Source organism: Acyrthosiphon pisum, chromosome A1, assembly GCF_005508785.2.
Source record: "Acyrthosiphon pisum isolate AL4f chromosome A1, pea_aphid_22Mar2018_4r6ur, whole genome shotgun sequence".
Lineage (NCBI taxonomy): Eukaryota > Metazoa > Arthropoda > Insecta > Hemiptera > Aphididae > Acyrthosiphon > Acyrthosiphon pisum.
The window spans coordinates 20,031,631-20,141,925 of NC_042494.1; the positions used below are offsets into that span (position 1 = coordinate 20,031,631).

At 30.7% G+C, this 110,295-nt stretch overlaps 3 protein-coding genes across 3 annotated transcripts; 1 reads left to right on the forward strand and 2 right to left on the reverse strand.

Annotated features, from left to right (window-relative positions):
- Window positions 1–8,066: 8,066 nt before the first annotated feature.
- Window positions 8,067–33,529, reverse strand: LOC100169156. Its single transcript, XM_001948936.5, has 3 exons — window positions 33,330–33,529; window positions 13,246–14,254; window positions 8,067–8,584 (listed from the first exon to the last, which is right to left on the reverse strand). Exon 2 carries the CDS (start codon window positions 14,230–14,232, stop codon window positions 13,303–13,305), a length of 930 nt encoding a protein of 309 aa, XP_001948971.2. The 5' UTR covers window positions 14,233–14,254; window positions 33,330–33,529; the 3' UTR covers window positions 8,067–8,584; window positions 13,246–13,302.
- Window positions 33,530–39,350: 5,821 nt separating this feature from the next.
- On the reverse strand, window positions 39,351–79,263 carry LOC100570295 (ataxin-2 homolog). Its single transcript, XM_003242850.4, has 2 exons — window positions 78,923–79,263; window positions 39,351–40,589 (listed from the first exon to the last, which is right to left on the reverse strand). The coding sequence occupies exon 2, from the start codon at window positions 40,572–40,574 to the stop codon at window positions 39,681–39,683; it is 894 nt and encodes a 297-aa protein (XP_003242898.1). The 5' UTR covers window positions 40,575–40,589; window positions 78,923–79,263; the 3' UTR covers window positions 39,351–39,680.
- Window positions 79,264–101,454: 22,191 nt separating this feature from the next.
- LOC100570393 lies at window positions 101,455–108,585 on the forward strand. The gene is made up of 3 exons (XM_003242851.4): window positions 101,455–101,563; window positions 101,740–101,792; window positions 107,803–108,585. The coding sequence occupies exons 1-3, from the start codon at window positions 101,501–101,503 to the stop codon at window positions 108,224–108,226; spliced, it is 540 nt and encodes a 179-aa protein (XP_003242899.1). The 5' UTR covers window positions 101,455–101,500; the 3' UTR covers window positions 108,227–108,585.
- Window positions 108,586–110,295: the final 1,710 nt, after the last annotated feature.

Below are 110,295 nucleotides of genomic sequence, written 5' to 3' on the forward strand. Positions count from 1 at the left end.
TATACTAAATAGTATTATAGTAATATTTTAATGTAGTAATTCTATAACACTACGCTCAAAGCTCAGACAGTCAAACACAACAATGAATACCGTAAATTGGGGTGAAATTGATAATACGGGGTGACTTTGATTTTTATCCAATTATTTCTTTGGCAGTGGAATATGGCAACACTAATTAAAGTAAAATGTTTTTTTTCAATGAATCGGTGAAGTGATATGATACTAAATTATTAATAGTACCGTCAATCGAGGTGACTTGGAACTACGAGGTGAGATGTAACAATTTGGTTTTTGTTTACATATTTCAAGATATCTATCAGGGTATTTAATATAATTTAATTGTACCTCCATTAAAAATAATATGTTTTTCATATTTATGACTATAAATGTTATCTTCAACCATTGGTCTAATCATTACCTCCGAAAAAAATTGTCAAACATTTTTCATGATCACAGCGATTTTATCATTGCTTTTAAAAGTGCTTTAGATTTTAGTGATAGATGTCGAGTTTAGGGGTTTGTATATTTTATATACATTAAAGGATACTTCAAAAGAAGAATATTGTAATTAAAAGTTTAAAAATATTTATTCCTACTAGCTTTAGTTTTATTTTTCAAAAAAAATCTAAGGGTGACTTGTAACATCATAAAAACGCATACAATGCATAAAATTTAGTTTAGCTTCTAAGTGATTTTTTAAAATTTTTTTTTTTCTAAATGTGTGTTTTTGCATGCTTAATTTGATGGTATTTTCAAAAAAAGTCCCTCTTACTTTATTTTGTAATTATGGTAAAAAAACTTCAATTGCTTATTTTTTTATTAACATTAAAAGTAAGTAAGATAGGTAAATTCTGATTTCACTAAAATTTTAAGCATGTAAACATTTATAAATATTTTGTTACAAGTCACCTCAATTTTTAGGTGACTTGTAACACGTGTTTTTTAAGCGAGTTTTTATCAAAAAACTAAATTGAAGGTTCTATTCTATTCATTAGACGTATGCGGAAATAAATATAATTTTTGTAGCCCAGTGAGATTTTTTTTAAGCTCATAATACTAAGAAGTATGTCAAAATCGTTTCAAGTCACCTCGATTGACGGTAGTTGATAAAACTGTTTATCTTGTTATTTATGTTGTTATCGTTACAAATTCAAAAGCAATATTTAGTTTGAGGTTTTGTGTGCTGCGAAAAATTCCGCCGCAAATTAAGTAATGCATTATTATATTTATTTATACTTATTATTTAATACTTGACTAGTTAACTGGGAATATAATCCCATTTATACTTATTATTTAATTTGAATATTCAACTGATACCAAAATGTATTCTACTGTGGGGTGAGATTGATAATTAATGAGGGGTGATATTGATAATTAATAATATGTAGACTTATTTCATAAATAATTATTACAATCTATATTTTTTATTTTTTTAGTGCCTCGTTACTATAAGAAAAAAATTAATGTTTCTCCAGGTGTAAGTGTTACTTCAGCCAATTTGGGTGAGTCAAACAGCGACATAGAGAATGAAACCATACCATTTCAAGATACCCGAAGAGGAAAAAAATAATGATGTGCCAGAATATTATGAGCCTACTATTGATACTTTAAAAATAGGCACCTTTATATTAGTCAAAGTTATGTTTGGTAAAAGGAAAAATAATAGATACCAGTTTGTTGTTGTTATAAAAAAAATTACTGATGGTGTATATTGTGTGGATGGCCTACAATCAATTGAACGCACCATAACGATGTTCGAAATAGTTGAACATGATATATTTGAAGTTGATATTGAACATGTTATTGCTGCCATTCCTATGCCAAAAATTGAGGCAAAATACAGTAGAAGACTGTGTAAGGTATTTTTTTACCTTTGACATAGACATTATGGAAGCATAGCCTGGACATAATACATAAAAGAAATTTCAAGACTAAAACTAATGAACTGTTCCTTTACAGAGATGCCTGGTAGTTACCTATTTAGATATTAAAATGTATTTTCATTTTATTACGTTTAGATAAAATAGCAGATTGCTTATTGTACTTTTATAGTTTATTTTTACCTATTTTATATTAAAATTGTTGTTTTATTTTATCAGATGTTTAAAAAAGATACTAAAAAATAAAACTCAAGACTGACTTTTATTATTTAAAATAAATAATTTTATTAAAAAAAATATATTTAAGTATCTTATTTGTTATTTTATATATATTTTTCCAAGGTAACATAGGCACAAATTGGGGTGGGGGGCTTGGGAGGCCAAGCCCCCAAACTTAGCCGTAGCCCCCCAAGAATCTAGGACATACAATTATTTTAAAATGCTATATTGCAATGATCTTCTTGCCTTTAATATATATTCAGTCCCCCAAGTCAAAAGTTGAAATTACGCCTATGCAAGGTAAACAATCTATTAATCATTATAGGTATTAATTGTAAATAAAGATAAAAAAAAACATTTGAGTTAAGTAAGTAGTATTAAATTTAGTGCACTACAATGAGATTAAAATCACTCAAAATACTTTATAATATATTCATGCATCAAAGTCACCCCGCATTACATTTTAAGTTATATCTCAAAATGTAGTTGACCAAATTTAAAACGGGGTGACATTGATAGGTTTCATACCATTACCATTAGTTTAACATACAAAAAAAATAGGTGTATCAAAGTCACCCCAAATGCCGTATGACTTTGATAGCTACTTTGAAAAAAATAATTTAAAAAAACTGTTCATTGAAAAAAAAAAAAAAACTGGGAATGTTTGTAAAGTAGTACTTGAGGCAACCACATTATTTTTAAGTCTGTAACATAAGTATTAAAACAACTATGCATAAAAGAACAAAAAAAAATCAACAAAATTTATCAAAGTCATCCCAATTTACGGTAGTGAAGAATAATACAAGATAAAGTGAACGTGTCGTGTCATATTGTTTTCAGTTGAAGTTCACAGTTAAGCAGTTATCAAAAATAGGAAAACAGGCTTTAATTTTACCTCTAGATCATTATACTGTGGATGGATCTATAGCGTATTATACCAAATTTTAATACAAAAAAACTTTGCCAATATCAATGACAAGTCACCGAATTAGGTATTCTATATGCACATACGTGACGCAACTTCTTGCATATTAATTATCCACTGCAGATAATTAATTATCAAATCAGCACAGGTATTATGTTTAAATATAATATTATATTGAAAAAATAGAATAATGCCTACTATAATAATATATTACTTACCTACTATAGTCTATAATAATATAATAATATAATATTACTATAATAATATAATTAACCACGAAGTATGATTTAGAATAATTCAGTGATAGTAACTTATGGATAATTTTTCGAAGAGTTGCATCGCGCATGTGCACATCGATCACCTAATTCGGAGACTCGTCGTTGATATCGGCAAAAATATAATACGCTGTGACTCCATCCATAGTATATGGATCTAAAATGCTTTTTTGATAATGTTTTTCAAATTAATTTACAAAATACCAAGGGGGGCACTGCATTGAACGCCTATGACTGCTACAATATTTCCTTATTTCATAAATTACCACGACACCACCCAATCGAAAATTATACATTTTATATTTTTATGTACCTAACAATACAAGTGTCAAGTATATACAACGTACCTTACCTAGTTAAATTAAAAGTGTTCTTTTTTCAAATAAAAAAAGCTTTAGAAAATAAGGGATTAAACATAATTACATTGGAGACTTGTATTATTTTTCCTATCCGTATATTATATATATATATATGATATTTAATACTCTTTATGCATAAATGTATATTTCGTTCACAACTTACAGGAATATCTTAAATTAAAACCTTGATGGGATGGACGATGGTCACGTAATGCAACGTAGGACAATTTCTAGTAAAATATAATATATATAAATATCATATTTAAAATATGAAATATTATTATGTATTTTCGTTGTAAAATAATTTATATAGGTATTTTTTTTATTTTTAAAATGTAAATTTAAAAAAAAAAATATTTTTAACAATCAAAATTAAAATAATATTTAACAAAATTGTTTTTGAATGTACTGAATTAGTTTATATTAATATGTTATTACAAAGTACCTACTTACAATTATGTAAAAATATAACATTTTGACTGAGAATCTTCCATTTGGCTGTATAATATAGTATATAATGTAGGTACCTACCTAATATTATATTTTAAACATTCCATGTTTAATGGACAATAACGTAATAATAGTATAAGTTCACTCTGATAGTTAAGTATGAAAATTCAATATTATAAATAGATAGACCGGAGATGATCAATAATTGATTAAATAATTATAAAGATATTTATTAATTAATAAATATATAATAATAATAAATAATATTTTGGTGGAGATTCAAAATTCTGCTTTTTCTCGTTTTTGCTATTTAAATTTAGATATACTTTTTGTTTTATGGATACACCAATATTAGTAGTGAAAAAATATTTGGTTGAGATATCGGGGTAATTGGTAATGATAATATATACAAGTGTCACGAGCACGACGTATCGTTTTGTTGTCTGGCAAGATATATGTAGATTTTGAATGGAAAAAATAAAAATAATTGAAATAATAAAAATGATCGTGAAACATACAGTTGCGACTTGCGAGTCGCGGTCGCCGAGTTATCCCATATTATGTAGCCGCAAGCGTATCGGTATACGAGCAGCGGTAGAGACTTGTTATTATAATATTTTATTTTTTTTAGTGAGGAATTTGATTTTTTGGGTCAGACAGGCTCGCGTGGGAATCGTCCCCAATGGCCCAATACACCCACTGCATCAATTATGTTTTTAAACAACAGACGAAAAGACTAGGACTTATATTATTTGTCCACCACGCCATTAAAATGTTTTTTAAATGCATAATATTGTTTATTATACCATACGGTATGTATAATTTTTAAAAGTATTTTCATCGTTTTATTAATAGGTATATTATATGCAGTGGATCGCAGTAATTTTTAAGGAATTTTAAATTAAATAGAACATTGCAGGTGTATTAAATTGTCCTCATTATTATTGGCACATATAGCATATATAATCTATGGATAATATTATATATTTCTAAAATATTTTCATTTATTGGGTTCATTACTATATTAGACTCTTATAGAGACGTATAATGTATTTTATTTAAAAATTTGGGATGAAACTGATTGTTTAATTTCCATCACATGGTGGCACGAAGGTACTTTCAAAATATCAGATCCCTAGCTATCATCAGTTTAGGATTTACGTTTCAGTCAATCAGTCAGTCAGTCAATCAGGACATATTTGATTATATATATAGAAACATTATATAGATATATATTATATATTATGTCGTAGCCACTTCGCGAAATCGATCTTTTCATGAAATGGAAACGGATTACACAAATTCGAAGTGGTGGTCACACCAATTTAACATCGTTTTTTTTACAATCTGGTATACTGGTTGTTCACTTTGTGTATTGAAATAGAAAATATATCGCACACGTTTGGTTTGATTATATCCATTCACCACGTGCCGATGTCAAACACAATAAATACTGTCTATATTCTATACCACTATTATACTGCAATTACCAGACTAGACTTATCAAAATTTTAACTAAGTTATTTTTAAATTACTTTTTTTTATTTGGTCAAGTTACATTACTTTTGAGTTTAAAAAGTAACTCAATTACAATAGAAGTTACTTTTTTTTTAAATATCACTGGAGCTTAATAACCATGTTGTCAATATGACAATACAATATAAACTTAATAATGACAATCAACAATATGAAATTATTAACAAATTTTGCTTATACACTATTTTATTATCATTAATTATAGTTCCAACAACGGTCAGTAGTGGATCCAAAAGTCACCCAAAGGGGAGGGGGGCGGTGAATTTTCAAAAATTGAATAACCTTTTGGTTTAGCCAAATATAATGATAACAAATAACGTTAAAAGACAGCCCAAGGAGGGGGGATGCCCTCTTCCCTCCTTGTATAGTTGTATCCGCCACTGACAAAGCCGCTGTACGCGCAGACGCTGACACGATGAGCCATCCGCGACCATACAACATAGAGTAAAGATAATAATTCCATTCAAAAAGTAACACTTTATCGTCAAATGACAAATACCTAGTCAATAGCTATAACAAAAATATCACATATCAGAAAATTTTACTTATAAATTATAATACTTATAACTTATAAGTTAGGTATATATAATATATTTTAATATTTACACATAATATATTAATATTATCAATACGTTTTAATAAAATGTATTATACCAAAAAAAGTAACGAGTAATTTAGTAATAATTACTACAAAAAAGTAACTTAAATTACATATAAATTACCTATAATAAAATGTAATTAAATTACCATCAAATTACTTAAAAAGTAATTTCGTTACAGTAACTTGTAACTTAAGTTAAGTTACTCCCCAACACTGCCTATACCAGTAATGCCCAACCTTTTTCCTTTGGCGGGCCACTTTGGTAAGCAATTATCTTCAAGTACAAAAATAATTTTATATTTTGGACTTGTTTTATTATCTTTTACTGTCTATTGAAAAGATTATGAATTTAGGTACACATCTACACCATTAATTTGATCAGTACGTTATTATAAGTACACGGGTGATATCGATATTTAATTGTTAAGTTTCCGTATGAAAATGTCAGACAGAAAAAAACGAAATTATAATGATGATTGCCGAATTTTTAATGAAAAATGGTCTATAAATTATGATGAAACAAACAAAATCGGTTCATAGATCGCGACTTACGGATCACCTTCATTCAATTTTGAGGATTGGAACCACTAAACTTCAACCTGATTTTTCATTATTAGTAAAAGAAGTACAAGCTCAAATTCCACATTAAAAATAAGACTAAAGCATTTTTGTATAGTTTTTAGTTTTTTTATTATCATTATAATTTTATTTTTTGGAATAATTATTTAAACGAATTCATAAATTTAATTAAAAATAATATATGAAAATAAATATTTTAAAAATTTTTTTATACATTTTTAAAATTGTTTTTATTTTAGAAAATTCGTAACGGGCCACATAGAATACCTTCGCGGGCCACATGTGGTCCGCAGGCCGCGAGTTGGGCACCACTGGTCTATACTGAGTATCTATACATAATATAAAGCATATATAACCAGTAAAAAACCTTGTTATTTATAACTGGACGAAAATGAATTAGTGGGCGCTTTGGGAAAACATTTCCTATAGATACTCTATAAATTATAATATATTCCATATTTATATTTTACGAGGACTTTCGATTGTTTTGAGAAGCACCAGGATTTAAAGCAGTCATTCATATATGAATCATTTATGAATCAATATTGTTCCAATTTTAGTATAATGTGCACTGCCAAAGCATAAGTACATAAACATATATCTACATAATGTTGAACAATTGTACCTTCGTTGTATATATAGGTATATTTAGCAGGTAGATCGTAGGTTCACGTCCCATGAAAAGGATTTACTGGTGGTCATCGGTTTCCACTGCATGCTGTAGTTGGTATTTTAGAATAAAATATTGGTTTGGCGATTACAATTATTGAAAAGATTGCGCGCGTACCTTCATTTTTTTTCATATTCCAATATTAATGGATTTTTTAAATTTTTCCGTCAATCATGATGGGGTGACGGTATTGCGCCGAGGAATTTGCGACGAGATGCAGCTGTTTGCAAATAAATTAAGCAGTTAGCAGACCACGCAGATGGATGAGACAGGAATTTTAAACAAAACAACAATGACGTGCGCTCAAGTGGACATGGAACATCATACCTTGGTATCCAAATTGTGGATTACAAGACTCCAGATAGAGATTATATTAAACTGATTTAATGCTGCAGTCAGTATCTATTTTTCACTATTTAAATTTAAAAAATATGGTCAACATAAAATACTATACTGCATACTTGCAAATGCTGCTGAAAATCGATATATTACAAAACGATATAATATTATGGTACCTATATGTAACTGAGATGTAACTTGTAGATATAGGAAAATAATAAAATAGCACTATATATATAAAAAAAATATTCATTTATTATATTATAATATTGCCTAAGTATATTATAATATTATATATGCATAATATATTGTACATATTATTATAATGAATTGACGCATTCACAATACAAAATAAAAAAAGGCGTAAAACGTATTATGTTAGTTCAGTCTGATACACGATAATTTGAGCGTAACATATATATATAATATATATATATAATAGATGTATTACAATTACATTATATTATATATAATTAAACTAGTTATAAAATACTGTTAATATACGCTATGTATGTACAAAATGTATATAGTGATGTTTGATTGGATATAAAATAAATAAGTACCTACTTATTAAAATATAATATGTAAACTAAACTACGTCGCGAATCGCGATATTTACAAAATACAACATTCTGGAAAAATTTTATAAGTACGTAACATAAAAAAGAATACAAGTTAATTTTTTTTTTGAAACGGTCCAGTGTACGTAACTTGTTGAACACTTGTTACGGCCGCGTGCGCACTCCAACTCCTGTATTTAAAAAAAAGCACACACAAGGGTTAGTGGAAAAATATGTTTAATCACATTTCCCGGTCAGTGACTTAATAAAAAGGCACTATATAATGCTATATAAATAAATTAAATTGATTCTTCCTATACATCGCGACTGGAGCAGCAGAAAATAAACGCATACCAAACATCAAATTAAATTATTACATTTCCATTATATATTGTGTATGCCGTTGTTGTTAGTGTCTATATTTAGGACACAACGCTGCAACACTTCACGTGTGGTATCTAGAATTAATGGATATCGTGAAATGATAATTTTTCCGAGGGTTTTCGATTTAATGAACCGTGTATACGCACTGAATGCTGGCTAGACTTCTGCGGTCTGCAAATACATTTAAAAAAAAAATGATATCTACCTATATTATTGAAATGTATATAATTTGTAACCCGTCAGCACCGCGAGAGAAACCTCGTGAAACATGCAATGTACAGAGACAACTTAATATGGGCGCGGCGGTCTAATGTGTGCATATTAATTGTAACGCGTAAAAATCGTATATTGATAAACGATGACGTCCGCAAGCAAAGCGACGAGCGTTATAAAAAGTAAAGTTTTTTTGGTTATGGGTTAGGTATTGGGTACAGGCGTACAGCAGACGAGATATTTGTTGTTCATTTTTTGTCCGCGCATTTTTCTGACCGATGAACGAAATATTTTAAACTTGATCCTTTAATAAAATAATATATTATTATTGTGTACGTACACGTCGAAAACAGTCAACGTGCAAACAGTACGCCAATTACTACGCACACTAGCCGTACTCGAATGTGGAATATTATTTTATGTATTTATGTAATATCACACACACATAATACAGGCTATTGACACAATTGTACGTAGAACACTATGTTTTTTTTCCTTAATTCTCAATTTTTCAAACCGGTAAATATGCACCGGTGTACCGTTAGCGCACTAGGCGTGAAATATCAGAATATCAGTATACAACATATTATTATAAAGTTCACGGAATAGTGACCCTCTCGCCGCGGCCACGGTTATGCGTAAAATATACATAAAACATATATGTATAATGCGCATAAACCACGTGTGTGTGTGTAGGTGTGTGTGTGTGTGTGTGTGTGTGTGTGTGTGTATAGAATTTAGTGGACGAGAAACAATAATTGAACACCAAGCCAGCGGCGGCGTCAGGACAATAACATTATTTTTAATATAATCTTAATGCTCGCGTGTTCTAAAAATAAAAATAAAAACATGAAAATAATATTTTTCTTTCGGGGCCTGCTTACCGCCTAAGAGAAAACTACACGCGCTCGAGATCCGTAACGATATGAATATCATTATTTTTTTCCTTTTAAAGGGTTTACGATTATGTATATATTATATTATACATTATACATACGTAATTACATCGCATCCGACATTAACCGGGTTAAACACACGATACGTTGGAAACGCGTCCGTCACAATCACATTACATACACACGTCTATAATATGAGTAGGTACCCGGTAATACCAGGTGATCCGTTTAACCTTAAGGGGATTCGATACCGCGATTTTCTGTTTTTGTCTAACACACGCGTGACATAGTATTTTAGACGTGTTTTTTGCCAAATATACCAATTGATCTAATGAAGCGATAAGAATTCTGAAAACAGATTTTAATTTGTCGTCAGGTCTACTTGAAATTGACTTCCCCACATTTTTGATATTATCCCCCAAATTCCTAAAAATGTCATACAAAAAAAGAGCATTTAAAAATTGTAGTATTAAGTCACTCATTATTTTTCTAGGAAATATTTTTTACCATTTTTTACTATTTTTTATCATTAAGTATCAATCTTGGTATCCTTGTATTCCATCATAAATTGTGATAACTACTTGTCTGATATATTTTGGGTTTTATAGAATGAAATAATCTGAATAATATTCTGCTTCCCGAAGTACTTTCACTGGATGGTTTCTTCCCTCAAGATACTCAATCCATTACACTTAATTTAATTTAAAAACATACATTATGCTTAAATCGGTGGTTTTTGTGTATTGCGAGCATACAAATTATAAATCCACTATAGGATTATTATAGCAGACAAACGATATTTCCGTGTGGCTTATTTCATTGGTATTAGTTTTATATAATTTTTCAATTTTTGTTCTTTGGTATAATGCAGATACCTATATGAATCTTATTAGGACGCAGAGAGTTTTTAAGCTTTTTAACAATACGATAAAAAGTATTGACATATCGCGAGATTTATGATATATACCTACATTACGTTTAAATTGTTATTAGTAAGTAGTAGAAATAATTTTAAAACGCAGGAAAGTCGATTTCATGTAAACTTCTTCTGGCCCCGGTGCCAGTTTTTAAAATTTTCCATAAATTCTATAAAATTTGAAAATTAAATTTTATATTTTAGTTGCCGCCTTAATTATAAGACTTTTCCGCTAATCTACTACCCGATATCTATTTAGGAGGGGTCGATGGGGTGTATTATATCGAGAAAAAAATGACTTTACGGGAATAACTCTCAAGCTTTGTAAAATTGTTGGATTTTGATGACTATTTTTTTATCTGAAAGAAGAAGACTTCCTACAACCGTATCGATCTCTGATTTTGTATCTTATTTCAAATAATTTTATTGAATAATTTGTAAAATTGCTTTTTATCTTGTATTTTTTTTAGAAATATTATAATGTTGGAGAATAAAATATTGAAAAATCGATGCGGGCTGTAGAATATTTTCCTTTAGCAATTAAAAAATAAAAATTATGAAATTTGGTTGATTCTACACACGGAAAAAAAATTGGTTTAATCAAATGTAAATATAGTAATTTTAACTTCGTTTTATAATTTATATACGACTAACTAAACTTTTTATTAAAGTAACTACCATTTATCGTTATTCCCGCAGAGTGTATTTTCGAGGACAAAATGGCATCGGCACCGGGTGTCTTAACGAAATCAAATATGTATATGTTTTCCGAAATTTTACCTGATAACTATTAACTAGGTTAGTTAATACAATTAGCAAATGGTTGATATTTTAAAACACGGAAAAAAAATTAATATTTGTGTAGTTATCGCGTATTATTAGCATGCTTGTGTGCACGCCCGGGAGCGGAGCGTTGCGCTATTTATTTTACGCTACTACAGTAGTAGCTAATGATCATTGTCTAGTGACTACGCACACACATTACACGACACGGAATTAGAAAATTGCCTATATTGAACTCCTTATAAAAATGGTCGATATCGAATCTCCTTAAAACCGGTGAGTGTATGCATTATTATTATTGCGATAGCGCTAAAATCGCTAACCAATTTCAACGGACACAAATAAGCCATTATATTAAATAGGTGGTAATGTGATATTTGACGTATAGTTAAGTACCTTGTATTTATAATACAACATTGTAAAAGGCATTAGATGAAAAAATAATGAATGCGAATAAACGAGCAGCTAACTGGTGCAAAACGAAACGGGTTCGTGTTTCTTGAGTATACAGTGGTTTCGTCCTCACACTGCACTCTGAATCGTAATTGCCACGTGCAATCCTCGAAAAATCGCAGACGATTAATATTATATTATATTATTATTTAATAAAATATAATCGAATAATTGACTCACAATATATAGACAGCCCGCGATTAGCGTACCTATAGTTAGATTTTCGGATAAAAAAATCGATATACCTATATATTTTACATAATAATATGGTGCATATAGGTAACGCGTACTTATAACAGTATAATAATAATAACGTTGAGTATAATGATGTGTAATGTGTATAGTACTATAGTGTAATGGTATGATTTTTTTACAGAAACGATGAAACCGTTGGTATAATATTATTATTTACATAATCGTTTGACGCGGTCGAGCGGTTTTCTTTTTAAATGTCATACAGTGTTATATCGAAATAATATAACTGGCTAAAGACGTTTATAGGGGGAAGAAACCTAGGCATAAATACCGACATTGCGGACGTGTCGCCTCTTCATATACGGACGGTATGATGGACTGCGGCAGAATACTAAACTCGCCGACTCGCTAATACTCTCCGTGCCAGATATACCAGATACCTATTACCTATATATAATGTATATATTATATATTATCGCGTAAATAATTTATAACGCTGCGATATATTGTCGTCGCATATGTCGCACACGACGACGTCAAGACGTGTTAACCGTGTAAACGTTACGAATAACGATTCGTCACTGTAACGTCGACGGGTCACTCTGTATATAATATAATGTCATAATATTATAATATTAAACGTGTGGACTGTGGGTGGTATTTAATAATGCGTCGAGTAAGCACAGCGCGTCTTTACGGCTGCAACACGAAGCTGTACACCCACGCGTGACGATTTATGGATATTTTTTAACGGTTATGGTGAAAATGTTTTTGGATGGAAAAAATAATATCTTATACCAACACGGATCACGTTCTCGGTAAAAAAAAATCACACTATAAAAATATATTTGGTGTGTCATTGCAATTTTTTTTTTTTAATTGAAAAACACTTTCAGACCAAGTATACGAGATTTTCTTACGGGCCTAGACGGTCTCTATAAGGCATACACAATATACTATATCGCGTATTACGATAAATTTATTATTACGGACAAAGGTTTGCACAACTCACGCGTAGCGATCGATGATTCTGGCGACGGGTGGTCGGCGACAGTTGCTGTAGCACATATTAATCGTCGGCGCTACCGTAGTACGCCTTGATGATCTTGTGGTATTGCGGTACGACCGCGGCCGAGTTCTTGCTGCTGACCACGTAGAATCCGTTGGGCTTTCCGTTGTTGACGAACGACTTTTTCACCGGTTTTCCGGCCCCTCGGGGCTTGTAGTAAAGCGTACGGCGCGGCAAGATTTTGGAACTGGACGACGACGGAAGTTCGAAGTCACCGGCCTGGCCGTGCTGCATGTGGTGCATCTGCTGTTGCATTTGCTGCTGTTGTTGCTGCATCGTGACCATGTCGTTGACGCCCTTGTAACGTCCGCCGCTGAGCGCGTGCTTGATGGTTGGCAGGTTCCAATGGTACACCTTGGCTGGTTTGCCGTTGGACACGAATCCCACGGGCACTGTGTTCAAATTCTTGTAAGGTGCCTGCTGGCCCAACCTTTGGTGGATGGCCGAACCGTCGTCGTAAAAGTGTGAATGTGGTGGCAACTTGACGATGAACATTTGCGAATCCGAACCGCCTTTGCCGTCCGCGGCGTACTTGCTCCTCGACTGGCTGGCCAAGCGTTTCCGGTGATGGTTGGCACCGCCGTTGTCACCGGCACTGCCACTGGAGGTTCGCACCCTCTTCATGCCCAACCTGTTCAACAGTTTAGCATTGTGTTGCTTGCTCGAAGACTGCTTCGTCGGCGTTTTGGCCGTCGCCGCCGATTCGGGCGTGGCCGCCGCGGATTCGTCCACCGCGTACATAACCGGAAACCGTTGGCTGTCGTATTCGTTGGCCACCTCCGCCACAGTGTCACTGACGTCGTTGCCTTTATTGTCAGTGGACGTCATGCCACCGCGGTCCTCTTTTTGCTTCTTCGCAGCTGTCGGAACGACGCCGAAAGCAGCCACCATCAATGCGGCTATCGCAAACAACAAAACTATTTTACGCATTTCTTTGCCTCCCTGCACACTTCTGAAAAAATATACACACACAAAGTTAGTCGAGGTACTTGTTAACAGTTGTAATATACGTGAATAGATAAATGTTATTTATTTTTCAAAATTAAATTAATGAACAAAAATTATTTTATGCATTTATCACCAGTATACAATATACATTATACTACGTTAATTTTATATTCAATGTAGTCAGTTATTACTTTATATTGTGGCATTGATAAAATCGTGAGTATGAAATTTTTTTGATTCTAATTAGATAGTTGATAGTATAGGTAATATATATATATGATTTTGATTTGAATCAAGTAACTGTCAGTTTCGTTATCGTGCCACGGCAAGACACAGATGTGAAGATGAATCTTAGGAGAGGCTAAAGGTGTGGGACAGGACACAGGAAGCAGTGCATATCGCGAGGAAGACGAGGGCGGCAGGAAGATTTGGATGATAAGAATGTTTGATATAAGAAGTTCGAGATCCCCGCAGTAACCCAGTCACAGTACAGGAATAAATGTATGTGCCTTCCAAATATCATTAAATTATATCTCAATAATATAGAATACAAAAGAAACCGTATAAACCTGTATTCATATAATCATATACCTACCCACAAAGTTATTTTCTTGATAAAGTAAAAAAAAAATGTTTTCGTCACGTTTCAAATATTTCGGCCATCCTGCACGTTGATCCAAATACAAAACGTTCCTATTGAAATATTGTCATTAAACCCAATATCAGGCTTACTATGATGTATAATATATATGTATGTATATATATATTATATATATATATATATAGTACCTATAGGCTAAAAACTAAATATAGTTTATGTAAAGTATACATATTATAGAAGCTATATTTGCGGAGAAAAACGCAAACGTAGATCGTAGGTACATGAGTATTTATATATAACATGTCTTCACTGACACCGCGTGATCGAGGACGACGCCTCGGTTGTGCTGCAGCCGCCACCGGGCCAACAAACTAATTATAATAATTTACGCACGTTTTTATTTTCAATTTTTTCCATTCGTCGCACGTTATGCAGCCATATAATTGTTGTGTTATAAATTATTATAATGGAACCCGCGTGAGCGGTGTCGGTCAACCGCTTATAATAATAATAATATTATATAGATCTGCATTCGTTTCGAACGGGACGCAAGATCGTTGTCGTCTTTTTACAATCCCGTTGAATATTTGTGTGTATTGTAGCGAGTTTAGAGAGGGGCGTATAAAAGTCTGTTTTACTAGTTAACTATACCCACGCACTATAGGTACAATCATAATAAATGTAGTGTGTTTGTGGGTCTGTGCGATACACGTCTTGCTGTAAGAAACAGTTCATTATTATATAGCCGTTACACACATGCCACGACAAATTATCTCGCTTATAATGTACTTCTTTATAACGTTATATTATTATGGTGCCACGTGAAGAGCGGATGGCACTGTACGCGAAGTGTCGGATCTAAGTTTCGGAGGTCCGGGCACCGGAGTGCAACTATTAATATTGATGACCCCTTAAAAAATTGTTATTTATAATTTATTAATCTGATGTATCTATTGGTTATATTTTTTTTTTTGGTAATTGATAAAAGTGAAGATGGTTTTAAAAAAGAAAGATTTTCGACTAGGTACCTCGTGCTTTATTTTTTCCTTGAAAAAGTCAAAATCATAGAGATAAAACTGAGTCCATAAGAGTTAGTTTAAATAAACGGGTAGCGGGTAATTCCTTAAAATACTTCTTTCTTTCTTGGCCATTAAGCATTCAATATTATTTACAAGTTATCACTTTACAAAGTTAGAAATTGCAGGACATCACCCGATAGGCTCTTAAAACAAACTCAGCCTTGAAATGCATTTCACCTCTCGTACCCCCGATAAATTCTGCACTGATTATGCGTATGACATATACGTCCATCCCGGTAGCTATATTTAAAATTATAATATGCAGTTTGCAACATCGTACTCATGATCATCTTTACGCCATTACCACCACCTCTCTGCATTCGCACCCGATGGGAATTCAATTTTGAACTTGAGTAACAAAAAAACCATCGTATGAAGACTGAGCTCGGGTACTCTCGCAACATTGCAACACGCGTTTCCGCTTTTTTCTTCAAATACTGCTTTCGAATCTCATTGAACTCATATACGCTCAGCACGTCATGCTTATAGTGTGTTTATATAGTATTTACTATGCATGGTGTTTGGTGTCGCGTTCAGAAAAACTGAATAAATGTTTTCGTAATGGCTGTCCGGCTCACTTCCTAATTTATAGATAGGTAGGTACATTTACTGCGTGAACTCACACAATACGTGTTGTCTCTCGCCTAAGTTATAATGAAATAAACATGCTCTATCTAGTGGATCTCTGTATGGTCGTAATTCAACGTCCATTACAATATGAAAAAAAAATCGTCGGTCGATTGATACATGCATACCTATTTTAGTTATATTGTGATCACATTAAACAATTTTTGCTTTAAAAGATTTATGTTAGGAAAAATTCTAATATTAAAATGTGTTGTAGAATGTAGTGGACTGTAGTACCTAAGTGCCTAACTAGTAATTATGTACAAAAATATAAGTAAAAAACATAATAATATTCATAAATATATTATGTACGTTTCGATAAAATATGCATGATGACAATTGTATGAACATTAAAAAAAAAAAAATACTATTTCACTCCACGATTATAATATATTTTTATTAAATTAGGTGTAGCCGGTGTAGGTACCTATACAAATCATACAATTTTTTTAGGATATTTGTTTATATAATTATGACGTTGATATAGACTTTTATAACTATTATTATACCCATAATATAGGCATATTATGTTATAACTTGTAACCTATCGTAAATTATATTTTATATAGGTGCACTTTACACAGATACTTAAAATTTAGGTAGATGGTGAAAAAATGTCCAATTATTAGTTACTGATTTATCAGTGAAAAATAATATTCTTGTATTATTCTATAATATATTTTATCAATTTTACATTTTTTTTTTCGGAATTCATGATTACATTAGTGGAAATGGTTTAATGTTCTGCCTTCTGCTCATTAATATTGTAGACAATAAAATTTGTGTTCGGAAGATTTCCGGTGATAAATTATAAAAAGTTTAATTAATTTACCGTTATAATGAGCGTCACAATATGTTCAGTATTGTGTTCATAATAATATTATTCTTATGACAGTATGACCTATTCATATTAGTTTTATACTTTTGTTATATAGTTAATGTAGGTACTTACATATATTTTATCGTTAAAGTTATTGGTTAAACCTAATAGAAAAATATATTACTATGTCGTAAAAGCCAAATGGATGATTTAACCGAGATAACCGTAATAAGTAACAACCGTACGATATTCGTGTAATTTTCAACTCAAAACATATAATATTATACATTTATACAGATAGATTATGTAATATGTACGCTTCAAATAATATTTTACTTATTTTTACATATTAAGTACCAAGGTACTTTACGTCGGACTACGTCTCAGTACATCATTTTAACCACTGGTTGAAGCGATGACCGGCGCCTGGCTGGGGGGCATTACGATAATGAATCATGATTTCACGATATCGTTAAAAATGCAAAATCACTTAGATCACGCATTTCACAGTTAATCAATATTGTACATTATCAGAGTTACCTATAAATTATAATATAACCGTTTTATAATAATAATAACATATTCGTCGTCATGCCGGACTACTGTCTTGACGGGAAAAATACATGGTTCTGCAGATATCCCTCGGGTGCTATATAAGCTTAGCCTTAACCATCAAGTGCAATTATTAGGATCAGTATTATGGATTTATTTAGTACATTTAGAATGTTTATATATTATAATATACCAATACACATATAATTATAACGAAAGGTTGGTATTTTATAGTAAAGAAAAAAAAACCGGTCTTGAGTGAATCGGTCGACCACCCAACTCCTACCAACAGTAATTCGGTATTTATCATCCTTATTATTATTATTTGATTTAAAACACAGTCACGCCTACCAGCCTACGTGGTTATGGTCGCAGAACATATTATTTTAATGAGGTAAAAAGAATAATACGATATATAAGAATTATTATTTTTACACCAAGTGTAAATGTGCATCATCATTCAGTAAAAAAAAAACCATTATTACAACATTATTACACTTGTGTTTTAACACGGTGAAGAATGCATGATATAAAAAAAAGCGCAGGTACACGTAATAATAATAATAATAATAATAATAATAATAACAACGACCATATAGTATACGGAGAATTGTTGTGTAAAGCGTAGGTATACCTGGTAGCCGGTATAACGCACCGATCGAACTCGAACTCGGTCAATATCGAAAACCTGAAGTCTAGAATATTATAAATTATATAGGACAAATTATTAAGTCACTATCATATTATAATAATGGTGTTATTATGCGGGGGCGACGAAGGATGGTGACATAAACATTATCATATTGTGTCTCGTATTTTCTAAAATAACTTTTTAAGAAAAGAATGATAACATATTTTAGAAAATAAATACCTAGATGATTATTTTTAACATAGGAAATTGTTTTGTTTTCTCTTTAGGGCTTAAGCGTACCACCGTACCTTTTTAAGAAAATGTTAAAGCAGGCCTCTTTTTAAGCGAGGTCTGTATTAGGGTGACTAGGTCCCCCTACTTGCGTTCACCTACATAAGCCTCTGCTCGTAGTCATACATCCGTACGGTGGACGGTTCACAACGTAAACGATTTTGTGGTGTGCTTATGTAATTATATGTACATTATTCGGCCGTGAATCTCTAATTCTTACTTAGTAACTATAATAGTAGATATTATATAGACTCGAAGTTGAATGGAAAAATATCTACTAGGCAATGGTAAAAGACAAGGGTATGGCAATGGTGAAAAAAAAATGTTTTTTTTTTTTTAAAAAGCGATTGAATAATATATTATTATTATCATTAAATTACTCGTCGTCGTCGCCGCAGAAGCGTGCGCGTACGTGCAGGTGCACATAAATTGGCAAACAAAACCGCCAATCAATTTGAAACGTTAAACGCCGTACCTAAGTATTGGTTATAGTTCTTCGTCGGTATTTGCACTTTGCAGAATATAAATATCCCGGTTGTCTGCATATACTTATAATATTTGAATTAACACTTCGCACACACGCTCATATAATAAACATATTATATACCTACTCAAATAAATATGCGAATATTGTGGTTGATATAATGTAACCTAACCTAACCTAACCTAACGCTATACGCACGATTATAACGATATTAAATATACGAGTCAGCGCGTTGGCTCCTCAAACTCTCGATTTTTGGACTGTGGTGGCCTCAACCAGATTTATTGGGGAAGGGGTTAACACATCTCTGGCAAAAAACCATATTAGCTAAGGGGGCCATTTCAGTTTTAAAATGGTGGTGACAATTTTTAGGCTGTCTAAACTTTTACACTATTGGACCGCCTAAGTGACAGTGATATTCGGGTTCAGTTGATTTTTATGTGGAATACAAAATAGATGTTCTATATTGAATAGCTAACTGCATAATTAGAGCCCTTCGCTTTGTTAGTGGACATCTCCCAAGTCCTAATAATTACCAATTACAACAGTCATCGTGACGCTACTTTTTATGTATTTATATATTATATATCATGTTTAGGTACAAAATATAATCGTGCAATTTTTAAATTACCTACCCTAATGGCCAATACCCAACACTTCATAAAATGTTTTCTATTTATTTTATTATATGAAAATTACTTTAATTTGGGCCGTACAGTATAAAATGAAGACAGGCCAATTTACTATGTAGGGGTAAAATAGGATCGCTAATGTTCTGTCACCGATTCAGCCACATATTTTGATACTGTAATAGTGCCATATTTCCGGACACGTTGGCGATGTTAGAGGTCCGCAAGTGTATGTTTTACAGTAAATTACAGTGGACGATATGCCGGCCAAACGAGTAATCGTTTCAATTAACAACACCGGCACTAATAAGTTGATGAATGATCCCCGGAGGACTACTGTAACGAGCTTTTAATTTTTAAATAGTATATACATAATATTATATATTATATATAAAGTGTGTAAATGTGTTATCCCTGCTATCAGAGTGTGTTGTATTCTCAATCGCTATCATAATATTGTAAAATAACGTACGCGTGGTTTCAGTTTGGACATAAATATTAGTCTTCCTCGGTGATCGGCGTAAAAATAATAATAATAATATTTACTTGCCATCTAGATAGTCAAATTATTAAATATAATATGTCAATATAAATTATAATAATATACAATATAATGACTCAACTCACCATTGGGAATATTCTCTTATCGGTTGTTAGGAAGGTAGAATACTAATAAAAATGAAACGAATAATTTTTTTTTATTATTTCCTATAGGTATTTTATTATATGCAATATTATATTATATCTCTCGTGTGCACGACGTCGAAGAGACTTGGTACATATTGCGTGCATATGCTGACGCCGCAGACACCGTGCGGATATAATATAATATTATTATATGAACGATTATAATATACGCGTATGAGATGAAGTATCGATGGTCTGAGTGAAAAAACCAAAATGCGTTTTGTACTATTATACCACACAACACACTGCGTGCCCGCGAGGTGGTAATAAAACTGGCCCGCGCCTCATTCACACGGTGGAAAGCGTATACGTATTATATACACGCATGTCTTATAATACGATTATTATTATTATTATTATTATTATTATTATTATTAATTGAAGAGTGAAAATGACAAGCAGTGAAAAAAAAGAAAATAAAACCAGCGAGATCTCGATTGCAGTACACGTGTATGATGTATATTATATTATGATGTTACGAACCTATATTATATACAATATACATATATATATATACTGTACGTGCCGGATAATAAACGCGCGAAAAGAAAATCATTATTATACAAGACACACACATGCAGTAGGTACATAAATATAATATTTTTGTCATTATCACAATATCGCCTGGAAGACGTGTGTCGATTGCCGACTGCAATCATGATATCGGTGAAAAACTGCAGCTGTACGTGAGCTAAAAGAAGGGCGACGACGTAGCGCGTGTTTCACTTTTAACGAGGAGAATGAAAGTCACGGTCACATTATCGCTTCCTCGCGATTCGGACGCTGTCGAAGGAATGCGAATGACACGCCGCGGTATAGCGTCATTATTTTGTCTTGCCGAAAAAAAAAACACGTCTTTAATGCCGTGTGCATAAAGGTACACATATTGTGTTGATAAATTATTATCGCCAAAGGTTAGGTACTATATTGTGTTATACTTTCTATATACACCCACCAAAAGCACGCCTTTACGGGTGACTTGTGAGGTGTAATTATATTATGCATTTAATTGACATTATAATGCGATCTTCAGACGCCGAAAGTGCAGCGTTTTAAAATTGTACGCAGCGATGATTGCATATTATCGTAAGTTATCGTCGTTTTTTTCACAATAATTTGTTTCTCGCCGTTATAACTGACGAGTACTTTTTATTTTTACGTTTACGATTTTCAGCTCTTAATATGGACGATGAGTATTACTATTAGAATAATTATTAATACGTTATTATAGAAAATATATTTAATATAAGAAGTACACTACACACACGCGTAGATTGCACGTCTCCAGCTGCATTATGCGGATGACGGACGCGTTAAGTACGCTGCACTTTTATTATACTACCTGCTGCCCACAGACGTTTATGCATTAATATTTTTATGCGTTTTGATCGAGAAGAGTGGGTTTTTTGTGTAAGTACAACTGCTACACATGTTTACATCTCATGATGCTGGTGCCTGGTGTTCGCGTGTCTACATAGTAATAGTCACATATTATTATATATAGGTACCTACGTGATAATAAAAACCGTTGGCATGCTAAGTGCGGCCACTCGCCGTCATTGTACCTATTTAATATTTTACGACGCATATAATATAATATTATTATGACGATAAAAAAAGGTTCTGCGCAGCTTCCTCGGGGACTCTACATACAGTCTATATTGTGATATTATATAAGACAGCCGTCGTGATTATACTTTTGAGTCTTTACCTACCTGCACGGCTTTAGTATCTATAACCGTGGTCCGTGGTGCCATGTGGACTATTTATACGACGTGAAATAATTTCGGTATAATAACTACCAATAATATTATTTAATTTACAAGTATATACAAACGGTGTCGCCATAGACGCCGCCGTGATTTATTCAATTGCGAGGAAAAACAATATTATATTTTGTTCAAAACCATTATTAAAATAATTATACAGTACTTCAGTAGATAGGTATAACATATTATAATATCACGAACGCGTCTTTTATTTTATAATGATATAATATGCGTTTTGATATAATATGTGCATTCCCGAATGCAGTATAATATAATATTATATTGGTAAATCGTGGTATAGAGTTGAATTATTATTAAGGTTAATAATAAAAGGAATTTGGATCAGATTAGGAAAATTCAAAATTATTATTTCCATCAAAAATATACGTGGAATGATAATTATACGGTAGATTTAATATTTTAAGCGTACCTAATGATGCAGTGTACACTGCACAGTGCACACACACACACACGACTTGTTGATTATCATAATAAACGTTGCCGGTGGTGGGTATATTATATATTTATATTATTATGTATACATAATATTATAATATTATAATCAATATGTAATCTTTAAATTAATGCATCACGATACGTGGAGTATGTATAATAATGATGGACATTTTTTTTGCAAGGTTATAACCGACGCCGAGGAAATGGTATAAGATTGTAAATGGAGAATTCGTGTTGTTTATTCGTGAGATTTACCACTCATCGCACTCATCTTAATTTCATATTTAGATTTAGTCACGAGAATGACGACAAAATGTCAAATGACGTGTGCGCGGATGCACGGTTCGTTGAATGTAAACAGTTAAATAATATTGTCATGATGTATCTAATGGTGACGAAAAAGGCAACCTAACTCAAAAGGAGGGTCATGTCCACTACAACAGCATTGTGCGCTAAGGGCAAAAGGCGCCATCACCGACGTTGTAAATCCAACGCTTATGCCTATACTGAGCGACGTGCGTGCTACGTGTGACGATCGCGCTTTGTACGCGACAATACAAAACCATTATTACGCGCGCACTACGCATTATATTGTATAATAAATAATAATATAATAATGTGTACCGCAGCGGTATACAGCCGCGCGCGCGCGTTACCGTTACCGGCCGCCGCCGAGTACGAAAACGGATTCTTCTGCGTTGACCTTGTAAGGGGAAATCAGGTGTTTGGTGCGTCTGCTTTACTAAAACTAGACGTACCTATACAATAATAATAGTAATAATAATAATAAAAAGAAATAATAACAATAATAGGAGCACACGGGATAGACGTTGCGGCGGCGGCAGGTACGACCCCCGTTAGACCGCGTCTCCGATACGACGACGACTACGACGCGCGCGCAATACGTCAACGTCGCGTCTCGAGAATTCAGAAACGGCGCGCGGTCGATTGTCACGCGCCTCTCCTGACCGGGACTGCGTTTACGTACCGGGTATCCGTGGTCGTCGCCCGGAACGGTATACGCGGCCACGCAATAATTTATGCGGCGTACGCGTCGTCATACACTGTGGATATATATAAATATTATATACATTACGCGCGAGTAATAAAGTATGCCTATAGGTATGTGCCCAATGCGTATCATGCAGTGTGCTATGCCTATATAGTACCTATATACGCGATATAATATGTACGATAAATAGTAATAATAATAATGTATTACAGAACAGCAGCAGCAAAAGTCGTCAAACGGTTGTCCGTCGCGATACGCAAAATACCTACATAATATTAATACATATAATACGAGAGCAGTAATAATAATAGTAATAAAAACGCGTGAAATAACTTAGCCGCCGTCGTCGGGACATTGTATTGGATTATTTTTATTATTATTATTATTATTGTATATTGTATGCTATCGTCAAGGAAAACGGACGCGCGCGATTGTCGCACGCGGCGGTCCGGGGCGACAGCATCGTTCTACGCGCGTCTCCACGGCGACGCCGGTCGTCATCGTTTGCCGCATTTGTACAAAAACCGCTATGGAAATTCGAAATGTGGGAGCACACGCACACGTACGCGTAATATAATAATATATTATTAGATCGTCGTCGTCGCCGTCGCCGAATCGATTGTTATTTCCCGGCCGGCCGACCGACCGACATATCATTGTCATCCACGCGGCGACGACGTAGCAGCGACCAAGTCACAGTCGCTGTCCGCCGCTCGCCGCTGTGGACATTTATATATTTTATTACATATTATTATTATATGACCGTCGACTGCGAGGAAGAAGACCCGAAGACCGAAATGTATAAACGCGCATCACGTCCTACGCCGGCCGCCGGAAATGTATAAATAAGCGTCGCCGCGTCTCTGCAGACATTACAATATTATTATGTATTTGCGACGTATATACATAATGTATTCGAACAGGAAAAAGCATAATAAAAAGTCGAGAGAATAGGTCGCTCGGAAAACGCGTATTCCTAGAAAAAAACCGCCTACGTTCTTGCCCCGTAAATAGTCGCACGTTGTTCCGCGAACTCTTCATTTTTCATTCTCTCTCCGATTTAGATTATAGAAAATGTCGATTGGGTCGTTGAAGTCACTACGACGTATTGTATACTGTATAGTGTATAGTGATGGATGGATAAAGTTAATGGCTTATTTTTCAGCAACTAATCAGCAATATAATATAGACCACTGCAATCTGCATTGATGTATTGCTAAAAATATACGCCTTTTACGCAGGTACAATGGTAAAAACCTTATCATTAAGTTTTAAAAAAGATTCTTACTACGCTAGAAATAATACTTTTTTGCAGCCTTTATTATTATGAGTTATGAGTTTATGACTATTAGATACAACATAGTACTTAATACTTGTGAAGATAGTATTTTTTGGATATTTATTGTGGTAGACACTTGCCAAACAAAAATCATGAAACCCCAATAAAAAACGTAAAAAAAAGAGCCCTGCACATACATTGTTGACACTTTCTATTTCTAGAAGCTAAAATAAAACAACTGGAAAAGGAAGTATAATCCCCTCCCCTCCTAATATAACACCTCTAAAGACCAATGTCGTCAATGTTTACATGACATTACAGTGATAGTATACAGGTATAAAAGATAATTATTTTAATTTTAATTATCCTTATATTATATTGAATATTATTAGTAGGTAGAAGAATTGAAGGGGTCAGTGGATAATGGTGTTAACTAACATTTTTGAAATTGTTCAAGTTAACATACACTAACACGTTTATCCACTACAACTAATGATTAATTCTTCTTATAATACGTAGGTAACCATAACTATTCTTGGTAACTAGTAACTATACTAAATTAAACTTTATCAAATAGTGATATAATGTTTATAACATTATAACACCTTCATTCATGCAATAAAATGCATTTTTGAAAAAAAAGTCAGTTAACACCTTTATCCACTGATCCCTTCAATTAATGGCAAAATATTTAGTTACCTATACGGCTATACAATATGTATTCAGTGCTTTAATAATATTTATTACTCGATTCATTATTAACTATTCATATTTTAGTATTTTACCATTGTTTAAATGATAATTACGTTTAAATCTGAGAATATGTTGCTATAACGAAGCGATCGGCTCCGATCATATTAATAATATGATTGGTTATTGGTTAATTATTTTGAATTCCACAGAGTCCTGAAATCACGCACCTGCGGCTCTGATGGTCAGCTGATATGTGTTTAGAAACTGATAATACGCTACTTGGCTACCCCTATTTTGTAGCGTGTTGTCGTTGTCGATGTGTCATACACTCGCACGCGGTAGCTTACATTTTTCAGAAAATAGCGATATTAATTATTATTTATTTCCCAACCATTATAAGTAAAAGAAAATACAAATTAAATTATAAGTCATAACCTTCTTTTAACTCTAATATATCATTAGATTATTTCTATTTTACCATTTTTTTTAAAACTATATCTACTGCCCGTGAGAAACAAATTAATAAATACATTTCACGGCGTTATATAATGAGATAGAGGAAAAACTATGATGTTTAATTTAAATTGTATTTGTGGCCACTTACTGTGTCAAATAATATATGATACATATATTTATTATAATGTACATATATGACATTTATATATATTTTATAGTTGGAAAAAAACTTGTTAAAAACATGCATAAATAATTAAAATATATAGATAGGTATTTGTAGAATAAAAATGATTTTAATTTAAAATATATAATTTATAAATAAATATTTTATTATTTAGATATTACATTTTTGGTGAACATATTTAATTTTAACTAATTAAAACAATTTATGCTACCATCTATCATTCTATCATGATTATTTTAGTAGGTAACTAAAATATATTTTATGCTATGGTCATTATTAAATATGTAGTTCATAATTAAAATTATGCATACCTATTACCTATGTTATAATTTGAAAAGCTTTTCATTTATAAAAATTTAATTTATATAAAATTGACCTCATTAATACCTCTTATTATCGACTATAAAATCGAATACATGATATTTATTACCTGTTTATAAATTACACTATCGGTTCAAAATTAACATATTACTCACATTATCGAAATTATTTAATTATTTTTACTAATATCTCTATAGAAATTGATCTAAGAATCTATGATTAATCTAAATAACCTGGTACAGTAATACTACTTTAGGCTGGTTATACATATACTTAAATCTAATATCATTTTAATAGTTCAATCATTTTGTATGCTACCTAGCAATCAAATAACTTCGTTATTGTTAATTAATAATTGATAATAAATTATGGATACATAATATATTCATGGCAACAGTAAAGATGTAGCTTCTCGACATATAAATATTTTTAATTATTATATTATAGTGTATCGATTATTGTGAAAATGTATTACTGTACTAATTATTAATACATTGAATATATTGCATATTAAATTATACTATTATTTGATATTTGCGGTAGTAATAGTGTATTAGTTATATTATTGGAAAATATCAAATTAATTCCATAAATATAGTGTATACCTATGTATCCGTATTATTATTATTATGGTGATATTATTGATGACATGCATCAATTGGCGAGTAAACTATTCAAAGTGGAACGGATATTATAGGCTTGCGCCTTGCATGTCAAACATGCGTAGAAAGATATACTCGTGTTTAATCTGGGACATGGTACAGGAGCTAGTAATTTAAAAAAAAACGTATTTGTCTCCCCAGGCTATAATATTAAATAATAATTGCATATATAGTGTATTCGTCACCAGGATTTCCATCGTAGCACAATCGACCTGCAAGAGGTGTTTAAACCAGTTTTGTGCGATTTTTTATAAGAAATCCAAATTCACACAATTTTTACTGCATCTGGATAAATAACGCGTATGGTCATTTGGGCCATATTATTATTATTTATATTTATTGTCACTATAAAACATTAACGTTTTATTTAATAACATAGTATTATGCATTTGATATTTTTTTGTAACATAATCACTAAGTTTACCTAAAATATTCTGTAGTATAATATACCCAGCTTAAAAATAAATTTCTAATAAGAATTATTTTTAGGGACGTCAAAAATTTTGAGTTTTTCTTAAACATAATTTACAGATTGGAAAATGAATAGCGTGTTGGAATTTTAAATAGGTGATACATAATACTGATAATATATTTTATTGTGTTTGTAAAATGTGTGCTGATATTAGAAAAAGATTTGTCTGGATAGTTATTGTAATGCAATAAGTAGGTAATCAACGGTAACGTTAGAAAAAATAAATAGGAACACAGTATCAGGAAATTCCTACGAAGAGACTAGTAATGATGGATTAATATCAATAATATTATAATGAATATGGTTTAGTATTTTTTATGAGTCAGGTTCTTCTATCCAAACTTATTTATTTTTTTATTATACCACAATATAATAAAGTGTATTATTTATATTGAGTAATAAAAAAAATAGTTAAATTAATTAGGTACTAAAATATGCTGTATGTGACCATGCGGGTAATTTGAGTATTTACTACAATAGGTACAAATAAAAAGGTGGGTTACCTATATTTTTTTTTAAACGTAAAAGATCATTTTTTGTGAGAGGATAAATGCTTGTTTATTGTTAGCAAATGAAATACAGAACGTAAAATTACTTTATTTTTATAAAGTCATACGGATAAAAGAAATAAAAAAAAAATTAACAACCGAGTTCTTGACGTTATTGCTATTGCAAAGAGATATTTCTTCATTTCATGTCATTCCAAATTAATTTTTTACGATGTTTTTAGTGTGATAGAAATTCTATATTTTAAATCTTCTTTTAAAATTGATTATTTTTTGTATTTTTATTGATACGGTTTAGTATCTTGGCAATTAGTTGTCAATTATTGCTTCCTTACATAATATATTAATAATAATTAATTACTATACTATACACCATTATTTTTTTTTTTTTTTGTAATAAATGAAAGAAGTCACAGCATTTTTTTAAAAACTAAAAAAATGTTACAAGCTACTTCAGTAAAATAATAAGAAACTGCACAACACCACTTAATAATTGACACTAGTGAATTTTCATGTATTATGTACTTATATTATATATACCATATTATAGTACATCTATATTTATCTTGTTATCTATACATATTATTATTTGAGTGATATTATTTTGCTATGTTCCTATTCCGTCAATCATTTCATTGATGTTGTTAACCACAATGGTATGACTTCGGACTTATACTATACCTACGTATTGAGAAAACGTCAAAATGATGAATAAACGACAGTGTGGTACCTACCTATAGAAAAAAGACGTTTTCTCGAAAATGTCTGTTTCAATAATTGGGTGGCATATACACCGATCAGTACCAATAATATGAATATTTTATTTTTAACTATCTAGTATTTTGTGTTGGGTACTGCTGTAATGGTTACATAAATAAATACAATTTAATTTTCTTATACATATCTACAACATAGGTACTACGTAAGTATTCAATGTTAATTTCTAATACGAATTTGACTCTTATAATTTAACCCCTATTTGAAATGACGGATTACTTGAGATAAAATGTATAAATATAAGAAGAAAATCAGGCTTACGTATTTATTTTATATACACATCTTATAATGATCAGTAATAGAAAATACTACCAATAACTATTTTTTTTAAACATATTATAATATGTAGTGTTTAACCTTATGGTATTCGACCATGATCTTTGAACATGCATGATGTCATAGAAATATTTGTTTGATGTGTATATAAGCAATTTTAGGATATTATTATTGTTATTTTTTTTAATCAGATATTGGTAGATTAATTTCTAATAATTACTAGTTAGTGTAATACTATAACAAAATTAGTATTTTGTTATTCACGAGTTCACGAACTGCAATTTAAAATCTAAATGAATGTTTAGCTCACTAAATAACTATAATATGAACTAAAAAATAAAAATTATGAGTTTAATTAAGTACGTGGAAAAAATTAGCTATAATCCAATAGTATGCATAATATTTTTATAGAATTGTTTAAAAATTTAAGTATAAATGAATAAAAATGCAATACGACCTAGTATAATATTATAACAATTATTTTTATCCGTAAAATATATAATAATATATTTGCATATCATAAATATCTCGAATCTTGGAAATTTTAAAGCTTATAAGTTCTGAGTAAAATGTATATACTATTCATACGTCATTGCCTATTATTATCATATACAAATATTATATTTTTGTTATAAATATGAAATTGACATAAATCTGGGCTTATACATTAAATATAGTATATGTGGTGGATACTATACATTTTTACCGATAAATATTGTATTAAAATTCTTAATGGTGAACTGGCGAAGTATTTTTTAATCGAGCATGTGTCATATATTTTAAATACACAGACGGGTTTACAACTGGTCAACTTAAACGTCGTTGCTTATCGCCCGTTGACCTAATAAAACTAGCCATAGTGGTCACCAACAGAAATGCGTCATGTATTGGAATTCATCGTTGTATGTCGCCCATGCAGTATTCAATAATAATGGAATATGAATATTTAAAGAAAAAATAATACTCTTTTTCCCCTATCACGTATATATACGTTTGTGCCATAAAAATATGCTCGACGACAAAAAGCACGAGAAAAAAGGTTCAACATGGTCACGGCGCCTATACACAAGAAAGGAAACATTATTTATTCATAAGTTAAAAAAACAAGTATACAAATTTAATAATAATGATGATGTAATGCCCATAGCGCATCTACTTCCGATACGCTGAAATGTATGTAGACTTCGGCCACGACGGCGGCGGCGAACGTATTATTTGCAGAGGTCGTGAAGAAAAACGTACGTTTAACCCGATCAAAATGACCTCGGGTCAGAATGTTATTGAAATTTATTTTTATTTTTTTTTTTGCACAAGACCGATATATTTCTCATGATAATTTTTTTATGATTTTTTTACGCGTATTATTTCCCGCCGTGCCGCTTATCAAACAATCGAACGCAGATACCTATATACATTGTTTCATGTTTTTAATTACGGAAATGCTTTCGGTTTCTTTAAACGCAAATGTTGCAGCTTATATTGTCCTCAATAGCAGCTAGGTACACACTTCGCAATCAAGTTGGCCACAACTACTCATAAGTATCACGGTATAGTTATGATAATAAATTGATATCTAAATATTTTCAATATTAATTCATCCGTCGTCGAACAATGGAAAATGAATCACGTTTATTTTTTTCTCTCATATAACATGTATACGTTGTATACTTGTGTGTATAAATGTATAATGTATAGTATATATAGTATATACATATTTATTTATTTATAATACACGTATAATATAATATCTAACGACTGTATTATTATATTATGCAGACAGAAAAACGGACGTACTATAGGTACGTATAAATTGTTGCCGAAGTAAGTCCTTGTAATACACTGATCTCAAATATAATATACCATATAATATTATAATTTTATATCTATATAATACACGTTTCTTCGGACACAGCATCGCAAGTGTACAGCCCACACTCCACGCAGACGCCTGGCGCGGTCGAGGTCTTCCCGTGCCATATTTAATTTTTTGTCACAGATAATTTTTATAAGGAGTCTCCAGAGTTTTTTTTTTTTTTCAATACCTATACCTACGACTACTCGTATACCCTATGTGCACATAGGTGCGGACTGGGAATAAAAATTGGTCCTGGGTAAACAGAAAATTCAGTCCAATCTTAAGCTAATAATAAATCATTTATAAGTTATTGGCTCAAATATTATTCAAGCAGCTCAGATATTCGCCAGGCCCAGGTGGGGATCGCCCGCCAGCCACCCTAGCCAGTCCACTCATCCTGTGTGCACATACATAATTATGTATTGTAATATGAAACGAATAAAAATATAATTCATAATATGAACGTATATCAGAATATCAGATGTTAATATGGTACAAAGATTAAAGGTTCTCACGATCAAAATATACATACACGCACAATTTATTACTACCCGAAAAGAATTTGAAACGATGATATTATTATTTGAAAATTATCATAATTATTTAAATACTTCCTGGGATATGAACGCGTTTAGTTACGCTTCGTTTAAAGTCTTGTGATGTCAGCGTTGGGGTTTATTGTTATATTTATCATGTAAAAAAAATCAAGTGAACTGTAATAGTGATAAGACTAAAAAGGAATTTTTTCCTTCAATTCAGCTTAAATAGTATATGAAAAAATTTACTTTGACTGCCCCAACACATGTATGGGATAAATGTACGTAAATGCACTAGAATTTTCGAATATAATATGTCTAATAACTAATAAGTACCTATTATATTTTGTGATAATGTTTATATATATATTTATTATACCGATGATTGTTCCCTAAGTAGGCTGCACTTGTAGCAATGGGAATACGTTCACCTTCGATTTTTCAATAAAAATAAAATATAAAATTCAAATGTGGGTATTTATATGAAAAAAAGTGTTCCGAATCCAATGTCATAATTTCTGGTTAAAGTATAGTTATAGTTTATATGAATGGCGTACGTATAACATATTGCTGTGTAATATAATTTTGTCGTAATAAAGTGACAGTTTAAAAAAAATTTTCAATATCTTATAACAGATGATACATTTTTTGTATTTACAGATACAAAGCTATATTACCTATGGTTAATATTAGGAAGTTGTTATATAAAAAGATTAATTTTGAAAAACGTATACGGACTTTTTTGTTATAGGTACTTATTTTCGATCAATACAATTTATATTAAATACATTTTTGAATATAAGTTAGTATCGATATTGAATTGAAAAAGTGAACCCTTTGTAATAATTGTATATACTAATTATAACCGATTTTAAAATATATTATCGCGATTTCTATAATAAAATGATTACCACAAAATTACTATATTATAAGAAGGTACTTTGTGTTTACATACTAAATTTAAACATTTTTATGATCCTATAATGGCTGATTTTAATAATTTCAACTATTTAATTCCAAAAAATCCTTGTTTTTGTTAGAATTCTATTTTAACTATTCTTAATCAGTATAATATAAGAAACCAACAATTCCTTCATCATACGTTTACAGCCAAAAATAAAACTATAATTTCAAATTTCAATATTAAAATAAAAATGTTGTTACTTTTATTTAAATATTTAACAGTTTAATACCTATCTAAATCGTAATTATTTACCAAATAATTAATAATTCATTTACAAATTAATTCACAACACTTAACACAAAATTTTTAGTTGCATATATTATCCGGAGGAGTTGTACTATGTATTATAAAAACTTGAGGGTCTCGAACTGTGTTAACCACTTAAAAATATGCTTGTAATAATTTTGAACATAATATGAATATTTGTAAATATTAAAATAAAATGAATACAAATACTAACCTTATTATTTGTACGAATAAGCTTTATAAATAAATACACGAAGCGGTATGGTGCAATTATATTTTCGATTGGCTGTTTCAGTGTTTACGTATGCTCGAAGACAATTTGTGAGACGAAATCTACTGAGACTTCAATATGCCAAACTTCGCAAAGTGGAAGCCGAAGATCAACTGACGACGCGACTGAGGTTAGGATACGCGGCAAGCGAGGCACTCATCTCTCCACGCCGGTAGGTACATCTTCGTTTGAGTAGGAAATAAAGAGGGCGGGCAATATTGTTAAACGCACTCATACTCGTACACACACACACACACACACACACACACTCACACACACACACGCGAACACACATATGCGCGCACGCACCCATACTCTCGCTCGCGCACAAATAACATAATATACGTATATTGCTATTAAAAATCTATTTTGAAAAAATGTGAAAGCATTTTTTCACTGTTGCCACTCAGTTTTTTTTCAACGTACCTATTTGAATAGCGTTTAATGATATGTTGTCTTAAAATTAATTAAACGTACATTAGTGGCGTTAGTAGACCGAAAATAAACGATGATCAATCCAATTATAACAGGGACATTTTTTTTTTACTTTCCATAATATTATAGAGCTCGTAGTGCAGTATTAGACTATTTAGCACCGACACCGCTTATTTAATATGTATTCAAACATGGAAAAACCTACTTTATATTTTATGCGAATGAGTAGGTAGAAATGTATAATATATTGAGAGTAAAATCGATAAAAAAAAAATCAACGTACCGTATGTCGTTATAATAATATATAAATCTATTTTTGAATGCGTAATACGACGTATGATGCGTACCTTTAACGTTTTAACCGATCGGTTTCGTACAGTTGATATACGACGTCTTTAAGTTTTTGCTGTTATAATTATGACGGGTTAAATAAATATTGTATTGTACTATAACGTATAAAATATGAAAACATCGACGAATAGTGTAAAAAGTAACGGCCGCAAATGTCCGAGTTTTAGTACAAAGGCCATAATAATATGTTCGTTCCTAGAATCGATAATCTGACAAACGAGTGTCGCACGAACATGCAATCAAATGTATGATTTTTCTTTCGACCGCGCAGTTATGATACTTGTTATTGTTGTTTGCGTGTTTTGGGGCGCGGCAGAAATGCATTATAGCCACCCCAATTGCGGAGGGTAGCTACACTTTTCATCGTAGCGCTCTATAATAAATGAACAAGAATGCACTCTTCCGATCGTTAAAGGTCGTTCGACTGTGCAAGCCGTGTATCCTATATTATATTGCACAGACACGCGTACGACATATTTTATGACAAGAAGGATTTGCCCTCGTCGGCCAAAAATAATACACTAAAGGATTTGCTGTAGTAAGACCGAATCGCAAAACGGGGTATTATTGATATAACTGCTATGACAGGTAAAATGCCGTATATTGTATAGATTGAAGAAATACCTACTAAATGTATACTATTTAGGTAAAGTTTATACACAACTATAATATACGATAAATTGTGTTTTTCCGTTTACGGTTAAATCGTTCTTTTTTACACGATTTGTACTAATTGTTGTTTATTCAATCAGCAATTCGAAATTTAATCGAAAATTAAAATTGATAGATATATTTTTGTTCGTATCATTATAGGTATTAATATATTGTCTCAAATGAAATATAAATAGTATATAACTTTTAGTGGATTCAATATTTCAATCAACCAGTAAAATGACTCAAGTTTGAGAAATTGAAACACGCAATATTTTTTTACTATAATTAATAGATACGAGGCAGTGGAGTAGTGTACATAATAAATTATGTATCCACTTGGCCCGATTTCCAATACAGTTTTCTATCAAAATAGTTTCAAACTATTTTTTTTAGTTGGTATTTCCTTAGAACGTCGTATTTGTCAACTGGCTAATACTTTTATCCTATATAAACGAACTGATTTTATTACCTATTTTCAAAGTGACCAATGCTTGATACTTGATAGTAATTAAATGTATAAGATTTAAAAAAAAAATTGAACCAAACATAATTTTTTTATATCTTTAAATATGTATGCACAATTAACATTCAAATTTCTAACTGATATGGAAATCAATTTCGATACTGTAGCAAGGGTACACTAAATGGCACTAAATAAACAAATTTATTAATCTTCGATTGTAGTGTATAATGACGAAATTAATTACGATCACGTGATGCATGTTATATATAATAAAACTACTGTCTACTGCCAAGACTTGGCAAATACCAGCTAATATTATTTTGTAACGGGTCATGAATGCATGTGTATGCATTTAATACCTATATAATAGGTATTATATAGAGTAATAACTAATAATTTATGAGCAATTTAATTTATAAAACAAAATAATATTATAGGTAACAATAATTGCAAAATGGAAATAATATTATTATTGTTTGAGTGGGTCATCTCGTCGAATAAACAGCATTAGCGATGTTACACTTGTTGTTGTTGTTGTGTGTGTGTGTTTTTTTTAGTATAAAAGTATAAAGAATTCGCAAGTGCCTTTATAGGTAACTGGTTTCTAACGGTTCCGACCAATACTAATAAACGGCTTAATAAATTTCAAAATATAAAAACCTGTTTTTTCGGATGCATTCGATATACCCCTTGCAATCATCATACATTCATAATAAATATAACAAGCATCTGTATGGATTATGCACGGATCATATAGAAATAAAATTGTCCACTAATTATTAACTAAAAGAATTGGCCCAAGTGGAAATCAACTTACCTACATCATTCCATTATGTTTATTATTTTATTTTAATCCTTAACAGGAATGTATATAATATATATATGGACAATGGGTATTGGGCTTGGTTTTTTTCACAAAAAGTTTTCTACATTAAAATCTTGTTTATATTACCTATATTACTTACTGGTATTGCTAATTATTTATTTATTTAAAAATGTACCATGTGACTTAGTACATGGAAATATAGAATTACAGTTAACTAATACAAAATAAGTTAATGTTTGGTCCCTACAAATGGGTTTGTCCTGAGATCAGCAAAACCTTACACCGGCTATGATGTAATATAAGAACTAAGAAGGATATCATGTCATAATATATACGATTTATGTTATACGCCATACGAACTTTGATTAGTCGTAAATTTTAAAATTGTATTATTATATATTTGTCCTCAAGGGCATGAATAGGTTGAGCTTATGTAGGTATACAATATACATTTTATACTCAGGTAGTCAAGTCTCGGATAATTATATAGTTACGTAAATATATAGGCACATAGATGATATTCTATAAGGCAGAAAATTACAATAATTTACGTTCTCAATTAAATTAATTATTATTTTAATAGCCGTTAGCTTAAAGTTTAATTAACTAACAAATAACAATAGATTTTATGTTACATAGAACATATATAGAGGGATTACAAAAAAATTAATGACTACTAAACCAATTTATTATTTTTCAATTATAAAAATTGTATTTTTTATACACGTTTAACTGTAATGATAATATTGGTATATGAATATTATTATATAGTATTAATTTTAAAATACAGTAAATTGTTGTTTTAAAATTGTTTTCACAATTTCGAACAATACAAACAACACAATATTAGGTATGTAATGGTGGGATTTGACTTTATATTTAGGTTTGTGTGTCGAAATGGAGGTTTCAGATAAAAGATACATTATGAGACATAAATAAATAACTCTATTCACGCGTGAAACTGTGAATGGGCTAGTGTCCACAAAGGATGTTAAATCCTAACGAAAACTTGGTAATATTATTTACATATAATATAAATGATGTACAGGCAGTACCTAGTCAGTAATAGGTTGATAGTATATTATTTTTTTAATAGTTATTTTTTATTCTCGTTTGATTGTAATGATAATATTGATATGCTAAGCCCCCTCCCCCAAACTTAACCATAGCCCCCCCAAAAAAAAAAACATAGGACATACAATTTTAAGATGCTATATTGCAATGGTCTGCTTGCCTTTAATATATTAACCCCCCCCCCCCCCCAAGTCAAAAGTTAAAATTGCGCTTATGTGTATATTATATTATTGTATGTATTATTTTTAAAATACACTAAACTATTGTTTTCACAATTCAAACTATGAAAAATTAAACTATTCAATCAACATATTATATGGGTAATTTATAGACTTCGTCTGACCTTCGATCTTAATTATTGTACATTTAGGCGATTGATATCCAACTAGATAAGTTAACACTGAACATCGACATTCTACTATAATATATACTATAAATATAGGGTATACGAAAACATTTAAGCATTTAACTTTATCTGGTTTGCGTGTACAAAATGGAGGCTTAAGATAAAGAATATATTATGAGGCATATACAAACTATATATAATTGTACATATATATAATTTATAAAACGTGTGAAACTGTGAATGGATATGTATTGGTCCTTGGTGGATGTTAAACACTAACGAAGACATGGTAATATTTTATTTACATATGATATAAGCGATGTAGCTGTATGCTGATAGTATATTATATTATAGTATACATACAGTATAGTTCAGACATAGTAATAACTAATAAGTAATGTATATATACTTAACCCATTATTGCATATAATATGTTTGTGTACATAAATAGGATTAATGGTTTCACTTCGTTTCTCAAATCAGCAATAAATTAAACAATTGAAACATAATTAGTCTTTGTAAAAAACTATGTACGCATTTGAAATGATATATATGTTATTTATGAAAAAAAAAACAACAAAATAAAACGTACATTGTTCATCGGCATATAGAAGAATGTACCACAGAACGCGGGCAACTCACTGCGAGTGGCTTATAATAATAGATGTAGAATTTGTATTGTGTCCGTCCAATTCTCAGGGGGATCGATTGAATAAAATATATAAAATATAATATATTTTTTAACCAAACCGCCGCGGCGGCGCGTATAGAATAAGGATTAATGCGTGTCGTTTCGTCGGGTATATAAATTAAATCCTGTTACGTTTATAAGGATCTCTAATTAATTACACACATTTCTATTTTCAATAATATATTGCAGACGGCAAATTTATTGGTAGGTAGATACGGTGAATATAATATAGGTAATAGTAATAATAATATGTGAGTTCAAAGCGCGTACACCCACGAGTGTGTGTGTGTGTGCACTGCAAATTTATAAAATAAAATGTAAATACTCAAAGGGTTTAACGACAATGCCGATAATCGAATGAAAAGTTATAATAATAATAATAATATATAACACTACACTTCACACGTGTGCATCGTGTGGAAAGTACTGATGCAGATTTAACGCTGTGCATTATAATATTACATTATTTTATAATTTATAATACATATTATGCATATAAATACCAATTACCGGGCAGCAGCTAGCGGTATGGTGGTGATCCGTTTAACGTGCTACGCTAATAATATAATATTTTTATTTTTGCTCTGCTTGTAATAATAATTATGAGTTATAACTTATAACAACGATAAATTTAAAAACACTTACCTCGTTATTTTGTTTGTAAAGTTTTGTACTTTTTAATGACGACAACCCTTGATATTATAATATATAAATTTTACACTTCGATACTAAATCGTTTTTCGAATATTTCGATAGGTAATAAATATAAATTGTATTGCATCATACTATATAATTATATTCATCATGCTTGATATATTAGAAGTTTAAGCCACAACAACAATTGAGTGTAATGCGTGAAAGCTGATTATTATTTTTTTTTTTTGAATTTATTGAATTTATTGAATTTGCAAAATAACAATAATAACAACCACGGAGTACGGACTAGTATTATAGTCCGGCATAGTGTTTTGAAGATGATTGGTGAACACAAGAAAAATAGATGACATTATTAACTATTTTTATATATTATAATATTATGTACAATATTTAAAAATGTATAACAATTATTTTAAATAATTCTCATATTAGACAAAAAAAAAATAAATTATAAAAACAAAAATTCGAATAAATATATAATAACAATACATAATAATATGTAAGATAATAATAATAATAAATATAATATAATACGCGTTGTCATTCGAGTACGTATATTTACATCAGCGGTCACGTCCGCATCTCTTATAAGATAAATAATTAATATATTATTTTATTTTTTTGATTCGTAAGATCACGCGAACGGATAGTCTTTTTTGGTGATCACGACGACGGTCGGCGTCGTGATTGATAATTAAAAATAATAATTATAAGTTATGATAAAAATAATAATAAATTACAAAATATTATATAATAATATTGTGTCTATTGTCTATAATAAATTGCGTGACGGTCGTTTACGGGTAAATGTTTTGTAGCACTTCGGAGTACAAATTGTCGTATGCGCTCTGCAACAGGAACACGTCTGTCGGGCGGCCGTTGAACACGTACGGGCCTTTGTCTAGATGGTAGATCGGCGAGTCCGGTTGCTGTTGCTGCGGTGGCGGCGGCGGGGGTGGTGGCGATGGCGTGGACGACGGTTGCGGACGTCTGTTCGGTTTCTGCGGCTTGCCCGGCAAATGCTGCTGCTGCTGTTGGTGCTGGTACTGGTTGTGGTGCTGTTGGGGCAGCGTGTATATTCCCACGGGCTTAGCGTTGGACACGTAACTCAGTGGTAGGTTCAGGAACGGCGAGTGCGGCCGCTGCGTGAACGGCGGTGGTTCCAACCGGGTTGGTTGGCTGACGTAACCGTAACCGGGCACGTACATGTACGGTTGCGGTGGTAACCGGATAAAGTACACGGGCGAGTCGGGCTTGGCGGGTCGCGCCCGGCTCGATAGCCGCATATCCTGATCGACGGCGTTGCTGTCGTCGACGGTCCTCAGCTCGTCCTCGTCGGTCGGATCCTGCAGCGACAGCTGTTGCTGTTGCTGGTGCTGGTGCTGGTGCGGTTGCTGTTGGTGTTGGTGTTGCAAGTAATACGGTAAGTCGTCCATCACGTCGTCGTACAGATCGACCGCGCCGCCGGCGTGGAGATGGTACTGATGCGGAGCCTGCGGCGGTGACTGGAACAGCGACCTGGACCTTTTGTCATTGTGGTTGGCCGGTACAGCGGCGGCGACCTGCAGCGACGGCGGTGACGACGGGGTAGGCGTAGGAGCAGCGGCGGCGGTGGCGGCTACAGGCAGCGAACTGCACGGCCGCAAGACGCACATTCCGAATACGGTAACGACCAAGTATGTGAGATCCATAATAACCGCCGCGACCTGTACAAATATATACACACTCGGTTAAAAATCACACATTATATATATATGTATGTGCGTATGTATACATGTTTGTGTTTGTGTGTGTGTGTGTGTGTGTGTGTGTGTGTGTGTGTGTGTGTGTGTGGAGATAGGTAGGTACCTATATATAATATAATATGTATTATATGAGAAGATTGTATAATATTATATATATCGTCGCGCATTTAATCGTCTATATATAGTTGTTATTATATACGGGGTGATCCATTTAACCTCGTGAGCTGTTCGTATGATATATTTTCAGAAAACATTAACGTTTTTGTAAAATATTTCTTTTACGTATTTTTTCGAGTAGCCGTTACTATACAAATAATACGTTTTTGGAAAAAAATTATATTTTTTACTATTTGAAATCGTTATTAGTTATTACATATCATTTTTTAAGCTTTCTACTCTTTTGAATAACGATACAATATATCAAAACATTTTAATGCTATATTCCAAAGAAAGATATATTTTTTGGAGTATTTAGATCTTTGAAAAACAAATTTCGGACAAGTAATTTATTATAGTTATAGGTAACTGTTATAAGAATATAGAGTTTATAAGACCAGAATAGTAGACAAAAATTTTGCAGGGTACGTCTGTAACTACCACTCCACCCCGCTCATTTAAACTTTAAATACTTATATTTAGCTCATAAACTACTCGTCCATTATACATTCAAGTACTCTAAAAAATATTCTACTTCGAAACAAGGGTTTAAAAATGCATGTTGGCATTCAAAAAAGTAAAACAATTAAAAAATGTATATCTATAAAAATGGTAAAAATATATTTTTTGAAAAAGTAATAGTAATAGTTTTTAAAATAATGTGGGTATGTCTTACGTTAAATGGAACACCTATAGTATATAATATATACGCTGGTACACGAATATGATCTATACCTATATAATACGTAAGTACCTATATCCATACGTTGTATACTTATACACCAAGCATTACTATTAAATATTTAATAATATTATTATATATACCGCACGCACGTCACACGTTATTACAATCATCGTTATATTAAATCAATAGTCATTAACATGCAGGAGACCACAGGGAAAAACTGTATTGTTGGTGTATTACATAATGTATAGGTAGTCATTAGTCAGGCATGGTCCACTCAAACTCACCAAAAGTCTAGTTTTCAGAGTTTAAAAGTTATAGCCCATAGGTATGTGGCTTGGGTTGTATTACTTATATAGTACCTAATAATAATTTAATGAATAATAATTATCATCATAAAGAGTACGCAGCGGGTCACCTGCAGGCTGCCCAAATATGTTATTATTATATTTCATGAGCTGCAGGTTAAGTCTAAATGTTGACCTTTGATATATATATATATATATATATATATATATATATATATATATTAATTTAGTACATATAGGTTTCTAAATTCTAATACTGAATGGTACACGCAAACGGCGAAAGTAGGTTTTCCTTTTGCCAAATTTCGAATAGATATAATTTAATGGATAGTGTACTGTGTACAGACGGTTTAATAATGACGGCTACGGTGTCTTGTCATAACGTTGTGTGTTTAAGATAATTTCGGTGTACGCATCAATGTTCCTGTAAAAATAATATATTCATATGAAATATTCAAAATAAATTCACCTCCTGACGTATTTTCCTCTATGTTATATTGTTTCCTCGTTAGTTTATAATATGGGTAATATAATTTCCTAGGTACACATTATTATTTGTAACTTATGAAAGTTTGAAAATAACCCGGTGTTTTACGTTATCCGATACAAGTATTGACATCATGGCCCGTAAACGAACGCACTAAATGCGTATATAATATATAAACCGTATATTATATTATAAACGATTCCTAGTAGTCTTAATATAACTTAACTTTGCAGATATGGCATGTAAGACCATCAACGGGATTTTATTTAGCAATAAGCCTTGCTCGTCTTATAACCTTTTATTGCGCATATGTAACGAACTCAAGAATAACGTTATGTATTCAAATTGTATAATCGCGTATAAAGTGCAGTAAAAATCTCTTATTTTTCTCTTTTTGGTTAGCGATATATAACTTTACGCTACAACCCACGGCCACAGTGATAATGGTAGATGAATAAAAATGTATTTCACGGTAAATACATTTTTATAATATGATACCGAAAACTAGTATGCATGGATTCATAAAAGTTTGTATGAAAAATATCATAAAACACATAAATATTTTTAACAACAATTATTTTCTGAAAACTAATTAAAAATAATGTTTTTGTAGTAGGTCAGTTTCGTATTATTTCCGTTATAGTATATGTATAATATTATATATATATATATAATTTATAATATGTACACAAACTAGTAATTTTTAATTACTTTATTGACTTGAAACTTTACTGTTCATTATTAAGCATGCAAGAAATCATCACACTCTACTTAGTACGTACAGAACTGTACATTATGGTAAAAAGAAAAAATGATTTATCTATAGCTGTTGAAAATTGTAACATGTGAGCAAATGCACATTAGAACATACTTTCATTGTGCCTATATTGAACCTATTTAATTACACAATCTTGTAGCATTTGCATTCATAAATTATAATTCCGTTTATTTTTTTTCCAGTCGCTTTTTGTTATCAGAAATTATATGAAATATATTTATATATGTGTAGATATATTATTGCTGGGCAATATATTACTTGTGAGTAGTGATTACTGTTAAATGTAATTGTATAGAGATAAACGTACAGATATATGGGTTTTTTTTATGTCATACTGCCGATAAAAAATATATATTCTCAGTCTTGTTTTTTTTTTTTTTACTTAGTCTTTACACTACTTGTAGATCTGTTTGATTTATTACAGACAAGTTTTATTAAAAAAAAAATGTTTGAAAAAATCTTACAACAGGTCTTATCCTGCGCGTACATTAATAATAAAAAAAAGTGTTTTGGGATTCAAACAATATATGCAAATCTATTTAGCTCACAACAATAATAATTGTTCTGTGTTATTGTTACCGCGATCGTATATTATGCTGATTATAGGCAGATTAGTGATCTACTTTTAAACTTTACCGTGTGAAACACAGTGTGAATATAGGTTTAAAGATCGTTTGTATTGGCAATCACAAGCGTAGGTATAGAAACATTACTACCTATATTGGACAAACATCTTATTGTGCAGCTACGTCGTGTGCTTGAAGATAACTGAAAAACATGTACTCGAATACCAGGTAAGTACCCATTTCAACTTCCGGAAAACTGTTTTAGTGCGGCGCACCGCATAATGTGGGAATATCTTCGTGTTTTTTTGATGAATGTCAACTACCTACCTACCCTATACCCGCACACGATAGTCACGACATCGATGACGACGACGACGAGTGATGGTCTGTATTTCTGGAGCACGCCATATACATGTATTATTACGAGCGATAATGTTACGTGTGACGAACGTTTATGTGGTACAGCCACGCGGTACAGGTATACAATAATTGTAGTGTCAATTTTATTCGTATATTATACATGTATAGGTATACGAAATGTTTTCTGGAGCGCGGTGACGGTCCATCACGCGACCTCCGAAGAAGAGGGTGTATGGGCAAGAAAAATCAGTATCGGTAATTAATATACTAGCACAAAATATTATAAAGAAAATCGGTTGCTCGTAATAAAATACAGTCGATCCTCGATAACCGAATTTTTTTCTTGCCCCTTGAAGCGTTTTTAAGTTGTGTTTGGGGTACATTACTCTAAGAGCTAGTACGTAAGTCGAATTTATTTTTATTGCCATTGAGCTACGAGTTATCGAGACTTTACTGTATAATATTTTAATGACGAATGTATACAAATGTATAAAAAATCGCGTGTAATTAAAATACAACCACATCTCATATCTGGGCAACGACTGAAGAGTCCGCACGCGTATCTTGTTTCGTCGATATTATTCAGTAGGCAAGCAGACTCATCGGTCTGAGGGGGGTCCTCCAAATGGGTCATCTCTCCTCGTCATCGCCTTCAGACGTTTATGTACCTAGAGGAACCCGTTTGCCGGGAGTAAATGTGCGCGAATATCCACAATATGTACCGTCGTCTCACTCGTCGGCGTATGAAATAAACAGTCGCAGATATTATCATAATATTATAATAATTTATGTGGACGGTCGTTTCGGGTCTGTCGTCACCCGTGCGGATGTCGTGGGCGTGTCACGTTTTATTTTCGCATAACCGGTCGCGGTATAGACGAACAAATTCGCGTCCGAATTTCCCCGTGCCCACGCATAACGCATTTAATAATAATACTATATAATATATTTTTATAGGTTCTGTAGAAAGGCGAGCAACTACTGCGTGAAGTCATATTCTGCGTAAATTGCAGCCCGGGTATTTTTTAAAACATACGGAAATTTCGTAAGTTATTGAAAATTCTGGGAACAAGGAGTAGAACAATGATTGAATGAGATACATCAATTATTTTATTCCAGAAAAATAAAACAACTACACACAAAAAAAATTATTTGTTTAGACAAAGTTGTGTGGGAATTATCGTATATTCATATACAAATTCTTAACAGTCACTAAGTTTACCATCTCCGAACTTTGAATGATACATGTTTAAACCATAAACAACATAAACAGCAAAACTAATATTTTAAATATTAATACAGTTATTATATATTGTCAGTTCAAGGTCTGAAATACGGAAGGAAAATATTGATTTTCAAAAATTATACCCAGGCCACAATGTAAACATAAAAAATTTAAAAATGGGATGCAATTTACAACGACCCACCTTGCGTGTGCCACTATAAACCTAGGTACATATTATATACATTATACATACAATATATTATGCCGCACATCACGCTATAATATTATAGAACTGCACCTCTTATCTTTATGATATCATTACATAGGACAATTACTATACCGTACACTTACGGAGGATCGTCATTATTATAATACAATAAAATATTAATATGCGTATACCTATTATTGCGGGCAGACGGACTGCGCGGTGTCTATAATTTTTACGCGATTTACGTCGCCGACGGCCGTGCGTGAATTATTTTTATTTTCTGAAACTCGCATAATTTATACGGTTATGTTATAATATTATCATAATGACTCATAATATTATTCAACGGTGTAACAGTTGCATCGTGGTCGTCGGGGAGACCGCGGCTGGTGCATCGTCGTCGTGTGCACCGCGGTAGTCGCTCGCGGGCCGCTAATTCGTCGGGCGGCGACGGTGCAATTAACGGTCGTGCGCGCGCGGTCGGCTGCTGCCGCGGTAGAGGTGGTCCACCGTGTGCGCAGCGCGTTCGGACGGCTTGCGCGTTGTGTGTACGTTTCAGCGTTGTCAGGTATATACCTGTACCTGTGTATACGGTAGGTAGGCCGGGTCAAACGAGTGCACTGGCCCGGCGGCGGCCTTGCAAGGTCGAATTATTATTATTTTTTTTTTTTCGCTTTCCGAGGAAATTGTCGCCGTTCGCAATAATAATATGCGCGCGAAAAATGATGATGTCACCGGTTTTCGCCGGGGTAAAATACGTCGTATATTATTAGTTTATTCCTAGTTTATTTCCTTCTCAAAAGTCGAGTTATATTGTAAATTATGGTAGTTAAATTGTTTTCAGATTTCAATTTGGACGAGTAATAGAAACGGGAACTACGTATACGCCAATCGGAACGCTATAACTATAGCTTCTGCAGTGTTCGTTTTACGTATAGGAACGAAAAACAAAAAAGGTACGGATGTAACCGACACGGTGTTTTGTAAGATATTGCACGCGGATTTATGGTCGCGTCCGACACACCGCGTTGATCTTTCTAAACGGTTGGCTGCTCGTCGCGAACACGTCTTAAAGTAGGAAAAAATTCCATTGGGGAATAGTGTCTCCATATACATTTAAATGTTCTATATATAATTTTATATGTGATGTCAAACGACTTATGTATGTGTTATGTATAAACATTGATTTTGTAAGCATACTTAACCCACTTTAACTCTGAATAGTTAAAGGAATAATTAGTTAAGAGGGAGTGTGGACGCTATTTTTAACCGCCATCCCATGAGTAGGGAGACTGAAATTGCCTGCGCCCCAACCACTTAACCCCTGGTCACGAATATTATTTATAACTGTATACTGTCATTGTATATATATATGTATCTAAAGGCAGTATAAACTATAAATACAAAAATATTAAAAATGAGATCCTGATGATATATTATAAATTAAATTATTCTGCATATTATATTATAATTTATCTGTACAAGACAAAATACTGAAAAAACGACATCTAGTACCTGAAAATTAAATTATAAAATGTCGCAACTACAGAACATTTCCTAAAATCGTATATTTCCTAGAAGTAAACAACAATAATATTCCATCAGTCAAAAACAATGCGTAGTGCGTACACACAGTCAGTGCGTTCATGGTCAGGAATTGCCTGAACGTACAATGCTTTTACTGCACAATTTTTCTAGTTATACCTACTACCATAGTCCATAACAGTTGTTCAGCTTCGTTCTTATGAAGCGATTTATAAAACAACATATAATAGAATTATTATAAATTATAATCATTCATAAATATATTATTATTTCGATTACTGAAGTTAGGTATCCATTCCACTTTCTACTAGCAATGCTAAGTTATAGAATGATACTGCATTTCATAAATGCACACTACTATTTAATATGTGGGTAATGATACATTACTAAAGGGAAAAGCAGTGACTTCTTAATTATGAGAAAACATTAAACATAATTTGTTTATCCGAAAAAATAAATAGCTTCTTTGAATTTCTCATTTATTTCAGTAATAAGGTATATACTTGAAATGTTTAATTAATTTAGAAAAAAACCAAAACACAAAACTTTTCTCAAAAATTTAATTTTTGTAGTTTCTGCTTTTAGTGCCTTTTACCATAACAATACAGGTAGACATTAGAAATTTTAACGAAATCGAAATTGGTGCATTATATTATTACCTGGGTGGTGGTATGGACTATGGCCTTTGGGGTAGTTGGCAATGAATGAATAAATAAGTAATTAATCTAATTCAACATTTAAATATGCCTCTAATAAACGTCTACGGTAGGCAAGACAATGCGCCGTTAATAAAACAATTCAGAAAAAATAAACATATCATATAATTACGCGTCCAGTATATAGGTATCATATACCTACGTGCCATGAATACATATTATATTGAATAAGTATATATATATATAATATATATATGGGTGTGTGTGTGTGTTTATTTTATACACCGCACGCAGCAACTTATTGTTATACAGACGATAAAAAAGTTATTTGTTATATATTTGTTGTTGTTTTTCTTATATATTATTTATATAAATTATTTATTTCTCCAATTCCAATCAGTCCTCATAACGAATTTCAAACGAATACCCAATTTGTATTCACGATGAAAAAAATGGTCGAAAGCCCGTAGGTAAAAATTAGACCACGCGTTATTATATGTTATTATTTTAAATTATTTTGTTTTATTTCCGATGAAACGTCAAGATGATGATAAAATGAAATAAATAAAGTCATTATATTCTTAATATTTTTTTTTAGAACGTGAAAAATATATTATCTTGTTGTACTACTATATGTATAGGCACTCGTTTTCTCTTATTTTCCCAACCACACATATAGGATGACGCTTGGTCAACATTTTAATTTTATTATTTGCAGTATAGGTACGACCGGTACATTCCTATCTACACGTGTTAATGGTTTAGAAAACTATTACCAGTGTAATACAAAACAGCGGAATAACGACGGCAAAAGATTGTTTAATAAGTTTTGATATTAAATGAGTTTTGACTTAATAAAATACGATTACTATTATAAATTGTAAGTAGGAAATTTCTACTAGGAATACGGCGATATATTGTATAGATATTGGTTACAATAATTTTAGATATTTATAGGTATGACGCCGGCCATATTTTTTATTTTAATTCTCTTTTAGCATAATATAGTATTATGTTTTTATTTTTCATCGAAAGAGCCGTTTGAATATTGTTTCTTTTATTCTTCGTATAATTTTTGTCTGTCCGTGAATACTAATAATCAAAATAATAGGTAATAAAAAAATGTACATATTTTTGTTTCGGCCAGCGATATTATTGCGATTTGTCGGATATAATTATATACGTTGCCATTGTTCGTGTAATAATGTAATAATGTAATTTTGCCATTAGAATAATTTTTGTTTTTGTTTTGGGTTCTCTGCCGTTTTTTCACTCGCACACCGTAAAAACGGCTAATGTCGTAATGATGGCGCGTTGTGCACGCGGTATACACAATAACACGGATAAACGTATGGAATACATATTTTTATAATGTACACAATTAGGTTCGGTTTACAGGCGGTCACGACGATTGTTGTACTCCAAGCTATATAATATTGGATATAATATACAGAGTGATTCACAAATTATGCTCACACCCTTTTTTCTTTGATTATGACGTGGTCATTCTTAATCTGATATTCAAATTCTTGAGATTTTTTGTAGGTAAGTACCTACTACTTATGGCGTGTCAAGTGGAGGTACAAATGTCTGTTTTTCAAATGAGAACTCCCCTTTTCTATATTACGCCGTAGAAGTCCAGGATACTCCTCAAGTACAGTATAAAATATCTTAAGAATTTGAAATATAGTCTTTCAGACCTTAAAAACTTCAAAATTCCAAAAAAAACAGAATTTGGATAAATGTAGGTGCTATAAATTATAATAAAAATAAACGGGGTTGAGGATATGTTTGGTGAATCTGGAATCATCCTGTATACATACGTCTAGGTATTGTAATACTGAGATTCTGAGACGGCGGCAATGATGACGACGTTTAATCGAGATCACAGAGATCGCAATCGCGGTATCAAAGTGGGCAAAAATTAGTTCTAGGTGGTGTATGTTACGCCATAATACATGTCGGTATAGGTGCACGTGGATGGGTTTCCGGCAAATGGGATACGTGATGCCGGCAAACCCGTAATTTCGTCCGAACTCAATAATAAGATTTCGGACATTTTATATGAGTACCTATATATATTATAATATGAGAGTAGCTTGCTCCGTGCGATCACGTGTTTGTATATTATAATATATTACATACGAATTACGATATATATATACGTACACGTTACAGTGGGAATTATAATATTATACTTGTAAGGCTTACAGAAAACCATATAACCCGTGTACGATCATGTGCACAAAATTCGTTTAAGCTACAATTGTGTCAAACCAATGACGATGACGGCGACGTGTTCAATAATATAATGCGCTCGCCAGGTACGATATTCTCGGTAATAATATAGATACTGTATCTAAGTATACATAGGAACTTTCAGATTGTATTTTTCTCTCTCTAGGTATAAAATCATAATATGTTATAAATGTTATAGTGACATAGTGTAATAGATCCATGGCTGAATCTAAAAAATGATTGAACACTCGTGGATATTAATAAAATAGGTACGTCTTTTTTATTGAATTAACTAAGATGTAACATCGACATTATATCATTAGACTAGAATTGGTTACCCTTCAAAAATGAGATGACTTCGATCAAAGTTTTGTTATTCATATTTTCATACCTACTTAAGTTGACATCCCATTGCACTCATACAAAAAATATTCGAACAAGGAAAATAGCTTCACGGGCATTTAGTTTCTGTCCGTCGATCATAGATTATTTTTCAGTTTTGGGTTTTTCGAACAGTTTTTCCTTGTTGACGTACACAACAGAGGGGTGTCACGTGGAGGGATTGCGACGTTATAGCGTTTTAGAGTAAAAAATATCGCATTATTATTTAGCGGTCGTTGTCCTATTACACAAGTCCGTTTTGCTGAAGTCCCTCGCATACAACATTATAATATTATGTACTTAAGGCTCGTAAGAAGTACCACGTAAACAATGAAAACAGTAAATCGTGTTCGTCCACTACATTGTGTGATATATAATAAATATAATATTATATTTGCTTTTGACGTTCTACACCATGTAATATTAACCGACGTAAAATTTTATAATATACATAATATTGTTATACATCACACTCGTGGAATGTGTATAAAAAATAATTTGAACGCTATTATAACATTTCCCTAGACGACACAGTGCGTGTCTATCAGAAAAATCGTGTCATTTCACGTGTCGCATAAAACTATTTTCATAAAATCGATGTAAGCCTACCTAAAGTTAAAAACAAAAAAAAAAGTGTAATCTTTTCTTGATCCAAATAAATAAACAAAGTTATTATTATTATGTTATACATTTTCGAATGTCCGTGATAATTACATTTTACAGGTGTAAGGTACTTTGGTCTATAAGTTATGCGTATAAATACTACTATCGTATATATTATAATCAATATTCAATAGCATTATTATAGGTTATACTTAGACATAGACGTTCCGCAGTGTAAAATAAAATTGAACGTCAATATTTTAAGTTTTATATTTAAAACTATCTTCCGATTTTATTTTGTCTGTATAGGCGTATAGCTATATTGTATAACATTAAAGCAAAGTTTTCATTACTACATTAAAAATAAAGCATATATTAGCATAAGTTATTTAAATAAAATAATTCAAGAATTCTTAATGCACACTAAAAATTCTACGAGTAATTCTATATCATGATCACTTGTGAAACGTAAAATAAAAATAAAAATATATGATAAATAATATATACTTTAATAACTGAAGAATTTTTAAAAGTTAGTCTAAAAACATTTTAAATGTTAAATTAATTTGGGAAATGGTGTGCAAAACGCCAAAACATGCTCAATGGATTAAATTGTTACTAGTTGCTATATATCTTTCTTGAGACCGGATGATATTTTATAATTTTATTTTAGCAAAATAATTTTTTTATCACCTATCATGAAACTGACAATGAGCATGGGCAACGACGTGGAAACAAAATATATAAATTCATTGTTGAATAAAAATCGCAATGCTATTTTTTTACGATCGAACATTGAACTTATTATTTTTTACATTTGTATATTGTATGATACATATTATAAGGTTAAGACACGGGTTTGAAATATATTTAAAATATTGTCCATTTTTTTTTTAACAAATTACGTATTTTTCGAACAGAATTTATTATTCATAAAAGTTATACATTTAATTTAATTTTAATTATCTTCTTCTTCTTTCTTTGGCTTGACTACTCTCTTAGAGTTTTTGTCATACACTATACATCACTACACTTCGCCACCTATCTTTATCTTGGACTGCCTCTCTCCAATCCTCAACTCCAAGAGTTTTTAGAAACTACATTTTTACTATAGGTACCTAATATTAAATAATAACTATTGATCCATTGGATAATGGACCTATTACTATTTACTATTTACGTTTTTATAAAATTATAATTTTGAATTCCTACCGAGAATCAATTTAATAATTAAATTATGAATATACTCTTTTAGCAAACGTATTTTCATAAAAATTAAAAATATCCAATTCAAAACTTGGTTTAAGAGTATTATTAATTTAAACTTGTTTTTATATTAGTTTTCGTCGAATATATATATATATATTACTCTAGGTCTAAACTCTATGTATCTATAGTCTAAACACATTATTATTACAGAGAAATCACTTTGATTGCCTACACTTAACTCCTTGTTTAATATCACTTTCCAGTGACCTTAATGTGAAATGAAGTAGGTACATGAGCTAAAAAGTGTGAGTTTATATATTTATTATGAACTCATTGTGATGGGAGAGAGAAATCAACAAAATTAAATATTGTTGTCATTTTAGAAAAATAAACACAAGACGTGATGTTCAGAATTTCTAAGAAAATCTTTGGTAAGACTAAACATTTGACTTAAAATGTGTGTAAAATATTATGTTTAATTATAAGAAACATTATTCAATTATACATAATATTAATTTAGTATTTTTGAATAAATAAATATAATAATTTACATAAATATATTTGTTTTTTTATATATATATGAATGATGTTATTATTATATAGGTATATAAAATATAAAAACAATATAATATTAGTTATTATATTATATTCAACTATCAGTTGATTTTTTAAATTTCTTTATTTTAAATAAGCAAAATGATTATTGCCATATTTTTTTTAATCCTATTATTTTATGTTATTAATTTTATAATATAATATAATATGTGTTATAAAATAGGTATATTCTTTAGACTTAGTTAATAAACTATTGTGGCTGTATTAAAATTATTAATAATAAGTTGTATAGATCAAAAAACACAAATTTGATTAAATGACCTCACTAAATCTATCAAAAATTAATTCTTTCATGGAAATGAAAATATGTGTCTTCTTTTCAATGGAAACATTCTGAATTTTTATTTTTTTTTATAAGTTGGTCGGGGGGGGGGGGGGGGTTATTAAATGGGCATTTGCTAATTATTAGAAGCTTATTATACTGAGTTTTAGAACCAATGGGAATGGCCAATCCGATTGCGTCTCCCCAAAAGAAAAAATTGTAATTTATAAAAAAAATATTCAATACTTATGACTAGGTAAAGTATATTAATTATTGTATTATATTTTTACTTTATGGTATTGTTATTGATTTCGGTAGTCTTATCATCAAAAATAAAAAGATAATTTTTTTGGTGACAGTTTATAATGAAAAAATTTAAAAATATAATATGAAAGTATTTTAGTTTAAATAAATAGTGCCTAACATTAGGTAATAAATACAAATGTGTTTGCTAGAAAGGGTCCAAGTCTGTTTTTGGAGGTTTTGGTTTATATATAAATTTTGTAGAATATATTTTGTCTTGTCGACTGGTGACACTGCCGTGACCATTTGAGTATAGGTTGTTATTTTATTTGAAAGCACAAATACGAGTTATTCTCAACTCCAAAGTTAGTTTATTGTCTTTCCTGAAAAATAACGAACTTTGTATGAATCCTTATTCCCAATTCCAAAATATCGTCTTATTCATCATTCGATTTAATTAATAATTTATATCACTGCATAAACACTGTTATGTTAGGGACATCGATTAATGATGATGAACTGATGAAAATATCGAATATTAGGTAGGCATTCCAACTACGCGCCTTATTTTTACGTTGTTATACCATATACAAACATGTAAGTAAAGTTGTAATACTGTAAATTGAAGGCGAAAACCATATTTTCTAAAATTTATACGTTTTAATATATAACATATTAATGATATTGATTTGGTTGCAATAACAATTCATCTATTACAACAATATCATCAGGAATTTTTGAAGGGAGGGATCGATTTTTGATTATAAAGTGTGAGTCTTTTATACAATATATTTACCTATAGATTTTTATGATATTTTTAGATGAATGTAATTTTAACTAACAGAAAACATCTAAAATAATTTGAAATTCACCTATTGTTATTAATATTTATTACATATTAGTATCTATCACAAATTTTACTGAAAACTACAGTAAATCAAAATTAAAAAAACTTTTTAATGACTAATCAACAGTTTTATTTTATGAGGTAGCAGTTAAAACTCTATTATTTCTTTAACCAGATCAGAACTTATGAAAATTAACATACTATTTATGAACAGATAATATAATACGCAAGTTATATAGGTGACCTCCTATCACCTATAGAATTTTTCGTCCAAGTTTATGCTTTACGTAGAGTACTTACTGAAAGTTCTTTCTGTAGAAATTGTTAATGGAAGAGCTAAATAAATAGTTAAGACCATGTGAACTGTTGCATATAATTAATTAGTTTCGTGTACAAAATTGTTGTAAACAATATTAATACAGTTTGAATGATGTTTCGAAAAAATCCGAGAAGGGCAAAAGACTATATTAATTGGCCCCTTTCGCCTCTTGCAAACGTCATGATCGATTAAATTCTATCAGTAATATTACTTATTAGGTACTATCTCTAATAAAAAAATATACTAAGTACAATATTAGGATGCTGTGACTGGATACATGCTATTATATTACTTGAACATTGTCTGTATTATTGCAGTTTGAAAAAAAAACAATAGTTAACTCAGGGTTATCCTATTTAGAAATTGATTTTTTTGTTTAATTTTTATCTAACTACCAAATACCAATGTGAAAAGTATAAATTATATTTAAATGAAATCAGTTTAGTGCAATGAATTATTATAATAGTGTTTAGTAACTTCGAAAACAACCACTTGCAACGACCTTAAGAAGAAGCGATCGTCTAAGAAGTATTAAAATCATATTTAGGGAAATATCCTCGGGTTATAGCATAGTTTGGGACTCGATATAACGCAAAAGCAGTATTTTAACGTTGATAATGGTGTTAATGGTGTTGTAAAATGGTTACGCGTGTCACGTCACATTGAAAAACTATACCTAAAAGGCTATTTTTACTTTAAAATTACACTCAATAAGACTAATTATAGGTATACCATGTTCAGTAGATATATAGTACCAACTGCATCTATAATTCGTGAATATTTACTGACACGGGTTTTTCTGATCTAACAATATTTCAATGACAATATTTAGAAATGTCCATTCTTTCATCAACCTTACACACATTTGCTTAGCAAAATAACCCTAATTTACATATTTTTAATTTGTTATTAATTCTTTCCTCCTCTTCGAATGTTTACTCTATTGTTATAGAACATAATAATATTATGATTAACATGAATATCCATTATATTATTATTGACTATTATATTTATCTTTTCCATGCCTCGTGCGCAAGCCCGTAATTAATATAATATAACTACATAATATTTAACGCATTATAATATACATTATACAATATACATTTAACATTAATTACATATTTTTACATACGACTACGATTTTTTCAAAGCACTTTAGTTAACCATCCGTATCGTTATAGTTTTCCATGTAAGGAACCAACATGGTGTGCAGTAAGGTGCTGTATGATGATTGTGTGTGTTATAATAATATTAGGTATGTATGTAGGTATTAAATTTTAAAATAGCCATCTTAAGCGTGTGCGATCAAAAGTCCTTTAAACCAGCCCGTTTCAGTGACTCTGTTTAGTTGGTACGCGTACAAACATTTATTTAAAAAATATATGATTATATAGTATTTATATAATATACCGTATAAAACGGTGTGTTCGATAATGAATCAAAATTCTTTATAATATACTATCATCGGTTAAACGCACGCGATGCGATCCAAATCGTCAATGATTTATTTGCGTTCGACTGTTTCAGTGTTAAGTAGCTTCTGTTAACGGTAGGTGTATTAATTTGAAATGCGACGATACACTCACACACGTGATATGGAGAAAAATATCGTTAAGACGGCCATAAAGAAAAAAATTTGAAAGGGGATGAAATAATTTTTAGCATAATTTTATTACTTTTTACACAAACACTCCGCAGTTCAAATTGTTTTTCCTTTTTATATTTCACATTTAACATATCAAACATAACATTTTAAACTTATTACCTTAGTTATTACTGCTTTCTCTCATATTACAGATACGTATTTAAACATTATTGAGCATTTTATAATAGTTCAGACGATAAAATGTTTATAAAATCAAATTAAATATGCGCATCGATGTTTGTACTCGTATATAGATATCGAAAGTATCTATTATTATATTATAAAAGTAATATTATTTATGTATATTGAAGATTGGAAGAACCAAATGAAAAATAAAATAAGTTCTAATTTTTAAAATAATCAAACAAAAATAAAATTAATATCATATAATCGTGCAAAGCCATATACCACTCATACACCTTATACTATACACTTGATGAGTAAAAATATATAGGTACCTAAACTTCCTGGTTTCTATGCGTAATTTATTCAAAAATCTAAAATTAAACATGATCATTAATTAATATTTTATGTTGTATGTTGCTTAATCATTAAGTTTAATATCTTAATGTATATGTGACTATATATAGGAATACTGCAAGAACGGCAAACATATTATGCGTACGAACGACACGTGCTAAATACCGGTTACTATAATTATTGATTGTATAATCAATGCTATAATATAATATCGGCAGTGGCACCGTGTATCACGATATTATGGTATATTAGTATAAAATATAAATGTATAAATACGAAATAATAGTTAATACTGAATTGCCGAAATAATAAATTATAATGTTTGAGTACTTAATACGTAAAGTAACTGCTTTAGCCTGTAGGGATAACGTCATCATACATTCATAACGATGAACTTTGCTGAACAATAAACATTTACAATATCATATAGAACCATCAATAATAATATTGTCTGTTACAATGTATCTTCAAGATCAACGATGAGTGTTTATCAGCGGGGTGTGATATTTTTTACTACGGGCACAGAAGACAGAACAAAATTATTATTTTATGACTTTATCATTATATCAATGAATAATGATTTATCATTCATTAAGTTTACTGCGGGCCAATATATTATAATAACTACTATAAATTCTTAAAAACCGCCTCCATCTGCTTCGACTTATACTCAAATCAGTCAGATCCAAACTACTAATTCACACAAAACCCACACTGTATACAAGTCTTTACTGAGACAATTTGGGCTTATGGTATGCATATCTGGGAATGCGCTAAACCTTCTTAAACCCGCACCATCAATTCCTTTCAGTCCATCACTCTTCGCCTAATAGCCTCGGCTCCTGGGTAAGTAACAAATTAATAAATCCTTACACAAATATTTAAAAATTGAAATAGTTGATCAACTAAACAAAATATATTATATTAGGTTTCACTCCAAACAGTCCGAACTGGAACACCATCCTAACCCTTTAGTCTCCCACATATTAACATCCCGTACTCTCCCTGACAACCCACCACGCTACCTCAAGAGGCGTTGGTGCCGTGACCTATTAAAGTAATATTGATTTAATAAATAAATTATCGGAGCGTTCCATCGCAGGAAGGCTTCCGTCATCTTGTGCTTGATGTGTTGTTTTATATTATTATGTATTTCAGTATTTGTTTATATCAGTAATTTTTTACTTATTGTGTTAACAAATAATGATTGTACATTTTCCAAATATATATAAAAAAAAAATTTCAATAAATTCACAAATAACCTACACACAGTAAAGCTGGGTAAGTTAATTATTTTTATCTAACTCTGTTAAATGAATATTCATTTATGAAAAAAAGTTGAAATTTAATTTTATATTTGGTTATTTGGCTAAGTAAGCTTAGAGTTAATACAATGTTTTTAACTTAGTAAACCCTGAAAGAGTTGATTTTTTTTGTTTATAAAACTAGCCTTCTTTATTTTTTTACTAAGTCAAAGCTATTTAGTATTCATACAGTTTTGTTATATACTTATATAGTACTTTGTTAAAAGTTTTCGTCACTAAAAAAAAAAAACGATTCACATCAAACCTTACTCAAAATATTTGTTGACTGAAAAACAAAAAAATTTAACTTGACTTTTTATAAAATGAAAATTAAATTCGTTGATTTTACGCGTTAATTAAAAAACAATGAAGTTAAGTTGGTAATTATAAATTAATGCCAAAACCTAATTAAGTTAAGTTAAAATAAAATAAACTTTTAAGCTCATTAATGTCCAGCCTGCTTGCAACACGGACACATCTCATTAACCACCTTCTATTTGATTTATGGTCTTTAAAACTCCCTACAGGTGAGACCATTTGGACCTTGTGTTCACCACGTCACCGATTGTTATAATACGGTATAGTGCACGCCGCCGTGTGTGGTAAGCGTCGCGACGACCAAAGTCTCGTGACACACTCACCGTGACGGACCCAAGAGGTGACGCGCAGTATCCCATGTAAGTAAACCTATACATAGATACCTGTATACATGCCGTTGACTGAATACCATTCCGACCTAGTGGGGAGAAAAAAATGTGTTTTTTTCGATACGTGCGTAGAAATGTGTGCGTTTTTATTGATTGCCGCGGTAATTTATGACGACTGCGGCGGAAATAGGTCATGTTTATAACGTTTCATTATCTCTACACACACACACACACAGTTTTACTATCTAAAACGATACGCATGTATAATGCTTAAATTTATACGTCGTATTATCTCCGTTGAAAATCTATAACGTGAGACTGTGTTTTTTAATTGAACGCCGTCCGTACCATACATTCGATATATTATTATTATTATTTTGTGTATCGCGGACCGCGGTGGCAGCGACGTATAATATTATTATGTGTTTCCAGCGTGCCATCGGATGACGCTTCGTAGGTATAGGTAGGGAAGTAGGTAGTAGGCACCCTTAAAGTATACTATTGTACACGACTTACGAATAAGACTTATAAATAAAATCAAACGGTTTATAACAGTCAAATTAAAAGCGCGCGCGCTTATCTCGGTTACACATCTCTGTCGCCGCCGCGACCACGGTATTATAATAATATTATCGTACGACTGGTTTCCCCTTGCAGGACAAGAGCATGTGTATAATATGTACAACTGACCTAACCGTACAACCGATGTTACATTTTTTTATTTTTATGTATTTATTTTTTATACAATAAGACATTCCTAGCTCGCACTATCTATCTATACCTAGATCTATATCTATGTATAGGGATTATAAACGTCCTGTATACATGCTTCAATTTACTGCTATAACTGCGATAGATAAAGTTAATTAATTGTAATGGAGTAGTGCAACTAAGCGTGATTAGTAGCTATATTGATTATAATATACGTTAAAATACGGAGTTAAAATAATTAATTCATGAGGATGTCCTCGTTTTAGGTGGCGTTGGAGTGGTGATCCTAGCTATAATAGTTAGTGAGTTATATACATTGAACCTGTTGCCTAATTTTTAATGTGGTCTCGAGAGTTTCAAGATGTTTGTGTATATGTTAAGGTTTCATAAAAACCATAAAGCATTTGCTATTATTCTTAAGGTTTTATTTTCAAATATTTGCAATTTTTTTAAATTGGATTTGTGCACATTCGTCCCAAATTACACAGATATACTTATATTATTATTCTATACGACATTTTATATATTACGCACAACATACTTCTGTGCCTAAGTATAGTGTCTACTGTCTATAATATACCTATATAATAATATATATAAATACAATGTACCTATATAGCCCCATGTTACAACCGCAGCGGACGTCCGACGACGGTCTCGTTTATTACGCGGCGGCAGCGGCATGTCATTTGTCCGTTTTGTTTATTTACTGTTTACATTCCGTTTTCCCGACCAGTTTCTACACTAATGGTAATAATAATAATATGATCTACCTAATGGGACGCGTTAATCGCCCCGGCGTGACGTAACGTGTATATTGAAACGGACAATATAATGACAATTTCCCTATACGTACGTGGGTACGCGTGTTGTACACCAATAATAGGTACATAATATAGTATTATTAAATATCATTGAGTTTTGTCCGAGCCACCGCCGCCATGTCCTTAAACGGTCGGTTACACGTCGTTTTCGCCGGTAAATGTTGCCTTTTTACGCGATCGCATTGTCGTCTAGTACAAGTACGCGATATAATATAATGTACACACACACACACTCATTTATACACGTATTATAATGGGTATCGGCGTATATTATTTATAGAGTCGTCGATGAAGACGTTATGTACCGTTAAAGCGTAAAAGCGATTGTTCGCGGACCGGAGGAGAGTTTGTAGGTAGAGGACGCCTCCTACACTACACAAATTGACGGTTACTTCCGATTCGTTTATTTCGTATACACTCGTATAGTCGCATATAACATAATAGGTATAGCTGGTACTAGGTGATAATTTTAATACGGCCGACACTATCACCTCAAAAAGTATTTTGAAACGTTTTTGAACATTCTTTTCAGTGTAGTGGCACTGAGGAAAAATAATAGCCCACTAATCTGCTCCTCTTAATCTTTAAATAATTATTAGTTATTACTTATAACTAATGAATCAACTATTTATTTGAAATTAGATATTTAGAAATAAAAATTCCCAAAAAAATATTTTGCAAACACTTAATAATTGTAAAAATATAATTTATTCAAAAATGTACACAACAATATTATAGGGCATAGCAGCCAATGTGTGATAAGGAGAGTATGGTCATTACAATTACTTTAAAACCATATAAAGAGATATAATTACACCGATAAGAATGGACTTGTTCATGTCGGTATATATATTTTTAGAAATGTTATAAAAAAATATAATAATATATATTTAACATTAAAAAATGAGTTTTTGAATTTATTTTTTGTCCGCCTCCACCATCAGAAATTCTGGATAGGTATATGTTGTTTGTGTGCATCATGGGACTCGCAATCATGTTCGGACCGCGGTGATTAAATGATAATCATTATATAGGTATACGGACATACGGTAAACCGATATCCCGCGACCGCCGCGCCGTAGGTTTAATAATAATATTATATAGAGCACACACGTACGACGACGATGACGACGAAGACGTCGAATGGAAAATCGTTTCTTATAATATTCGTCGCACAATAACAATGATTCGCGATACACACACACACAAATGGGCGTGCGTGAGTGTACATGAACATTTAATAATAATAATATGCGAAAAAAATACCGTGCGATGTATATGGCTAATATATATTATTATTATATACGTTCCTATTAAACCTATATATTATAAAGGTATGTAATGATATGTGTATCAAACCCACAGGCGCCTCCACCGGTGGCAGGTGAGTAGAGTGGTATTCAATCGGAAATAATATCATTCGCGCGTAGGAACGTACCTCTATATACCGCTAACCGCAACCATCGTGGCTGGTATCGATATTGTGGGTATTATTATTATATAAGTATATATAGCGACGACAAATCAACGTATTATTTTTTTGCTGTCTATAATAATATTATAGGTGTAATAATATAATATAATATGTATTTGTAGTACCCATCGACAGGTTTAATTATGCATAATAATATAGAGACGGGTTTCTATAAGCGTTCGGATGTGATTTTTTACGGGTTTTCTTTATCAGACATGTACAATAGTCGTGTTGCCTTAAGGGCGATTAAAGTGAATGATTTTTGTTTTGTCAACATCTCCAGATATTTAATTATCTATATGTTATTATTTTTATCTGTTTTAGATGCGTACAAACAACTCTACTACGTCGAACACATAAATTATACATAAATTAGACGACTGGCGCGCACCTAAAGAGTTGAAAATTGATGAGAAAACTTACATGTCTAATTATATATGTATATGATTTAATGATAGAGTCATTACGATATTATAAAGTAGAATTAAAGAGGCGTGGCGACGGGCGGATTTGTTTGAAGTGGTACACTGGGTTCGTTTATTGTTTCGTAGTAAAGAATTAAAGGTAATTACGAAAAAAGGCGACGATTGAATTGGTGCTACCAAAAATATTGTGTACTATTATTTTATACTTACACTTTCAATCTTCGACCTTTGCATACCAATGTAATTATGTCTGCATTATTTTAAAAGACGCTGACATAAAAATCAATTTAAAAGCATTTTTACGACATAGCTTAACGTTTAAACATAGTGCCTACATTTTAAATCTTCATTGCGTGGAGATTTTCTCGTTTATATTATGCAATTCAATCTATACTAATAAATAAAAATACTACAAATGTTTAAACATGTATAGTATTATTTCCATAGTTTACCGTAATGTAGATTATTATATTGTTGTGTACTTGTGTGTACCGCGTATAGAAAGCTCTAACAATTTTTTTTTCTCAGATATAGGCATATTTTTATGAAAATAAATATATTATCAAATTCAATGTAAGCAAAATTAATTAATTTAAAAACTAACTTTTTAGTTACATTTTTTGAGAGTACACTTTTATCATAGGTATATATAATTATACGTATGTACATTGTACACATACGATTTAGCGTACCTTATGGAAGGAGGTGCATCAATGATAATAATATATATACATTTAAAGTCACTCACTGTGTATAATTTTCTCACTGTTATTAATGGTGTAATAATAATGCCGAGGATTAATGTAATTACATGTGTTTTTCGAACATGCGCTCGATTGTCCGTCTACTTTCTTACAGAAAAATACTCACAGTGGCACGGTGCGTAGGTACTCACGCATGCTCGTAAATCATAGCATTCATAAGTCATAACATATAGGTACCTACTAGCTAATGACAAATAATAAAGAAATTATGCACTTTTATCAATATAATAAGTTATTATCCGCATTCCACGGTCAGGTGGTGGTGCGTTCGATTTCTATAGGCGTATACATATTATACACCAAAAATGATATGTTACAGGTGTAAATTCGATTTCGTGATGTATGTCAGAGTTAGAATAAGAATCGCCGTTAAAAGGTTGTGTGCACCGGTGCAGCTATATAACGTTTTGCGGTGAACACGCACAATAAGTACAGCACTACAGCTGCAGTGAAATGGGACCCGAACATTTACACAAACGATAACGTGGGTACCTGCGTATGTCCAAATTATATTATATATTATGTGTGCTGTAGTTTAATCGAATACAAACTAGAAGAGAAAAAAAACCTATCGCCACACTCGAAAACGCGTTCGGTATTCAGGTGCGTCTTATATTATATAGATTACTCATTGGTACATGATGGTTTATTGAGCATAATATAATACATATTAAACGCAGGTATCATTATTGGATCTTGGTATATACATATATAGGACGTATACCGCACTAACTACAGTTCGCCACATCCGACGACGAAAGTAAAATACACGACGACATAGGTACCTCTATTAAAACGCACACTATTTATTATTATAATGAGAGTATGATGATGATAATGTTATGTCTGTGTGAATGCGTTCGGCGAAAAAAAAGAAGCGCCACCGGAATGAATAGGTACGCGAAAAGTGCGTTACAGCGACGTATTACACTTTCGGTTTTGCGCGCACAATGATCGCGCGTATCTATATAATACGCGATAATGTTAAAAACCGACCGTTTATAATTTTAATTGGATACGCGTTTATAAATAATAATTCTTCTATACAACCCAACCCCCCCATCTCCAAAAAAAAAAAACAAGCGGTTTGGACGATTTTAAATTATGAGTATAATATATTATATATCATTATATAAAACGGTTCGCGTATTATATTATTGGGCGTATAGAATAAAAATCTGCTATTAACTTGTAGGTATCTAATATCTATAATATTATGAGCTATATGAGTTTTAAATTTTGATACACACGTAAGTACTTACCTATATAATATATCATAATAATCAAAAATAAAATCTTTATTTATTTTTACGGTCAATATAAATTATTCCTAATGATTACCCCAAGGGTATAACTGCCGTGAACGTTTGTAATATTATTTGAATACATATTTTTCAATTGTCAATATAATATAATATATAGTATTATTATAATTAACTACGTTTAATGATGACTTATATACTTATCGTTCACCATTTCAATAATAAATAAATTGTTGGTACGTACGTATCAGTGTAACACTAGTCGAATTTGATCAGCAACCAAGACGATAAATACCGTCGAATATAAAAAACCTACTAAAGGTAAATAAATTAGTTTGTAGATTTTTTTTTATATACTAGAAATGCGGCTTTAGTGCTAATTATTAATAGAACGCAATTATGTATGAATACTTAAATGCCGATTAAGTTTTTATGCAAGTTTTCCGGAACATATGATTTAATATGAAGTATTTGAATAAAAACAATTTGAAACCGTATAACACTTATAAGTGTAGATACCTAATTTGATATCTCGAATTTTCATCGTTAATACCTACCGAATATATTTTGCATTAAAAGTTATGAATTATAAAAATAATTGATGTGATAAATAATAAGTCCACCATGTTATCAATGTACAATAAGGATATTATTTATTTACTTAGACATATGATATTGATAGACCGTTCGACTAATTAAGATATTGCCTATTAGTAAATATTACATCATCATCTAAATATTGTATTAGTTAATTAGTATATCTATTAACGTTTAAGTAGGGGAAAGCGGGGTATAGGATGACTAAATGAAAAATTAAACGAATTGTACATTTGTTTTGATCAAATACAAACGCAATTACGTCACCATGGAAACTCTTGAGGGTGTTAGGAAAAAAAACTATGGACAAATCGTCAAATCATAATATTATAATATTTTGTTTAGTATAATTACGCATTAAATACATTTTTATTTTCAATTAAATTTTGGTTATTTTCTCTCTGGTTTCTTGTTTTCCCGTATATTTTTCCCTAGATTAATTCTTTATTTATCTTCCCAGAATCTACAGTAAATACTATTAAATATTTATAAATTATTATTTTATGTTTTCATCATACGTATCTCATTAGGTTAAATTTAACATTATGTTTTAGCAGCTGAACGAAATATTGTATTTTATTTTTCGGGATACTATATTTCCTGAGTAATAACACATTATATGTTCACAATTTAATTTATTTAATTATGTTTCAAAACTTTTCAAGTATTAACGTTTTTCTAAAAATATAAATTAATAATATTTGAGGCTTTTTTAGACTATCAATAATATCTATTGAAATAAAAACTATTTTTCTTATTGTTTCCCATTTTCAATTGTTTTTTTTTTTTTAGATTGGTTAAACAATAATATGTTTATGAATATTTAAAAGTAACTGGATCTGTTTTTATGACATTTTCACCGTAGCCATTGTTTTCTTCAACAATTTGATTTTTAAAAAGTATATAATTTTTTTATAAATATCAATCGTCATAATTTGATTTATGAAACATGGGACAATGTATTGTTTATATTTTTCATATTAAAAGAAAACTGTTATAGTCTGAACTTGTGCATCACATAGGTATATAATATTATAATATATAATATATATAATATTATTATATTTATATTTATCGAACAATTGTTAATATCAAAAATATGCGTTTTAATAACACATTTTCCATTTGAAATGTAGGTAAGAGGTATAATATACTAATTCTACACATATATTATAATATTATTATACTACTATTTCAGAGTGTCTGCTTTATAACGGCATATTAATTAATTTCTGCATCGTGTACAACTACTGCCGCGACGGCAGACGATGACCATGCAGATGATTTCACTTTCTCGACAGAATCCGAATTATCAACGTATTAATTGAGCAAAATATGAGCGGTGGACCACCGGTGAGTAACAAAATAATGATTCATAAATTATAAATAAAACCAAGACTGTACCAGTGTACCTATTAGCGAACCTATTGGGAATTTCATTAAATCCGTAGTGCGGTGAATCATATTATTATATCGACTTACGAAATTCCATATTATTATTATTATTAAATAGGTACGCGAGAGTTCGAGGATAAAACGATACGGCCGTCGAGCGAAAATGATCGTTAAAATTGTATGAAAATATCGAAGTAGCCGCGGCGAAGGAGAAAAAACCATCTTCCCGGATGCTGCGAATACGTTTAACTACTCGTACATAATATATATACGTGTATCATAGGTATCTCGGTGCTGGAAATAATCGTATTACAACCGCGGGTAACCTTGTTTCCGACGTGGAAGGATTTTACGACATGAATTCTTATTACTTGTCGTGTATGTAATAATACGCGTATCTATACACATATATATATATATATATATATATATATATATATTGTTGTATTATAATATTATATATAGTCTATTAGTCTAATATATCGTTAACGTCTAAATGGCTGATTATCGCCTGTACAAAAAGCGAACGGTCCCTGGCGAGCTTGTGAAACAGTCCGCTGCGCAGTCGAATACATGCAGATAGTGCGCGCGTTTCTAATTATTATTATCACGTGGAAAATTGTTCTACAGAGACTTGCTGCTGAACCTGAAAACGTATTATCCTTTGTTTATTTTATTATTACTATTTTTTCCCTCCGTGTTTCAGCGCGCGGTTTATAGTGCATAATATAATATACGCATATAACTACATTACAATAATAATAACAACAACAATAATGCGTGTGCTTTCACTGCTGCTACAGTCTTACGCTGTTCAATTAAGACACGGCCACCGCTACTGCCGTACTTGTGGGAAACGCTACCGTTGTGGCTTCCGAATACATAGGTATCTACATAATACTTACGCCAAGTCGTTTTAGATTAAGGTACACTCTCGGAGTAGCTCTGTTTTTGCGCGGGAAGCAATATAATAATAGTATATTATACATATTATAATAACGCTACAACAATACATAGGAGTGAACTTTTATATTGACATGAAAATATAGAAGAACGGCCTCACGAAATACCCTATCACGCCGCCACTGAATCACAATATGATATATATATTTTTTTTTATTTAAGAAGATTTTTATTATTTAATTAACACAAAATGATACAAAGTATTAAAGAAAATAATACAAATTACCTACACCTTTAAGCTAAGCTTGTATAACATTTGATATACGTACAGCACTGTACTGCGTTTGGGATGAGAAACAACTCGGGTATGAGACGAAATTACACGTCTACACGCAGGGTGAGGAGGCAATACTATAATAATTATATCGTAGGTAAGTATAGGTATCGTATTTATCGTTCAAATAATGTATGAACCGATCAAGTAAAAAAATATTAAAAATGTATCAGCAATGTATCGGCGTTTCTGTCGTTCGTCGTATATGTAATGATCTCTTAGCCCTCTAGAAAGCGGCAAAATCCAACGGGTTGGAAAAACGAGTGTTTGTCACATACTCGCATGTATAACATTACTTTGACATTATAGTTTATGAATATACTACTATATTATATAGGAAATGTGTGCACTTTCGATTGACAAAAATTATGTGCACCATTATAATATATTTTACGCGTGGAACGGCGGGAATGGGTGTAAAAGAGAAGAAAAAAAAATCGAGCCGACAACGACTATATAGGTATATACAGCGCGTATATTATACATACATATTATTATATTACATGTATGAACAGCTGAATGGGTTTATTAAAAACCCCGTGGTGACTCTGGAAACGTGACTGGGAGTGTTTCGTATCGGTTGACCGACCATCAAGTTTATAATATCTCCTATTTATATGTGTATTATCGGGTTCGCGTAATGTTTTTGAAAGTGTATTTAAAATAAAGTACCTAATAATATACCGATCGAACGGTGCCGACGACGTCGACAGCGACGACGGCTATGGCGTCCGGATGAAGTGAACATTTTATAGAGAAAAAAATGTAAACCGTATACGACGCCTCGACGGCGAGACGAGATACATATATTATAATACAAAATATATAATATATTATTATAATAATATCGCTGTTATTGTTATTATATTAATATTAAAATAATCGCAAGATCCTGTCCGGAATGCGACCGCCGTCGTTAAAATAATAATATTATACCTACCCCCTTGCGTACCTATAAGTTACAACTACCTGTACGCGTTGTTATGAGCTATGGGTTCAGCTTCAGCAGGACGGAGAGCGATAAACATCTCGCGGAGCGCCGCCATCGCCCCGTCGCTGCCGTTATTTACGCGGATTTTTTTTCCTTTTTGTTTTGTTCCGTCTTTACTAGGTCATTGCGATCGTACGGTGTTGCGTGTGTAAGACGGACACGAGCGGCAGAGCGGTGCGATCTGAAGATAGTAATAAATAAATAAATGAAAAAAAAAAATAAAAAAAAATAGATAATCGTTTAATTGTGTTTAATTGACTGAAAAGCTCTGCCGGATACTGGTTTTGCCGTGAAATCTCATAATTTTATTTTATACGCGTACATTATATACCTATAAATACATCCGACCTCGACCTTTATAATTAAATGTTATATATTTTATTGTGTATCTTTGCTGCACCGCCGCCGCCACCACTATATCATGCGGAATAGGATGCGGAACATAATTTAGTCGGACTATAGAAAGCGATGTGTACCTTTAGCAGTTGTAGGTAAACATACGACAACAGGCAGCCGTTTTGGAAAACGTTCAAAGGGGCAAATAATGTGACGTCTTGTGAAAGGGACGTTTCGCGGATTTCTCTGTTTCTCGTGTACGCACGTCGAATAGTCGATAGTAATTTTTATTGATCTTGTATTAGGAATAAACCAATAATTATGCACTTGAACCGCGGTCGTTTGGAACGGTAAGTATTCATATAGCAACATAGGTATAAGGTATACACGCAGTCTTCACGCACACACATGTGACACACACACACACACACACTCACACAAATTAATGTCTTCGTCGTAATTCACGCGTCTTTGGTCGGAAAATAATAACAATAATATTATCCGCGTGTGTGCGATTATTAACGTTTATTACTAAACCGTGTCCAATATATTATCATCGTTGTTACCATAATATGATATATCATCGCAGAGGCCACCAATTAAGACCGAATGTAAGCAACACCCGTGCAATAACGCGTGGTGCAGCTCAGTGGACTGCTGCGCGTGGGAGTTCGGCCGTGGCCGATTGTTTCAAAGCGACGAGACGCGACGCGATTAATCGTACCCACATATCAAAATGTAGTCTTTTATTTATATACATAATATAACATCTATATAACCCGACTTCGCCATGCAAAGAATGAACAAATATAAATGGTATATTATTTTCGATTCGCGATTCCAACTACTCTTTAAACTTTCCCCAAATCTCTAAAAAAAAATACCTTAAAATTTTCCTCAAAATCTGTATAGTAGTTTTGGAGCATCTAATCTTCAAACATTGGTACATTCATTTTTATATATAATACAGGTTTTTATATTATAAAAGTCTCTTTTATTTCTGAAACCAATGGCTACAAAAAAATATTCTATTTTGTAAGCCAAAATTCCTGTATATAGCAACCTATTCGGGTTTAAAAACAAAGCTATAAACATTCAACTAGTCTTCTGACCGGAGTAAGTGAAACATTATATTACAACAATAAAATTATGAAAACGGTAACAGAAGAATCGAAAATGTATATATAAGAGTTCGTCACTGGTGACTGGCTGTATAATATTCGCTAGGGCGGACATAAGTGAAATACTGTTGGATGTATTATAATAATAATTATGTTTCATTTTATGTGCATAGGTATGTCGTATGTGTTGAATAATAATCGTTTTTAAATTTTGATAATTCTAAAAATAAAAATTATTCGTTGACAAGCACTTAAAATTAAGTACGCTTTGAATGATAATTTATTAACAAAATAATATACTATGTGAATTTCTTGATCTGTACCCTTCAAAGATTATTCACCGTCATATTTGCATTATATACCTGTACTTAGCGTTACCATGGTTTAATGTTCACATTCATCCACATCAAACGGATAACTTTAAGAGTATTTATGTTATCGAAATATTAAAAAAGTTACGACACAGATAAAGTTATTCCCTATGCGTTGTGGAATTTTGGTAATTTTACTGTAATTACAAAGATAGTATATAGTTGTCCCGCACAAATCAGTTTTTACTATATTGTACTTTTGTAACTTTTGTACTCTTAATATATTCCCCTAAGTTCAAATGTAGCCCAATAATTAATCTACCTGGTAGCTAACGAGCGGGGATGCACTAGGGGTCAAACTAAACATTCTACATTTAGGAGACCCTCAAAGATCAAACATTGATGGATACCTAGTTAATTTCACTTTTATACATTATATACATATAGGTGAAGCGTGTATACCTTTCAAAATATATTTTGAACTGATATAGGTATTAATAACATTTTTTTTTCGATACGGATAAATATTATATTTCTTCGAATAACGCGAACAAACGTGTAACATATCTACGTGACATTAGTTTGTGAAATCGGACGGATGGTTTTTTTTATAATATTATATGTATTATCATTGTATCACATAATTTTGAAAGTTTCGAAAAAAAATTGTTGGTGTCTACTCTCGCAAGCCGTAGGACGTTTATCAAATCGTCAGAATTGGTTACACACGCGTGTAAACCATATAACAACTTTAACCTCCTACACACATACGGACGAAAAAAATATATTTTAGAAAATCTACAGTCTGAAGTGTCAATTATGTCGGAAATTTCGCACTCAAATGGAATCAGTTATTCATTTGAAATTGAACACTTCAATACATTATACCGTCAATGATGTCTCGTCTGTCACGTTTTATTTATGTCTTTTGTACAATTGGTTCTCGACGCATCTTATATTATAACATAGCAGCAGGCGCGTTATCCTCACGCACGGTTGCGGAGTGTGTAAACTGTCATACGTTTAACTATATAATATATGTTAATGTTTTATTGATGACATGACTGGTGAATAAAAAAATTATTCGAAATTCAATCGTATTTACCTAGGTAAATTCAATCTTGAGTATTTAAATAACAGATTTATTTACTCATATTCATAATAACATAATATATGCAAGTAAACACAAACATTTTCTACAATCGTAATTTCTAGGAAAAAATTAGGAATTTTTTTTATGTACCTTATTAGAACGACCATTTATTAATATAATTTGAGTTTTTGTTGTTTGCATTATACCTATAATATAATAATGCGACAATAACGGTTAATTGGACGCGGCGACGACGGTACACTGCCGGCCACAATAACAGCTGATTATCCAAATCCAAAATCTGGCAAATTATATAGGTACCTTATCCGAGGAGCATTATAATATCATCGCAATTCAACTTTTGTGAAAAAAAATGTGGTAAGTTTTTTTACGCCTTATAATGTTAGCACCGTTATACACACAGAGATTCTGAGGTTAAGGAAATTATATGAGAGATATGACGATTTAACGGGAATCTAGTAATATTTATTTTTTCGAACCCGTTCGTGTTTGGATATTTATACCTACGTATAACGTATCATTATTATATATCGGTATCACTTTTTAACGCACTCGTCGTCGTCGTCGTCTCCGATCGATACAGATCGTTTCGGGTTGTATGCGATGATCGATTAACGAGTGTCGGATCGATCGCATGAGGGAAACAAACAAAACGATTTCCGGGAAGTCTGCGGGGCGAGTCGGTCGTATACAATATAACAATAATAATATTATACAGTGCTCACTGTTTGTCTTACACGTTCTGTACAAATAACAAAAATATGTATTATAATATTATATTGCTCGTGCGTACCATCGCGATAGACCGCGTTTGCTCGCATCCGACGGAGATAAAACGTCGTTATATTATGTACAATAATAACCGTTGACAAATATATCGCGCCTTGCACTCGATCGGGCCGCGCGTCAAGGGCGTCCTAACCACACATCAGTCAAATCGTTTACGCTGCCGACACATCGGGTTGTCACACGCGTACCTATACAGGTATATACCATATACCAGCGTGGGTATATATATATTATATATGTAGGTATCAGGTATTTATATATACATAATGTGCAGTGTGTGCGCGCGGAGAGGGCGTGGTGTAAATATTTTACACACACACATATAATATTATTATTATAATATATGTACGCGCGTCATATTATTCAATTTGTATTATTATTATTATTATTATATTATACACCGGGTGATCCATTTAACGTGAGACACTCGTTATTTCAGAAAGCCATAAACGTTTTTAAAATCAGGGTTACCTCGCACTGTACTCCACGCATTTAAACTTTAAATACCTATTTATATGACATTATTACTATTGACCATAATAAATTACTTGTCTGAAATTTGATTTTAATAGATCGATTCGCTCGGAATAATATTCTGCTTCGGAATATGAAATCAAAAATGTAAATTATTTTAATTCGAAAAGAGGAAAAATTTAAAAATAAAACGATAGCGATGAAAAGTATTAAAAAATATAATTTTTTTCCAAATACGATGTATTGTAACAACTCAAGATTACGTAAAAAAAATATTTTCAAACGTTAGGGTTTTCTGTAGGAATAATATAATAAGTGTCTGACGTCAATTGGATCACCCCGTATATCCTCACCCATGGCCTTTTCATATTAATAATAATATAATACATATAATATGTTGTTATATATTCGGACGTATCTGCACGACTCGTCGTCGATGGTCAACAACCCCGAGCAGGACGGAGTGTCACCCAATGTCTCCGCCGTCGCTGGTTCGGTGTAATATAAAATGTATACGCGTGTACGACGATAGGTACAATACGCGACGTCACGTGGAAATCATATAATATATTACATGTAGTATGTGTGTATTAAGGATTCCTGCGGCGGATTTCGCACACACGCACACCGATATGATACGCATAAATTATCGTCTCGTTATTACTACTGCTATTATTATTATTATTATCATCATCGCTATCGTTTTATGCGCGTGTACTATTAAATTATAATACACGCACGAGTATTATTATAGTATGGTGTAGATACAATATATCTACCTACTACGTATACTGTATACAATGTCTAGTGTGCAGTCGGCACTGCCACAGACTATAATAATATGAACATTTTCATATAGCCTGTGCCAGGGGTGGCCACAACCCACAACGAAGAGGCTCGCGAGCCGCATATGGCTCTCGGGTCAGTTTCGTGCGGCTCTAAGATATTTCTATAAATAAATAAATGTTCCTTCATTAATTGTTATAAAATGAAAGATGTGTCTTCATTTTATAATCCATTTTATAAACATTTCAACAATGTGGCTCGCTTCGAATTAGCTTCATAAATGTCCGGCTCCCGAAATTAAGATTAGTGACCATCTCTGGTCTATGCGCCGTGGTACTGCTACTACAGCAGTCACTAGTCGGTGACGTTAACGAAGGTTTATAACATTTACCAGAACGCAGCCGATGTGTTTACTGAAAATTCGCAAGTCGTTTCGGTTCAACATATCATAAAATATATGATATATAGTCTATAAGATCACAGGCTTTGAACATTCTATTATTTTCTATTATATATATTATCTATGGAGGAAAAAATACGGTCCTAATCAATATATTTATTTGACCAGATGAATGAGCGTAGGGGATATGTTCGAAATGATTTATATTGTAATTTTTACAGTTTGTTTCGTGAGTGATTTAAAACGAACGTAATTATGTGACTAGCTGCGACACTATTTTAAATATACTAATTGATTATGTGACACTGTTTCGAATCAATGCCTTCGTCGTCGTCGCAGTTGTCATCTATTATAGTATAGTCAACGGTGTGAAGTGACGTCGAAAACAATTTAAACATTTTTCAAGGAAAACGTATTGTCTGTATATATATCACTTACAGAATTCAGACATTAAAATATATTGGCTGAGTAAATTCTATGCGTATATTTATTATTTATATCGTGACCGGAAAACGTAGACGACCGCATTGTAATACGGTACTCGAACCGATAATTTTTAAAGCAATATTTGTCTAACTATATAGTATAAGTTCCATTTATTCATAATCCGGAAAAATGGGAGACCGCATTGGTTACGTACGGTATATCTGAACCTACGTTCACGTGTAGGTACAGGTATATAATATATTATGTGATTCGGATACGCGTCGTCCGCGATAAATCGTTATCGTCGTCGTCGTCGAATACTCGTATATATAATATATTGGCACTACCCTTTAAGCTTTCATGAGCATAATATTATTATGCTGTGTAGATAATATTTACGCACATGGCTACTAACGAGCAATGTTACGGGAAAATTGTTTAACTCTTTACTCCGCGTACCGTTTTGTATGGACTTTATGAAACACACAATATTATTATTATATTATTTTGAACGGTCGGCGTGTACCGTCTATATATACCCTCTATATATAATGGTAGATCTTAATCGATGCAAGATCGGGCGCGGCAAGTGCATTTCGCGCATGCATCTCCCTCGTGTGCGGCGTCTGTCTGGTCGTCCACGATTTGGGTCAGAGACTATTCTTCGGTTTTCCCACCGCAGCAGCGTAATAAAGGAAACAAAACGTACGCATATGTGAAAACCGGCGAAAAGGTTTGAACAGCTGAATACGATTATGACGATATAGTTTCGTATATTATATTATACTGCAGTGTACGTGTGTGCGCGCGAGTGTGTATAGGTATGCGCGTTGGGTGGCTCAGCACATGGGTATTATAATGTATGCGAGGTAAGTAGGTACCTAGGTTGCAATCTATACCCGGCGACGACCCGCGGAGTACGCCAAAAAAACTTTCCGACGGACGCCTAATGCCGTAATCGCCCATCATGCCAGCCGAAAAAAACAATTTACTCCAGATGCACGCGCGCACCATATTAGATATAGGTGTATATTATAATATACATTATATACTATGCACTTATATGGCGAGCGTATATATACGTAGAAAGCGATCGCGTCCGCCGGTTAAGGGCAGGCGACCGGTTTAGTAAAAAGTGAAATTATTGCGAGGGAAACAATAATAATAATATCAAATCTATATAGGTAAGCGTATACACATATACGCATATTATGTGCCAGCCGGCCATACGTGTATAATATAATATATATACAAGAACATGCGTATGGAAAATTCGTCCGAGTTATAATGCAATTAGAGAGTGTAAATGGATATATTCATGGGTGTTCGGATACATGATACACAATTGTTGTATACACATACGGTTAATATAATAATGACAATATGCGTGCACGGGATAAGCAGCGCAGAATGCACTATTATACTTTCACTCGATTTTCGAGTGATTTAAAAAAATAAAATAAAAACTAGATCTGACCGCATTATTGTTATATTTTATTATTATTATTATTATATTTTGTTGTGCCCGTTTGTACAAATGTAATTTTATACTTTTATTTCATTAGGTAGGTAGGTACACATAATAATAATATAATATGCCTACAACTCGTCGAACAGTTGGAAACGATTGAAATCTCGGGGATAGGATATAAAACGTCCGTGAACGCTAAACCTTAATTATTATTATAAATAAATCTAGTAAGATTTTTTCGTTAGATTATTGTTCTGTCGAACTCTAACCTGTCCACCGTGTTTGGACAGTGGAACGAGTCAAGAACAAGGTTACTATATAGTAGGTATATAATTGTGTGTGGGTAGGTATAGGAGGTACCAGCTATATACCTCCCATGTATGCGAGTAGCTGTTATCCGCGGCGCCGCGTGATTGGCGACTGTGAGTGGCGTCTTTAAAGACTTTATCGATAATCGGTTTGTATTCTCGACGTTGTCGCTATATAATAGAAGGAAATAATCGTTGCGTTACAATAAACTTTACTGGTATATATAGGTGGTATAGTGGTGGTACACACATGTCGTCGACGATTAAGATAATCTAATTACGACGACCACAGAACCTTGTCAATGCGTCGGAGACTATTCTAATTTTAAACTTAATATGCTACTAGCCGAATTAATTCACTAGGTACTATATAATAATAATATTATGATAGCTGGCATTGTTCGATATTAATTAAATTTTTGCTACACCCGTGTTCAGTTATACATCGGAAAAAAAGAAAATTTTAATGGCGCTTAAATGGTTACGCGAGTGTAGGGTTTCAAAGCGAAAATAAGTGCAATACTTTCACATTTGGGTAACTGATGCGAAAAGTCAAATTACTATTATATTGTTGTAAGTGCTTCAGTGCAGTTACGTATATTATGATATATTTGCATGCGACATCTGGGTGTCGTTTTACGGTTCACTTTTATTTTTACACTCGCGTGTATCCGCATGGTAGGCGGTAGGCATAATCATAATGTGTACAAAGTACTTTTTAAAACGAAACCAAATCAAATCAAACACTTTTAATTTATAACATAATTTTGGATATATTATAATATAGGGCGTATAAGGTACCCATAGAGTAAAATGAAATTATTTGTTCAGTGCGAATTATCATTTACGATTATATTATACTCTATATTACTATACTGTTACTGTCAGAAAGAATATAATATGTAGGCGAAAACGCTCACGCCGCGTTCAGTACTCGAATCAGACGAATATAGTTTACATTTGGATCGATATATGATCACGAATATCACTGAAACAGAAGACGCCTTAATACAATTTATCTGAGTGGAATGACACACTGGACTATTAAACATATATTATATAGAATCAATATGAATACTTAGACGTTTGGACACGCTGTAAAAATGTATATTATAATAAAAAGAAAAATCATACACCATCATAACAAATTGAGAATCGCGTATAAATAATAATATACAATATGCATATACAACATATCATGTAGAAGTAGAAAAAAAACTTATGGTACGATTCATATCAAAATTGACAGATACAAAAAAACGAAATATAGAATTAAAATCTTTCTTGTTGTGACGGACAATCCAAAATAGGCAATGTGTTTTTTTCTAAGATAATTTTATTTTAAAGTAACAATAATTCGCAATTTTCATGTTATATGAAATTTAGGTTTGATATAGAAAGCATTTAGTATATTATATATTTCTTAATTATTATTTTTATCTTAAAAATTATTCTTTTAAATTAATTTTTATACTAAATATATAATTTGTTACAATATTATTATCAAACTTAAATAATGTAGCGAATTTATTTATTTTTTTGATATTAATTATTAGAGGTTTAGAAGTGTAATTAATAATACTATTTACAGGCCTGTAAGCCAGCTATAGAGCTGTGTACAAGTTACCAAATACAACTTTTTTGTTTGTAAAAATAAATACTTGTTTTTGTTGAAATTAATAACTTCTTAATAATAATATAATATTATAATGTACTATTATCCTCAATAAAGAAAAATAATAAAAACCACAAAATTACGTAATATTATTTAAAAACAATAGATCGTTTGAGAAAAATATTTAGTAAAGCACATAAATAATTATAAACATTTTTCCGTAAACTCAATCAGTGGTCATTAAAATATGTACCTACGCGATACACTCATAATATTATCTACAAGAAAAATAAAAAGAAGGACGATCGAGGGAGACTAATGACTATTAAGATTTCAACGATTTCATATATCTGGTTGTAGTCATAAACTAACATAGATAATTTATATTTTTTCTATACACGACTCAAATATAATAGACATCGACGCCAGTGGATAAAATGCGCATAATATATTTGTGCCTACATGACTTTTCCATTCGACGAAAACAAACACTATAATATAGGTACCTACTAGGTATACCCATATTGGTCGAAGTCACCACGAGTAAATAACTTTTTAAAACAATGAACTATAAAACGTACATATTTATTATCGGCGCGCGGGGTTTTATTTAATGCTCACGATTATACTTTTGAATTCTGTAATTATTGTTAAAATGTCGGCAAAATTAAATACACGGGTACCAATGTGTGCCGCAATAATACGCACGTACAATAATTTTATGTATAATTCAGTAAAAAATTGTATTTAACCAGTCGGTCTACGGTCGCCGTCGCCGCAGATACAGACACGTGGCCCTCGATTTATTAGGTACATATACAGCCTCCTAAGAATAATTTTTATCCGCTTGCGTTAAGTATACAAGCGCACATATCGTATATATATATTTTAGCCCTGACCGAAATATTATTTCAATTTTACCATCATATACATAAGAAATTTGACTGCGCGGCAGTTTCGATTGTACTTGTATATAAGTATTGTATATACGATATTATACCTATCGCTATATCATCACAGGTAATTCACAGCCGATTGATTGCTCACGTTTATCCGCGCCGACGTAACACGCGTATACGTTAATAATAATAATAATATGTTAACGAGTTGTGGGAGATCGTGGTACATGGGTTTTACGGATCATAACATGATTACCTACCTATAATGTTGTGTATACATAGATCTCACCTATAGACGGTATGGTTATTATAGGCGTATTGAAATCCGGCACTGGATTTTGATCGATATATTAATATGATGTATGTGAGTATGTCTGTACAAGATCTTGCATGTTAAATGTACGAGTCGTAAACGAATTTAAAAACGGCTATAGAGGATTTGGTAGTCGTAGACGAAAACCGTACACGCGTTCCAATGCCAGGTCCGTCAGCCAAGCACCCCGAAATCGAACCTTACCAACTAAGATTTAGTAAGCAATTCATAATGATCTGTTAACTCAAAGTAACCTTCTATTTATACCTTCTTTTTCGGGCGCTGGGCTGACGTCAGCCTGGCATTCCGAATTAAAAATGTTCCCTTCAAACCAACCTATAATTTAATCTATGCCTGTATAATATAATATTATAATATATATAGATATCTACATTATTATAATAGTTAGGACGGTCGCGCAATAAATTAACAGTACATTTTATATATAATATATAGTTTGGGAGACGGTTTCAGTTTCACTTACCTGTTGTGGGTGCAGACGTCGTGCGAAGGGTTCCGGGATCGTATCACTGCTACAGGGAGCGGGTGAGATGTCAGTCGTCGACGGTCGGTGTTCGTTAGCGGGTCACGATATCATTCGGCCCTATGGTTTATTTTTTATAAAAGTTCGTTTATAATAATATAATATCGAACAGATGACAACTGCGATATATCGGACGTTTGATAATATTATGATACGACGTGCACGGTAACAGAAATTTCTTGGGTTAGTTTAATAATTAATACTGCGATATCGTCGGTATAGTAATAATATGTTATCGAAGCGACGCGGATATTATTCGGCGTATTCGACGACCGTCGGTCGTTCGCGGACGAGTGATACCCGGCCCGGCGCGCCATCCTGGTTTTTACCCGTCTCCGCGAGACGGCCGCGCCTCCCACCCCGGCAGCGACAGGTAAACGGCGGCGGCAGGACGCGCGCGTATTATAATATTATAATATTGTAATATTATTATCATGCGTTCTGTCAGACGTGTGAACGCGATTTTTTTCCCTCTTCTCCTACAACTACGTATATCATAATGCTTACAACTATTATAGGTATACCGCCGATTTTCCCTTCCCGCCGGTCAGTTTTTCCCATACGCGCGCTACGAAAATATATAGCTGATATTATTATCACGATACATTATCTCCGTTTCCCCGACACTTTCCCCTTCGTCTACGGCACGCGCCGTGCGTACCCACACCAGCTACAACATACATAGGTGGGTATAATATTAAATATCTTATCGTTTCGATTTCGGATACTCGAAATCATTCGTATAATTTTTTTTCCGCTACTGCACCGCCATCGTGACTCGTGGGCGTGACGGGCGCCGGACGTACAGGCGTCGGAGTCCCTTCGAGAAATCTGTTCCGACCTTGAGCGATTCGTTCAGGCTACTTCTGCACCGCAAACATACCGAATCGTTACCTGACTATACCTATACCTATATTGGAATCGCGAAAGTCGTCGTCCGACTTTTAATCATCAGATAATTTAATTTAACGCAATGTACCTACTAATATGTTATTATAGGTAAAATCATAATAATATATTATATCCGTATAGGAAGGTGTTTCGATGTGACGTGCGTCAAATCCTCTTCACCGTATTTGGTGTATTATATGACTCCTATATTATATTCTGTACACTGCACGTAGACGACTTGTTTTTAGTTAGGTTTTTTCTCCATCATTTTACGTTACTTTCGCGAGTTGGCCGTATTTTATGCACCACGAATTCGTGCTGCACAAGCGATAAACTTGTGAAAACATATTTTTACTGGTCATTTTATCGAAGACAATTATTATTATTTTTTTTTTTTTGTTGATCTAATTGAACATCAGCTAAGCCTAAGACCTTCAAACTTTTTTTATGCAACGTCTAAATATAATATCATAAGTGCATTTGTATTAAAAAACATATATTTTTATAAAATATGTAGGTATATTGGACGAATATTAATTGTTAAATTTGACTATCAAGCTTGTGCTCTTTGATGGGAAGGATATGAGTTTGCTCGATATGTCTGGTCCAATGAATTTGTATAAGTTTGGGTTTATTTTGTGTTTGAGTCTTGATTCTTGAGTTCTGCGTTCTGTGAAAATGTGTTTTACTACAATCATTACTGCGGTATCTACATAAGAAACTGTTGTAGTGAAATACAAAATACAAATTGTTTTTAAGTGTGGACAGTTTTATGTAAAAAAAAGGACAACGATAATTATATTTTGTTTGAGATTTTTTAACGTTGTTGTGTGTTTAAACGCAGGTTAGAATATTATTTGTAATACGAAAATACCTACATTACACGCAGTTTTAAAAAACATTAATATTTTCACATCCGTGAGTGTTTAAAAATATGTCTTTCACGACAAGAAGTATATATCTTATTGTGTGTAAATCCTATCAAAACATTTTCATTTCTAATATTAGTGCATTAACGATGCATCTGCATTCAGCTGAACGTCTTGTTCATAATTTTAGCTTTCTTAATTATTATTACACATTGGTAACTTAAAAATAATTTGAATAAAACAAAATTATGCATTCATAAATTATAACTATTGTTGAAACTATTTTAATATTTCTATACTGCAGTTGGTAATATAAAAATATAAGAGTAATTATATTACAAAAACTAAGCGTAGAAAGTTATTAATCCAAAATTAACGAGATTTTTTAATAATTGTCGATCAATAATTAATTATCACGACATACATACCTTTTTTTAAATGACAAAGAATTTAAAAATTAAAGCTGGTATATCAATTATAGGGAGTATAAATAATAACAATAATATAATTACGCTACACATTTTTGAAATCCTTGGCCCGGAACTTCAAACACCAATTATAAATCAAAATAATCAATATATTCTCTAGAAATATAGAATGAAAATAGACAAATTAATTAAAGATATTAAGATATAATAAATTTAATATTATTTTTTAAGGCTACACAAAAAATTTGAAAATATAATAACAAATGAGCGTGTTATTCTAAAAATAAAATAAATAAATAATTACCTATGCTTAAGTCATTGGTCAATCTTACTTAAGAGGATGTCAACGCACTATTTGTTTTCTCTCTCTAGCCCACGCGTAACATAGACAAAATGCATTTACGCAGAATAATTTTTCTATGTTTTAAGTTATCTTAAAGTAAAATCACCCATAACAAAAAAGATAGAGAATAATATTTTTTAGAGAATGTCATATCGATTTGTCTAAATATTGTCTCAAAATAATTTAAACATCATTTTAATATAAATCATTTTTTTGTTTATTTTTAGTAAGTCGAATACAAAGTTAAATAACAATAAAATATAAAATCGATATGTCATTCTCCCAAAAATGTTCTATCTTGTGACGGATGATTTTACTCTGAGATTACTTAAAAACAGAAAAAATGATTCTGCGTTAATATGTTTTGTCTATGCTGCGCGTAGACCAGAGAGAGAAAACAAATAGTGCGCTGACATCCTCTTAAGATATAATGATTTTCATTGGATTCTCAGTCTTTATGATTTAATATTATGTACATAAACATATAATAGATAATACAATAATTACTGGAGTATGATTTTCTACATTGTATTAAACAACTTTGACTCTCAGCATGGGTCATTAAAATTCGACAAGCCTAATGAGTTTTATAGTTTACAACTATGTTTACATAAAACTGGTATTTTTGTAACTATGCGTGTTATTTTTATGGTGTAAATTAATTTAGAAAAGAGAAAATTAATTTGCTGTCAGAGTTTACCTACTTGATTTAAATTGTTACATAAATGAAAATTTTCTCTAGAACAGCTTATAATTTTTTTTTATGAAATTCCCACCATCCTTACTAAATTCATAGTTTTGGAAATTATATTGCCAAGCTTTACAATGTTCTATAGTTTGAAAATGTTGTCTTCAGTCTTAGTCAACAACGTTTAAAAATTATTAATGCAATATAATTAATTATACAAAGTATTTTATCATTATAGTTTTAGTAATACATGTTTGATTTTGAAAAATTAACCGTGTACCTACTAAAACCATGGTAGTTATTTATTAGTTATATAAAATTGATAAATTAAATTTGTATGAAAAAAGGTAATTAAAATTAAAAATGTCATTGAAATTTTTAGATATTTTATGTTACAAACTGTATCAGTGATATATTGTTATATAGACCAAGGCCATTACACTAATAATGTGAAAAATTCTTTTGGTTATAACACAATTATTATAATCTTGTTCGACATCTGATAACGCCAAAGACAACAAATTTCTGCTTAAAGTGATTTTTTAGTTAACCCAGATATTCTTCACATTAAGAAGAAACAATTAGGCAAGAATAAAGTGGCATTGTGTTAGCTCGAATGTAGAGTGGATAAAACGCAACCGTGAGACGTCCTTAATGACTTTAGGAGACGTGATTTACGACAAAAGTACTATGGATTTAAAGCAAAAAATTAAGTTTTTAGTATAATACATTTTTTTACTTACTAAAATAATTATGTTATGATATATTCAGTGACAAGATTTGTTGTAATATTTTTGAAACACGATCAGTTTAAAATGTACTTTTTATAATAATAATTGGAAATTTTTATTTTTAGAACCCAAACTCAATCAAAGCCAAAATGTAAATTTCCAAAAAAAACTCATTTTTTTATTCCTGGTTTAATGGAAACTAAAACATAAATTTTTCACACTACCGATTTTTGGTTTCACACGGTAACTTATAATACGTGTTTAAGGTGCTCGGCACATTATGAGTTTGCAGGTGGGCCGATTAAAACGTAATAATTAATTTCAACTTAGAGTGGCTAATACATTTGTCAAAAAGATTTGCGAGGACTACTGGGGATACTTCTTATATATGATACTTACTAGTCATAATAGTCATATATTACTTTAAAAAAATGTATACATCATATACAACATTATGCCTTAACTGTTCTATTACTATTATAAATAAAATACAACGTACATATCATATCATCATTCACCTGGCATGGAACTGGACTACTGGAGTTTATAAATGTAGTATAATTTGTAAAAACATATTTCGATTCTTCTTTTATTTATTTCTCTGGGGAGACTGATGTTCATTAAATATGTAAAACAAAGATTATAATAATACCAAATACATTAATATTATGTATGATTTAAAATTAATTAAGTGAATATTTTCAAACCACCTATTGTAATAGATATGTAGGGCTGGGGTTTTAATGCCTTAAACAATCTCAATAAGCCCTATAAAAATGAAATATTTCCTAAAAAATCTTGCTATAAATGTATTCCTTCAGTTAAAAAGGTTATACGATAATAAAGTGTCATGGTTATACAATGATGAATTATATTTTAAAATACTAATAACACTAGCATTTAACACAACCTGGCCACTATGTACTTTTATAGTTTTATATTATCAACCAATATGCTGTTTTTTATTACAGCAGTCAACAAATGGTTTGACACAACAATAATTTACGTTAAATATTATCGTAAGTAGTATGATCAGTATAGTATATCAATAAGCGCAATATGAAAATATTATTAACATAATCAGTAACTCCTGGTAGGTACATATTTTTCACATACGGAGCTATGTTCTAAAACACCAGAAAAAAATGACATAATATAAAAATCCCAGCCCTATTATAGTAATTAGAGCATAAATTATTTATGTCTATAATTTAATAGTATAGAGCTACCTATATATAGACGTTCAAATATAGTTATATTCATATATATATAGCATTATAGCTAAAGAAACTCTCCATCACCGCGTAATTTATCATTAAAAACTTCTTAAAAATGATGCGTCACATCATGTTTAATAATCTTCAATCTCAAGTATTCTCAACACATAATATACGTCGCTTACGCAAAACTGGAAATAATTGAATACGACAACCTAAATGATAATTTCTCTATTTGTAACCAAATACCGTAACACGTAAAAATTGTTTAGCTAAAAGCTTTGATATTTAGAAAACATATAAAAAAATTGTTGTTACTCACAATACATCACTCGTTGCATGTAGTAGTATTTACTATACATTCATATTATAATCAATGTTTAAAAACTAATAAATTATTAACTTATAAATTTATGTACCCACTTTTAATATCAATAGGCAAGTACATTTTAAATTTTAATTAACTATAAGTAATTTTTTGTAAATAAAAATATATCAATAAATATCAAGACGTTTATTAGATTTCAAAAACAGATTATTTTAAATGAAATATAATATTATGTCAATTTTAAATACATTTTATATTGTATAAAATTCTAGGAAAGTCATATTCAATTATTTAAACCGGAACTGCATATGTTGCGTACTCCAGCTATTACTCGTTTCACTTATTCGCTCACTTTAGTGCAAGTCTTCATTAATTTTTAATTTATGATAATATCGTAATCAAAAAATTATTTTTAGCTGAGTTCGGTTTACGCCATTACATGCAGTTCATACAGATAGTCTACAGGACTTTTTTTTAAATATTAACAACGATTTTTTCAAAATTGGTTAGTTGGATAGGTAAGTACATAATATAGCCTATATAGACACAATATACTTGTATTACAATTTCTGGTGCTTCAAATTAAAGTTTCTTATTTAATGAGTAAAAAAAAAAAAAGTTGATACTTGTTTAAATTATTCTATGTAAATTGCATAGAATAATAATGTTCAGTAATTATATAATAATAAAAGTCATAATTTTAACTTTCTATATTTTAATATACAAAGATGTAGGATTACTATATTTTATTTGTTTAAACGTACATTACTCAGTATTTTAGTTGTTTTTAAATATATCGATTTATCTTTAAACTTTAGGATGCAATCGGAATCAAATTTCCACCAAAAAAACTCAAAAATGTTTAAAGCCTTCTATTTATTTATCAAAAATATTGATTATACTTTATATAATAGATAATAAAAATAATAATTATAATTATAATGATACATTTTAGACCCACTAAACGTCGATACTATACAGACGATAGTTATTTATTGTTATTAATATTTATAAATCAGATTAGATAATACAGATAATCTCACTATCAATGTTTTAATTATTGATAATACATTTTTGTTTAAAATTTTTAAATGTAATTGTTGCGCTAAGGCCTAAGAGATATATTTACAATAGTTTTAATTACATTTTTCGCATAAGTACCAAATTAAAAATAAAAATAAAATGTTCGTTTTTGTTTTCGTTTTACAGTCTCGCACAAACATTGTAAGACGGCCATCAGTTTATGTAAATATTCCAAAATTGTAATTATTGATTTCCATTAAGCGCTCGCACAACTGCTATTTACGTTTTGAAGCTCGTGCGGTAGCATATCATAGATGGCTATAAATTAATAAAATATACATTATAGCAGTATGTAGGATGGTCGGTCGTGGGTGTGCATCATGAGGACGAACTTGATGAGACACCTTGCAGTAGAGTATAGGTACGCACAGGCAGAAATACCTACACGTAGGAGTTCTGTAATCGCAACTGATAGATATCATAGATTTTGAATCGTATGATCGATTATATTTATTGCGCACTAGAATTTAGTAGTTATGTTTTTTGCACTGTTATATTATACTCTCGTGGTATTTGTTTTTTATTTTCTTATGTAGATCATTAACGAATTTTAATAAGTAATTTCCACCGATGAGTTATTCGTATAGGTTTATCGTTGTATTTTAAACGCTCGAAGCGTTCATTACGAATAATGGCATATTCGTGTTTATCATTGTTGTATCTGCAGACCAATTCGCTCTAATAACGTTTAAAAAGCGAAACGTTATTTGCTTGTCATATGATCGCGTGAAATGATATATTATTGCATGTGAAATTTAAAATGCGTGCGCGGTTTTTTTCTCAATTGTTTATATCTCAAACGGTAATATAAGTCGGGATAAATTTAATTTATGATTAATTTATATACATATAATATACGGCTAATTGCAAATAAAACATGCCATAAACGCATGCGCCTACTTGCGTACCTATTTCTATTATAAATGTTTATGTATTTTTATTGTTTGTTGGCCGGCGTACATGGATTATTTTCTAAACCTATAGGACGTACTCTTCGGCTCTTCATGCCTATAATATAACAAAATATATTATATTAACCTATACGTAAATAGGTCTTTGTAGTTTGTAATTAAAATGGAAAAATGTAATGCTTTCGTGGAAAATTCTTTATACAAAAAAAAAGATCTAATCCGTTTGGATTGCGTGCACAATAATAATAATATTGTGTTATTTTATTCTTAGAATATTATATATCTTTTAAAAAACAACTTCAGCTGTGTAATGTATAATATTGTGTATAATGTACATTATATATCAATACATTTGTATATAGTATAATATGACACTACTACAACAGTGTTTCGAACACTTCGGATGAATGATGTGCACCGGTTTGTGAATTTTCTGCAGTTATCTATATTATGAGGTGTTAAGGACGTAGATACGGCCGACTGCGAAAAATGTAAAATCATTGCAAAAATCGTGTTTAATACTGTGAACTGTTTTGCATCAATGTAAAATTTAAGGGGAATGCCCCCGGATTAACCATATAATGAGATTGGTCAACCATGTTAAACATCTGGAAGTGAATAATATTAATTATTATTGTGTTGAACAAAACTAAGACAATAAGAAATGCCTATTTATATAATATATACACACAGCCGTATAATATAGTGCGCCATAATGGCTTGGTGGAGTATCCTGTGCAATGTTTAGAATATTATTATATATTCTGTTCAGTCTGACGCGTTTCGAGAGCGTAAATGGTCGAAATTGCCTGTGAAAACACACTATCAAAATACTCAAAAATCACAGTTAAATATTATAAATGTTTCACAATAATAATAATATAATATCGCACTATATATATTATACAGGCAGGAACCTATATAATATTATTGCTATATTACATATGAACAGTGAGGCTTGCTATTGTGTTCACAGCAAAATTAAATACACGACCGGCCGCGGCGATATCCTGTATACTATTTTATTAGGTAAACATTATTTTTTCAGAATATTTACCATTTATATATTACTTTGTATTCATTTATTGAGTATATTTTTCAGATGTTTCTCCCCGTGTGGTTATCAACATAAAATATGTCATATATTGATAAACTAAAAGCATTTCTCTATGTTTCAATCAGAAAACAATGTTTTTCAATAATTAGAATCGTTACTTATCCAAGATTCGTTTCTGAATATTACCAAAAAATAATATAATATATACGATAATTATATCTATTGGGCACTGTGGGCTAAATATAAATAATAGATACAGAATTAATGAAACTTAGAATGACAATCCTCCCAAATCCTAGACGATTGCAGTTAAAATACCATCTATATACTAAACATTTTCGACCACTAATCTGATATATATTAATATATTATAATTCCTATATTGTACCTTACCTATAAAAGGTAATCATTTATATGTTTACATTTTACATTGATTATGAAGTATTAATATTGCAGCGAACAATATCTATGATGATAATATGGGTGTACGTTTTCATTGTTTTTTTTTTGTTAAGAATACTTTCTTTCTATAATAATATTATACATTGGCTATCACTTTATCATACGCTTCGTTAAAGTCACTGCCAAAGTTGAGGGTGAAAAAAAGAAAGATCCCGATAGAAAAATAAATCATACAACATTGCCAATTAACATCGTGCGAAAGATACGGAAGACCTGACAAGCGAAAGGAAAGGAAACTTGCGTTTCTTTATGGGTACAATTTTTTTTATTATTATTTTAATTTAACGAAGTTAAGAGAAGGGAATATGAATGTGTTTTATTTGTTGGATTTTAATCTAACGTATGTATGGTTGAATAGAAAACAGGTTTCGATAACATAAAATATGTTATGTTTGATAAATGATAATAATTAAAAGTGTATCGAAATTGTACATATTTTTCAACCTGCATGCATACAATATAGATAGGTACATTTAAGTGTGTAACCACCAAAAATGTATTTCTTGGGTCGGAGCGGTTTATATATTTTTTTTATCAAATCACATTAAAGAAAAAACCAAAAAAATTATAATTCATCTTTATATTAATCATTATTACCGTGCCTATATTTTAGCTTGTTTTGAATTTGAGCAAGTGCTACTTTTTTGAAATACTGTTGACTCGTTTAGAATGCAAGTATATGTTTTTATTCTCGCTTATGGTTTTACTCTGAAATAAAAACTTAAAAACCATTTTTCTTAATATGGAGAAAAATGTATATACGCTGTTGATTATTTTCAAATAATTTACAAAAAATAATAAAACGAAATAACATTTTGTTGAACGTTAGCAATACAAATAATACCTGTACATATGACAAACAGGCTGCAGTATTACACATATCTACAAATCTCATATTATATCTAGTACCTACATATGATAATAGGTAACATGTTGTACGACTGTGTTACTAGCACGGCTATAGATAGGTTAGAACGTTAGGTTAGGGAGTATGTACAATACATTACGCGTTTTGATATAAAAATATAATATGTAGTTAGGATAGTTTTCAAATGACTTCCTTAATCCGTCAACTGTCGCTCAAGGTAAATAATCTCTCAGTGTGTTTATATAATATGTACAATGTTTTTTACGTGGTTATCGGTACAACAAGTTTTTAATTGTCAATATAAGTAGCTTATCAAAATATTGTTTTGATGACTATTTGAAAACTATTTTTATTTGTGTTTTAAACGCGTAAGAAAAATAAGTAGTATAGATACGAGGGAAATATTTTCCCCGCGGAATCGTACATTATTTCAGATATTTATAAATAATTTCATTTTTGTTATATTAATATTAATAACTGTTTTAATTAATTAATCAACATATTTTATACAACCTATTTACAAAAAAATAATAAAATCGAATAATGAATCATAATTTATTTTGCTAATTTTGTTATATTATCTCCTTTATGGCACATCTACACATTTTTGTATAATAATACATTAATACATATTATAATATGATTTAAATATATGACCATGTATAGTATAAATTTTGATTGATAATAGTTATTAAAAGTATAATTAAAAAAAAAATTTACCTCGCTTGACCAAATAAGAAAATATAGTCATAATAATATGTGACGCTGTTCGTGGTTCCTTTATATTTACACCGTTTATAAACGTGTAATGTTCACACATAAAACGCTGTAATTAATCAGTATATTTATTAAAATCGAAGACTAAAACTAAGAATTGAAATGTAATTCACTTTCATCAATATAAATTATAATATTAAGTGTAATACGTACGGTGACGAGTTTAGACAACCTAATCGAGTTCTTTACTCGGTGGGATTTACCCACTCCCTCGCAGTTTTTATAACAAAAGACAAAACGGCAATTAAAAAATACCAAGGTAATTAGTACTTACCTAATTAATTTTATAATTTATTCATTATAGTCTTTAAAAATCACAATAAATATACGAAAACTCATCAGCATGGATAGATGTTAAAGGTTTCTTGTGAAATTCAGGTAACTAACAGGAACCTCGAAGAAATAATATTATAGGTATTTCGCATAGATTTATTTTTCCACCATAATCGGTCGTCCACTTCTTATATTTCAAAAATCATGTCTGCGACACTGCAGGTAAAGTGTATGTATTTTAGATAATGATAATATATATTATTGTCTTTACGGCCGCGACTCTGCAGTAGTGCAGTATATAATAATATTAAATACTAAACCCATATAATTACACAGCTATCACGCAAAAGAGATATTATTCCAATGTCGACTACATTATTTTCAAAAACACAATACGTCGACATCAACATTAATATTAATAACAATAATAACGCATTAACAAGTATTCGTGTTTAAAAAGTTTACAGTAAATGTGCGTATTTCTTCGCCGTTTGCCATTCACCGCGGCCCGTGTATAATATTATTACACCGCGAGTATATACTCGTATTATTATATACCTCCATAGGTGTATAATTTATATATATATATATATATATATATATATATATGGTACGGCGTCGTCTCGGTTTACTTAAAGTCACCGCGATGTTACAATGAATAAAATATATATCTATAGGTATATATTATGTATATATGCTTTCGATGTGTGCCTACGCGTGTATGATATGCCCACTATACAAAAGCAGCAATATACCGGGTGATCTCTTTAATGTGAGACGCACTCAATATTTCAAAAACTATGAACATTTTTGAAAAAACTGTTATCACTTAATTTTAAATCGTTAAATACAACATTTTCCTAAAAAAATAATATTTTTTACTATTTTTTTTTCTCTGTAGTTTTAAAACTTTTTAATGACAGCATTCATTTTTAGTTCCTTATTCCAAAGCAAAATATTTTTTGGATAACATCGATCAATAAAAATTCTATTTTGGACGGGTAGTTTATGAGTATATAATAAGTATTTACAACTTTGATGAGTGAAATGAAGTGGTACAGACCTAACTCACAGAATGTTGGTGGACACCACTCGTCCTAGACTATAAATATTTATATATATAACTATTTATATACAATATACAATAATATATAATATAAGCTATACTGACTTGTCCGAAATTTGATATTTAGAGACCGAAAAACTCCGGCAATATTCTGCTTCGGATTATGAAATTAAAAATGTGGGTATAGGTAGCTGGTATGTCGTTGTTATTCTAAATAGTAAAAAAACTTTTAAAAAAATAGTAAGCCATGTTGTAAAAGAAATATTTTCAAAAACGATCGTGTTTACTGATGTCACGAGTGGCTTACGTCAAATGTATCACCCCGTATAATATATATACGCGATTATGTACACCAGGATCGGCGTCAGTGTTGCGTGCGACGGCGGTTCCAATGTACCCGATATCATTTTTTACGGCCTACAGTGAACGGATTTACATTCAAATGATTAATGCGTGTGTATATTATTATTATTTACCTATTTTTTTCCGACGAGAAATCCTACAGGTTGCCGAATATAATAATATAACGTACCTACGCGACAGGGCAAACCTAAATAATATTATCTATTTCGTGATTAACAATAATATCCATTTCGCGATAAATAATAATAAACGATTGTATAATAATAGGTAATATTGTTTTGTCTGTATAACGTGATCGTTCTGTACATGGTATAGAGAAAGATTAATATTTTCGAATCAAATAATTGTTGCGCAGAGCAGGATACGGTATTCGAGTAGATTTATAATATACCATTATACCTAAACCTAACGATACACCACGATATTATTATATTATATTATACTGCTCGTATGATATTGTACACTTCTTGTTATTACTATATTATATTATTACTGTACTATAATATTAATGTACAATCCAAATACGTACGGCCTTTGGACGACCATTGTACATACGTCGAACGAAATATAAAATATTTGATGGTACCTATATACCTGCAGTATATAAATATAATGCTATAATAGTTTTAATTATTATCGAGAAAAGAAAGTGAGAAATTAACAGTCGACCATACTGTCAATCATTGGAATTCATTGAAAACTTTCCTGCCGATCTATATTTGCGCTCTTCACACTTATATATTGCACTTGATTATACATACATATATATTATATAGATATATTATATCCATGATGGTATTATGTTATAATTACAAATTTTTCTCGGATTTCTATCATATAACCCCATGCACGCAATATTTATTATTATTTTTTACTGTTTTTTCCATACATTTCTTCATCTTCACTAGGTATGTATTATTATAAAATACTATATTAATGCACATCGATATACATCTTCATCTCACATTTTTCCCGATAAAACCTAACTGGTTTTTTACACTTCCTTCTTGGCTTTTTTTTATTTATACTTTTTTAATTTTCTGTATTGTGTGACTAATTCCGGAAAACATCTTAAATACGTGTGTTTATATGTAGGTCTCGCATTCCTGCACATTTTGTTTTTAAATAACATTTTAACACCATTTTCTCTATTCATAAATGTATTATTGAAGCAGATATTATAAAAAAACTTACTAACCACTATCACTGTTAATATATTCAATCTCTAAGGGTTTAGTTTTTTGATGGTTTATGTTATTTTGTAAGTAACTATACATTTTCTTCTCTTTTGTAAGTTTTCTCACCTAATCCAATATATATAAAAAAAAAAAAAAGTATAAACTAACCAAAAATAAAAATATATAAGCTTAATATTATCAGATAACATTATTTTAAATAACTTTTCATCTTTATTAACGTAACTGTAAAATATAAGTCTATTTATTACTTGAATATAATATGTAGAGCGTATAATATATCATATTGACATCTAGTCTAAGTCCAAACACAGTATGCGTGTGATGCGGAGGTAAGCCTTATGGCTTATTATATTTATTTAAGTAAACTATTATTTATATGAGGCTTATTTTTCTTACGAACTATACTATACCGGCTTATTTTATCATACAATTTTATTATAATGTGATTATGACAAAATATTTTATATTTAAATAAATACATTTTACTCTCATTAATAAACCAAGAAATATATGAGACGGATTTACTTTTCTCAACTATAGGTATTATTAATATATTTTAAAATGGTTTTAAGTCGAATTTCAATTTTCTAAAAATAATTAATACATTAATGTAACGGAGATGAGAATATTATTTTGGTTCTTTTAAAAATACATTTTTAAGTTAGTACTATCTTAAATCCTAATTCCTTTACAAAAATACCACGAATACAATTGTTTTAATTTTTAATGCACTGAGAATTAAATTCTACAACAAACAAAGTTAATGGCATCGTGGCCATCTATATTAGTGGAAAATATATATAATTAGCAAATAGCGTAAAAACATATAATTATACAATATAATTAAAAAATAATTTCTATAGACTATAGACTATAATTTGTCACTTATCTTTTTTTCATTACATTTAATGAGTAAAAGTGAAATTTATATAATATTTGTATGCAGATCTTAGTTTCTGAGCTGATCGATGAATTTATTGATTTCGCAATAATGTTTATATTTTATTTTTATAAATTAATTTTTTTTTTGTTTTTTATCACCTTTTGGAGCAATACAATTGATTTGGATCTTTGAGGATGGATTTTGGTAGAAAACTGTTCCTAGTTATTTGATGGATCAAACTTAAAAAATTCTCAGTTCTTTTCTTATTTATCAGGAAAAATAAATGAAAATTAAGGAAAACGGTAATTTTTACGCAACATTAGTTATAATTGTCAAAATCGATATTTTTTTTTCGTTAATAGGTTTTATACAGAAATAAATATACGCGATGGTGAACAAAATCTGACTAAGGATTTAATAGTACCAAAAATAATATAATCCTTTTTTGATTTCAGTTGCGTGAGTACGATGAATGTTTCTTAACAAACAACCAATGTCAATCTGGCAAGCTGGCAATCTGGCAAGCTGCACTCGAGCAGACGCAAAGTAGTCGTTTATGGAAACGAACTGTAACTCAGAACTGATGATCATTGCGTCATACGTATTAATGATTAATAATAGTTCATATAATGCATTGAGAACAAACTTGCACACTTGGGAAATTGATTTCCGTAGAAAGTATATTGAATAATATATTTATATACCTAATAATATAATTACACATAACTTTCATCAAAAACACGTATGACATATGCGCCACCCGTTTTTCGTTTGAAATCTTATAAAGTAATTTATATATATATACCAATTATACGTCTTTATGTCATTCGTGTTGATTATTTTTACTAATAATGGTATGCAGGAGAAGTAATGAAAAATAATTGTTCTCACATGATTGGAATGATGATCCATTCCAATCGGATGTCAGAGCATGCGGCGTGGCAGAGTTACGAGACCGCTGTAATGCTGCAATGTATTCCGGTTTCCGCAAACTGCATTCGCCGCACCGTTAACGCCGGACTTTACAGCACACTTCACTCAACCGGGGTTGTAGCTCAACCGGGGTGTATGGCTCAACCGGTAAGCTTGGCCCTAGGGGTACCCGTGATTTCACCACCACCTCCTTCATCGCCAGCACTTCTATTGCTACAGAGGACCATATAATCATTGCTGGATGACGTTGACTGTGTGTAGTCCGGCAATGGTGCAGAAGATGTTACCTTTCGGGCAGCTCTACTCCAGCGAACACGGAGAAAACGTATACTTGTATAATTCTGATAGCGATAAAAATTCTTTAATAGGTCCTCCTCAAAGCCGCCCGTATATGTAGAGAGGAGGTTTAGAAACTCCGTTTCAGCGCCAAAATTATAGTTGTAATGTATCTGTATTATAATACAGCTGCAGGATTCACGTTGATAAAGCTATATGTAGGTACCTAATTGTCAATTATAATTATTATAAATTTATAAATAATAAACCTTGATAAAATATACAACTTGGCACCAGGGACGTCATTAAATTTTTATTTTTATTTTTTTTTTTTTGGTGGGGGGGGGGGTGTCAAGTTGTGACGTAAACTGTAGAATATTTGTATAATTTATTTAATATGTCACTTATATTAGTATAAAAATATCACAATACTGTTACTATTTTTGACGAACTATGTATTTTAATGTATTTATTTTATATTGTGGACACCAGTGTACAGTGGTATTTACACATTGTAAATCACCTTTATAATAAAATACCTAACCGAACCTAACCTACACATTTTTTCTCCCTGCATACTCAAAATATATAATATAGCTAGCTTAATAAAACCAGAAATGTATTTTATTAGTATCCTTCTTCGCAATGTTTGTATCAATTATAATATTGTGGAACCACAAAATCATATCAAACATTCTTGGAAATTAAATATTAGTACAAGACATTTTTTTTTAATACTGAAAAAATATAAAATATTTATAATATAAAACACTTAGGTTTATCAGCACTTATATTTATTGTTGGCAGGCCAAAGAAGGTATTTAAAAAAAAAGTTGGTGCCAATGTACACCCTGCACCCCCCCCCCCCCCAAATGACGCCCCTGCATGGCACTGAAATCATTTTGGGTACACAATTAAATATAATAATTATAATTGTTTGTGTTTATAAGGTAACACTAAATAATAACGCATGCTTGTTGTCTTAGACACTATCAATTTATTTATTAAAATGTACGGTTACTTTTACTATATACAATGCATAGTTAAATGCTAAATTTTGGAAGTTGCAACTATTCACATGACCAATAAATTACAATACGAAACCGTAGTCATGTTTAAGTGTTTTAATAAAATAAATTTTATTTGTGTGTGTATACTCTATAAGTGTAATTATCGAACATTATAGACCATTTTCATTATAACAAGGTCCAAGGGTTTTTAATTGAAAGATACCTATCTTAATGAATAATTATAGGTTCTTGGAAAAATTTGGACCTCCACAAGTTTTATGCTTGGTGTAAAGGGCTCTCATAAAATGTTCTTTGTGTACCTACACCATGTGCGTATTCCTAATTCGTTTAGTACATACTATTAGTTTAAATTGTACACATTTTAACTATATCGTTACTTCTTCTTTTGTTTATAATTACTCATGAAGTTCCTGATTGAAGTGCCAAAAGTAATATTTAGCGACAACGGGAAAAACTGAAAAAAAGTGTTTATTTAATAATGGGTATAAGTATCGATGAATAATAATTCTTAAATAAATAACAACTTTTATAAAGTTTTTAAAAAAACCATTTTGTTTATAATATTCAAATATAAAATATTATATATCAATGATTGATTTATTATTTATTATTATAAAATATATTTAATAATAATATATAGGCTGACAGACAATCTTCGCACAGAATTGTTCTCTGTATGTAATGATTTGTTTTGTAGTTTATGGCCAATATCCGTAGGTGCGTACAACAATTTGATTATGTAATATTGTTTACTAATATATAATGGATAATTACAAATTTCAAATTCAGACGTATTGTGTGTTTACACTTTTTTTAAACTACTCAAATCATGATTTTTAGATAGTTTTAAATCATTTTTAATACTTTTTTTTTTAACTAGAGTTAATTTATAATTATGTTATGTATATTTTGTATTTTATTTGATCATTTAATTCCCCAAAAATATATTTATATATATATATTTAATTAATAATTATAACATTATAATCAATGCTATATATTATAATTTATATGTGTGTAAATGAAGAAATTATTTTAATTTAATACTTGATTAGCAATTAGTAAAGATGAATATATTAAAGTCAGTACCTATTGAGTTATTTGTTTTTGCTACTATAATATATTATTGTGAAGTGAAAGTGTTTATATTTTTTTACCTTGGTCCTTTGATTTATTTTTTAAAGGTTACGAATATAATCGTTTTTTTTTTTACGCTCAATACCAGTCAGACAATAAATATTATTATTGCAAGTTTGCTGAAGAATAACAATTAGTTAAAAATTTATTGTTTTTATTATTAATTTTACGTTGAAAATTATAATATAGGTAGATGAGACGGAAGTATTAATATATTGATGTAAAACGGGCAAATACTAAATAACAAAATGCATAGCAATAATGGAATAAGCAGAGGTCTACGTCATGTTTTTTAACATAGTCTCTTAAATTATTACAATCATTACCTCATACCTACACAATTTCCTTTTTATTTATTACGCAATAATTAAATCAAATACCATTATTAATAGCTTATGGTTTTCATTTTTGAAGTTTGTACAATGTTAAATATTGAGTGACTAACTTTAAAAAAATTATTTTGATCTATTCTTTTATTTATGTAGTATTACTGTAATAGGTAGTGATCATTTTGGGTGAGGAGTCTGACTGTTTTTTTCGAATATTCGTATATAGGTACTGTCGATAACGGGTCTCGTGTATGTATTTAATATCAATTTACACAACATACCTACTATAACTATTAATATATACTATACTTTATTACTATTACTATAAATACATAACTGAATATTATGTATTTATGTTAATCAAGTACTTTCGTTGGTAATTTTAGAAATGTATTGACTGTGTTTATTCATACTTTTAACATAATATTATCATGCTCATTTGATGTTAAAAATATTTTATTTACCAATGCTTTATAACTAATTTCATAGATGTGTAATATGTCGGCTACACATAATCTTCTGTTTATCTATTGGTCTTGTACTGTCGTGCAAAATACTAACTGTTCTGTTAAAGTAATAATATAATATATTATGCAGGATTCCCGTTTTCATTAAATGTTTTTTTAGTGCTTTAAGCATTTAGTTTCTTAGTGCCTCCAACAAAAACTCATTTGTTACAATAAACTACCATCATCAAAGGAGAAGATGGAAAAATTTTTTTTACTGTAACTAGTATCCTCAGATATATATATATATTTATAAATACAAACATCATTATAAAAACAATACATTTATCCCTAAGTCAAAATAGGGGCGAACGTTCTCAATGATTGTTATTAAATTTAGAGTGTCTAATCATTACATTCATTAAGCAAAGTCAATAAAATAATAAATTAACAGTATAACGATCTCGTTAAATCAATACAATTTAAAATAACATTAAAATAGTTTATAATAATAAACATATAAGAATATATAATTTGACTATAAAACAAAAATATTACACATACATAGCACCATTAACTTACATCACTCTGTGAACAAAATCAAATACATTTTAATTGTTGCATTAATTTTTTTAAATTTCAAATTTCAATTGTTTTTAGTTAAACTACGTATTTTAAGGAGCTGTATTTAGGTATTTTAATCAAAATATGTCAAACCTATTTACATTAAATACTTCATAAATATTCTTGTGGTTAAATTACTTTCATTTCATACAATCTGTACAAAATGGCTATTAAATGCAGATTTTTTTCAATGTATTTGCACCACATACAACTTAATAATTATATACAATCAATAGATCATGGCATAAAACTTTAAACGATTTTAATTTGCATTTTAATAAAGTTGTTATAGGTCTAAAAATATTTATTTCTTACAAAATAGGTTTAATTTAATTTTATAAACTATTTATTAGTGATAAATAAATAAATTATCACATAAAATACCACAGGGCAAATAATAATTTATTAATTTCTGTTGTATTCCCACTGGGAAATTAAATTTAAAATACTATATTTTAATCGCTGCTTAAGTCCCCTGTTAAACTGACACATTTTAATCGATGGCCCTAAATTGCCTACTCACTGCGCCGTCTTAATTTAATTTTTACGCTGTAAAAATATCAGTATAGAAATAAAACCTATAGATATACAAAAAGATTGAAAACCCATAAAAAATGTTTTAATTTTGAACTACGCCTTAACATTGATGGAATGGTTAAAACTAAGTAAGAGTTGGGTAAGTACCCTTGACTGGTTTGTCTTTGTAACACCAGTAGGGCTATATTATATCGTGTATATTATAAATTTTAAATTAACACAAATTCTTATTTCTTGAAAATAAATAAGCTGCCTATCAGTATAATATGTACATAACCGATCCTATAGTGAAAAGGTGTTAAAATTTAATCGTTGATAAGACTTTTACTTTATGACATCACAGAGGGAGTTCTTTGGCGAATGACGAGGTAATCGGGGCGTACTGCAGGATAACTCGGGAGCCAAAAAATTATTGCCCAACAATTTTACTACCCGGTCTCAAAATATGGCAATCTTGCACTCTTGCTTTGTATCCATATATAAAATTGTTTAATGCCTAAGTTTAACTTTTTGGGTTTAAGAGAGTATTTCACAATATTTAATGAAGTCATAATATAAAGTATGTTGATAACTTTATAAGTATTTACAATTGTAGATGCATCGGTAAAGAACTCTTTAAAATAGTTGAGTTTTAAATTTCCAATCGCATTTATTCAAAACTATACATATTGAGTTGTGACAGTCTTGTTAAAGTGATGCAAATATTTTATATTAACATCTTCTAGACGTAATATAATTTACAAAATATTCATGAATTTTTACCGTTACTTAATCTAAAAGACAATAAATTGAAATCATTCATTTTTTTTCATTTTTTTTTTTTGTATGTTAATCACAATTTTCGTTACTTGGTCTAAAAGTTTTAAATTCAATACAATGTCCCTCTTATAAGTTCTGAATTGATAATACCCCGCCCTATTTCCGTGCAAGTAATGTCGACTTAATCTGACCACAGTGGTCTTTTGCCGATTGACATTTTATAATATTTTTTCTTAATTTATCAGCGTGTGTTTTCTGACTTACATATTTTGGGCCCAAAGTTATGTTGTGCACGTTGTTTTTCATTGCTCTCATAATTATATTGTTTTGGAAATTTGATTTAAAAAACTGTAAATTCCTTCTTTTTTTTCGAAAATTGTGTTAAAATTATGCATGGCAAAGTTAAAAGTAATATTATCAAAAAAATAATAAAATTAAAAGTTTTTAAACAATGTAATAATAATAAAAAATTGTTAAGGTTTGTTAAATTGTATGATAAAAAAACTAGCTTTCTTCATTTTTTGCATGAAAATAAATAATTTGTGGTTCGATTTAATTTTAAAATATTTTAAATTTTAATTATCTTACTATCGCTAAGTTGATGTGATATAATATTAGTTTCTACAACTAAATTACGGTCAAAAGTTTAAAATATATGAGGTTACCAATTTTCGGGAATTATTTATTCATGTAAATACTTAAATTATTAACTTCTATTAAGTAGGTATTCACTATTCATATAGGTATTTAAATACGTTTTAAGTATATGTATGATATATAGTGGAATATAAAATATATAGTAACCAGGTGGGTGTGTATACAAGGACAAACCTAATGAGTTATTGATTTAAAGTAAATACATTTTCAGTAGTTAATATTATTTTGTATCTGTATATTGCCATCATATCATAAATTTATTAAATATTCATATAAAGTAATAACTATAGGCATAATATTATATTTTACAAAGACTGTTGAAAAGTTTTGACCATTTCAGAAGTCACGAACTATGATTTAAAAACTTGAAAATCATCTGAGACATCTATGTTATAGTTGCATAACCGTATCGGGACAGTAATATTAATATAATATTGTAAATTGAACATAAATGTGTAGTTGAGGCGTATTTTTTATTCAAATATTTCACTATCGTACCCGGAGGATGCGCAAAATATACATTGTGGCTACATTATAAAGAAATTCATGAAATTGTATTTTTATGGCAAGGAAGCGCCGGGGCATGTGCGCAACACTACGTTCATTTTTGTATATCCTATGTCGTACTTATACTTTTAACGAATATAATATTATTATATCTACACTGTTCTATCTGAATCAAGAGCAGCTGTTATCCAATCTCAAAAATAATACTTCATGACCACATTTACAGACATATGAGTACAAATGGTAAGTTCGATAAATATTTATTAAAATATAACACGCAATTATAAACCCGAAAATCGATCATCACAATCTTCAATTAAAATTAACAATACAATAAAAATTATACGCATACGAAAAGAAAGTGTTGAGTTTAAGTTTTTTTTTTTTAAGTAGATAATATACATATAGGTACTTGTGACGAAAATGTACAGTTACATGTTTATTATAGGTATATGAGTACATTGAAAAGTCCATATACGTAACAGGTCCGGTATACGGCCTCTACAGCAGTACGTGACACGAAAATAAAAATAACGATGCATATATACTGTATTTAATAAAGTGTGACTAGTGAAATGAGCATTTAATGACTGAAAAAAATATATAACCATCCGACGAGAGTGGTAGCAGGTGGGTACATCAAGTAGTCAGTATACGCTGCAGCAATCGCAGCGGAAGGTGGTGGCAGTGGTGGTGGTGGTGCTGTTAGATTTCTACGGTTAGTGGTCCGTGACACCCTCCGTGTGGGAGCGATGGTTAAACGCAAATCAAAGTGGTTTTTAATAAGTTACCTAAGTAATAACCGTTCGAGGTCCGGCAAACGCGTGCTGTGGCCAGTCACATAGATGTCCAATAGTCGTCACGTCAACATGGCGCGCCGTCCCGAGACCGTGCAATTTTTGGCTGTCGTAAGTTTACGTATGGGATTGCTTTTCTTTTTGAAAAAAAAAAAAATTCCTGTACTAAGTTTTAATTTTGTAACCATCTGTCACGCCTATGTGATGTCCATCACATGCGTATACAACTGCAGCAGACTGCAACACGCCTGCATGTGTTATTATGACTGTATTTTTTATGTTGGCAGATCGTGATCGTAGTACAACATTTCACTCATTTGGTCGAATGCGAAGACAAAAGGTAAGCTGTTACCAGAACGGATAGTTCCAAATTAAAAAATAAAATCTTTCCGATGTTTGTATAATAATAAATAATATTATATAATTATTATATTATAATATATAGTTGTTATTCATTTCAGTCAAATTAATTATAACTAAATAATTGCAATAAATTACAATGATTATAGCTGATGCGTACAGTGTACACCAACTGAGCTATAAGCTCGTATATCTAGTGTGTGGAGTTCATGGATATTATAATTCGTTTTACAGTAAAATAGTTAAACAATTAAAAATACGACTTAATTAATGAAATATAAAATAGTAGATAGATATTTTAGAAACAAAATTAACAATTAATTAAAAAATACATATAGATAATATAAAATTCATAACTGTGTATTTAAAAAGTAGATGCCTACTCGTTACGTACTTATAAGATATTCATTACTTATTTAGAAAACACATATAATCGTTAAAAAGATTCACAATAATTCATAATTTCAACATGAAATATTAAATATTATAGATTTTTAGACTGTTATATACTTAAATGTCGGTTTATTAAACACATTAAACACATGTTCAACTCAAAAATAATGAGTCAATAATTATTTTAATATATTTTTACGCACAATATTGTTGTTATATTATTATTTCTATATGATAGATACATATTATAATCTTTATACCATACGGGATAACTATGTGAAATCTCGTTTAATTAGAAATTAACTAAATATTCAAATAGAATAAACGAAACTTTATTAACAGTTTGTTAAAAATCTTATTTAATATATTAATTGTTAATTAATAATGAGTAATGACCAAGTTGATGGATGGATTCCGCTTTCTGGTGCACAATTTGTTGTAGCTATATATAACGTACGATTTTTGGAACTTTGACTAAATTAAAAATTTGAACACCAATTCTTCATAAAATATTCTTGTTCATTGAAATTTTAAATTAAAAAATACTTTTACTCATTCTTCATTTTATTTTTCATTCTTATACAATATTCTAACATTTTTCATTTTACTAATATTAATGATAGAAATGAATATAAGTAAGTAATATACGTTTTGTTTAGTTTAATATCGTTATATAATTTGGTAATTTTAGGGCTAAATGATTTTAATGTTAATTATTATATTACTTAACGTACATAGTTTATTTAGAGTGCTGGATGATCAATAATGTTTTCACCAAATAAATCTATTGAGTAAATTCCTAAGTTTATCATTATTAAATAATTCAAATAATTGTTCAAGGGAAAGATCACTTATTAAACTATTATTATAACATAAAAAGTATAATATATTTTATTATTTTATTTGTTATTATGGCTTCAACAATAAAGTCATTATAGCTGGTATAAAAAAATATATAGAAATTACTTTTTCTCGTACTTACATTTATAACAATATGAATACTACGTAATAAAAAAAATAGAGGTAGGTAATTTAAAGTATTTTTAAATTTAAATTATATTATACAAATTGGTGCTTTTTAAGAAATATTTTAGGTTTGTCAAATAATTAATTTTGATTTTAAAATCAACCCACGCCGTAGTGCTTTCAATTGAAGGCTTCTTCACCCATCCACAATCAAACCAACATCTATCGTACAGCATTTGCACGTATTGTAAATAATTATTTTATAAATTGTGTAGGTAATAAAAAAAATTAAAATAAAAAAATAAAACTAAAAAAAAAGTTAAATTATGTAAACGGGTGGGCAAGTTTTTAATAATATTGCGACCATTAACCTATACATTTTCTTTTACGATTTCATGGAAGGTATAAAGTTTAGTCAACTTTTGTTTCATATAATTTCTACTGCATGATAATATCTTGGGTTTAAATTTTTAAATAGATTTTTATTAGGAAAAGTAGATTCTCCTTACTTCTGAAGTCTAATTAACTTCAAGATACCACAGCGAAATGTCAGACATACTACTCCTTTTTATATTCCTCTTTACACCTCTAATTACTATTAGCAAATAAACCAAGCAGAAGATTAATGTATATTGTAAATGTTGACGCATCCTGCCTTTTTTAATAGTTATACCAATTTCAATGTATATAATCATAACTTGTAGTATTAAGTTTTAGAATGCATTTTGCATATTTCGGAATAATATGTTTTACACATTTTCTTATTTGATCATATTTTATAATTTATAATTTTTTTGGAATTATTTAGAAACCGTTCGATTAACCTCCGTGTATTTTTTTTAGTACATTTTGATTCCAATGATTTTCCTAAGACAAATAGGTCTTACATTTTTCTTGTAAAAATATAATGTACCCGCCTACTTGATTTTATTAATTAACTTTAGTTATTTAGTGCATTTAGTTCACAGCACTTATAGATATGAAACCAATTTATAAATTAGTTACAAAAAAAAATACATAAATTATTATTAATTTACAGTACCTATTTATGCATTTATGTATTTAGTATACTGCAGAGAATAATAAGTATTAATACTAATAAGAGGTTATTATTTTTTTTTATTAACAAACCATCGACCACTCGATTGGACAATATTAGTTGTAAGCTTCATTATATATGCGACTAATGATGTCATTGTTTGATTAATGCTAACACAACACATGTATTGAGAATTCATAGCAAAACTATTTTAATCATAACATCTAGTCAAGTAAGCATCAGCCATTGATAGGTACATATTAAAAATTATTGCAAAATACTGCAAAATTGGTGTAAATACTATTGAACCACAGCAGAATAATAATATACATTTCAACGAATATCTAGCAAGCGTGTAGGTAGCTAAATGTTATGTTCCAAGTTTATTAAAAATCCAATACATTATAAAATTTTTTGCAAAAACTGATTACGATAAATTAAAACTTAAAATATATTTGTTTTTTTGAACTGATGATCGCATCAACGAGTTTAAAGTAATTTGTTATGCTGTTTTACATAACGGTGTCTGTTATACAAATCTTAACGCTAGTTGAATCATAGCATTTTTTTAGAAACTAAAGACAGATAATTATATAGGATTGGAATACCAATTGGATAATGGACATTATTATGTAAATTCAAAAATGACGCTATATATAGATATCGATGTTGTAATCATTAGCATTAATATATGGAGGGGTGTCTCCCTTGCAAGATCAACAAACTTATATTACTTTATTATTAAATTGCATGTTTATGTAAAACATTAAAGATTTCGATTTTATAGTTTATGATTAAAATATAAAATGTTTCGTTTCAAAGTAGTAAAAAGTTTTTATTATTTTTTTATTTTACACAATAGGTATACATTCAATCTGTACAGTTGATGCACAATAATCATATTTGATAAAGACTATAATACATGAGCAGTGAGTACTTGATAAGAAGCCATCCACTAGTGATACTTGACTGGGTGTTGTATGAATCTAACTATATATTATTATGTATACTTTTTTTTTTTCATCTCTCAGATTAGTTCCTTAACAAGTCACGGCACCAGCTCCCTTTTAGACGAAGCCTGGGGTGGCCAGGTAATGTTTGGGTGGATAGGTTTGTAATGAGTGGGTTTTGGTGTCTTTGTAGACGGGCATGAAAGATTTTGTAGAAGCGTGTAGCTTTTTCTATGATGGTTTTAATTGACAGGTCATTATGTAAAGTGTAATTAGAAACAAAGGGTGGAGCATTAGTTATTTTCCTAAGGGGAATGTTCTGAAATTGTTGAATTTTGTTGGTATTGGACACTTTTGCTGTACCCCATAGTTGGAGAACATAATATGTCCATAGAGGTTTGAGTAATGTCTTATACATAAGAACTTTAATTTTGAACTGGAGTGTTTATTGTTTGTGAGTAGTTCGTAACCTGTGAAGACGGGCGATTAAGGAAAGTCTCTTAATATGGATATAGCTATTCCAAGTGAGGCGCTTATCCAAGTTAAGTCTTAGATATCTAACTGTGTCAAAGGTGGGAATAAGTTAAAAGTTAACAATGAAGTTATGTAATGAAGATAATGTTATTGCGGTGCTTTACCTACTCATTTTCGAAATTACAACTTAATGAATTATAAGTTCATTAATGATATTTTTTGAAAGCCTTTTACGTTAGAGAAAAATATTGAAAATTCTGCAGTTTATAATACTCGAAATTAAATTACTACGTTAGTTAAGTTTAATAAATTAATATTTTAATTTATGGCTATAATAGTAATATAGTATGCAATGTACGTAAGTGTTTAATATGCGAATTGACAGTGTTATGACATTAACATTTAGTTGAATAATTTTGGTTAGCATGTATTTATTATTATTTCTTTTTTTTAAGCCATTAATATCTATTATATGTTCAATAAGTATTGAAATAAAAACGAATTATGTACTCTTGTGTGACGAGTTCTGGTTTATTAGATATTTTAAGCCATTCAATCGAGAATCGCTTGATTGCATTTCAATGACACGTGACCACGCGTTACGTTAGAAGTTTAATAAACATTTTGTTATATAATACTTTGTCGGTCAGGTGTGCCAAATCTCTACAAATAAGTGATCAATTTATTGATACATTTTAATGTAAGCGACGAGACAAAACTACACGAGTTTTAAATTAAGATTGAAATTACAAAATTATATTATTACAGTGTAAACCCACCTAGCAATTTTAGTAATTTTACTGCGGTTGAAAAATCATAATCTGAAATAAATATTTTATCAACTCTATAAATAATACTAAAATAATATAAGTATATCCGTAAAGTAACGGGAAGCCCACAAGTTAGTTTAATATGATGTAGCTAGTAAAAGCTTGTTTTTATAAAGACGATAATAATTTATTAATACTTATCTATTATTTCTGCACACTGCGGTCTTGTGTTTTAAAAATATATTGCAGAAAAATATTGTGCGCAAAAATATTTTTAACAGCTGGAACAGTTTTACATCAAATAAAATAACAATTGATTCAATGTCAATAGTCAATACAATGTATATTAGTGTGTATTATGTATGTATATTAGTACCTATATTAAGTGTGTATATAAAAATCTGTTTTACTTATTACATCGCAGTTAAATATTATATTAAATGAGAACTTATAATAGTTTTAGCCGTTAAAGAGCTTAAAAGACAAAGTATGTTGAAACTGATACTTAAATAAATAACATTGCAACAGATGTGTACAGTGTACACCTTGCATTGAGCACTAAATGTCCGGAAACAAAAATTATTGAAAATCTAAATTCGTTTATCCAGGGAGTACGATATTCGGTGGTGCATCTTTAATAATGTAATATAATAATATTTTGTTTATTGTTGTTATAAAGTGTCTATGCGTTAACGATTACATACATTTATAAACATTTGGTAGAAAAGTAACATCTCCTCAAAAACCAAATGCTGCGCTTGAAGAGACCCCGTATAATTAGAGTAGGTATAGATAAAATAGCTAATTATATTACAACATGAAAATAATGAAGCTATTATATTATAATATATTAAATATATCTATAACATAATAATGGGTTAGGTAGTTAGGAATTTTTATGATTATCATAAAAATATTATTGTAATAAAACATTAGTTATATATATTTTTTAAACATTTTAAAATAATTAAAATTGTGAATATTATAATTTAAAATTATATTTAATACAAAACTGAATTTATATTTAGAGCTTTATTTCCCAAATAACTGTGTTCATCGTAGGCACGATAATCATACTACAATTAGATACTAACACATTAGTGTTAGCCTTAAAGAGGGCATTGAAGTATTACGGCATGGGATATCAATGCATTTAACACTAGTATATATTATACAACACTAAGCAAATGTCTTTTTCATACAATATTTTAAAGCTTAATCGCCTTAATATCGTCTCACCGGATGCTTCTGGCAATTATACTCCAGCCCAGTCTCCAGGATAGATAGTTATAGAAAAATCACAAAATAGTGAGCGATAGCGTGACCCTGTAATATTATAATAATTAATAGTGTTAATACATTTAATTGTTCACGCCTGCAGTCTATTATTGTCCTCAGGATCGTAATTTTCATGCCCCGTCGGATCAAGACGGTGCACCACCACCATCACCACGTGGTACTGATGGATCCAAAGACGAAAACGATGACGCACGCAAAACCGTACTCGGATAAGTCGTCGTCGTCGATCACGTCCTCGTCGGCCGAGTTAGACTACCAGCAGCAACGGGACCGCCATCGTCATTATCAACGCCAACGACAGCAGCAGCAGCAGCAATCCGAGGAAGCCGAAAGTCATCCTCTGTCGTACTTCCAACAGCGGACAACCGTGAGGACCAGCGACCCGAACACATCGCAGTATCCGGTATCGCAACTTCAACCTTCAGCGATGCACTTACAGCCGTTGCAGACGTACCCAAATTGGCCGCTTAGGCAGAAGAGGTCCAAAGTCATAGCCAGACTGCTGTACACCCATGATGATTGAATCAGTTTTTTTAAATTATAGTTATTTTCCACACTCACCATCTGTTTCATCTAATGCACATCGACGTCTACTGCATTTAATTTCAAATTTTCACGGTCGTACACCATAATAATATTATTGTATTATTCCTTCAGCGTACAATGTACATAGCGTATATATAGGTTGGGGCTGCTATAGCTCCCTCAAATCATTTACGAATATTATATTATAATTTATATTCTAGAGAAAAAATGATTCATAATATAAAACTCCATAATAGTATTATTTTGATTTTAAATGGTTTCTTCCGAAAACTCTGTTATATCTGTCTTCACAACATTCAAAGGTGGGCAAGTTAATGAAAATAATTAAGTTAAGTTAAGAGGACACAAGATCGATAAGTTAACAGTTGACAGTTAACAAATTATAAATTTAACTCGATAAGTTGAAAGTTAATATAAAAAAAAATATTAACTTAACTCAGTTTAAAAAAAGTTAATCTATTATTTTTAATTAGTATGTAAATCACATAAAGAGTGATTGTGTCTTTCTAATTTCAAAATTATAAATTATAAAAAACAATTTTATCGAACTTTTATCATAATGTACACTGTATACCCTTTTAATTTACTTTACTATTATTTATTAATTTAAAGTATACTCATCTCAAATAAATAATTTAAAAAATATATTTTTTTATATCATAATACGTGAAGATGAGTACATGACCTTCATGTGTAATAGTAATATTTACGTACAAACGAAAAATTTCAAAATATTTTTAACTTGATGGATGTTTTTTCAATCAACTGAGAAAAGCTAAGTTATTTCAACTGTAAATTAAACTAATTAAGTTCATAAGTTGATTAGAAAAAAAACTAACTAGTTAAGTTAAAAAAATATTAACTTTTTAACTTAACTTTAACATTTTAACTAGTTAATGCCCACCTTTGACAACATTAAATCTTCAAGGCACTGGGCATGTACGGTTACCATTCCATTGACGACTCTGCGCCGTGAGACGTGCTTTAAGGATGTAGACCGATTTCTGGAAAAATATGAAATATCTATACAGTAGTTTGAGTATACCCAATATAGGAATGTTTTTTTAATTATTTTCAAATATCGCAACTGTGTAAAATAATGATATTTGTGGTAAAAAAAAAGTATAATCATGCTGTAGGTAGTAGTAAAAATAATATTATAATCTATATAGTTAGCATAGGTTATTAATTAATAATAGTATTATTTCATTTAATTGTATTTATTTATGTATATCCTCTATTATGTTGTCTATCACCTTTTACATTTAATAATTTTGTAAACGGGTATAGCCGTATTATAGTTATAGGAATATGTAGTGTATATCTATTAAATACTATACAGTATTTTACAATACATATTTACCGTACACGATACACTTAAAAGTTTGTTAATCAGTGTAACTGTGTAAATAGTGTAATATAATATTATTATACCCATAAAAAATAAGAAATTATTAAAAAAATTGTATTAAGTACCTACATAATAATATCATGTTCAATATTTTAATTTTAGATTATGAGTGGAACGATAAATGTATTGATTTTACAATGATGTGTGTTTTTTTTTATTTTTTTGTGTCTGTGTACACGATAAGTAGTCGAAATAATGCTTCGATTATCAACTTCAGTATCTTGTTCGATTGGAAAGTGATTATCGTTGGTGCATTGGGGAGGTCAAAATTTAAAATTCCCAGTAATTTTCAAAAGCTCCAAGAAAAACCAAAGAAAAATTAAGGAAAAACTGGAAATTTTACGCAAAATCGATTTTTCACAAAATTGAATTTGGTTTTTGGTGTAACTTTAAAAAAAATTACCGTAGATACATGAAATTTTGACTAAATGTTTATATTAGCATTTTCTATACACTATAACATTTTCAAAATATTTTGACTTATTTTGAGCTCTTACAGACATTGTCAGTTTTCATTTTTTTTTAGTTTTTTTTCTAAAAATATCAATAAAATTTTATTTGTTGATTAAAAAACTTGAAAATTTAATAAAAGGTTCCTAGTATATTTTTTCAAAAGCAGATGAAAAATATTGAAA

Bases quoted from the DNA above. Each gene is read 5' to 3' on its own strand.
- LOC100169156 (XM_001948936.5), bottom strand. From the start codon at position 14,232: ATGCGTAAAATAGTTTTGTTGTTTGCGATAGCCGCATTGATGGTGGCT.
- LOC100570295 (XM_003242850.4), bottom strand. From the start codon at position 40,574: ATGGATCTCACATACTTGGTCGTTACCGTATTCGGAATGTGCGTCTTG.
- LOC100570393 (XM_003242851.4), top strand. From the start codon at position 101,501: ATGTCCAATAGTCGTCACGTCAACATGGCGCGCCGTCCCGAGACCGTG. The intron at 101,564-101,739 runs GTAAGTTTACGT...TTATGTTGGCAG, and splicing joins CCGTGCAATTTTTGGCTGTC to ATCGTGATCGTAGTACAACA. The intron at 101,793-107,802 runs GTAAGCTGTTAC...TATTGTCCTCAG, and splicing joins GTCGAATGCGAAGACAAAAG to GATCGTAATTTTCATGCCCC.